We start from the raw sequence: 144,179 nt of genomic DNA, 5'->3' as shown, positions 1-144,179 counted from the left end.
TTATACATTGATCAAGTTCATGAACATCACTGGTGCACAGAAAGCAGTAACATTTCTGGTATCTTGTATGCTCTAAGAAAAAGTCATTTGCCATTTGTAACATTTCAGAGTTAAAGTCATTGAAGTAATATTTAATTTGTTAAAAATTAAAGAAAATTAATAGTGTTATAGGGGCTTCCTAGGTAGCTCAGTGCTAAAGAATCTGCCTCCCAATGCAGGAGACAGAGCTTCGATCCCTGAGTCAGGAAAATCCCCTGGAGTAGGAAATGACAAGCCACTCCAGTTTTCTTGCCTGGAAAATCTCATGGACAGAGGAGTCTGGCAGGCTACAGTCCATGGGGTCACAAAGAATTGGACACGACTTAACGACTAAACAGCAACAGTAGTGTTATAGTATCTACGATTTCACAAAGATACTCAATTTATTTTGAAAGAAATGAATTTAGAGAAAATTTGTAAATAATGGCTATGTGAATCAGAGATCTGGAGGTCTTGCCCTGCTTGACCTAGGAAACTGTTTTTACGTGTTATGTGGAGAATAGATACCAGTGCTCTGCAGGGCTGGAGTCTGAATCTGCTGCCATAAATTCAGTTTTGAGCTTGGATCATTTGTTTAAAGCAGTTATCTAAAATGAGAGAAAAAGATACTAGGACAGTTGGTTAAAGTTTCTGAAAACCACAGAATAAGATAATTCATTGAGCAGAATAAATAATGGGGATTTGGAGTGATCTTTTTGCATCTGTAACAATTGGTAGGGGAAAAGTTTTCCAACTGTTTGGGATGAAACAATGATTTCTGGGATTCACATTTCATATCAGAGTTGTTTAACCAGCAAAGTGCTGAAGTGATTAAATATGGAACCATGAAGTTAAAGCTCAAGAAGACTGGTCAGAAACGTTTCTGGAACTAGCCTTTGGCTGTAGTAGCTATTTCTGCTCTGTTGGTCAGTGATGAAATGTACTATAGTCAGTCTGCTAAATTATCCAGAGGAAGGTTTACTTTGGTGGTTTTAGGGTATCTTCTTTCAAAATTTTGATGTGGCAGCACATCCCTTAACAGCTCATTTCCTGAGGGATACTGAGCAAGAGCCAAATCCAGGAAAAAAAGGAAAGTTTAAACTCTTTAACCTCCCTGTGAACCCTGTCCTTGTTTAAACATATAAGACAGTCTCATAATCTGGTTTATACTGAACAGTGCCACAAAGGTGCTGAGTATTTATTATGTAGAGATCCAGGGCCTATTTTTCAGCAGAAAAATAAGAGAAGATGCCTTGAGCAGCATTGTGCTTTCCTCAATTGTGAAGCTAAAGCCGAAATGAATAAAACAACCTTGTTACCAAGTGTGAATATGGAATCTTAAACACTCTGCCTTCAGTTCAGTTCAGTTCAGTTCAGTCGCTCAGTCGTGTCCGACTCTTTGCGACCCCATGAATCGCAGCACACCAGGCCTCCCTGTCCATCACCAACTCCCGGAGTTCACTCACACTCATGTCCATCGAGTCAGTGATGCCATCCAGCCATCTCATCCTCTGTCGTCCCCTTCTCCTCCTGCCCCCAGTCCCTCCCAGCATCAGAGTCTTTTCCAATGAGTCAGCTCTTCTCATGAGGTGGCCAAAGTACTGGAGTTTCAGCTTTAGCATCATTCCTTCCAAAGAAATCCTAGGGCTGATCTCCTTCAGAATGGATCTCCTTGCAGTCCAAGGGACTCTCAAGAGTCTTCTCCAACACCACAGTTCAAAAGCATCAATTCTTCAGCACTCAGCCTTCTTCACAGTCCAGCTCAACACTCTGCCTTATGACCCTCCAAATACTTGTAAAGAAAGGGAAAACATAATAGGGATAAGAATGGGATAGTTTTACTTGTGCACAGAGAATGTCATCTGCTATGTCAGTAAACACAGGATGTAGGGGCTCTCTGGTCATCAACCACTGCAGCCGCCCTGACTGAAGGGATTCTAGATGGAAAACAAAAACAGATACTGGCCCCAGATAGTGAAGGTGCATATCAAAGGAATTATTTCAGTGAACCCAGACTCTTACATCTTCCCATATACAGGAAAGTGCTAACTTCATTGACTTGAGATGTTTGGTTTTCTCTAATTAAAAGCAACCTTTTGATGTTCTGAGTTTTTGTTGCAAAAACTCCTATATATCCTGGCTCCCTCCTTACCTCTTCAGAGCAGTCTTTTAGAGCTAAGAGGCTGACCCCTGGGCTTAAGTTTAGAAATTCCACTGAATAAAACGTAATTCTCAGCTTTTGGGTTGTGCATTTTTTTCAGTTGATGCACTGTATTTTCTGTATGTAGATTTTTATATCAAGTATGCCAAAAAGTATATTAACTTGAGTGAAGAGTTCCTTAAGACTTTGAAATAAATATTAAATGTGCCTTTAAAATATAAAGATTTTGGTATTACTTATAGCACGTTGTTGAAAGTATAATTTCAATAAATGGCCATGGATAAGCAATTTCCTGCTAGTCACTAAACTTCTTCCTTTATTACTTTTTAATTTCTATCCCTGTGTTGTTTCCTCTTTGGCGTCCTTTTCTCTTGAATAAGTTTCTCTGCATCAATGCCAGTTTACTTCACTGAAACAAATACCCTTATGAAAGCTCATTGTCAGCTAGACATTTTACAGCGTGTAAATAAAATGATTTTTTTTCTCCTGCAACACCACTTTTTAAATGAAAAGAACATTATAGGGATATTGCCAATCCTGTGCCAGAGTTTTGGAAATTTTTTGAAAAATAACCTCTGAATAATCTCACCCCACCTAGATGTGTTAGTCATTTAAGGAAAAGAGATTAAATGTTTAATCTCCAGGAATTGAAAGTTGTAAGTGAAAGTGTCTTAACTTTATTCATTCCTCTCAGCAGCTCAGGTCTGAGAATTTGAAGGTGTACATTGACTAAATTCACTGTCTCCTGGGATTTTTTTTGCAATTGGCACCTGATAAGGAGTACTTTCATGATAAATGTTCTCTAACACGGTTCTTGTTGTTGTTGTTCAGTCGTTCCGTCGTGTCCGACTCTTTGTGACCCCATGGACTGTAGCCTGCCAGGCTCCTCTGTCCATAGGATTCTCCAGGAGAGAATATACTGGAGTGGATTGCCACTTCCTTCTCCAGAGGATCTTCCCATCCAGGGATCGCACCTGCATTGGCAGGTGGATTCTTTAACCACTGAGCCACCAGGAAAGCCCAATGTAAAGCTGCTGCTAAGTCGCTTCAGTTGTGTCCAACTCTGTGCGACCCCATAAACAGCAGCCCACCAGGCTCCCCCGTCCCTGGGATTCTCCAGGCAAGAACACTGGAGTGGGTTGCCATTTCCTTCTCCAATGCCTGAAAGCTGCTACTGTTCAAAAACTAGCCAGAAGTCCACACAAGGCCAACTCTGATCCTACAAGCATCTTTCTGAGCTTGGGAACTTGCTGGAAGCCAGATTTCTAACCAAAGCCACTAATCAAAACTTATAATGCAGGACTTCCCTGGTGGTTCAGTGGTTAAGAATCCACCTGCCGATGCAGGGGACATAGGTTTAACCCCTGGTCCAGGAACTGGGATCCCACATGCTGTAGGGCAGCTACTGAGCCTGTACACCCTAGATCCCATGCTCTACAAGAGAAGCCACTGTGATAAGCGTGTGCAGTGCAACACAGTAATGAAGACCCCATACAGTCCCCCCCCCCCCGCCAGAAAAAACTTAGAATGCAACTGTGTTGGACACAGGCAATTCCATCAAAAGTGAGATATGCTTATTAAATTCTCATCAAACCTCTTGTAAACAACTTTATGAAATCTAGCACTGACCTGATTTCCTATAGGAAAAAAAAAAACCCACAAGGTGTATGATTAATCTATTTTTCTCTACCAGTGTAGCGGTAGGTAGAAAGGAGGACCTTTTCAACACCAAAGAACTCTCAAGTTACTGAAAGTTGGGCAATGTTTGATTAACAGACTGTTGTGGTTGAGCCTAGTTTCCAGCCCAGAGTAATTCCAAATCTTAAAAATTCAGCAACTGAAAAAAAAATTAATATCGTGGTTAAGTGGCTGATAGTGAGATCAGGCTGAGGCTTTCAGAAAGGGCTTTCTGTAGCACCACCAGCGAGAGTGGGAACATTAAAAAAAAAAAAAGCCAAAACGAGATTGTCAGTGCATTGTCAGCTTGACATCAGTCAAGCCAAATCTTCTGATTTGCCCTGAATGCCCAACTGCTTCTGCCCCACTGCTCCAAATGGCAGGTGTTCAAAGGCACTGAAGTCCCAGGCTGATGTTCACTGCCATCTTTCCACACCTGACCAGGGGCCTGCTAGCAATCGGGGGTGGGGCTAGGCAACCACGTGGTACACATGCCCCCCCACCGGTGCGTTCATCCTTGGGGACGGGATGCTCTCACATCCCTGGGCCCAGTGGCTGTTGCAGTTCCCAGCACATCACTACTGGAGCTTCAAGTGCAGAAGTGGAAACCAAACAAAAATCCACAGAAACAGTTCACTCTACACTGTTTTTAGATGTTCTGTGAACTATAAGCACTTGGGTAGAATTGAGATCAGATTTTCAACTAATCAACGTGAACTGAGCTATGAATCAATTTCCAACTCAGAGCTGAGAAAGGATTTCTTCGGTCCTTGAAGAGCCACCAAATGTATGACTTTGAAGAAGTGATAGTTTTTATTTTAAACACACCACAGCAGGTACTAAGGCAAATAAGAGCTCATTTTGCCTCCTCCTTAACCAGGGACTGGAGCAGTAAGAAAGGGTGGAAACAAATGCTTCCTCCTGGCATTTCGGGGCTGTCCATCTTTATTCCCTGAGAAGAGCCTGACTGAACCAAAAGCTGTAAAGAAGCACTTTGTCGGCTCTGAAACCAGGGCTAAACCAATTCCAAAACGTGCTCCAAAACGCTGAGAGGAAGAAGCACTGATTTTGCATGTGGCCATGTAAAATCATTCATTTGGAGAAGTAAAATTCTGGGATGTTTATTCAACCCAACAGTCTCCTGATGTAAGGGGCTATCTTCAGAAATACCTTTATTAACAGAAATTTATCCACAGTTGATGATGAGGAGGAGGAAGTCACCAGCCATCTGGCCACGGATTCCACTGGAAACCCCTCTAAGTGACTGAGCTGTCTCAGATGCTTCTGAGTTCCCAGCCACAGGGGTTGGAGGGCTGCTGCCATGAGAGCTCAGCTGCAGTAATGCTGTCAGAAATCACCTTCCACTCTGATGGGTCTCACAAACCAAATGAGCCAGAGCCCAATTATCTATATACACACACCCCTCTCTGGATCTATTATTTTCCAACTGCATCATTTTATTTTTTGATAATCCTCTATCAGTTCCACTTCATGAAGTTCCTACACCTGTTTTTCCCTGGCACAACATGTAGGTGAACCCCTGAGCAGTTGAATGAATTCAGGATGTTTAGAAACAGTTGCTAGGATCATAAGAAGAAAACTTATGAGTCCCAGCCAGTATTTTCATACTTACCCCTTCCATGTGTGTTTGCTCACTGCTTTTACGTGAACGGTGAGTAAGAAAGTCAAAATAAGCTGCTTCGATCAATTTCCAGTCTGAGTATGTGGAAACTGCCAGAAAACCGAGGCTATGAGGCTGGAAGTTTGGAAACCAGTGTTTACATCTCGCAAAGAGTCGGACAAGACTGAGCGACTTCACTCACTTTGACAGTTACCTGTTTCTTACACTAAAATATGAATCTAAAGGCATTAGGACGGATGCTATGCCTTCTTACTAACCAAACTCCAAAGATGTAGCTCCCTATCTCACCCGAACTGTCCCTGACAATCCACGTTTTCTAGAAGCCCGTGACATGCCAGGAGGAAACCCAGCTTATGAGTTTTTATGTCTGTGTCCAAGGACATACCCAGCTAACTCTGGGTCACAGTAGGAGCCAGCATGTTCAGTCCTTGAGTATTTAAAAAAAAAGGTATGGCCAAGAAATAGATTTACAGAAGGATACATAAACAAACCTTTCTGAGTCTTTTTTTTTTTTTAAAGTTCTTATTATTTTTAACTTTCTAAATCTTTTCTCATCTATTCTTGTTTGCTCTGACACAGGAGAGGCAAAATGGTGATAATCTAGAATAGGGGAAGGTAGTTCTAAAAAAATATTGTATCAGAGAAAACTTAGAAAAATGACACTTTTCTTTAGAAGGTCTTCAAAAGGTAAAAACAAGTTGAACACATTGATTTTTTAAATTTTATTTTGTAAAGCACTGGAAATCTCCCTTCTCCAAGGAGCTTAATACTGGCAGAAAGACTGCCTTTAAACACAGCATGAGTGATAATTTTTCTTTTTACCTATAAGGAAATCATTATCCATGTTTTTCTTTTTCTGCATTGGCTGTTTGTCAGTTGGAAACATTGATAGCTCTCATTAGTGAGTAGGTATTAAAATAAACCATTTATTAAAAAGAAACAAGCAAATACACATTTTGAGGAGGTCAACCAGTCACACAGTGCACTGTTGGGAATTTTCCATTCACTTATATTTTTGTTTCTATGTATATTGAGAGTACTCTGATTCTTCATGGAACTTTTTGTCGTATTACTCTATTTAAATAAAGCAATTTTCAATCTATAGCTACTTTGGTAGGAAAAGAAGAAAAGCGAAACTTATTTCTTGGTGGATGGTTGGAGGAGAGATCATGGTACAACATGAACTTGTTTAAAAGGAAAGAAGGTGGGGTAAGCTGATACACTGAAGTAGTGTACACAAGGACAAGTGTTAAATGCTCAAGAAGCTTTTCTTCTTTCCTTGAACTGAGAGTGTCAGGTTCTTAGAACTGTACCCTCTCCACAGTCTAACACAAACAGTTAACAAACTACTCATCTAGGGAGATTACGAATCAGGTGGTTAGCAGGTTATTGATTACATACATGATTTTGTCCCCCTTTAATTTTCTTCCCAGATTTCCTTTAGTAACATTCCTCATTATTCTATAAAGCCTTTTCAATTTCTCCTTCATTCTTGAGAGACATCAATTAGAGAAATATTAGGTCAGTTGATAAAGGTTTGATCCTTCTTACCCATATTTGCATTATGTAACAGGATTCTTGAAGGTAGAAAATCTTCCTTCCTCCCTCAGTTAAACATCTGAAACCAAAACTACTTGTCTTCCACTTCCCAACTCCCTGCTCAGCATGAATGAGAGGGAAAAGTACAAAAAGAGCGCTCTTGTTTCAAAGTCTCTGATCCAGCCTTTGCACATTTTGAAAGGAAAAAACTACTATAATGGAGAATATTCTGTTACAGAAGAGGAATATCTATTTTCCAGGTTTATCAATAATGGATATTAAATAATAGAGGAGAAAGGTAGTTCTAAGAAGAATAGTAGGATCTTAAAAAACAAGAAAAACAAATAGTTGCCTTTGTTCTCTGCAGCCGCTTATTTTACAGCTCTCCACCTACTTTCATCTCTGCTGCTGTAAGGGCTACACAGTTACTTCAGATTTCTGGAGCCAAACATCTAGGCAGATCGGCAGTTAAACTGTATTGAAAAACCACAGAAAGTAACATAAAAAAACCAAGCCAAACTAAAATTACCTGAACAAAAAACTATTTAATCAAGTGAAATTTTCTTGATTTCTGCTTTTCTGAGTAACTATGTCATTACTTAAACATCATGCCGCTTTGTATCATTAGTGTATGTTTGCGTCACTCCACTGACCTTAATCTTCAAATATAGTGTTTCCTTTCATTTAGAAGGGTTTGAATATTCCCATCCCCTTATTTTCTAACAGACTTGCTGCTGGGAGAGATTAACTGTTGCCCTAGAAACATGCAAAACATCAATTTCCCTGGAGCGATATCTCATTAATTTCAGCACTTAAATCACAATGTTTAGTTAGAGCTAGTTCAATAAGTACTTTAAGGTTGATTAAATGACCATTAAAGATCCAAGAGCAACCAGAGTGAAAAATCTCCGAAGTAGCGGATCACCCATGTCAGCAATTCAGAGAAGACCAAGACCATTCTTTTTAAGACTGCCTAGAAAACATACAGTTGTCATTTACTAATGGCAACTGCAGAATTAGAATTATCTACACTAATCCTATGCTTAACACAGATGTCATGTATATAAATTTTTCTAATACTTTCTAAATGTGCGTGCTCAGTCACTTCATTCATGTCCGACTCTCTGCAACCCCATGGACCCATGGCCCACCAGGGTTCTCTGTCCATGGGATTCTCCAGGCAAGAATACTGGAGTGGGTTGCCATTTCCTCCTCCATTTCTAAATGTGATGTGGTCAAAGCATAGGTAAGCATCCATGAGTGTAGGTATATGTGTGTATGTGTGCTTAGTGTATAGAATCTCTCTTTGATTTTTTTTTTCCCCTCTCACTTTTTGGTGTAACTTCATTCTGTTCCTTGTTTACCGACTCTCAGGGAGAGATTTGGCAGTTTAGTTTATGTCTCTTGAGGAATGCAGAGAGAATAGAGACTGGATTTGAGAGATATCTCTAAACTGTTTGATTTTATTGCATGTGTACCTAGTTGTTTAGTCGTTTCTGACTCTTTCCAACCCCACGTCCTGTAGCCCACCAGGGTCCTCTGTCTGTGGATTTCCCACAGACATGAGTATTGGAATGGGTTGCCATTTCCTGCTGCAGGGGATCTTCCCTACCCAGGGATGGAATGTGTATCTCCTGCACTGGCAGGTGAATTCTTTACCACTGAGCCACCTGGGATTTCACCAGGACAAGAAGAAGATTGGGCATTTGTGCAATAGTTTGAATCAAGGATTAATTTTCTGATACTGATATGAAAGATGAAATTTCAAAATATGCCTACAAATCATCACATTTACTCATAAGAGTTCCTGGGAGAGGGAAAACTGAAACAAAAATAAGACAAATAACAGTACCAACATAGGAACAGAAAACAAAAACTTGATTCAGAAACCAGGAGTCAGTAAGAAATTTTGGAGCATGCCAGTAAAATTCACACAAGTTCCCAAGGGGAATGCTACTTCATCAGTTTTGAAATCACTTTCCATTAGCTGTCAGACCACTGACAAGCACTTTCAATCCCTACTTCTAGTCTCCTTTGGTGGAATGTACTATTCTGTAAAGATTTAGGGAAGTATGGTATTCTGTATGCCCACTTCATATATGAAACTGAGATATAAAGGGTTTCTCCGGGATTCAAAACTTTCTGAAGCAGGGATGTCCTGATGAATTATAGAAGTACAGTTACATTATATGTGCTTCCCTCGTGGCTCAGCTGGTAAAGAATCTGCCTGCAATGCAGGAGACCTGGGTTCAGTCCCTAGGTTGGGAAGATCCCCTGGAGAAGGGAAAGGCAACCCACTCCAGTATTCTAGCTTGGAGAATCCCATTGGCTGTTTAGTCCATGGGGTCAGACAAAGAGTCAGAGTCAGACACGACTGAGCCACTTTCACTTTCACTAGTTTAAAAAATGTATAGTGTAATGCTTAGAAATTCATTTAGCTTATTTGCAATAATTCACATATATTCATATTATAAAAATATATATGTAAATTCATTGGAAGTTTTGGCTGTTATGAATTAAAATATAATGCGAATGCTTCAGAATAATTCGTAAGAAGGCTTTGCTTTCTGTAATTGAGATTTACATGCAGTGCTAGTTTCAGGCATACGGCAAAGTGGTTCAGTTACGCATATACATGCATTCTTTTTCAGACTGTTTGTCATATAGGTTATTACAGAATATCGAGTAGAGTTCTCTGTGCTATACAGTAGGTCCTTGTTGGTTATCTGTTTTATATATAATAGTGTGTGTGTATTAATCCCAAATTCCTAATTTATCCCTCCCACTATGTTTCCCCTTTGAAAACAGTAAGTTTGTTTTCAAAATCTCTGAGTTGATTTCTGTGAAATACATTTTATATATACTATGCTGTGCTTATTTGTTTTTTTAACAGGGTTACTAATCATGTACATTTTGAAATAGTTATAATTTAAAAAATGATAATCCTAAATGTCTCATTTCTATGCTCAGGAAAATATTTAAATACTCTTCCTTTGTGACTTAATTTTGTCTTGACTCCAGATGTTAATTACAGTCTTTTCCTCCAACAAGTGGCTATCAAAATGCCTTCTAAAATGCTTTAAACCAGTGCTTTATTTAAAGTGTATGCTCTCAAAGGTAATCATCTGCTTTAAAAATAAAAGATACCAAAAATAAATAAAAGATACCACCTCATTTATTCCATTTGCTGTTTAAGCCGGAAGGAACTTGTGGGGTCCTTCAGTTGGGTTCCCCATCCTCTCATTTGTAAAGATAAGGATGCTGAGCCCAGTGAGACAGGGACTTGCCAAGGCCACACAGCTAGTTAAGGCAGAGCCAGCATTGGAGCCCACATCTCTTGGCTCACAGTTCAGGCTGTGGCTGCTGTATTTCAGGGAGACCATATTTAGAATAGATTAAAATGATGAAATTTTCTCTCTACATCTGTATTTTTCAGTAAATCATTATCTGAAATGAATTATATTCACCATTTCCAATGTTTATCTGAAAAGTCCTGGAACTCTGAACATTTTGAGGTTGGCCCTTCAATTAGCTACATTGAAAAGAGTGAGTCAATTTGACCTCCTGTCCTGAACATACTGCTCACACTCATGTGTTGGGTATACAGCTGCTCTGAACCTCTCTTTCACTCTCTTTTTTAATGCTCAACATTATTTTTTTTTTAAATAATTTTGCTGTTTTCTTTTTTATTATTACTGGAGCATAATTTCTGAGCCTCTATCTTGAATACCATACTTTTTACCTTATTTGAAGTTATTGGGGATTTGGGAAGTAGCTGAAATTTTTCAGTTTACAACAGTGTTATTTAAAGTTCACCATTAAAGATCACAGATACAAAAATACCATTTATAGTCCCTTCTCCCTCTGGTCATTATAAATAACTTAAAAAGTGTAATTAAGGTAATGTTTCAAAGGACTTTTCAGCATTCAACATACCTGACATTTGTCATCCTAATGCCTGGAAAGAAATGCTTGACTTAAGAGGAATTTTGCTTTTTCACTATAGGAAGTGCACTATCCTAAGTGCACATGCCTTCTTCAGTTCCCTTAAGGATTAGAAGAATAGTTATCATATTTTTTTCTGTTTTTTTTTAAGTTGAGGTATAGTTGATGTACAATATTGTATAAGTTACAGATATACAGCATAGTGATTCACAATTTTTTAAGTGATTCACAGTTTTTAAAGGTTATATTCTATTAAGAGTTAATATTAAATATTGGTTATATCCCCTGTGTTGTATAGTACATCCTTGTAGCTTTTTTATTTTATACATAATAGTCCGTACCTCTTAATCTTCTACCCTTATCTTGTTCCTCGCCACTACTAACCTTTAGTTTGTTTTTTTGTATCTGTGAGTCTGTTTCTTTTCTATTATATTCTCTAGTTTTAGTTTTTAGATTCCACATATAAAATAGATCATATTGTATTTGCCTTTCTCTGTCTTATTTTATGACTGAGCAATTTCACTTTCACTTTTCACTTTCATGCATTGGAGAAGGAAATGGCAACCCACTCCAATGTTCTTGCCTGGAGAATCCCAGGGACGGGGGAGCCTGGTGGGCTGCCGTCTATGGAGTTGGACATGACTGAAGTGACTTAGCAGCAGCATGTATATATATGTCAATGTATATGTATACATGTGTGTGTGTGTATATGTGTGTGTATGTATATACATACACACACATACATATATACCATACTATACATTCTCCATTGATTTAGGTTGCTTCCATGTCTTGGCTATTGTAAATTGTGCTACTGTGAACTTTGGGGTATATGTATCTTTTTGAATTAGTGTTTTTGTTTTTTTCATAGATATATACACAATAGTGGAAGTGCTGGGTCATATGGTAGTTCTATTTTCAGTTTTTTTGTGAATCTCCATACTGTTTTACATGGTGGCTGTACCAATTTACATTCCCACCAACAGTGTATTAGGGTTCCCTTTTCTCCACATCCTTGCCAGCAGTTGTTATTATGATGATGATGATGACAGCCATTGTGGCATGTGTAAGGTGATACCTGGTCGTAACTTTAATTTGCATTTCTCTGATGATTAAAAATTTTTTTGGCACTCAGCTTTCTTCACAGTCCAACTCTCACATCCATACATGACCACTGGAAAAACCATAGCCTTGACTAGATGGACCTTTGTTGGGAAAGTAATGTCTCTGCTTTTGAATATGCTGTCTAGGTTGGTCATAACTTTCCTTCCAAGGAGTAAGCGTCTTTTAATTTCATGGCTGCAGTCACCATCTGCAGTGATTTTGGAGCCCCCCCAAATAAAGTCTGACACTGTTTCCACTGTTTCCCCATCTATTTCCCATGAAGTGATGGGATGGGACCAGATACCATGATCTTAGTTTTCTAAATGTTGAACTTTAAGCCAACTTTTTCACTCTCCTCTTTCACTTTCATCAAGAGACTTTTTAGTTCCTTTTCACTTTCTGCCATAAGGATGGTGTCATCTGCATATCTGAGGTGATTGATATTTCTTCCAGCAATCTTGATTCCAGCTTATGCTTCTTCCAGCCCAGCGTTTCTCATGATGTACTCTGCATATAAGTTAGATAAGCAGGGTGACGATATACAGCCTTGCTTGTGAACTGTTGTGTTGGAGAAGACTCTTGAGAGTCCCTTGGACTTCAAGGAGATCCAACCAGTCCATTCTAAAGGAGATCAGCCCTGGGTGTTCTTTGGAAGGAATGATGCTAAAGTTGAAGCTCCAGTACTTTGGCCACCTTATGCAAAGAGTTGACTCATTGGAAAAGACTCTGATGCTGGGAAGGATCGGGAGCAGGAGGAAAAGGGGACGACCGAGGATGAGATGGCTGGATGGCATCACTGACTCGATGGACCTGAGTTTGAGTGAACTCTGGGAGTTGGTGATGGACAGGGAGGCCTGGCGTGCTGCGATTCATGGGGTCGCAACGTTTGGACATGACCGAACAACTGAACTGAACTGAACTGATGATTAACAATGTTGAGCACCTTTTCATGTACCTGTTGACTGTCTGTCTTCTTTGGAAGAGTATCTTTTCAGGTCTTCTGCCCATTTAAATTGTGTTGGATGGTCATTATTATTTTTTTGATATTTAGCTGTATTAGCTCTTTATGTATTTTGGATATTAACCCCTTATCAATCATATCATTTGTAAATATTTTCTCCCATTCAGTAGACTTTTTATTTTGTCAGTGGTTCCCTTTGCTGTGCAAAAACTTCCAAGTTTAATTAAGTCATATTTGCTTGTTCTTGCTTTTATTTCCTTTGCTGTGGGCTTTCCTGGTTGCTCAGATGGTAAAGACTCTTCCTGCAATGCAGGAAACCTGGGTTTGATCCCTGAGTCGGAAAGATCCCCTGGAGAAGGAAATGGCTGTTCACTCCAGTATTCTTGCCTGGGAAATCTACGAACAGAGGAGCCTGGTGGATTACAGTCCATGGAGCTGCAAAAAGAGTCAGACATGATCAAGTGACTAGGAGACAAGATCCAAAAAATATTGCTACCATTTATGTCAAAGAGTGTTATGCCTAGGTTTAATTCTAGGGGTTTTATCACTTCCAGCCTTGCATTTAAGTTTCTAATTCATTTTGAGCTTATTTTTGTATATGGTGTTAGAGAATTTTCTAATTTCATTTTTTTACATGGAGCTTTCCAGTTTTCTTAGCACCACTTACTGAAGAGACTGTCTTTACTCTGTTGTATATTTTCACCTCCTTTGTTGTTGATTGACCTTAAGTGCATAGGTTTCTTTCTGGGTTCTCTATTGATTTATATGTCTGGTTTGTGCCAGTACCACACTCATTTGCTTACTGTAGCTTTGTAGTATAGTCTGAAATCAGAGCGTGTGAATCCTACAGTTCTGTTCTTTCCCAAGATTATTTGGGCTACCTGGGGTCTTTTGTGTTTCCATACATTTTAAAATTATTTGTTCTATTTCTGTGAAAAATACCCTTGGTAGTTTGATAGGGATTGCATTGAATCTGTAGATTTCCTTGGGTAATATGGTCATTTTAGCAAGCTTAAGTCTTCTAATCCATGAACACACTATATCTTTCCATATGTTTGTGCTGCCTTCAGTTTCCTTCATGGGCATCATAGTTTACAGAGTATGAGTCTTTTACCTCCTCATGTAGTTTTATTCCTAGTTATTTTATTATTTTTGATGCTATGGTAAATGGGATTGTTTCCTTAATTTCTCTTTCTGATTGTTTGTTATAAGTATATTGAAATGCAACATATTTCTGTGTATTAATTTTTTATTCCACAACTTTATCAGATTCATTGATGAGCTTTAGTATTTTCTGGAGGTATCTTTCTATGTATATAGTATCATGCTATCTACAGTGACAGTTTTGCTTCTTCCTTTCAAATTTGGATTCTTTTTATTTCTTTTTCTTGTCTGATTGTCATGGCTAGGACTTCCAAAATTATGTTGAATAAAAGCAGAGATCCTTGTCTTGTTCCTGATCTTAGAGGAAATGCTTTCAGCTTTTCACTACTGGGTATGATGTTAGTTGTGGGCTTATCATACCTGGCCTTTATTATGTTGAGATATGTTCACTCTATGCCTACTTTCCTGAGACTTTTTTTTTTTTAAGTCATAAATGGATATTGAATTTTGTCAAAAGTTTTTTTTCTGTATCTATTGAGATGATCATATGGATTTTATTCTTCAATTTGTTGATATGGTGTATCATATTGATTGATATGTGGATATTGAAAAATCCTTTCATTCTTGGGATAAATCCCAGTTGATCATGGTAAATGATTCTTTTGATGTATTGCTGGCTTCAGTTTGCTAAGATTGTGTTGAGGATGTTTGCATCTGTGTTCTTTAGTTATATTGGCCTGTAATTTTCTCTTTTTATGATATCTGTTTAGTTTTGATATCAAAGTGATACTGTCATCACAGAATAAATTCAAAAGGATTCCTTTGTCTCCAGTTTTTTGGAACACTTTGAGAAGGATGAGTTAACTCTTCTTTAAAGGTTCGATAGAGTTCACCTATGAAGCCAATCAGTCCTGGACTTTTGTTTGTTGGGAATTAAAAATTTTTTTTGTTCACTCTCCCAAGTTGTGTATGACTTTTTGCGACCCCATGGACTACAGTGTGTCAAGCTTTCCTGTCCTTGCTATCTCATGGAGTTTGCTCAAATTCATGTCCACTGAGTCAGTGCTCCCATTGTGCCACCTCATCCTCTGTTGCCCCTTCTCCTCCTGTACTCAGGGTCTTTTCCAATCAGTTGACTCTTTCCATCATATGGCCAAAGTATTGGAGTTTCAGCTTCAGCATCAGTCCTTCCAACAATATCCAGGGTTGATTTCCTTTACAATTGACTGGTTTGCCCTCCTTGGTATCCCAGGGTCTCTCAGGAGTCTTCTCCAGCACCACAATTCAAAAACATCAATTCTTTAGTGCTTAGCCTTTCTTTATGTTCCAACTCTAACATCTGTATTACTAGTGGAAAAACCATAGCCTTGGCTATATGGATCTTGTTGGCAAAGTGATGTCTCTGCTTTTTAATATGCTGTTGAGGTTTGTGATATCTTTTCTTCCAAGAAGCAGGAGTCTTTTAATTTCATGGCTGCAGTCACCATTTTCAGTGAATCTAGAGCCCAAGAAAATCAAATCTGTCACTGTTTCCACTTTTTCCTCTTCTATTTGTCATAAAGTGATGGCACCAGATGCCATGATCTTAGTTTTCTGAATGTTGAGCTTTAAGCCAGCTTTTTCACTCTCCTCTTTCACTTTCATCAAGAGGCTCTTTAGTTTGTCTTCATTTTCTGCCATTAGAGTGGTATCATCTGCATATCAGAAGTTGTTGGTATTCTCCCAGCAATCTTGATTCCAGCTTGTGGTTCATCCAGCCCAGCATTTCTCATGATGTACTCTGCATAGAAGTTAAATAAACAGGGTGACAGTATACAACTTTATTATACTCCTTTCCCAATTTGAACCAATCTGTTCTGTGTCCACTTCTAACTGTTGCTTCTTGACCTGCATACAGGTTTCTCAGGAGACAGGTAAGGTGGTCTGGTACTTCCATCTCTTTTAGAATTTTCCACAATTTGTTGTGATCCACACAGTCAAAGGCTTTAGCATGATCAGTGAGGCAGAAGTAAATGTTTTTCTGGAATTCTCTGGCTTTTTCCATGATCCAATGAACATTGGCAGTTTGGTCTCTGGTTTTTCTGCCTTTTCTAAATCCAGCTTGTACATCTGGAATTTCACAGTTCATGTAATGTTGAAGCCTATCTTAAAGGATTTTTAGCATTACCTTGCTAACATGTAAAATTAGGGCAGTTGTGAGGTAGTCTGAACATTCTTTGGCATTGCCTGCCTTAGGAATTGGAAAGAAAACTCATCTTTTCAAGTCCTGTGGCTGCTGCTGGGTTTTCCAAATTTGCTGGCATATTGAGTGCAGCACTTTAATAGCATCATCTTTTAGGATTTGAAATAGCTCAGCTAGAATTCCATCACCTCCACTAGCTTTGTTTGTTGTAGTGCTTCTAAAGGCCTTCTTGACTTCACAGTCCAGGATGTCTGGCTCTAGGTGAGTGACCACATCATCATGGTTATTTGGGTCACCAGGACCTTTTTTGTACAGTTCTGTGCATTCTTGTCACATCTTCTTAATCTCTTCTGCTTCTATTAGGTCCTTACCATTTCTGTCCTTTATTGTGCCCATCCTTCTGTGAAATGTTCCCTTGATATCTCTAATTTTCTTGAAGAGATTTCTAGTCTTTCCCATTCTATTGTTTTCCTGTTTCTTTGCATTGTTCACTTAGCAAGGCTTTCTTATATTTCCTTGCTCTTCTCTGGAACTCTGCGTTCAGTTGGGTATATCTTTTCCTTTCTCCTTTGCCTTTTGGGTCTCTTCTTTTCTCAGATACTCATAAAGCCTCCTTAGACAACCACTTGGCTTCCCGCATTTCTTTTTCTTTGCAATGGTTTTGGTCACCACCTCCTGTACAGTGTTAATGGACCTCTGTCCATAATTCTTCAGTCACTCTGTCTACAAAATCTAGTCCCTTGAATCTATTTGTCCACTGTATCATCATAAAGGATTTGACTTAGGTCATACCTGAATGGCCTAGTGGTTTTCCCTTTCTTCAGTTTAAGCCTGAGTTTTGCAATAGAAGCTCGTGATCTGAGCCACAGTCAGCTGCAGATCTTGTTTTTGCTGGCTGTAGAGCTTCTCTATCTTGCTGCAAGGAATATAATTTTTAAATTACTTATTTAATTTCGTTAGTGATAGCTGGTCTGTTCTTATTTTCTATTTTTCACTGGCTCAATCTTTGGAGATGATACATTTCTAGGAGTTTGTCCATCTTCTAGGTTATCCATTTAACTCGTGTAGTAGTCTCTTATGATCTTTTGTGTTTGTATGGTATTGATTGTAACTTCTTTTTCATTTCTAACTTTATTTATTTGGGCCCTCTCCTGCTTTTTTTTTTTCCTTGATGAATCTGGCTAAAAGTTTAACAATTTTATCTTTTTCTAATTCCAGCTCTTGGTTTCATTGATCTTATATGTATATATAATTGGTCTCTTTCATTTATTTCTGCTGTGATTTTTATGATTTCATTTCTTCTACTAATTTTGGATTTTGTTTGTTCTTTTTTAAACTCCTTTCAGTATAAGTGTGGATTGTTTACTTGAGATTTTTCTTGTTTCCCAGGGTAAACTTGTATTGCTATAAACTTCTCTCTTTGAACTGCTTTTGCTGTATCCCATAGATTTTGGATCACTGTGTTTTTGTATTCATTTGTCTCCAGAAGTGCACTCTGCTGAGTATATGCTTCAGCTTTACTGTACTTGCTTCAGCTTTCATGGGATCAGAATAACAGTAATCATATTTTTTTCGAGGGATTAAGATTACGAAGTTGATAAATGGCAGAACTGTGATTGAATGCATGCAGTGTTCATTCAGCTCTGTGTCTGAGCATTAAAAAACAACAAACAAACAAAAAAACCACCCTGAGGAGGGGATAGCTTCCCAGGTCCAGCATTATTTGGCTGCATCTGTAGTCATGGAGGGCTTCCTGGGTAATGTCCAGGTTGAGACCTGAAAAAATAACATACTATAGTGCTTGAGAGCCTGGGTTCTAGACACACAATGCTGGGGCTGTTATCTCCTAACTTTTAGTTACAAAATCTCCCTAAATTTTAGTTTCCGTGTCTGTATAATGGGGAGTATATTACTACATCTGTCTATTGGTTTTCTGTGAGCATAGGATGAAGTAATCCACATAAAGTGTTTTACACAATGCTGGACATAATGGGCACTCAAAAAGTGTAACGAGGGCTTCCCTGGAGGCTCAGTGGTAAATAATCTGCTTGCCAGTGCAAGAGACATGGGTTCAGTTCCTGATCTGGGAGGATCCCACGTGCCACAGAGCATCTAAGCCTGTGTGCCAACACCTGTTGAGCTTGTACTCTAGAGCCTGGAAGCCACAACTACTGAGCCTATGTACTGCAACTTCTGAAGACTGCACACCCTAGAGCCCAGGCTCCCCAGCATGAGATGCCACAACAGTGAGGAACCCGAGCATCACAGCTAGAGAGTTGCCCTCACTTGCCACAATTAGAGAAACGCCAATGCAGCAGCAAAGACCTAGTAGTCAATAGTAATAATAATAATAGTAAGAAAGCTTAACTGTGCATACACTTGATTGGTAACAAAGGTAAAAGTGGGGATTCCATTATCCATTTCTCCAAACCCCACAATATCCCATGAGAGAAGAACACCTGAATGGTGGTCTCAGGACTAGGGATGAGAGAGGTTTCTTTCTATTGTACTTTGAATAGCTCAGATGTCATTAAGCCTTGCTTGTCAGAAAAAAAATTAGCTAGTCAGCAGGTGTTATGATATGATAAAAGAAGCTCAAATAAGACAGAACATAAACTGAACATGGTTCCAGCCCTCCAAAAACCAAGGATACCAAGAATTGTGGTTCTCACACTTGTTACACAAATGCACTGTTGCTGGTGAAGTGTGAGATTCTGAGTAGAGACTCCAACAAAGTACTTTTAAGATTAAGGCATCCTGGAGGTGATGAAACAGTTGTTATGTGAAGCAGATGAGAAGACCTCTTGTGAGTCAGAGAAGTTGTTCTCTGCACCTAGGACATTAGGTAAGATTTTAGGATAGGAATTGCAAAGTAAGAAACATGGTGGAAGTTGTTTAAAGTATAGATTGTGATGAGAATGGTCATATGAAATAGAAGTGAAGGGTGAAGAATTTTAAAGTATATGGTTTAAAGTTTATTAGAAAACTGCTAGAGACAAAGGGAAAGATTTTATGGTCTGTGTTTCTCTTTCTCTTATACACGTGTACACACACACTTCCAAGATTCTCTGAAACATCTCTCTTACCTTCTTTTCCCCACTCATCTCCCCTTGCTTGACGAACACTTGCCAAGTCTTCAGGTCTCAGCATTAGGTCTTCCTTCAGAAAGTCTTCCCTGGCCATGGGCTGGGTTAGGTCTTTTCCTATGGGCTCTAATATCCTCTGTTGTGTTAAATCTGTTTTCATTGTCTATTGCTGTTGAACAAATTACCTCCCACAGATGTAGCAGATTATTTTCTCACAGTTTCTGTGGGTCAGGATCTAAAGCCAAGACCAATATGTTTGCTGGCTATGTCCTCATCTAAGGAAAGTTAGTCTTCCAAGCTCCCTCGTAGTGTTGACAGAATTTATTTCCTTGCAGTTGTAGGACTGAGGTATCTGTTTTCTTAATAGCTATTGAGTAAGCCCACCTCAGAGCAATTCCTTGTCATATGGTGCGCTCTAAAACTTGGGAGTTTGCTTTCTCAAGACCAGCAGGAGACTCTTCTCCATCTTCTAAGACTCAGTTCAGGTCAGTCGCTCAGTCGTGTCCAACTCATTGAGACCCCATGAATTGCAACACACCAGGCCTCCCTGTCCATCATTAACTCCTGGAGTTCACTCAGACTCACATCCATCGAGTCAGTGATGCCATCCAGCCATCTCATCCTCTGTCGTCCCCTTCTCCTCTGCCCCCAATCCCTCCCAGCATCAGAGTCTTTTCCCATGAGTCAGCTCTTCGCATGAGGTGGCCAAAGTATTGGAGTTTCAGCTTTAGCATCAGTCCTTCCAATGAACACCCAGGACTGATCTCCTTTAGGATGGACTGGTTGGATCTCCTTGCAGTCCAAGGGACTCTCAAGAGTCTTCTCCAACACCACAGTTCAAAAGCATCAATTCTGCAGCGCTCAGCTTTCTTCACAGTACAACTCTCACAGCCATACATGACCACTGGAAAAACCATAGCCTTGACTAGATGGACATTTGTTGGGAAAGTAATGTCTCTGCTTTTTAATATGCTGTCTAGGTTGGTCACAACTTTCCTCCCAAGGAGTAAGCGCCTTTTAATTTCATGGCTGCAGTCACCATCTGCAGTGATTTTGGAGTCCCCCAAAATAAAGTCTGGCACTGTTTCCACTGTTCCCTCAACTATTTCCCATGAAGTGACAGGACCAGATGCCATGATCTTTGTTTTCTGAATGTTGAGCTTTAGGCCAACTTTTTCACTCTCCTCTTTCACTTTCATCAAGAGGCTCTTTAGTTCCTCTTCACTTTCTGCCATAAGGGTGATGTCATCTGCATATCTGAGGTTACTGATATTTCTCCCGGCAATCTTGATTCCAGCTTGTGCTTCTTCCAGCCCAGCGTTTCTCATGATGTACTCTGCATAGAAGTTAAATAAGCAGGGTGACAATATACAGCCTTGACGTACTCCTTTTCCTATTTGGAACCAGTCATTTGTTCCATGTCCAGTTCTAACTGTTGCTTCCTGACCTCCATATAGGTTTCTCAAGAGGCAGGTCAGATGGTCTGGTATTCCCATCTCCTTCCGAATTTTCCACAGTTTATTGTGATCCACACAGTCAAAGGCTTTGGCATAGTCAATAAAGCAGAAATAGATGTTTTTCTGGAACTCTCTTGCTTTTTTGATGATCCAGCGGATATTGGCAATTTGATCTCTGGTTCCTCTGCCTTTTCTAAAACCAGCTTGAACAGTCTTATGTAAATCACATAATCACAGGAATGAATACCCATTGCCTTTGACATATATAATGTATAATTCCATATGTAATGTAACCTAATCGGGGAAATGACTTCTCCCTCATTTTCACAAATCTTGCCTATACATATACACAATCTTGCCTGTACAAAGCATGCAAACCTGAGCTGGGAAGTCTTGGGGAATCTATGGTGAAACTGTAGCTTCTGCTTTGTATACTATTTGGCAAATACTGGGTTCTAAATGGATACTTACCCACTCCAGTGCTTTTGTCTGGAGAATCCCAGGGACGGGGGAGCCTGGTGGGCTGTCGTCTCTGGGGTCACACAGAGTCGGACACGACTGAAGTGACTTAGCAGCAGCAGCACAGCAAGTATCCATTGCTGCTGCTGCTAAGCCGCTTCTGTCGTGTCTGACTCTGTGTGACCCCAGGGACGGCAGCCCACCAGGCTCGCCCATCCCTGGGATTCTCCAGGCAAGAACACTGGAGTGGGTTGCCATTTCCTTCTCCAATGCTTGAAAGTGAAAAGTGAAAGTGAAGGCGCACAGTCGTATCCGACTCTTAGTGACCCCATGGACTGCAGCTTACCAGGCTCCTCAGTCCATAGGATTTTCCAGGCAAGAGTACTGGAGTGGGGTGCCGTTGCCTTCTCCAGGATACTTGCTCAGTTATCTAATAAATCTGGCAGATCATTTTAGATGGTTGAGAGCATGAAGGCTCAATGGGAAAAGATTTTAATAATCTATACATAGTGGAAAAAGCAAGAGAGTTCCAGAAAAACATCTATTTCTGCTTTATTGACTATGCCAAAGCCTTTGACTGTGTGGATCACAATAAACAGGAAAATTCGGAAAGAGATGGGAATACCAGACCACCTGACCTGCCTCTTGAGAAACCTATACGGAGGTCAGGAAGCAACAGTTAGAACTGGACATGGAACAAATGACTGGTTCCAAATAGGAAAAGGAGTACGTCAAGGCTGTATATTGTCACCCTGCTTATTTAACTTCTATGCAGAGTACATCATGAGAAACACTGGGCTAGAAGAAGCACAAGCTGGAATCAAGATTGCCGGGAGAAATATCAGTAACCTCAGATATGCAGATGATACCACCCTTATGGCAGAAAGTGAAGAAGAACTAGAGAGCCTCATGATGAAAGTGAAAGAGGAGAGTGAAAAAGTTGGCCTAAAGCTCAACATTCAGAAAACAAAGATCATGGCATCTGGTCCTGTCACTTCATGGGAAATAGTTGAGGGAACAGTGGAAACAGTGCCAGACTTTATTTTGGGGGACTCCAAAATCACTGCAGATGGTGACTGCAGCCTTGAAATACGGATGGCTAACAAACACATGAAAAGATGCTCAACATCACTCATTATTAGAGAAATGCAAATCAAAACCACAATGAGGTACCACTTCATACCAGTCAGAATGGCTGCGATCCAAAAATCTGCAAGCAATAAATGCTGGAGAGGGTGTGGAGAAAAGGGAACCCTCCTACACTGTTGGTGGGAATGCAAACTAGTACAGCCACTATGGAGAACAGTGTGGAGATTCCTTAAAAAATTGCAAATAGAGCTGCCTTATGACCCAGCAATCCCACTGCTGGGCATACACAACGAGGAAACCAGAATTGAAAGAGACACATGTACCCCAATGTTTATCGCAGCACTGTTTATAATAGCCAGGACATGGAAACAACCTAGATGTCCATCAGCTGATGAATGGATAAGAAAGCTGTGGTACATATACACAATGGAGTATTACTCAGCCGTTAAAAAGAATTCATTTGAATCAGTTCTGATGAGATGGATGAAACTGGAGCCGATTATACAGAGTGAAGTAAGCCAGAAAGAAAAACACCAATACAGTATACTAACACATGTATATGGAATTTAGAAAGATGGCAATGACGACCCTGTATGCAAGACAGGAAAAAAGACACAGATGTGTATAACGGACTTTTGGACTCAGAGGGCGAGGGAGAGGGTAGGATGATTTGGGAGAATGGCATTCTATCATGTATACTATCATGTAAGAATTGAATCGCCAGTCTATGTCTGATGCAGGATACAGCATGCTTGGGGCTGGTGCATGGGGATGACCCACAGAGATGTTATGGGGAGGGAGGTGGGAAGGGGGTTCATGTTTGGGAATGCATGTAATAATTGAAGATTTTAAAATTAAAAAAATAAAAAATAAAAGAAATGTAAAAAAAAATGAAAAAAAAATAAAATGCTAAAAAAAATAAATAAATAAAAAATAAAAGACGCTTACTCCTTGGAAGGAAGGTTATGACCAACCTAGACAGCATATTGAAAAGCAGAGACATTACTTTCCCAACAAAGGTCCGTCTAATCAATGGTATGGTTTTTCCAGTGGTCGTGTATGGATGTGAGAGTTGTACTGTGAAGAAGGCTGAGCACTGAAGAAGTGATGCTTTTGAACTGTGGTGTTGGACAAGACTCTTGAGAGTCCCTTGGACTGCAGGGAGATCCAACCAGTCCATTCTGAAAGAGATCAGCCCTGGGATTTCTTTGGAAGGAATGATGCTAAAGCTGAAGCTCCAGTTCTTTGGCCACTTCATGAGAAGAGTTGACTCATTGGAAAAGACTCTGATGCTGGGAAGGATTGGGGGTAGGAGGAGAAGGGGACGACAGAGGATGAGATGGCTGGATGGCATCACCGACTCGATAGACGTGAGTCTGAGTGAACTCCGGGAGCTGGTGATGGACAGGGAGGCCTGGTGTGCTGCGATTCATGGGGTGGCAAAGAGTCGGACACGGGTGGCGACTGAAGTGAACCGAGTGGAATCATAAGTGAAAAGATGCTATTGACGGGCAAGGAAGAACAGAGAAATTGTGAGCCAAATCCAGGGTCTGCAGAATCTGTAAATGAAGATATTATCATTTCTGTGGTGATGGAAAAATTGGATCCTGTATTTCTGAAGGTTTTGGTTATGTGACACTCAGCAGTGTTTGATCAGTTATATTGCATTTGGTGTTGAATAGGTGAGAATGAGCTATTCTCAGTAATTGTGCTACAGTGTGGCAGGCCATCATTTTATTTATTGCTTAAAGGAATATTGGAGCTTTTCTTCTGATTAAGGCACATGGTTAAGTATTCCTGGAGAATGTATCAGACTGAATCAAGTAAATATACAGAATTTAAAGCAGAGAACTAGTTTACTTAGTGATGGAAAACTTAGAAGCCGAAAAGGGACAGCAAGGCTAGCCAGAGATCAACAACATCAGGAAGCTTCTACCTTCGAGGTGTGCAAAGGGAGAAGGGGAATCATATAGGAGTTTGGGGGCCAAGGCTACAGAACTGGCATCATGGAGGAGAGTTGGCTGTCTCTAGAGATGCTGGCTGATTCAGAAAATGAGGAGGAATGCCCTGGCTTCTCCCTTCCTCCCACTCTTTAATTTCACCTAGTATCTCCTGTTAATTGAACCCAGCTGGAGGCAGCTGGGAACAGAAAGGGAACAGAGAAATGCAGGTGGCAGGCTTCAGCCCGCTTCCTCCTGAGTCTCCTGGTTTGGAGATAAGAAATGGATCTGAAAGTGAACAAGTTCAGAATTAGCATAGGGACAAAAAGATGAGGAAAGGAGTCACACACAGAGATCCATCACACCAACACTTCCCAGCATAAAAATGGCTGACCTTTGGCAATGGCAGTCCGGGTGGTAAGACTAATTAAAAAACAACTGAAACCAAATGAAAAACAAGATTTTTGGTACTTAAATGCAGTTTGTATAAAGAATTAAATCAAATATTGATTAGACTTTTATTTCATACTTTAAAATGCCTAAGCAATTAAATTTAACAGAAAATTTGAAATATATATATATATGGCTAAGGTGAATTGATTTAAAGAAAGGAAACCCAGAAACTACAAGATGAGTAGGCATAATTTATTATGCAAAATATTTTTAAAAGTATGACGGAATACCATAAATCATAAAGTCAGAATACATATGCTAGATCATGAAAGAATGTCTATAATAAATAATACAAAACAGTCGATACCTATAATGTGCCTTCAAAGTAAGAAAAACAACCACATAGAAAAGTTAGCAAAACCATTGGCAATTCACACAGCAAAATAAGACAATATGACTCAGTTTTTGTAAAAAATATATTATTTAAAAAAAAAGACCTCCTTGTATAATTTAGAAAATGGAGATAAATTTGAAAGGTTGCATATCTGGCTGGTTTCTTGTGTTAGCTATTGGTAGGGAGGAGCAGAGGAGTGTAGGCTGGAAATCAGGTAAGGGGGAGATAAAAGAAAAAGGAATACATAAGAAAAGTTTGGACAAGACATACAGCATTGATATGGTCCCATTTCTGTAAGATGATATAAGTATATGGCTATCTTTGTATGTGTGTGTACGATTTCCACTGCCTGCACTCTGATCCAGTCACCATCAGCTCTCACCAATTCAGCTACAATCTTCTTTCTGTTTTCCATATTCCACACTTGCCTTCTTACAGTTCATTCTCTGAAGCAGCAGCTGGAGTGGGTTTTTGAAAAATCAGACCATGATCCTCCTCTGATCAGTACTCTCTTGCGGCTTTGCACTGCAGTCAGTAAAATTTGGCCCCTGTAGCTTCTTTAACCACCTGATGTGCTACTCTCCCCTCCCCTCGGACAGTCAGCCGCACTGGTCCTCTGTCCTCACTGTTTCTCAGACACCACCTCACCTCACAGCTTTAAGAGCACAGCCATCACTTCCGACCAGCTGTCTCCATCATCCTGCTCTCACCTCCACACTTCTGTTCAAATGTCACCATGTCAGAAAGTACTTTTCATGATGGCCTCATCTAAAACGGCACCTTTACTCTCTAAATTAATACCCTTCTTTGTTTTCCTCATTGCACCTATTACTGTTAGACATATGACTAGAATAAAAGCACCTAGAGGACATAGAGTATGAGTCACGTGGCACACAGTAGGCACTCAAAAATTATTTGTTGAGTGAAGGAATAAATGGATAAATGAATGCAGATATTTGGGGAAGGATAGTCAGCAAAATATTAACAGGAATAGGTTTCAGCAGTAGGTTTGCAAATTAAACAAGCAAATTGACCCTTTATTTTCTAGACATGGGCAGAAAGTTGTATATCCAGAAATCTGGCTTCCACATCATATATATGCACCCTGAATCTGTTTATTGCAGTGGAGATAAATGTGTTTCATCCATGTCAACAGAGAAATCACTAATGTTTGCTGTAGAACTCAGATAAAGTGGACTGATGTTTCGATTTATTAAAACAAGATGGATTAATGGCTGAATAGAAAGATGGGTTGTTGCTGTTGTTGTTCAGTCTCTCAATTGTGTCTGACTCTTTGTGACCCCATGGACTGCAGCACACCAGACTTCCCCTCCTTCAACATCTCCTGGAGCTTGCTCAAACTCATGTCCATTAAGTCGGTGATGCCGTCTTGTTCTTTGTCTTCCCCTTCTCCTCCTGCCTTCAATCTTTCCCATCATCAGGGGCTTTTCTAATGAGTAGGCTCTTTGCATCAGGTGGCCAAAGTACTGGAGTTTCAGCTTCAGCATCAGTCCTTCCAATGAATATTCAGGACTGATTTCCTTTAGGATGGACTGGTTGGATCTCCTTGCAGTCCAAGGGACTCTCAAGAGTCTTCTCCAACACCACAGTTCAAAAGCATCAATTCTTTGGTTCTTAGCCTTCTTTATGTTCCAACTCTCATATCATGTGACCACTGGAAAAACCATAGCTTTGAACTTGATGGACCTTTGTTGGCAAAGTAACGTCTCTACTTTTTAATATGCTGTCTAGGTTTGCCACAGCTTTTCTTTCAAGGAGCAAGAGTCTTTTAATTTTATGGCTGCAGTCACCATCTGCAGTAATGTTGGAGACCAAAAAAATAAAGTCAGCCACTGTTTCCATTGTTTCCCCATCTATTTACCACGAAGTGATGGGACCGGATGCTATGATCTTTGTTTTTTGAATGTTGAATTTTAAGCCAGCTTTTTCACTCTCCTCTTTCACTTTCATCAAGAGGCTCTTTAGTTCCTCTTCACTTTCTGCCATAAGGGTGGTGTCATCTGCATATCTGAGGTTATTGATATTTCTCCCAGCAATCTTGATTCCAGTTTGTGCTTCATCCAGCCCAGCTTTTCACATGAAGTACTCTGCACAGAAGTTAAATAAGCAGGGTAACAGTATACAGCCTTGACGTACTCCTTTCCCAGTTTGAACCAGTCTGTTGTTCCATGTCCAGTTCTAACCGTTGCTTCTTGACCTTCATACAGATTTTTCAGGACGCAGGTCAGGTGGTCTGGTATTCCCATTTCTTTAAGAATTTTCCACAGTTTGTCGTGATCCACATAGTCAAAGGCTTTAGTGTAGTCAATGAAGCAGAAGTAGATGTTTTTCTGGAACTCTCTTGCTGTTTCTGTGATCCAAAGGATGTGGGAAATTTGATCTCTGGTTCCTCTGCCTTTTCTAAATCCAGCTTGAACATCTGGAAGTTTTCGGTTCACATACTGTTGAAGCCTAGCCTGGAGAATTTTGAGTATTATTTTGCTACTGTGTGAGATGAGTACTTCTGTGTGGTAGTTTGAACATTCTTTGGCATTGCCCTTCTTTGGGATTGGAATTAAAACATCTTTTAATGTCCTGTGGCCACTGCTGAGTTTTCCAAATTTCTTGGTGTACTGAGTGCAGTACTTTCATAGCATCATCTTTTAGGATTTGAAATAGCTCAGCTGGAATTCCACCACCCCCACTAGCTTTGTTCATAGTGATGCTTCTTAAAGCCCAGACATCTTTACACTCCAAGATGTCTGGCTCTAGGTGAATGGTCACACCATCATGGTTATTTGCATCGTTAAGATCTTTTTGTATGGTTCTTCTGTGTATTCTTGCCACCTCTTCTTAATATTTGCTGCTTCTGTCAGGTCCATACAATTTTTGTCCTTTATTGTGCCCATCTTTGCATGAAATGTTCTCTTGGTATCTCTGATTTTCTCGAAGAGATCTCTACTCTTTCCCGTTCTATCATTTTCCTCTATTTCTTTGCATTGTTCACTTAGGAAGGCTTTCTTATCTTTCCTTGCTGTTATTTGGATCTCTGCATTCAGATGGGTGTATCTTTCTTTTTCTCCTTTGCCTTTTGCTTCTCTTCTTTTCTCAGCTATTTGTAAGGCCTCCTCAAACAATCATTATGCCGTTTTACATTTCTTTTTCTTGGCAATTTCTTTCTTATGCAATAAAACAAGATAGTAAGATATTAATGGTAGAATGTAGGTGCTTCAGTTCAGTTCAGTCGCTCAGTCGTGTCCGACTCTTTGCGACCCCATGAATTGCAGCATGCCAGGCCTCCCTGTCCATCACCAACTCCCAGACTTCACTCAGACTCATTTCCATCGAGCCCGTGATGCCATCCAGCCATCTCATCCTCGGTCATCCCCTTCTCCTCCTGCCCCCAATCCCTCCCAGCATCACAGTCTTTTCCAATGAGTCAACTCTTCACATGAGGTGGCCAAAGTACTGGAGTTTCAGCTTCAGCATCATTCCTTCCAAAGAAATCCCAGGGTTGATCTCCTTCAGAATGGACTGGTTGGATCTCCTTGCAGTCCGAGGGACTCTCAAGAGTCTTCTCCAACACCACAGTTCAAAAGCATCAATTCTTCTGCGCTCAGCCTTCTTCACAGTCCAACTCTCACATCCATACGTGACCACAGGAAAAACCATAGCCTTGACTAGACGGACCTTAGTCGGCAAAGTAATGTCTCTGCTTTTGAATATACTATCTAGATTGGTCATAACTTTTCTTCCAAGGAGTGTTTTTTAATTTCATGGCTGCAGTCACCATCTGCAGTGATTTTGGAGCCCAAAAAAATGAAGTCTAACACTGTTTCTACTGTTTCCCCATCTATTTCCCATGAAGTGATGGGACCAGATGCCATGATCTTTGTTTTCTGAAAGTTGAGTTTTAAGCCAACTTTTTCACTCTCCACTTTCACTTTCATCAAGAGGCTTTTTAGCTCCTCTTCACTTTCTGCCATAAGGGTGGTGTCATCTGCATATCTGAGGTTACTAATATTTCTCCCGGCAGTCTTAATTCCAGCTTGTGTTTCTTCCAACCCTGCGTTTCTCATGATGTACTCTGCATATAAGTTAAGTCAGCAGGGTCACAATATACAGCCTTGACGTACTCCTTTTCCTATTTGGAACCAGTCTGTTGTTCCATGTTCAGTTCTAACTGTTGCTTCCTGACCTGCATACAGATTTCTCAAGAGGCAGGTTAAGTGATCTGGTATTCCCATCTCTTTGAGAATTTTCCACAGTTTATTGTGATCCACATAGTCAAAGGCTTTGGCATAGTCAATAAAGCAGAAATAGATGTTTTTCTGGAACTCTCTTGCTTTTTCCATGATCCAGCGGATGTTGGCAATTTGAGCTCTGGTTCCTCTACCTTTTCTAAAACCAGCTTTAACATCTGGTAGTTCACGGTTCACGTATTGCTGAAGCCTGGCTTGGAGAATTTTGAGCATTACTTTAGTAAATGTGAGATGAGTGCAATTGTGCAGTAGTTTGAGCATTCTTTTGCATTGCCCCTCTTTGGAATTGGAATGAAAACTGACCTTTTCCAGTCCTGTGGCCACTGCTGAGTTTTCCAAATTTGCTGGCATATTGAGTACAGCAGTTTCACAGCATCATGTTTCAGGATTTGAAACGGCTCAACAGGAATTCCATCACCTCCACTAGCTTTGTTTGTAGTGATGCTTTCTAAGGCCCACTTGACTTCACATTCCAAGATGTCTGGCTCTAGATGAGTGATCACATCATCATGATTATCTGGGTTCTGAAGATCTTTTTTGTATAGTTCTTCTGTGTATTCTTGCCACCTCTTCTTAATATCTTCTGCTTCTGTTAGGTCCAGACCATTTCTGTCCTTTATCGAGCCCATCTTTGCATGAAACGATCCCTTGGTATCTCAAAAACGACAGAATGATCTCTGTTCGTCTCCAAGCAAACCATTCAATTTCACAGTTATCCAAGTCTATGCCCCAACCAGTAATGCTGAAGAAGCTGAAGTTGAATGGTTTTATGAAGACCTACAAGATCTTTTAAAAGTAACACCCAAAAAAGATGTCCTTTTTATTATAGGGGACTGGAATGCAAATGTAGGAAGTCAAGAAACACCTGGAGTAACAGGCAAATTTGGCCTTGGAATGCGGAATGAAGCAGGGCAAAGACTAATAGAGTTTCGCCAAGAGAATGCACTGGTCATAGCAAACACCCTCTTCCAACAACACAAGAGAAGACTCTACACATGGACATCACCAGATGGTCAACACCGAAATCAGATTGATTCTATTCTTTGCAGCCAAAGATGGAGAAGCTCTATACAGTCAACAAAAACAAGACCAGGAGCTGACTGTGGCTCAGATCATGAACTCCTTATTGCCAAATTCAGACTTAAATTGAAGAGAGTAGGGAAAACCACTAGACCATTTAGGTATGACCTAAATCAAATCCCTTATGATTATACTGTGGAAGTGAGAAATAGATTTAAGGGCCTAGATCTGATAGATAGAGTGCCTGATGAACTATGGAATGAGGTTCGTAACGTTGTACAGGAGACAGGGATCAAGACCATCCCCATGGAAAAGAAATGCAAAAAAGCTAGATGGCTGTCTGGGGAGGCCTTACAAATAGCTGTGAAAAGAAGAGAGGTGAAAAGCAAAGGAGAAAATGACAGATATAAGCATCTGAATGCAGAGTTCCAAAGAATATCAAGAAGAGATAAGAAAGCCTTCTTCAGCGATCAATGCAAAGAAATAGAGGAAAAGAACAGAATGGGAAAGACGAGAGATCTCTTCAAGAAAACTAGAGATACCAAGGGATCATTTCATGCAAATATGGGCTTGATAAAGGACAGAAATGGTAGGTGGTTAGTTTATATATTTTCACTCTAAGATTCTCTGAACTTATAAATATTTGAAAAATTTCACATTAAAATTTTGAAAAATTGGATAAACAGTAAATTTAAATAGTATAATATTCAAAACTAATTACTTTTCAATGAGAAAAGAAAAAGGACTTTAGATACTCTGATGAATGCAGTAATAACATTCTTAGGTACAGTAAAATATTTTAGCCTTTTTAATGTCTTAGGATTTGTGGTTGTATAAATGACATTTCTGTGATTGGAAAAAAGATCCATTTTGATCATATGATAGTATGATTTTATCAAGCATCTTTTGTGCTTTAAGCATTTATAGGAGAAGCAATTAGAGGCTGGTCTTTTCCATTATTTAGGGCTTTCAGAACCTTACAGAAAAACGCCCTTCTGAACATGACAAGCCATTGAGAGCTGTTCTGCAGAACTACAATTAGGACTGTTAATAATAGCTTTTCCTGGAAAAGAATTTAATGACTGTGCAGAATCAAAAAATCTAAATACAGTATCACTGTGTATTTCACTTCAATGTTTTCTTTGTTTTTATGAGATAAATAAGCAGAAAAATTTGTCTCAGTGCTAAATATCATTACCTTCTAAAACAGTGCTCTAAAAACATGTTTATTCATTCCAGTGTGCCACACTATTCCTTACAAGGAAATTGAAGAGAGAAAGGGACAGAATTTTAACTTATGGTGTGTGTATGTCTGTTTTTCTTCCTCTTATCCACTCTGATCTTCGCTCCCATCTCCTTGTGGCTCTCCACTTTCTTCTCTTTCATTCTCTTTCCCTTCCTCCCTCTCTCCTCTTTGATCTCTTCCTCCTCCCTCTCCTATGTCTTTCTCTCTCCAACCCCTCCCTTCCTCTTGCCTTAACTGCCAGAGAGAGGGGCCAGGTCATTCCTACACGCTCATTTAATTTCTCCTGCGAGTGAGATAATATTGTGGTTGAATGCAGGAGAATGTTAAATTCTCCACTTGAGACATACAGGCTATAGATTTTTATTGTTGCTTATACTTTTCAATTTCTGTCTTTTTTCTATTAGGTCTCTATGTGATTTGAAAACAGATTTAAGTTTTTCACTATAAATGTATTTTTAATCAAGTTCTCCTTCCATCATATCAGATTTTGCTTTATATAATTAGCACCTTTTTTGATTGATGCATTCATACAGTGCATTTTTTTCACACATTGTATCTTTTATCATGATATAACTTCCCTTCTTATCTAGTTTAGTGTTTTCCCCTGCTTATCAAGTTTAAGACAGTACCTTAAGTTCTGTATTGATATTAATATTGCTATCTCTCTTTTTGCTTACATTTATCTGATACTTTCCCATTTCCTTATTTTACATGTTATTTAAATAATTATATTAAATAATTTCCACTTATTTTTTATTCTTTTTAATCTAATATGACTAAATCTTTTAATGGAAGTGTATGGTCTGTTGACATTGAGCATATCATCTGATACATTTTATTTTTGTCCTTAATTTTTCCTCTTATTTTACGTTATTATTTGCAGTTTATTCTTGTTTCTCTGGTTTGTTCAGGTTACTATTTGTTCCATCCCTTTTCACCCTTTTAAGCACCGCTATTCTGCTGTTCAAAGTCAGACGCGTATTTCTCTGCTACTGTTCAAAAATGAGATACCTAGTTTGTTTTTTTTTTTTTCCTTCACTTAAACACAAAAGGAACTATATTGATTCATAGAGTATAAAAGTCCAAAAGGTAAAGCAGGATGAAGAAATAAATACTTCACTGGACTCTTGTTTTCTTTCTCTCTCTTTCCTTTCTGCTTTCTCTCTCTCATATGTTAGTTTTATTGAGGTGTATTTGATGAAAAAAAGCTGTAATGTATTTAAAGTGTGCAGTGTAATTATTTAATATTTGTATACATTGTGAAAGTGTTAGTTGCTCTTCCTATCTGACTCTTTGCCACCCCATGGACTGTTGCCCGCCAGCCTCCTCTGTTCTTGGAATTCTCCAGGCAAGAATACTGGAGTGGGTAGCCATTCCCTTCTCCAGGGAATCTTTCCAACCCGGGGATTAAACCCAGGTCTCCTGCATTGCAGGCAGATTCTTTACCATCTGAACCACCAGAGAAAGGAGAGGCCAGCCGTTTTCTACCAAGACATTCCACTTCTCAGAATTATCATTTGGCTCACTCCAATAAGATATGCCAATTAGCGTGCTTTCACTTGCTTATCTTCTGTGCAGCATCCCACCAGATGTCTTTATTCCTCAGTATTTTCACCTCAGTCTCATCTTACCACCATCCATAATTTCTAGGTTTTGCAGAGGAAGTTAAACACTTGTAAAGTCACTAGACTTTCATTTTAAGAATTCTTATTTAGTACTTTTAAAACTCATTCCTGGACAGTCTGCCATTATCTGTTTAGATTTAAATACATATTTAGATTGTGTCTGTGTGCTATACTAAAGTGCTCTTCCATTTTTGTTGTTGTTGTTCAGCTTGTCATAAATCTCCCAAGCAGCTCTGTTTCACTGGCTATCTATATTCTTTTATATTTCTCTTTCAGGTTGTTATTGTAACAGATTTTTATTTTTATTGGTGTGGAGCTGGGTACAGATCTTGGAGTGTCAGTGGTTTCATTAGCGATAAGCAAGGTATCGTGTGTCTAAGCCACTGGAGAATTGTACAGCAGGTAGATGGCCAGACTTTATCTAGACAACAGAGACAGTCTTTCTGCTCACTCTATCCTATCCTCAGAAATAGGGAAATTTTAGCCTACTCCTTAGATTTCATGGGCATCGGTCAGACTGAGAAACATAAGAGACTAGGTCAGCCATAGATGCTGGGGGGTGTAACTCTGAAGAACTTCAGAACTCTGAAGTTTTTCCCAGCATTCACCAAGTATGAACTTCATCTTGAGGGCCTCTGAGTTTAGTTTTCAGGCTTATGCTTGCCCTATGTTAGAAAGGATCCCATATTATTTCCTCTGCCAAGACCTTTTCAGAACTCAGTGTCTTACTTATAGTCAGTGGCTCACCATCACCAGCTGCTGCTTAGCTTAACACAGGCAGATGGATTCAAAGTAGGAGTGAATAGAAAGTAAGACATTTCAATTTGATCACTGTTTTCCCAGATCCTCTCAAAACAGAATTCTAGTTTTTTAAAAAGTCATTTAATTAATTTTATAAATCATTAGAATGTCTTTAAAATTGAGAAGTAAGCAGAAATGAAAAGGAGCAGGGTTTGGTCATGGTTAATATATAAATTGTGCTGGGAGTTATTTTTATTGACAGTCCAAAATTCTTCTAGTAACTATTGCCCTTCCCCTGACTCAGCTCGTGTAATTTGAGCCTTGATAAGTTGCACTATTAGGAATATTTGTTTTGCAAGTAACAGAAAAATCTAATATGACATACAAAACATGGAATTTATTTCCTATTATAATGATCCTGAACCAAGCAGATTTGGGGGGAGAATAAGTAGAGGTATATCAAACTTCAGATAACTGGTAATTCAGTTATGTTGTTAGTGAACTAGTTTTCTACCTAACTTCTATTCATCTGTGGCAAAACTATTTCTTCTTAAGATTTTAAGATACTTGCCAACAATCCCCAGTGATCCTCATTTTCTTGGTAACATCCAGTGGCAGAACATTCATCTTTCCATCAGCTCTCTGAGAAGAGCATATAAATGTCTCTTCCAGAAGCCCCCAGCAAACATCAGACACAGTTCATTGTCCCTATTTGAATCATATTTTACAATGAGCAAAAATCTATACTAGTCAGTGGCTTGCACATAGGTGACCAAGGCCATGCACTTGTTAACACAGGAAGTAAAGGTCCACCCATACTCTCCTGTCAAGGTCACTAACAATTTCCACTTTGCTAAATCCAGTGATCAATTCTCCGTTACCATTTATTTGAGTTAGTATCGTTTGACTCAACTGTTCATCCACTCCCTCTTGAAACACTGTCTGCCCTTTGGGTCCATGACTCTACTGTCCAAGTTTTCCTCCTACTTCAGTGACTCTTCCAATTTAGTCTCCTTTGCTGTGTCTTCCTTAAGATCCTAATATCTTATAACCCTGAAACAGTCTTTATACCTATTCTCTTTTCTGTCAACCCTCATTGCCTTCACAGTCTTATCCAGGTTCACAGCTTTAAATAAGATTTTGCAAACTATGTATAATCAGCATCGCAACCATCTAGGAAAGTATACCAGATCAACATCATCATTCTTATCATTTAATACCAGAGAAATTTTATATCATTTACTCCTGCAGAACTTAATTATAATATGTAGATTACATTATTACCTCCATTTTGCAGGTGAGAAAACCGAGACTGAAGACAATGTAATTAACTTGGACAATGTCCCAGAGAGAGAAAGTAGAACCAGGACTTGAACCTGGACAGGTGGATTTCAGCGCTATTCTTAACCACCACATTACCTCCATGGTGTCAGCAGCTTTTTGATTTGCAACACATCTGAAGGCATTCATTTGCTATTCATTCTAGTATGTGACTCAACTGAAGTGACTTGGCAGGCACGCACACTCCAATGAGTGAAGTTATTAGGGTGCCTTGCTTACAGATGCCTGTTTCTCTGCTGCAAAGGATTTCCTAAAATTTTAAAGTTTCTATTTCAAAACATTTCAAAATTTTCAGCAATGATTGTCCTGTTAGAAGGAGAATTTTAAAGATCAACCTGCCAGTGATTCTATTTTCTTAAAAAAGGGCTGAACTGACATTGAACACGTTAAAAAGAAGCGTAAAACACTTTTTGAAACTGTTCTTTCCATAGTTAGTGCCTCTTTTATTTCTGTCCTTCTTTACCATCTTACTGGAATAATACCTTTATAAAATAAAGAGTAAAATTTGATCCAAGAGATGATAAGAAACTACCTTTGTTTCTTTGCTCTTAATTTACCATCTGAATTCCTACTTCCTTATTCTGCTGAATTTACCACTGTATTACTTTTCACCTCATTATTGTCAAGTCCAATGAGCATTTTTCAGTCTCTATTTTATGCTGTTTTCCTCTGGCATTTTAACAGTGTTGATTATTTCCTCTTTAGAAGTATTTCCTCCCATGAGATGATGATGTCGTCCTCCTGTGACATCATGCTTTTCTGGATTTCCTACTATTTCTGTGACAGTTTCTTTAGAGCCATACTTACTTGAAGTATGATTAAGTTTGGTTTACTCTTTAGTCCTCTTCTCATTATTGTCTCTCCCTGGATAATGTTGTCTGTATTCAATTATTACTTAAAAGAGAATAACCTTACTAGAATGTGAAGTGAGCACAATTGTCCAGTAGTTTGAACATTCTCCAGGATTGTCCTCCTTTGGGATTGGAATGAAAACTGATCTTTTTGAGTCCTGTGGCCACTGCTAAGTTTTCCAAATTTGCTGACATACTGAGTGCAGCACTTTAACAGCCTCATCTTTTAGATTTGAAATAGCCCAGTTGGAATTCCATCACCTTCACTAACTTGTTCATAGCAATTTGACTTCACAGTCCAGCATGTCTGGCTCTAAGTGAGTGACCGCACTACCTTTGCTCTCTGGGTTGTTAAGACTTTTCTTGTATAGTTCTTCTGTGTATTCTTGTGATCTCTTCTTAATCTCTTCTGCTTTTGTTAGGTTCTTACCATTTCTGTCTTTTATCATGCCCATCCTTGCATCAAATGTTCCCTTGATAAAATCTCTTCAATTTTCTTGAAGAGATTTCTAGTCTTTCCCATTCTATTTTTTTCCCTGTATTTCTTTGCATTGTTCATTTAAGAAGGCCTTCTTATTTCTCCTTGCCTTTCTCTGGATCTCTACATTCAGTTGGGTATATCTTTCCCTTTCTCCCTTGCCTTTAGCTTCTCTTCTTTCCCTAGCTGTTTGTAAAGCCTCCTCAGGCAACCACTTTGCCTTTTTGCATTTCTTTTCCTTTGGAATGGTTTTAGTTACCACTGCCTGTACAATGGTATGAAACTCCATCCACAGTTCTTCAGGCACTCTGTCTACCATATCTAATCCCTTGAATCAATTCATCACCTCCACTGTATAATCATAAAGAATTTGATTTAGGTCATATGTGAATGGCCTAATGGTTTTCCCTACTTCATTCAATTTATTCTGAATTTTGCAATATGGCGCTGATGATCTAAGCCACAATCAGCTCTAGGTCTTTTCTTTGCTGACTATATAGAGTTTCTCCATCTTTAGCTGCAAAGAATATAATCAGTCTGATTTCAATATTAACAATTTGGTGATTTCCATATATAGAGTTGTCTCCTGTGTCACTGGGAAAAAGTTTGCTATGACCAGGGTGTTCTCTCGACAAAATTCTGTTAGTCTTTGCTGTGCTTCATTTTGTACTCCAAGGCCAAACTTGCCTGTTATTCCAGATATCCTTTGACTTCCTATTTTTTCATTCCAATCTCCTATGATGAAAATGACATCTTTTTTTGGTGTTAGTTCCAGAAGGTATTGTAGGTCTTCATGTGATGTATGTGTGTTAGTCCCTCAGTCATGTATGACAGAACCAGTCAACTTCAGCATCTTCGGCATCAGTGGTTAAGGCATAGACTTGGATTACTGTGATATTGAATGATTTGCCTTGGAAACAAACCAAGATCATTCTGTAGTTTTTGAGACTGCACCAAGTACTACATTTCAGACACTTTTTTCTGACTGTGAGGACTACTCCATTTCTTTTAAGGGATTCTTGCCTACAGTAGTAGATGTAATGGTGATCTGAATTAAATTTGTCCATGTTAGTTCACTGATTCCTGAGATGTCGATGTTCACTCTGGTCATCTCCTGCTTGACCTGCTTGACCATGCCCAGTTTACCTTGATTCATGGCTGTTACATTCCAGGTTCCTATACAATATTATTCTTACAGCATCAGAGTTTACTTTGACCACCAGACACATCCATTACTGAGCATCATTTCCCTTCGGGTCCAGCCATTTCATTCTTTCTGGAGCTATTAGTAATTGCCCTCTGCTCTTCCTCAGTAGCTTATTGGACACATTCTGGTATGGGGGGCTTATCTCTGGTGTCATATCTTTTTGCCTTTTCATACTGTTCATGGTGTTCTTGTGGCAAGAATACTGAAATGGATTGCCATTTCATCCTCTACTGGCCTATGTTTTGTCAGAACTCTTCACTAAGACCTCTTTATCTTGGGTGGCCCTGCATGACACGGCTCATAGCTTCATTGAGTTACTCAAGCCCCTTCACCATGACAAGGCTGTGATCCATGAAGGGGCACCATGTAATAGAAGGTCAGTATTTGTTGAGCTCATCTTAATTGAAGCCATAAGGTTGGTGATTTCCCATGAAATATTAGTAGTATTTCTAGAAATGATATCACACACTTTGATACCACATTACTGTGCACTGTGCATCCCTTTATTAAGCCTAAGCAGTTTGCACCATAAGTTAAGTATGTGAGGAATTGCGTTTACTAGTCCATGTCATTAGATACCATTTAGTATTAATAACCAAGTATGTGTGTTATTTTATGCTAAAAATCCTTAACATTTTCCATATGGAAAAATCATTTCTATTTTCTCATGGAAATGACAGTAAAGGCAGTGCCATATGGGATAACATTAATAGCTGAATCCAAATAAATGTGATTACATCATTCTCAAGGAATTCAAGTTTCATATTCTTGAGTCATCTATTTCTACAGTTTCAAGTTTATAGCACATATAGAAGTAGATTATTAATAATGACAAAAGAATTAATTCTGATTGTTTGCAGAAAGAGCTCAGCTAAATTTAGCTTTTAAAAACAAATAAGAGCTGCAGAAAAATGAACCTTGCAAATTTGTCTAACCTGTTTTACAGTTGGGAGATACAAAAAATTAATTGCTTTTTGATCTTCTCTTCCAGTAATTCTTTTTTTTTTTTTTTTGGATCATCTCCCTTAAACCTTTAAAACTTGAAAGAAATAGGTAGCTATTCTACTAATGAATAAGACATAGCACATGTTAAGTTCCCTCCCTTTAAATATTTGGTTTATGATGGGAAAGACTTATCAAATTAACTCTTATATAACTACTTCTGTCTTAATTCTTCTAAGTGATAAGCAGTTGGCATGTGTTTTTCATTGAGGTGAAAGTGAGGTGAAATTCATGTAACATAAAATTGACCTTGTTTAAATGTGACATTTAGTACATTCACACTTGTGCAACTGTGACTTCTGTCTGGTTCGAAAATGTTTTTTCATGCCAAAAGAAAACCCTCTATACTCTGCATTTACCCCATCCTGCCCCATATTCTAGTGACTGCCAGTCTGCTTTCTGGTTCTGTGTATTTATCTATTTAGACATTCCATTTAAATTTTATATATTTGTTTTTGTGGTTCCTCTGGGTCTTTGTTGTTTCACACAGGCTTTCTCTAGGTGCAGTGAGTGGGGCTGCTCTTCATTGCAGTGCACAGGCTTCTCACTAGGGTGGCCTCACCTGTTGTGGGGTGCAGGCTCTAGGCCATGCAAGCTCAGTAGCTGCAGGCTTAGTTTCTCTGTGGCAGGTGGGATCTTCTCAGACCAGGGATCAAATGCATGTCCCTTCCATTGGCAGGTGAACTCTAATCCACTATAGCATCAAGGAAGTCCCTACATATTTTATTTAAATGGAATCATATAATATATGATATTCTGTGTCTATCTGGTTTCTTCCACTTAGAATAATGTTTATGAGGTCCATCTATGTTGCAGCTTGTGTCAATACTTCATGCATTTTTAAGGCTGAATAATATTCCACTGAATGAATATGTTATCCATAAATACACATTTGGGTTGTGTCCACCTTTTAGTTATTGTAAATAGTGCTGCTAGGAACATTCATGTACAAGTATTTGTCTGATTACCTATTTTCAGTGGGTTTGGTTTATTTTTGACAAGGATCTAACAGCAAGTCTCCTGAATTTTGGAAAGCTATTAGCAAATTTGACTGAGTATAGACAGTTTTCTTATCTTGGAATGTATTTAAAAAACTGAATTTCAAGGCATTGAGCACTTTTTTTTCATGAAACTGCCACTTCTCTTCCTGGAAAAAAGCACATAGTCATGGGAGAATTCAGTTCAGTTGTTCATATTTATTGACATTTGTTGAATTTCTAGAATATAAGATTAATTTCTATTATATGTCAGGTACTGTATTCACTTGGGAGTACAGAAATAAGTTTCACTTTCAAGAAGCTTATAGATAGTGGAACAGATATTCAAATAGCATACTGTAAAAACTTATGGGGATGCTGCTGTGCTCCAGAATTTGTCCAGGATGCTGTAGGCAGAAAGGAGTAGCACCTAACCCAGTCTGGACGGGTCTAGTCAGACCTCCTAGAAGTGGTTCCTCCCAAGTATCACGAAGGTGAAAATAGCAGTCTCTGAGCCAGTCCTGGTTCTGTCCCACCTCTGGAGGTGGGTAAGGTGCCCTTTTGAACGCTTGTGTAATGAAAGTATGCATTTGGATTGGATGCACACAGAGATAAATATATCTTGAGACAGAATCAAAGTGTACATGCTGTTTTGAGAAATGCTTTTTGCATGTAACTGTTGTGGTATCTCTCCTTAGACTCACAGAGGAGCTTAGACGGAAGATGTATAGGTTAGCCTGGTGAATAAAAGTGTGATTTAGAGAAGCATGGGTAAAGGCATAAAGATGGGAGAGGGCATGGCATATATTAAACCTCTATTTAATTCAGGTCTTCTGTGTAGGGAACCTGAAACTAGAATTGAAATCTTATAATGTTGGAATAGAGAGAACTGACATGTCTAAACAATCTATAACTAGATTTGAATTATTTTAGGATCCTTTGTAAGCCTTTGCATTTTCATTTTTATGTTTTCCTTTTTTATGTTCTTAGCAAAGCCTTATTTAAAAGATTTGATTAGGCTGGTGCAAAAGTAATTGCAATTTTTCACTGTTTAACTTTTTCATTTGATATTGGAATGTATTGATAATACATTCTGAAGTGTATTATGCTATGTTATACATCATTTTATTTTTTTTAAATTTTCTTATTTTTTAAAATTATTTTAATTGGAGGCTAATTACTTTACAATATTGTAGTGGTTTTGCCATATATTGGCATGAATCAGCCATGGGTGTACATGTGTTCCCCATCCTGAACCCCTCCCACCTCCCTCCCCATCCCATCCCTCTGGGTCATCCCAGTGCACCAGCCCTGAGCACCCTGTCTCATGCATTGAATCTGGACTGGCGATTCGTTTCACATATGATAATACACATGTTTCAATGCTATTCTCTCAGATCATCCCACCCTTGCCTTCTCCCGCAGAGTCCAAAAGACTGTTCTATACATCTATGTCTCTTTTGCTGTCTCACATATAGGGTTATTGTTACCATCTTTCTAAATTCCATATATATGTGTGTTAGTATATTGTATTGGTTTTTTCTTTCTGGCTTACTTCACTCTGTATAATAGGCTCCAGTTTCATCCACCTCATTAGAACTGATTCAAATGGATTCTTTTTAATGGCTGAGTAATACTTCATTGTGTATATGTACCACAGCTTTCTTATCCATTCATCTGCTGATGGACATCTAGGTTGCTTCCATGTCTTGGCTATTATAAACATTGCTGCAATGAACATTGGGGTACACGTGTCTCTTTCAATTCTGGTTTCTTCGGTGTGTGTGCCCAGTAGTGGGATTGCTGGGTCATATGGCAGTTCTATTTCTAGTTTTTTAAGGAATCTCCACACTGTTCTCCATAGTGGCTGTACTAGTTTGCATTCCTGCCAACAGTGTTAGAGGGTTCCCTTTTCTCCACACCAGCATTTACTGTTTGTAGACTTTTGGATAGCAGCCATTCTGACTGGTGTGAAATGGTACCTCATCGTAGTTTTGATTTGCATTTCTCTGATAGTGAGTGATGTTGAGCACCTTTTCATGTGCTTGTTAGCCATCTGTATGTCTTCTTTGGAGAAATGTCTGTTTAATTCTTTGGCCCATGTTTTGATTGGGTCATTTATTTTCCTGGAATTGAGCTGCAGGAGTTGCTTGTATATTTTTGAGATTAATTCTTTGTCAGTGCTTCATTTGCTATTATTTTCTCCCATTCTGAAGGCTGTCTTTTCACATTGCTTATATTTTCCTTCATTGTGCAAACGCTTATAAGTTTAATTAGTTCCCATTTGTTTATTTTTGCTTTTATTTCCATTACTCTGGGAGGTGGGTCATAGAGGATCCTGCTATGGTTTATGTCAGAGAGTGTTTTGCCTATGTTTTCCTCTAGGAGTTTTATAGTTTCTGGTCTTACATTTAGATCTTTAATCCATTTTGAGTTTATTTTTGTGTATGGTGTTAGAAAGTGTTCTAGTTTCATTCTTTTACAGGTGGTTGACCAGGTTTCCTAGCACCACTTGTTAAAGAGATTGTCTTTTCTCCATTGTATATTCTTGCCTCCTTTGTCAAAGATAAGGTGTCCATCAGTTCAGTTCAGTTCAGTTCAGTCCCTCAGTCGTGTCCGACTCTTTGCGACCCCATGAATTGCAGCATGCCAGGCCTCCCTGTCCATCACCATCTCCTGGAGTTCACTCAGACTCACGTTCCTCGAGTCCGTGATGCCATCCAGCCATCTCATCCTCTGTCGTCCCCTTCTCCTCCTACCCCCAATCCTTCCCAGCATCAGAGTCCTTTCCAATGAGTCAACTCTTCTCACGAGGTGGCCAAAGTACTGGAGTTTCAGCTTTAGCATCATTCCTTCCAAAGAACACCCAGGACTGATCTCCTTTAGGATGGACTGGTTGGATCTCCTAGCAGTCCAAGGGACTCTCAAGAGTCTTCTCCAACACCACAGTTCAAAAGCATCAATTCTTCGGCGCTCAGCCTTCTTCACAGTCCAACTCTCACATCCATACATGACCATAGGAAAAACCATAGCCTTGACTAGACAGACCTTAGTCAGCATAGGTGCATGGATTTATCTCTGGGCTTTCTATTTTGTTCTGTTGATCTGTATTTCTGTTTTTGTGCCAGTACCATACTCTCTTGATGACTGTAGCTTTGTAGTAGAGCCTGAAGTCAGGCAGGTTGATTCTTCCTGTTCCATTCTTCTTTCTCAAGATTGCTTTGGCTAATTTGAAGTTTTTTTGTAAAAAAACTGTGAAAAAATTTCACATAAAAATTGTGAAATTATTTTTTCTAGCTCTGTGAAAAATACCATTGGTAGCATTGAATCTATAGATTGCTTTGGGTAATGTACTCATTTTCACTATATTGATTCTTCTAGTCCATGAACATGGTATATTTTTCCATCTTATGTGTCCTCTTTGATTTCTTTCATCAGTGTTTTATCGTTTTCTATATATAGGTCTTTAGTTTCTTTAGGTAGATATATTCCTAAGTATTTTATTCTTTCATTGCAATGGTGCATGGAATTGTTTCCTTAATTTCTCTTTCTGTTTTCTCATTGTTAGTGTATAGGAATGCAAGGGATTTCTGTGTGTTAATTTTATATCCTGCAACTTTACTATATTCATTGATTAGCTCTAGTAATTTTCTGGTAGAGTCTTTAGGTTTTCTATGTAAAGAATCATGTCAACTGCAAACAGTGAGAGTTTTACTTCTTCTTTTCCAACTTGAATTCCTTGTATTTCTTTTTCTGCTCTGACTGCTGTAGCCAAAACTTCCAAAACTATGTTGAATAGTAGCGGTGAAAGTGGGCACCCTTGCCTTGTTCCTGACTTTAGGGGAAATGCTTTCAATTTTTCACCATTGAGGATATAATGTTTGCTGTGGGTTTGTCATATATAGCTTTTATTATGTTGAGGTATGTTCCTTCTATTCCTGCTTTCTGGAGAGTTTTTATCATAAATGGATGTTGAATTTTGTCAAAGGCTTTCTCTGCATCTATTGAGATAATCATATGGTTTTTATCTTTCAGTTTGTTAATATGGTGTATTACATTGATTGATTTGCAGATATTAAAGAATCCTTTCATCCCTGGGATAAAGCCCACTTGATGATGACGTATGATCTTTTTAATATGTTGTTGGATTCTGTTTGCTAGAATTTTGTTAAGGATTTTTGCATCTATGTTCATCAGTATCAATATTGGCCTGTAGTTTTCTTTTTTTGTGGAATCTTTGTCTGGTTTTGGTATTAGGGTGATGGTGGCCTCATAAAATAAGTTTGGAAGTTTACCTTCTTCTGAAATTTTCTGGAAGAGTTTGCTTAGGATAGATGTTAGCTCTTCTCTAAATTTTTCATAGAATTCAGCTATGAAGCCATCTGGTCCAGTATTTTGCTGGAAGATTTCTGATTATAGTTTCAATTTCTGTGCTTGTGATGGGTCGGTTAAGATCTTCTCTTTCTTCGTGGTTCAGTTTTGGAAAGTTACACTTTTCTAAGAATTTGTCCATTTCTTCCAAGTTGTCCGTTTTATTGGCATATAGTTGCTGATAGTAGTCTCTTACGATCCTTTGTATTTCTATGTCGTCTGTTGTGATTTCTCCATTTTCATTTCTAATTTTGTTGATTTGGTTCTTCTCCCTTTGTTTCTTGATGAGTCTGGCTAATGGTTTGTCAATTTTATTTATCTTCTCAAAGAACCAGCTTTTAGCTTTGTTGATTTTTGTTATGGTCCCTTTTGTTTCTTTTGCATTTATTTCTGCCCTAATTTTACGATTTCTTTCCTTCTACTAACCCTAGGGTTCTTCATTTCTTCCTTTTCTAGTTGCTTTCGGTGTAGAGTTAGGTTATTTATTTGACTTTTTTGTTGTTTTTTGAGGTAAGCTGTATTGCTATGAACCTTCCCCTTAGCACTGCTTTTACAGTGTCCCATAGGTTTTGGGTTGTTGTGTTTTCATTTTCATTCATTTCTATGCATATTTTGATTTCTTCTGTGATTTGTTGGTTATTCAGAAGTGTGTTGTTTAGCCTCCATATGTTGGAATTTTTAATAGTTTTTCCCCTGTAATTGACATCTAATCTTACTGCATTGTGGTCAGAAACGATGATTGGAATGATTTTAATTTTTTTGAATTTACCAAGGCTAGATTTATGGCCCAGGATGTGATCTATCCTGGAGAAGGTTCCGTGAGCACTTGAGAAAAAAGGTGAAATTCATTGTTTTGGGGTGAAATGTCCTATAGATATCAATTAGGTCTAACTGGTCTATTGCATCATTTAAAGTTTATGTTTCCTTGTTAATTTCTGTTTAGTTGATCTATCCATAGGTGTGAGTGGGATAGTAAAGTCTCCCACTATTATTGTTATTGTTAATTTCCCCTTTCATACTTGTTAGCATTTGCGTTACATATTGCAGTGCTCCTATGTTGGGTGCATATATTGATAATTGTTATATCTTCTTCTTGGATTGATCCTTTGATCATTCTGTAGTGTCCTTCTTTGTCTCTTTTTACAGCCTTTATTTTAAAGTCTATTTTATCTGATATGAGTATTGCTACACCTGCTTTCTTTTGGTCTCTATTTGCATGGAATATCTTTTTCCAGCCCTTCACTTTCGGTCTGTATATGTCCCTTGTTTTGAGGTGGGTCTCTTGTAGATAGCATATATAGGGGTCTTGTTTTTTATCCATTCAGTCAGTCTTTGTCTTTTGGTTAGGGCATTCAACCCATTTACATTTAAGGTAATTATTGATAAGTATTGTCCCATTGCCATTTACTTTGTTGTTTTGGGTTTGAGTTTATATACTCTTTCTGTGTTTCCTGTCTAGAGAAGATCTTTTAGCGTTTGTTGAAGAGCTTTTGCTTGTCTATAAAGCTTTTGATTTCTCCTTCATATTTGAGTGAGATCCTTGCTGGGTACAGTAATGTGGGTTGTAGGTTATTTTCTTCCATCACTTTAAGTATGCCCTGCCATTCCCTTCTGGCCTGAAGAGTTTCTATTGAAAGATCAGCTGTTATCCTTATGGGAATGCCCTTGTGTGTTATTTGCTCTTTTTCCCTTGCTGCTTTTAATATTTGTTCTTTGTGTTTGATCTTTGTTAATTTGATTAATATGTGTCTTGGGGTGTTTCACCTTGGGTTTATCCTGTTTGGGACTCTCTGGGTTTCTTGGACTTGTGTGACTATTTCCTTCCCCATTTTAGGGAAGTTATCAACTATTATCTCCTCGAGTATTTTCTCATGGCCTGTCTTTTTGTCTTCTTCTTCTGGGACTCCTATGACTCGAATGTTGGGGCGTTTCACATTGTCCCAGAGGTGCCTGAGGTGGTCCTCATTTCTTTTGATTCTTTTTTCTTTTTTCCTCTCTGCTTCATTTGTTTCTACCCTTCTATCTTCTCCCTCACCTATCCTATCTTCTGCCTCCGTTATCCTACTGTTGGTTCTCTCCAGAGTGTTTCTGATCTCATTTATTACATTATTCATTATTGACTTTTTAAAATTTCTTCTAGGTCCTTGTTAAAAACTTCTTGCATCTTCTCGATCCTTATTTCCAGGCTATTTATCTGTAACTCCATTTTGTTTTCAAGATTTTGGATCATTTTTATTTTCATTATTCTAAATTCTTTTTCAGGTAGACTCCCTATCTCCTCCTCTTTGGTTTGGTTTGGTAGGCATTTATCCTGTTCCTTTACCTGCTGAGTATTTCTCTGCCTTTTCATCTTGTTTAGATTGCTGCATTTGGGGTGGCCTTTCTGTATTCTGGCAATTTGTGGTTCCTGTTTATTTTGGAGGTTCTTTCCTGTGGATGGGGTTGGACGAGTGGCTTGTCAAAGTTTCCTGGTTAGGGAAGCTTGTGTAGGTGTTCTGGTGGGTGGAGCTGGATTTCTTCTCTCTGGAGTGCAGTGAAGTGTCCAGTAGTGAGTTTTGAGATGTCTGTGGGTTTGGTGTGACTTTGGGCAGCCTGTATATTGAAGCTCAGGGCTATGTTCCTGTGTTGCTGGAGAATTTGCATGGTATGTCTTGCTCTGGAACTTGTTGGCCCTTGGGTGGTGCTTGGTTTCAGTATAGGTATGAAGGCGTTTGATGAGCTCTTATCCATTAATGTTCCCTGGAGTCAGGAGTTCTCTGGTGATCTCAGGTTTGTGGCTTAAGCCTCCTGCCTCTGGTTTTCAGTCTTATTCTTACAGTAGCCTCAAGAGTTCTCCATCCATACAGCACTGATAATAAAACTTCTAGGTTAATGGTGCAAAGATTCTCCAAAGTGAGGGACACCCAGAGAGGTTCACAGAGTTACATGGAGAAGAGAAGAGAGAGGAGGGAGACAGAAGTGACCAGGAGGAGAAGAGGTGGAATCAAAAGGGGAGAGAGCAAGCTAGCCAGTAAACAATTCCTTATGTGCTCTCCATAGTCTGGACCCCTCAGAGGGGTTCACAGAGTTACACAGAGAAGAGGAAGGAGACAGAGGTGAGCAGGAGGAGCAAAGGGGGAATCAAAAGGAGAGAGACAGATCTAGGCAAGTGCTCTGTTCTCTAAGTGTTCTCCACAGCCCGGAACAGCCACAGAGATTCACCGAGTTGGGTAGGGAAGTGAAGGGGGAGGGAGGAGATAGAGGCAACCTGGGGGAGAAAAAGGAGAGTCAAAATGGGGAGAGAGCAATCAAGCCAATAATCACACTCTTACATAAAAATGGGTACTGAAGATTGGATTCTTAAATGTACAAAGTTGGTAATAAATACTATAAAAGCAAGGATTAAAAATCTAGAGTAGAGGTTAGATTCAAAAACAGAATATTAAAAAAAATCACAAGAAGTATAAGAAATGTATATGAAGTTTGCTTTAAAATAGGGTCTTTTTTTGGCAAGGTAATAGAAGGTTATAAAAATGAAAATTAAAGGAGTAATAGAGGACTTAAAAAAAGAAAAAAAATTTTAAAAAATGATAACAGTAAAAATATATCTAGGAATTTCTCTGGTGCTGTTGCAGGCAGTGTGGGGTCAGTTCAGTTTCACATAGTTCCTTGTTCCAGCTTATATGTCTCAAGATCTATAGGACTCTTCCAATGTAGTTGGTGTTAACTACAGGGTTTTTAATCTGTTGTACCTGTCACTTCCAAAGAGGTTCCCTTTGTTTATTTGGCTTCTTCTTTTGCAGGTGTCTTCAGTGCCTAATTTCCACCCTGACACAAGGGGGCAAAGATGGTCTCTTGTTTAGGCTCACTTGTTCAGTTGTGCTGTGGGGAGGGAGGCATACTGCAAACAGATATCACTGGCGTGTGTGGGGAGTGCTTGCAGTGTCTCAGCCACACTGGGTTTGCCCCCGCTCACGGCGTGTGTGCTTTCCCAGTCTACACCACTCAGGCTTCAGGTTGCTCTGCGGGAAGCAGATCCTGGGTTGCGTGTACTTCCCAGGTCTAAGCCGCTCAGGTTTTGATTGTCGGGTACTCCCCAAAGGCGCAGACTTGGTTGGGCCTGCGTTTTGTGTCATTCTGGTCCTAGCAGTTCAGGCGACCAGGTGCATGGTGAGCACACTCCTCAGGTGCGGTGCGTCTTATCACCTCTCCGGTTTCTGGGCACGCCTGTCTCTGGTGTGCTGTGTCTCTCTTCTGGGGAGCTGATCTCTGGCTGCAACCCTCCCGGTGGATGTCAACCATCCAGAATCTCAGGAAGTCTTTGGTTAGAAACTGGAAGCCTGTTCGCAGTTCGGTAGGGGATACCCTCTCTGGGGCCGAGATTGCCCCTTTCTGGCTCTGGCTGGTGCCCGCCTGGCCCCTGCCTCCAGCGGGAGATGGACGAGTCCGCAGCCTGCTAGCTCTCCTCTGGTGTTGGCTCAGTCCTTTGTTCTGTGCGCTGGTGGCAGTGTCTTAGGTTAGAGCTTTTCATGGGATAGTTTTCTCTCCCTCTCTCTCTTTTTTTTTCTCTCTCTCCCTGGCTGTCCCACAGTCTGGGATACTATCTCACGTTAGCTCCCTCAGATTGCCCTCAGGGCATTCAGGCCCGGTCCTTACCCTAAGCAATGCTGCAGCTCCCCCTCATTCAGCCCCTGCTTGCTGGTAGCGGACGCGAGCGTCTGGGATACTTCTCTACTGGAAGTTGCTGGTAGGCACGTAAGCATTTATTGCACGTGCCATTATGGCACGTCCTCTATTAAGTCTCCCTTCCCAGGACAGATCTCCGTCCCTAGTTCTTTTGTCTCTCTTTTTATCTTTTATCTTTTGTCCTACCTCCTTTTGAAGATAATGGGCTGCTTTTCTGGGTGCCTGATGTCCTCTGCCGGCATTCAGAAGTTGTTTTGTGGAGTTTGCTCAGCGTTCAAATGTTCTTTCCATGAATTTGTGGGGGAGAAAGTGGTCTCCCTGTCCTATTCCTCTGCCATCTTAGGACCACCCCTTGTTATACATCATTTTAATGTGTATTTCTCACTTTACATTTTGTTGCTGATGACTTATTACTTACTGTTTATTTTAGACTAAGGAAATTATGTTAAAGAAAATGCAAATTCAAGCAATTTTTTACTAGAGTTAAAAATGGAGTGTAAAGCAGCAATGACAACTCACAACATCAGCAATGCGTTTTGGCCCAGGAACTGCTAAGGAACATACAGTGCAGTGGTGGTTCAAGAAGTTTTGCAAAGGAGACGACAGCCTTGAAGATGAGGAGGATAGTGGTTGGCCATTGGAAGTTGACAGTTGATCACTGAAGCTGATCCTTTTACAACTACATGAAAAGTTGCTGAAGAGCTCAGTGTTGACCATTCTACCATCATTCTGCATTTGAAGCAAATTGGAAAGGTGAAAAAACTCGATAAGTGAGGGCCTCATGAGTCGACTGTAAATCAAAAAATTGTCATTTTGAAGTGTCTTCCTCTTTTATTTTGTGTGATGACAGTGGACCATTTTTCAGTTGGATTATGATGTGTGATGAAAAGTGGATTTTGTATGACAACCAGGGATGACCAGCTCAGTGGTTGGACCAAGAAGAAGCTCCAAAGCACTACCCAAAGCCAAACTTGCACCAAAAAGGATCATGGTCAGTGTTTGGTGATCTGCTGCCCTTCTGATCCACTACATCTTTCTGAATCCAGGCAAAACCATTACATCTGAGAGGTATACTCAGAAAATTGATGAGATGCATGGAAAACTGCCGTGCCTGCAGCCGATGTTGGTCAAGAGAAACGGCCAAATTCTTCTTCAAGACAGTGCTTGGCTGTATGTCGCACAACCAAAGCTTCAAAAGTTGAATGAATTGGGCTGTGAAATTTTGCTTCATTTGCCACAGTCATCTGTCTGACCTCTCGCCAACTGACTAACCACGTCTTCAAGCATCTCAACAAATTTTGCAGGGAAAATGCTTCCATAAGCAACAGGAGACAGAACACGCTTTCCAAGCATTCACTGAATCCCAGAGCATGGATTTTTATACTACAGGAATAAGCAAACTTATTTCTCGATGGCAAAAATATGATTTTAATGGTTCTTATAGTGATTAATAAAGATGTAGTTGAGCCTAGTTATAATGACTTAATTATAACTTCCCTGGTGGCTCAGATGGTAAAGCATCTTGTCTACAATGCAGGAGACCTGGGTTCGATCCCTGGGTTGGGAAGATCCCCTGGAGAAGGAAATGGCAAGCCACTCCAGTAATATTGCCTGGAAAATCCCATGGACAGAGGAGCCTTGTAGGCTACAGTCCATGGGGTCGCAAAGAGTCAGACACGACTGAGCGACTTCACTTATAATGATTTAAAATTCACAGTTCAAATTCGCACTTACAGCCTGACTTCAGGCTCTACTACAAAGCCACAGTCATCAAGACAGCATGGTACTGGCACAAAGACAGAAATATAGATCAACAGGACAAAATAGAAAGCCCAGAGATAAACCCACGCACTTATGTACACCTTATCTTTGACAAAGGAGGCAAGAATATACAATGGAGAAAAGACAATCTCTTTAACAAATTGTGCTGGGAAAACTGGTCAACCACCTGTAAAAGAATGAAACTAGAACACTTTCTAACACCATACACAAAAATAAACTCAAAATGGATTAAAGACCTAAACATAAGACCGAAACTATAAAACTCCTAGAGGAAAACATAGGCAAAACACTCTCCGACATAAACCATAGCAGGATCCTCTATGACCCACCTCCCAGAATATTGGAAATAAAAGCAAAAATAAATAAATGGGACCTAATTAAACTTAAAAGCTTCTGCACAACAAAGGAAACTATAAGCAAGGTGAAAAGACAGCAGTCAGAATGGGAGAAAATAATAGCAAATGAAGCAACTGACAAACAACTAATCTCAAAAATATACAAGAAACTCCTGCAGCTCAATTCCAGAAAAATAAATGACCCAATCAAAACATGGGCCAAAGAATTAAACAGACATTTCTCCAAAGAAGACATACAGATGGCTAACAAGCACATGAAAAGATGCTCAACATCACTCACTATCAGAGAAATGCAAATCAAAACCACAATGAGGTACCATTTCATGCCAGTCAGAATGGCTGCTATCCAGAAGTCTACAAACAGTAAATGCTGGTGTGGAGAAAAGGGAACCCTGTTACACTGTTGGCGGGAATGCAAACTAGTACAGCCACTATGGAGAACAGTATGGAGATTCCTTAAAAAACTAGAAATAGAACTGCCATATGACCCAGCAATCCCACTGCTGGGCATACACACCAAGGAAACCAGAATTGAAAGAGATACATGTACCCCAATGTTCATCACAGCACTGTTTATAACAGCCAGGACATGGAAGCAACCTAGATGTCCATCAGCAGATGAATGGATAAGAAAGCTGTGGTACATATACACAGTGGAATATTCAGTTCAGTTCAGTCACACAGTCGTGTCTGACTCTTTGCAACCCCATGAATTGCAGCATGCCAGGCCTCCCTGTCCATCACCAACTCCTGGAGTTCACTCAAACTCACATCCATCGAGTTGGTGATGCCATCCAGCCATCTCATCCTCTGTTGTCCCCTTCTCCTCCTGCCCCCAATCCCTCCCAGCATCAGAGTCTTTTCCAATGAGTCAACTCTTCGCATGAGGAGGACTCTAAGAGTCTTCTCCAACACCACAGTTCAAAAACATCAGTTCTTCGGCATTCAGCCTTCTTCACAGTCCAACTCTCACATCCATACATGACCACTGGAAAAACCATAGCCTTGACTAGACGGACCTTTGTTGGCAAAGTAATGTCTCTGCTTTTGAATATGCTATCTAGGTTGGTCATAACTTTCCTTCCAAGGAGTAAGCGTCTTTTAATTTCATGGCTGCAGTCACCATCTGCAGTGATTTTGGAGCCCAAAAATATAAAGTCTGACACTGTATCCACTGTTTTCCCATCTATTTCCAATGGAATATTACTCAGCCATTAAAAAGAATCCATTTGAATCAGTTCTAATGAGGTGGATGAAACTGGAGCCTATTATACAGAGTGAAGTAAGCCAGAAAGAAAAACACCAATACGGTATACTAACGCATATATATGGAATTTAGAAAGATGGTAATGATAACCCTGTATGCGAGACAGCAAAAGAAGACACAGATGTATAGAACAGCCTTTTGGACTCTGTGGGAGAGGGCAAGGGTGGGATGATTTGGGAGATGGTTGGTGATGGACAGGGAAGCCTGGCATGCTACAGTCCATGGGGTCACAAGGAGTTGAACATGACTGAGTGACTGAATTGTTCTTACTGTGTAAAAGCTTGTAAGTTTGTTTGTGTTTTTGAGCTCAGTTGTGTCCAACTCTTTGCAACCACATGGATTGTAGCCTGCCAGGCTCGTCTGTCCATGGCATTTCTCCAGACAAGAATATTGGAATGGGTTGCCATTTCCTCCTCCAGGGGACCTTCCTGACCCAGGGATCAAACTCACATCTCCTGCATCTCCTGTATTGGCAGGCAGAATCTTTACCATGAACTGGGAAGCTCAAGTTTATTTAGGTCCCATTTGCTTATTTATTATTTCTATTGCCTTGGGAGACTGACCTAAGAAAACATTAGTACAATTAATGTCAGAATATTTTGCCGATGCTCTCGTCTAGAAGTTTCATGGTGTCATGTCTTATGTTAAAGTCTTTAATTTATTTTGAATTTATTTTTGTGCATGCACACCATGTTCTAAATTCATTCATTTACATGTGTCTGTTCAACTTTGCCAGCACTACTTGCTGAGAGACTGTCTTTTTCTCATTTTATATTCTTGTCTCCTTTGTTGAAGATTAATTGACTGTAAGTGTGTGGGTTTATTTCTGGGCTGTCTATTCTGTTTCATTGATCTGTGTGCCTGTTTTTGTACCAGAACCATTCTGTTTTGATTACTGTAGTTTTATTGTATTTTCTGAAGTCTGTGAGGGGTATGCCTTCTGCTCTTTTCCCCTTAGGATTGCTGTAGCAAAATTCAGTCTTTGACGGTTTCATATAAATTTTTTGATTATTTATTCTCGTTCTGTGAAAAATGTCATGGGTAGTTTGTTAGGGATCACAGATTAAATTACAGATTAAATCTGTAAATTGAATTGGGTAGTATTGCCATTTTGACAATGTTAATTCTTCCAATTAAAAGCATGAGATCTCTTTCCACCTATTGAAATCTCTTTTTATTTTCTTTATTAATGTTTTATAGTTCTCAGCATAAAAGCCTTTCACCTTCTTGGTCAGGTTTATTCCTAGGGTATTGTGTGTGTGTGCGTGCACACATGTGTGCAATTTTAAGTCTGTTTTTTTTAACATTCCCTAATATTTCATTGTTAGTGTAATAGAATGCAACTGATTTCTGAATGCTAATTTTATATCCTGCTACTTTGCTGACTTCATTTATTAGATCTAGAAGTTTTTGTGTGGAATGCTTAGAGTTCTCTATCGTTAGTATCATGTTGTCTGCATGTAGTGAGTGGCAATTTTACCTTTCCCTCCCAGTTTGGTTATGTTTATATTTTCTCCTTGTCTGGTTGCTGTGACTAGGACTTGAATACTGTGTTGAAGAGATGTGGTAGCAGTGGGGATCTTAGTATTTTTCTATATTTTAGTGGGAAAGCTTTTAACTTTTCATTATTGAGTATTATATTTGTGATCAGCCTATTGTATTTTAAAAATCTTGTGTCTGTTAAGTTGAATATGAACTTTAAAAAGTCCTTAGGCCATAAGGCTGGAAACAATAATATTTATGTTCTGTATTATGTTGCGTTATAACTATTATTATTACACAGTTGGTTAGTGCAACATAGTTAGATATATATTTTTGGTAAGTCATATGTAAAACTTCAAATTTTACATACAGTAAGTGGGAACCACTGGAGGCATGGGCAGGTAACAAAATTTGTTGTATTTGTATATTGTCACTTACTTGCTGAACAGAGAGCATGACATATCCTGAGACCAGCTACTTCTCAATATCTGCTTGTTTGAATTTCTTAGTTTTTCCCACTTATTGGGAGTTTTCCTTAGTCCTCCTTAGGAGAGTTTTTTTTTTTTTTTTTTAATTTTATTTATTTATTTATTTATTTATTTTAATTTTAAAATCTTTAATTCTTACATGCGTTCCCAAACATGAACCCCCCTTAGCCATAATAATTTCACAATACAATGCACTTTAAACACATAGCAACAAAATAAAACAAAATAAGCACCTATAAAGCCGAAGTATCTATTATGTGGCTACAATAGAAATTTCCTTTTCCCTTTAGGCGTCAAAAATCTTCCATTCTATTTTGAAGCATTTATCTGGGGAAAACTGAATATTCAACATATTTTACTAAACTTCCAGTCATGTGTAATATGGATTTAAATACTCTTTCAATTATAGGTACTGGATCCACAACATCCTAGGCACTGTAGTAACTTTTAATCCTGATATCACAGGAGTACTTATACTTGACACTGCCAGCTAGGTGACTCTTTAAATTTATATTGCATGCTAAGTTGCTTCAGTTGTGTCCAATTCTTTTTGACCATGTGAACTATAGCCTACCAGGCTCCTCTGTCCATGGGATTCTCCAGGCAAGAATACTGGAGTGGGTTGCCATTTCCTCCTTCAGAGGATCTTCCTGACCTAGGGATCGAACCTGTGTCTCCTGCATTGGCAGGCAGGTTCTTTACCACTAGCACCACCTGGAAATATTTAAAATAGCTTTCAGTAAAACTGTTTAGAATAAACATTAAAACTGATGATGCTGTAGTCAAGATTAACTTACTTATGCATATTGTGACGGACTTTTAAAGATGGCCACTGAATATGCTAGAGCAATTAAAGTAGGAAGTTTATGCTACTCTTTGCCTCATGAATTCATTTAAATGAATCCTTATCATTATTATTATTATTTTTCTTAAGTATTTAAGAAAGTTGATTTATTTGGTGCAATGAAAAGAAGGAAAAATAAAAGAGAACCAGTTTTCCTAATTTTGCACTCCTGATCATAGGGAGGGTATTTTCATGAATTAAACTTAATTTACTGAAATAGGTAGGAATGGTGATAGATGTAGTATTCGTTTTCATAGCTGCATCTTAGCCAAAAATCCCTGTTGCAACAAAAGCCAAAAGGGTGAGGTAGGTCTGCTGTGTCCTTGAGTAGGTAGGATGGATGCTGCTGGGGCTTTGACCTCAGTTCTTCATTCGTGGTTCCTTCTTTGCTTCCATAATCAAGAGTGAAGGCCTACTACTCTTGGCTGGTCTCTCTTCTCCATGGTTGCTTCATTAAAAGAAGGAATTTCATTCCTCTCAAAACTTACTCTTCCTGTTAGTCAGGTTTCTAATACTGTGGCTCAATTGGGAAACAAAATGTAAAAACTATTGTAACCAAGACATTCTTGAAGTCAGGTCAGCTGTCTTCAGCACAGAGTTGTTACTTTTTTTCTTAAGGGTTTATGAGCACACTTGATACTTTCGTATACTTAGTTCCCAAAGTGAAATAATTACAAAATAAATTTTAAGAAGTTTTCTATATACTTGTTTTTTTCTTAGTTGCTTTTCTCCTGATATTTATCAGTTGAAACTGCTTGAAATAACATCAATCAGTATGTAGATAAAAATGGAGTTATCTCTACATCAAAAGTCAACTGTGTAGCAGTATTTTCCTTTGAATTGATCCCAAGAAAGAGGGAACTTACAAACTTTTTAAGGCATCTAAAGCTCAACATTCAGAAAACTAAGATCATGGCATTCCGTCCCATCACTTCATGGCAAATAGATAGGGAAACAGTGGCTGACTTTATTTTAGGGGGCTCCAAAATCACTGCAGATGATGACTGCAGCCATGAAATTAAAAGATGCTTACTCCTTAGAAGGAAAGTTATGACCAACATAGACAGCATATTAAAAACCTGACACATTGCTTTGCCAACAAAGGTCCGTCTAGTCAAGACTATGGTTTTTCCAGTAGTCATGTATGGATGTGAACTAGCTGGACTGTAATGAAAGCTGAGCGCCGAAGAATTGATGCTTTTGAACTGTGGTGTTGGAGAAGACTCTTGAGAGTCTCCTGGATTGCAAGGAGAGCCAACCAGTCCATCCTAAAGGAAATCAGTCCTAGGTGTTCATTGGAAGGAGTGTTGTTGAAGCTGAAACTCCAGTATTTTGGCCACCTGATTCGAAGAGCTGACTCATTTGAAAATACCCTGATGCTGGGAAAGATTGAGGGCAGGAGGAGAAGGGGATGACAGAGGATGAAATGGTTGGATGGCATCACTGACTCAGTGGACCTGAGTTTGAGTGAACTCCAGGAGTTGGTGATGGGCAGGGAGGCCTGGTGTGCTGAGGTTCATGGGGTCACAAAGAATCAGACATGACTGGACAACTGAACTGAACTGAAAGAGTGTGATGTATATGAATAAGTTCTAGCTGGTGAGATAAAAATGGCTTTACAAAAGCCATCTTTACAAGAATCTGGGGCCCAAAACAATACAGTAAATGACCTTCTACCATGCAGTACGTTCATCCGCATGAACTCTGGAGTAAAAGCAAAATATAAGAAAAATGAAGAGAGATACTTTAAAGAATGCTAACGAGTAGCCTGAAGAAGTATTTATCCTGGTAATTGAATCCAGTCCTGTCAATGCTGATTTTGTTTGCTACGTTGGTATCTCAGTTCACTTTTGGCATCAGCTGGTGAAATCACCTGTTGTTGGTCTTTCCTCTTAACTCCCTCAATTTCTGATTCTTGGATTCTACTTCCTTCTAATGGCAACAGATGCTTCAAATTAGGGGACAGAACAGTTACTCATCTGCACCCTTCTGAAGGTGTGGCCGTGAGGTTTACTTTGTTGCTCCCATAAGTTGAATTCTGAGAGAAGGCAAGCAGTCTTGTTCTCTGTAGTTGAATGTTTGGTCTCTTCTGTGGTCTCATCTTGTATGTGACTGATTAGTAGATTGTCTCCATAGACCCAGGATCAGTTAGGGACTTCTTTCCTGGATCTTGCTTGTTATTAGAGATATTCAATTCAATTCAATTTTATAAATATTTACTGAGCAAGATTCAAGACACTATATAGGGTGCCTCAGAGATCCTGAGATGAGTAAAACAAAATCATTGGCATCAAAGATGTTTTGCAATTTGGAAAGTGATTTTAATGCACAAAGATAGAAGGTTTAGAAGATGAAAAAAGTTTAAATCACAGAAAGTGATTTTAATGCACAAAGATAGAAGGTTTAGAAGATGAAAAAAAGTTTAATGGAGTGAGAACGCTATTTATGAGATTTGTCTACATGGAGAAGGGAGGTAGGGACAGTAATATGCACTGAGTTCCAGTTCCTTTGCTGAATTATGTCATTTAAAGCTCAAACTGTAGCTGTGAAGTAGGAATTTACACATTTTACAGATTACAAACAGAGGATTTGAAAAATTAAATAATTTTCTACAATTCCATAACTAATGAGTAGAGATTTGAATGCAGTGACTCCAAAGCTCACAGATGTTCTTTCTGCCATTTTGTTCTGTCTGAAAGTGTCAGAAAGGAAAGAAAACCTTTAAAGGAAGAAGGCACAGGTCGTCTTTGGAGAGGCCACCAGGTTTGACTGGAACATGTGGAAGTTGAGGGACAGTAGTAGGAAATCGTACTGGAAGTATATGTTGGGCCTGTATATTTAGAGGGATCTTAAATACCAGGGTACGAGTGCTAATTTGATGGAGCCACTGAGGGTTTTAGAGCCAGAAGGTGAATTGAGAGCTGAGGATAAGAGGGAATGGTCTGGCAGCAGTGCCAGGGTAGACAGGAGAAGATGCTCTTCCTCTCCATCCCCTGTTACAGAGCTCCAGTTAAAAACAAGAACGGTATAAACAACGCAGAGGAAGTGAGGATTGAAGAGAAAGAATGCAAAGGATGTTTTGGAGACAGACTCTACATGACTTGAGGACTGCCAGAATTTAAGGAGTAAAGTAGAAAGAAGAGCTGAAAATGACTCAGTTATTATAAACTTGAGGGTAAAAGGGGGAAAAAAAACAAAACCAGAATTCCTATTACCTGAAAACCAGAGAAGGATCTCCTCTAAGGGAGAGAGTTGTTAAATTGGTTTAGGATGAGTTGAATTTATGATTCAGATAGGTGAGCTCAGGGATTATAGCTAATAAGCAGCTAAGAATGTGAGTCTGAAGCTCCAGAAAGAAGCCCAGGATGGGGAAGTGTGTTTAGTCTCTATGTGGAAATGATGATCTAGTCTGGAAAGTAAGATACTTAGAAAAAAGAGAGAAACCTGAGGACTAATGACAACTAGGAAGAAAATGATTGTTAACACTTCAAACAGTAGAGACCCTTCATCAGAATTTTTTTCTTTCAATTTGGCAACACCATGTGACAAGTAGGATTATAGTTTCCCTGCCTAGGGATCAAATCCATGTGCCCTGAATTTAAAGTGTGAAATCTTAACCACTGGATGGCCAGAAATCCCGGATTTATTGCTCTTCATCTAGATCCTGCAAATGTAAAATTTTTCTTTCACACTTGTATGTCAGCCATTTGATAAAATTATAGATTGATTTCAAAGTACACATTTCAGTTGATACCTCTGCTTCATTATTTAGTCGTATTCTGAACCTAATCTTTTGCTATCTGCTTAAAAAAAAAAACTTTGTGATACTAAGCATAAAAATGAATTCTTTTGAGAGTAAAGCATGGTTAATATATATTTAATACTGAAGTTCATCAGAGATAATTAGACATATGATTTGATTTCTATCTACTGACTTCAAAGAACTTTAAACTTGTTTCAGCTTCTTCTTAGATTAAAGGCTTGAAAAAATATGTATATATATTTTTTACTCACTGACAGTTGTGAACACAGTATGGGAAAGAAAGATTTAAAAAGGGAACACTAGGGAGTCATGGTAAAAATATCATTAGAATAGTAAAAATATAGATAGTTTTTCTGTTTCTCCTCTCCACCCCTTCTTTTAAACATATATTCTTCTAAATATTAGGACTCAATGACATGTGTTTTAAGAAGCACATGTAAACATCAGTTAAACATATAATTTAGAAGTTCTGATTTATATTAAAAGAGGAGTATTTGTTTTATAAATGTGTTTAGCATTGCTGACTCGGTGTGTTTAAGCATTTGTTCACAGATGTTAAATTACTTTATAGAGAGAGACAGGGTGGAAGCTATTCTGGTCTGCTGGTATAGAGCGTCGTGTTTCTGAAACTGTGCTAACTGTGCCACGTTAGCCTGTGCATTGCGCATTTACTGACGTGGGAACACCCAGCAATGAGCAACTTAAAGAGATGGTTAGAACTTGGGCTGAAATAACATTTTAACAAAAGAAGGATACACTTTTAGAGAAGTGGCAAGATTAAGGAAGAGGGCATTGAACTTCTTCGGGCAGTTGATTGTGGGAAGGGAAATATATGGGGGAGCTAATGGTAGATTAAGGCTAGTTTTAGCAAGATTTGTTAGGCATGTTCCTCTGGTGCCATCTCTAGGCGGATAAGGGTCAAGAATTGTCTCCAGTGATTAATTGCTCTCCTTTCTAGTAGAGAAAATTTACATCCTGATTTTAGACAAAGGGAGTTGGGGCAGAGAACTTCTCTATTGCTTTTAGCTCAAATAATTCTATGCCAAAGTGGCATATTTTGGGAGTGGCATATGTTCTGCTGCCCTCCACAAGCTTTCAGCTAGAACTTAAAAGTTACTGCTCTGTGTGCATGCTAAGTTGCTTCAGTTGTGTCTGACTCTTTGAGACCACATGGAGTATAGCCTGCCAGGCTCCCCTGTCCATGAGATTCTCCAGGCAAGAATACTGGCGTGGGTTACTTCTCAGTTCAGTTCAGTCGCTCAATCGTGTCCGACTCTTTGCGACCCCATGAATCGCAGCACGCCAGGCCTCCCTGCCCATCACCAACTCCCGGAGTTCACCCAAACTCATGTCCATTGAGTCAGTGATGCCATTCAACCATCTGATCCTCTGTCGTCCCTTCTCCTCCTGCCCCCAATCCGTCCCAGCATCAGGGTCTTTTCCAGTGAGTCAACTCTTCACATGAGGTGGCCAAGTATTAGAGTTTCAGTTTTAGCATCAGTCCTTCCAAAGAACACCCAGGACTGATCTCCTTTAGAATGGACTGGTTGGATCTCCTTGCAGTCCAAGGGATTCTCAAGAATCTTCTCCAACACCACAGTTCAAAAACATCAATTCTTCGGTGCTCAGCTTTCTTCACAGTCCAACTTTCACATCCATACATGACCACCGGAAAAACCATAGCCTTGACTAGATGGAACTTGCTAGTTGAACATAAATTACAAAAGAAAATGTATCTACAACTGCATATAGGTTAATGGAAAGTTCAGATTCAATCACATTATTTTTATTCACATTCAGATTCAAGATTACAAAGATTCCTTGTCTAGAGAAGAATCTCCTGGGGTGTTTGGTCATGTAACCCAGGTCTGTCCTTGCAGAATCTGACTTAGTGGTCTGGAATGGGATCTTTTACTTTATATTTTTAACTGGAAGCCCACATCCTTGCTACTCAATATGGGCCAAGTACCAACAGTATTGTCAGCATAGGGTTTGTTGGAGATACAGACTTTGGGAACCCATGCTAGGTTTATTAAATCAGAATTTTCATTTAATAAGATTTCCAAGTATTCATACAAGCCTGAGAGACGTCCCTCTGAATCAGTGGTTCTCAAAGAGTAGTTCCAGACCAGTGTCAGCAGCAGCATCAGGGAACTTGTTGAAACTGCAAATTCTCATACCCTAACCTAGACCTACTGAATAAAAACCCACAAGGTGATTCTAATGCATGCTAAAGTTTGTACATTTCTGTACATGATTCTTATCATTAGGAAAATGAGGACACATGATCTAATCCTACCAGGGTTGTTTAAGCCAGGAGTCCCAACTTTAAACATTAGAGTTAAAAAAAAAATGGCAAGCCACATGACCACAATTTAAGTAGAGTATCTGTGATGTGGATTTTTTAAATGTTCTCATTTTAAGAACAGTTTGGGTTGAAAGATGACTAATTTAATTCATCACTAAATCCAGTAGTCAGTGCTAGATAGGCAGGTTGCCAGCATCCTTTCACTTTGTACTGTCTTTGATTTGGAACTTTTGTCTGATGTGGAGTACCTGTTGAAAGATACACTTCATGACTTTCTCATGCTCCTACCAGAAATACAAGGCCACGAGGACTCTTTACCTGGGCCATTTCTTAGGGTTTTATTTTCATGGAATAACCTTGAGGAATGAAGTAATGTTCCTCTGAAACAGAGTAGCATTCCTTAACTCTTGCTGTGAAAGGGTGGTTTCTCCAGGGTCAGTGGCATGTTTAAGGGTCCATGCGAGCCCTCCTCCACCTTGCTCTAGTGAGGCTGGCAAAGCATGGCAGATGGGTGCCCATGCTGCTTCCTGTGCTGTGTGTAGTCAAGCCTTCTATTCCTGAGCCGGAAATCCCGTATCTCTACCAATATTCATGAGATCCTTTGAGGTGAACTTACTAAGTTGTAAATAGGGTAAAAACCCAATCCCAGACCTGAAGTATGCTGTACCAACCTTTTTCTATTACTCTAGCCTGTTTTCAATTAGATCTTGTTCCTTAGACCATAATCGAGTATATCTGTCCCAGTGAGTCATAGATTTCATTCTGGCCTCTATTTGGGTTTCTTCCTCTTGTTATTATTTAGCTTTAGCCCACTCAGGGTAGTGCCTCACTTTTGGCAACCTTACTCCAGATCAACATCTGCCTGGGATACAACTAAGCCTATCTAGGCTCCAGAAGAGGACTAGATTTTATGTTAAAGCACGTATGTCTTTGTAATAATAATAATAACATCATGCATTTGTGTAACATGTCATCACTGTCAATGTGCTTTTATAAAATCATTTTACATAATTTATTTTTATTTTTTATTTAATAACTAGACTAGTACCTTGCATGTAATAGGCATATTATTTATTTTTTTAAACAAATGAGTGGACATACTCATGAACTTAGAAGTAGATGAAGAGAAGAAAAAATTCTGTGTTTGTAGATGTAGTTAATGTACCTTACCTCTTTGATAAAAAGTACCTGAATTATGTTAACCATCCTGATTATCATCCTCCTTGTGATTATCATCATCATCATTTCTATTAAGTGAACTCACCCATTGTTTTGGTTTATGGAATGGTTTATTTTCTTCTTCTTAAAGAGACTCGGTACTAAAAAGACAAATCTATTAGTATATTATCAAGTCAGTTAACAAGTCAGTTAATTGGCTTTCTGGTCTAATTCATGTATGGCTTGTCGTCTCATCCTTGTGGAGTGTCTTCTCATCCCTTTTAATTTGGATAGTTAATCTGTCCTATAACTCACTGCTCTGTGCTGTGTCGCTTAGTCATGTCCTACTCTTTGTGACCCCATGGACCATAGCCCTCCAGGCTCCTCTGTCCGTGGAATTTTCCAGGCAAGAATACTGGAGTGAGTTGCTTTTTCCTACTCCAGGGAATCTTCCAGACCCAGAGATCAAACCCTGTGTCTCTTGCGTCTCTGGCGTTGGCAGGTGGGTTCTTTACCACTTCTACCTGGGAAGCCTGAGTATGTTAGAAAAATGTACGAAAAGTGCATTTTGAGGACACGAATTCCATACTGTGAAAGTGAAGGGGCATGATGAAAAAAGGCTAAGTATTGTCCACATTACAATGAACTTAAAATAATTTCAGTGGTTAGAAGGGATTTTTAATTTATAAGAGAACATCATGGAATCATTATTTATTATATATAGGGTTTGGTGAGACTCTGTTTTATGTTAAACTCTTAGGAAAACAGTATCACTAGAAATATAAGAGTTTCCATAATATTTCTTCATCATGCAGTACAGGAGCAGGTAACAAGATGAGTGGTTTCCAAAAACAAGCAGAAAGACTGCATTAGCCCTTATAGAGAAACACAGAGCACGTATAGGCAGAACAAAAAGAGGAACTGAAAGTTGTGTACCACAAAGATAGAGGCACCCTTTCTGACATGTGAGAAGTTGCAGCAAGAATTTACCACACATATAGCGTGGGATTAGTGGAGAAATAACTCCAGAAAGAATGGAGAGATGGAGCCAAAGCAACACCACCACCCAGCTGTAGATGTGACTGGTGATGGAAGTAAAGTTTGATGCTGTAAAGAGCAGTATTGCATAGGAACCTGGAATGTTAAGTCCATGAATCAAGGCAAATTGGAAGTGGTCAAATAGGAGATGGCAAGAGTGAACATCAACATTTTAGGAATCAGTGAACTAAAATGGACTGGAATGGGTGAATTTAACTCAGATGATCATTATATCAACTGCTGTGGGCAAGAATCCATTAGAAGAAATGGAGTATCTATCCATCACAGTCAACAAAAGAGTCAGAAATGAAGTACTTGGATGCAATCTCAAAAACGACAGAATGATCTCTGCTCATTTCCAAGGCAAACCATTCAATATCACAGTAATCCAAGTCTATGCCCCAACCAGTAACGCTGAAGAAGCTAAAGTTGAATGGTTCTGTGAAGACCTACAAGACCTTCTAGAACTAACACCCAAAAAAGATGTCCTTTTCATTCTAGGGGACTGGAATGCAAAAGTAGGACGTCAAGAAATACCTGGAGTAACAGGCAAATTTAGCCTTGGAGTACAGAATGAAGCAGGGCAATGGCTAATAGAGTTTTGCCAAGAGAACACACTGGTCATAGAAAACACCCTCTTCCAACAACACAAGAGAAGACTCTACACATAGACATCACCAGATAGTCAATACCAAAATCAGATTGATTCTATTCTTTGCAGCCAAAGATGGAGAAGCTCTATATAGTCAGCAAAAACAAGACCAGGACCTGACTGTGGCTCAGATCAGGAATTCCTTATTGCCAAATCAGACTTAAATGAAGAAAGTAGGTAAAACCACTACCGTTCAGGTATAACCTAAATCAAATCCCTTATGATAATACAATTTAAGTGAAAAATAGATTCAAGGGATTAGATCTGATAGAGTGCCTGGAGAACTACGGACAGAGGTTTGTGACATTGTACAGGAAGTGAAGTCACTCAGTCGTGTCCAACTCTTTGTGACCCCATGGACTGTAGCCTACTGGGCTCCTCTGTCCATGGGATTTTCCAGGCAAGAATACTGGAGTAGGTTGCCATTTTCTTCTCCAGGGGAATTTCCTGACCCAGGGCTTGAACCTGGGTCTCCCACACTGTAGGCAGATGCTTTACCATTGTACAGGAGGCAGGGATCAAAACCATCCCCAAGATGAAGAAATGCAAAAAGGCAAAGAGTTGTCTGAGGAGGTCTTACAAATAACTGAAAAGAAGAAAAGCAAAAGGCAAAAGAGAAAAGGAAAGATACACCCATCTAAATGAAGAGTTCCAAAGAACAGCAAGGAGAGATAAGAAAGCTTTCCTCAGTGATCAATGCAAAGAAATAGAGGAAAACAATAGAAAGGGAAGGACTAGAGATATCTTCAAGAAGAGCATGCAAAGATGAGCACAGTAAAGGACAGAAAAGGTGTGGACCTAAAAGAAGCAGAAGAAATTAAGAAGAGGTGGCAAGAATACACAGAAGAACTATACAAAAAAAAGATCTTCATAACCCAGATAATCACAATGGTGTGATCACTCGCCTAGAGCCAGACATCCTGGAATGCAAAGCCAAGTGGGCCTTAGGACGTATCACTATGAACAAAGCTAGTGGAGGAGATGGAATTCCAGTTGATCTACTTCAGATCCTAAAAGATGGTGCTGTGAAAGTGCTTTGCTCAGTATGCCAGGAAATATGGGAAACTCAGCAGTGGCCGCAGGACTGGAAAAGGTCAGTTTACTTTCCAATTCCAAAGAAAGGCAATATCAAAGAATGCTCAAACTATCATACAGTTGCACTCATCTCACACACTAGTGAAGTAATGCTCAAGATTCTCCAAGCCAGGCTTCAACAGTATGTGAATAGTGAACTTCCAGATGTTCAAGCTGGATTTAGAAAAGGCAGAGGAACCAGAGATCAAGTTGCCAACATCCTTTGGATCATCGATAAGCAAGAGAATTCTAGAAAAACATCTACTTACGCTTTATTGACTATGCCAAAGCCTTTGACTGTGTGGATCACAACAAAATCTGGAAAATTCTTCAAGAGATGGAAATACCAGACCACCTGACCTGCCTCTTGAGAAATCTGTATGCAGGTCAGGAAGCAGCAGTTAGAATCGGACATGGAACAATGAATTGGTTCCAGATCAGGAAATGAGTACGTCAAGGCTGTATATTGTCACCCTGCTTACTAAACTTATATACAGAGTACATTATGAGAAATGCTGGACTGGATGAAGCACAAGCTGGAATCAAGATTGCTGGGAGAAATACCAATAACCTCAGATAAGCAAATGACACCACCCTTATGGCAAAAAGCAAGGAAGAACTAAAGAGCCTCTTGATGAAAGTGAAAGAGGAGAGTGAGAAAGTTGGCTTAAAACTTAACGTTTAGAAAACTTAGGTTATGGCATCTGGTCCTATCACTTCATGGCAAATAGATGGGCAAATATTGGAAACTCTGACAGACCTTATTTTTTGGGGCTCCAAAATCACCGATGGTGACTGGAGCTATGAAATTAAAAGGCGCTTGCTCCTTGGAAGAAAGGCTATGACCAACATAGACAGCATACTAAAAAGCAGAGACATTACTTTGCCAACGAAGGTCCATCTAGTCAAAGCTATGATTTTTCCAATAGTCATGTATGGATGTGAGGGACTATAAAGAAAGCTGAACACCGAAGTATTGATGCTTTTGAACTGTGGTGTTGGAGAAGACTCTGGAGAGTCCCTTGGACTGCAAGGAGATCCATCCAGTCCATCCTAAAGGAAATCAGTCCTAAATATTCATTGGAAGGACTGATGCTGAAGCTGAAACTCCAATACTTTGGCCACCTGATGTGAAGAACTGACTCATTTGAAAAGAACCTGATTCTGGGAAAGATTGAAGGTGGGAGGAAAAGGGGACGACAGAGGATGAGATGATTGGATGGCATCACTGACTCAGCGGACATGAATTTGAGTAAACTCCGGGAGTTGGTGATAGACATGGAGGCCTGGGGTGCTCCAGTCTATGGGGTCGCAAAGAGTCGGACATGACTGAGCAACTGAACTGAACTTATAGGATAGGAGGGAAGCTGTTTAACTTCTATACAACTAAGAACAAACTTCAAAAGCTACAGAATTGTTTATGGTGAACCTTAACCTAAGAATTCTTGGTTCTTATTTCAACTCGTGATTAAAAAAAAAAAGCAGTTTTAGGAAGTCTTTTATTAGATTTAAATGGTGTGTAATGCAGAGGAAGTTGTTTACAGTAAAACCCCTGGGCTGTTAAATAAAAATTGACTTTTAAAGCAATTTCTTAGCCCGCTACCGAGATCCGATGTGAAACCTGTTCCTTAGCTTGAATTCAGGGAAAAATGGAAGAGTCACAAACACAGTATTCATTGTAAGATTTTGGCCTACTCATAATCATTCTATAGTTTGGATTCAGTCAGTATGGATGTTTCAGCTTGGGATTTTACAAAGGATAGGCAGAATTCCTTTAACTATTTCAGATATAGAAATTGAGTAAAACCAGTTCAATCAAGTTTTGTACGCAGCGTTGTCAGAAGTAGTAAGTGTTCCCCTCAGTCCTCTCCTGAAAGTTGGGAGGGGCTTGACTGTCCATTTCTGTAAGACTGTGCTGCTTCTTTGCCTAACTTTTCTCAAAGCAAGTTGTATTTGCCTGTGTTTAAAAGGCTCTTCTCAGTCTTCAAATTCTTCATATCTCATATAATTACTGTTTTAAGCAGTTTCCAATTTCTTGTGATGCTGTTATATCTTTCACATACTTTAAATACTTCTTGTGTCTTTCATGAACAATTAAACATGATTTCCTGTTCAGTTTTGATGGTTGCTGATATATTTTCATTAGAACTAAGTGATTGTAATAGTTTTACTTAAAATTTTTGTGTAAAAATCTATAACTTTTGTAGATTAAAAAACTATTCAGAATATGATGCTCCATGGTGCAATATGCCAACTTAAAAAAATGAGTTGGCCTCAAAGATACAAATTTTCAGGACAAGTGTCAACATCATATTCACCATATAAAGGTGCTGTTGTATTTTACTTTCAAAAAAGTGACAGACTAGCATTTTAGAGTAATAATTGCTGAGAAACTGAATGTGAAGAAGAAGATATATGGTATCAGTGGACTTTATTGTAACTGGATGTTAGGAAGAAACTTAGAGATAATGTGGGACCAAAACTTCACATTTTTAGGTTACATATAGGAAAGTAAATTCTAATGAATATGAAAAATGTCTTTTAAAATCTTTGTTTTTGAAGCAAAGACATAAAGTCTTTAATACAGTCTCTGCTAATAATAGAAAGGAAGCAAATGATACTTGTTGTAAGATTTTACCTGAACATTTATATTTGAATTAAATGTTTTATTATTTAATTTTAATAAGTAAACTTTGAAACTGTCCCCTCCATTAATACCTGTTTCATTTTAATCTCATCTCCTAGTTAATAATATTTTGTTTTTTAGCATACCTTTATTGAGTATCTATGATATATGGTTAATGCTAGTTTTTCAGGGGTCCAAAAACAAGCATGATTCCTGTCCTCAGAAGAGATAGAAAGGGACTTCCCGACTGTCCAGTGGTTAAGACTCCGTCTCTCAGTGCAGGAAGTGAAGATTCAGTACTTGGCTGGGAAGCTAAGATCCCACATGTCTCAGAGCCAAGAAACCAAAACATAAAACAGAAGCAATATTGTAACAAATTCAATAAAGACATAAAAAATGTTTGTTTTTTTTTAAAATAAAAGACAGGAAAATGCATGAACATTCAATTGAGCTAATTAAGTAATTAGAGTAGTAAATTTCTCAATTTTTAAAAATTACCAGGACTCCTTTTGACTCTTAAAAAATTGTTGAGGATCCCAGAGAACTTTTGTTATTATAGCTAATATTAGTATTTACCACATTGGAAATTAAAAATTCAAACTGAGTAAACTTAAAATATAAACATACAATAATAATAGCTTTCTTTAGCTATCAGAATGATAATTGTATTTCATGTTATGTAGCCTGTGGAAAACTCTATTGTCTGTATACTTGAAAGAAGATGAGAATGAAAAGGGCAAATAATGTCTTAGCAATATTGAGAAAATGTTCTGACTTTATGAAGCCTCTAAAATCAGGGTCTTGAGGACCCCCCAAATGCCAAACAGATAAAGAGAGGAAGAGCAATTTATATCAACTAGGGCTGAAAGCCATTAACTAACAGATTAACCTTAGTCTTCATTATTTAATATTGAGTGTAGATTTTAATAAAAAAAAAAAAACAAATAAAAATAGCAGTACTATTTTTTTCAGTAAGCTTGGTTCAAGAAATGAAGGCATTCCTCTGCCACCTGGTGGCAATATATACTAGTTAGGGATTTGAGAGGTTCTTGAATGGTGTACAATTACAATATATCTTAATTGGGATTTTGAGGTTTTGAATGTAGACTCTACCTTTCAAACACTAAGATGCTATACTTGGAACCTCTGAAACATGCTAACTTATACACTAAACATTTCCACAATGAAATAAAAGTAACTAAGTTAAAATCCATCTATATTTAAAAAAAACAGTAACTGTACATTGAATGCTCAATATTTCAGTTGGGCAGAAAAATGAGCTTTCTTTGTTTTTCTCTAATGCATATTCTTATTACCTAGGGGAAAGAAAGAGACAGTAAGAGAGGTGTACAACCCCTACCACATCCAGTTATGCCCCCCCTTTTAGTTTAGAACATTACTTTTCAGCAGGAAGATAAGAATAGATTTTATCCTTTTACTGAGGTACTTTTGAGCTTTTGTGAATCAATAACCTAATAACTCAAGATTTTTCATAAGCTTTTAGCCTCCCTCTCAATGTTTAGAAGTATATTATATCCTGGTGTAGAGGTCATCTACCTCGGAGAATGGGAAGACTTTCCCAGGTACCTAAGCATGAATGGTCTTATAGCAATACATTTTCTGATACTTTATTTTCATATGAAGTTTTCCCTCAAAATTGATCTGTCAGAAAACACTCCTACTTCATAACAGCCTAAGTCTTACTTTATAGACAATATGAAATTTCCTCATTCAACTTATTTCTTACCTGAGTGTATTGCCTGAAGAGTAAACCTCTCTGGGTATCTAACAAAGGGGAAGCCTCTGGCAATGATTAATCACAGAACTATGAACCTACAGGGCTTTGAGTCTTTCCTAAATTTGCACATATTTCTCTTAAGGATAAAGCCTAATGATAGAAACTTCTGTTTCTGCCACTTAAAAATGAGGTGAATCCACATATGTGGTATAGAGGGTAAGAAACTAACATCAATTTTTATTTACTCAACTTTGCTTTTTTCATTTCCAAAGAATTCATGGCTTCCATGAAAGAGTCCATTAAGGAAAGAACTTTACTAACAAATATTAAATGCTTAAAAATTATCTTTTCTATATACTTAAATAATGGAAATCTTTTTCTGATTGTCTCAATATCATTCTTTGGTATCTGAAAGCAAGTAAGAACAGCCAAAATATGGAGAAGGAAGCTTTTTAAGCAATGCAATTGGATGTTTTCTGGAAATATCAAAATTTTCAAAACACATTGGAAAAATTTCAAATAAAACTTTAATGTGGTTTCTTTTAGACTTAATATATGTATCATCAGCTAAAGTAATTAACATTTTTTTTTCTAAGCCATGTCATATAAAGTGAAAGCCATTCAGTCCTGTCTGACTCTTTGTGACCGCATGGAATACACAGTCCATGGAATTCTCCAGGCCAGAATACTGGAGTGGATCCCTTCTCCAGGGATCTTCCCAACCCAGGGATCAAACCCAGGTCTCCCATATTGCAGGTGGATTCTTTACCAGCTGAGCTACCAGGGAAGCCCACGTCATGTAAATTTATTCTGATTGCCATTACTCCTCACCTTGTTTGAATAAAAAATTAAACACTTTCTATGTCCTATGACAGAAGATAACATTATAGACTAGCTGTTAGATCAGTTACCACCTGAAAGAAGCCAACACTATGACACAGCAGAGAGGGGACAGGGAAGAAATTACTCTGACCTAAATCCCCTCCCTCAGACCTGAAGATCTGCCTCTTGTTGGCTGAACACACCTGGATGTAAAAGGATCTTATGGATCAGGCTCCCAGAAGTGAAATATGGTTAAGTGAGGATGCAGAAGAAGATTTGGGAAATACCTAGAAATGAAGAAAACAACTGACACTAATGAATAACTAAACAACAACAAAAAATGATTGTATATCTTAGCTCAGTTGAGTTCAGTTTAGTCGCTCAGTCGTGTCCGACTCCTTGCGACCCCATGAATCGCAGCACGCCAGGCCTCCCTGTCCATCACCAACTCCGGGAGTTCACTCAGACTCACGTCCATCGAGTCAGTGATGCCATCCAGCCATCTCATCCTCTGTTGTCCCCTTCTTCTCCTGCCCCCAATCCCTCCCATCATCAGAGTCTTTTCCAATGAGTCAGCTCTTCGCATGAGGTGGCCAAAGTACTGGAGTTTCAGCTTTAGCATCATTCCTTCCAAAGAAATCCCAGGGCTGATCTCCTTTAGAATGGACTGGTTGGATCTCCTTGCAGTCCAAGGGACTCTCAAGAGTCTTCTCCAACACCACAGTTCAAATGCATCAACTCTTCGGCGCTCAGCCTTCTTCACAGTCCAACTCTCACATCCATACATGACCACAGGAAAAACCATAGCCTTGACTAGACAGACCTTTGTTGGTAAAGTAATATCTCTGCTTTTGAATATGCTATCTAGGTTGGTCAAAACTTTCCTTCCAAGGAGTAAGCGTCTTTTAATTTCATGGCTGCAGTCACCATCTGCAGTGATTTTGGAGCCCCCCAAAATAAAATCTGACACTGTTTCCATCCCCATCTAGTTCCCATGAAGTGATGGTACCAAATGCCATGATCTTCGTTTTCTGAATGTTGAGTTTTAAGCCAACTTTTTCACTCTGCTCTTTCACTTTCATCAAGAGGCTTTTTAGTTCCTCTTCCCTTTCTGCCATAAGGGTGGTGTCATCTGCATATCTGAGGTGATTGATATTTCTCCCAGCAATCTTGATTCCAGCTTGTGCTTCTTCCAGCCCAGCATTTCTCATGATGTACTCTGCATAGAAGTTAAATAAGCAGCGTGACAATATACAGCCTTGACGTACCCCTTTTCCTATTTGGAACCAGTCATTTGTCCCATGACCAGTTCTAACTGTTGCTTCTTGACCTGCATACAGATTTCTCAAGTAGTTCAAAGAAATACGAGCCAGTATTAACAGAACTACTTCCATTTTTACCTACTTGTGCTGTTTTTTAAAAAAATAATTGTATTTATTTATTTTCAGTTGTGCTGACTCTTCTTTGCTATGCATAGGCTTTCTCTAGTTGCTGTGAGTAGGTGCTACTTTTTGTTTCCATACACAGGCTTCTCACTGTGGTGGCTTCTTTTGTTGCAGAGCACAGACTATAGGCGTATGGGCTTCAGTAGCTGCAATATGTGGATTCAGTAGTTGTGGCCCACAGGCTTTGTAGTTCCCAACCTAGGGATTGAACCAGCATCCTCTGTGGCCCCTGCATTAGCAGGCAGATTTTTTTTTTTTTAACCACTGAGCCACCTGGGAAGCTGAAGCTAAGGTACTTCTTATATGTCCACCTCTTATTGACTAAAAGGCATTTGTAAGAGAATGGAGAAGAGAAGGGACAAATGGCTTAAAATCACAAGCTTGGGAATAATGTGATTCTTTTTTAAAAAGCTTATTTAGGTAAGGACACTTAACATGAGATCGTAACAAAATTCTAAGGGCACAGTACAGCACTGTTAACTACAGGCACTATGTTGTACAGCAGTTCTCCAGAGCTTACTCACACTGCACAACTGAAACTTTACATCCCTTGAACAACTCCGTTTCTGCCTCCTCCCAGTCCCTAACAGCTGCCATTCTACTCTCTGCTTCAATTACTTTAATTATTTTGGATCTGCTTTGTAAATGGAACCATGAATTGTCCTTCTCTGTCTAGCTTATAATAATAATAATATATAACTAATGTTAGTATAATATTCTCCAGGTTTATCCATGTTGTTGCATATGGCAGAATTTCCTCCTTTTCTAAGGATGAATAATATTTCTTTATTCATTTATCTGTTGATAGACATTTAAATTGGGCTTTCCTTGTGGCTCAACAGTAGGGAATCCACCTGCAATGCAGAAGACGCGAGTTCGATCCCTGGGCCAGGAAGATCCCCTGGAGGAGAGCCCAGCAACCCACTCTGGTATTCTTGCCTGGAGAATCCCATGGACAGAGGAGCCTGACAGGCTATAGTCCATGAGGTTGCAAAGAGTCGGACATGACTGAAGCAACTGAGCAAATGCACCCCCCCACATAGATACTTAGGTTACTTCCACATCCTGGCTATTATGAATAATGCTGCCAAGAACATGGGAATGTAAGTATCTCTTTAGGATACTGATTTCAGTTCTTTTGAGTATATACCTAGAAGTGAGATTGCTGGATCGTATGGTAGTTCTATTTCTAATTTTTTTAGCAGCCTCTATACCATTTTACCTTCCCTGATAGCTCAGTTGGTAAAGAATCTGTGTGAAATGCAGGAGACCTGGGTTCAATCCCCTGGAGATCTTTACCTGCTGGGAAGATCCCCTGGAGAAGGGAAAGGTTACCCACTCCAGTATTCTGGCCTGGAGAATTCTATGGACTCTATAGTCCATAGGGTCACAAAGAGTCAGACAGGACTGAGTGACTTTCACTTTCATACCAATTTAACTTATATGCAGAGTACATCATGAGAAACGCTGGACTGGAATAAACACAAGCTGGAATTAAGATTGCTGGGAGAAATATCAATCACCTCAGATATGCAGATGACACCACCCTTATGGCAGAAAGTGAAGAGGAACTAAAAAGCCTCTGAATGAAAGTCAAAGAGGAAAGCGAAAAAGTTGGCTTAAAGCTCAACATTCAGAAAACAAAGATCATGGCATCTGGTCCCATCACTTCATGGGAAATAGATGGGGAAACAGTGGAAACAGTGTCAGACTTTATTTGGGGGGGCTCCAAAATCACTGCAGATGGTGACTGCAGCCATGAAATTAAAAGACACTTACTCCTTGGAAGAAAAGTTATGACCAACTTAGATGACATATTCAAAAGCAGAGACATTACTTTGCCGACTAAGGTCCGTCTAGTCAAGGCTATCGTTTTTCCTGTGGTCATGTATGGATGTGAGAGTTGGACTGTGAAGAAGGCTGAGCGCCGAAGAATTGATGCTTTTGAACTGTGGTATAGGTAAGACTTTCGAGAGTCCCTTGGACTGCAAGGAGATCCAACCAGTCCATTCTGAAGGAGATCAGCCCTGGGATTTCTTTGGAAGGAATGATGCTAAAGCTGAAACTCCAGTACTTTGGCCACCTCATGTGAAGAGTTGACTCATTGGAAAAGACTCTGATGCTGGGACGGATTGGGGGCAGGAGGAGAAGGGGACGACAGAGGATGAGATGGCTGGATGGTATCACTGACTCGATGGACGTGAGTCTGAGTGAACTCCCGGAGTTGGTGATGGACAGGGAGGCCTGGCGTGCTGCGATTCATGGGGTCACAAAGAGTCGGACATGACCGAGCGACTGAACTGAACTGAACTGAACTGTACCACTTTACATTTCCACCAACAGTGTACAAGGGTGCCTATGTTTCTACATGCTCTCTGGCATTTGGTATTTTTTTTGTATTTTTGATAATAGTCATCCTAACAGGTATGAAGTGGTAACTCATTGTGGTTTTGGTTGAGTTTCCCTAATGATTAGTGATGCTGAGCATGTTTTCACACATCTGTTCATAATTTGTCTGTTTTGTTTTGAAAGTTGTTCAAGTCCTTTGCTCATTCTTTATTCAGGTTACACTCACATGTAAGAGCTAGGGAGAGGAGAGAATCCAGTGAAGTACAGAGAGGCATTTCCTCCAATGGGGAAAGTATTTTAATTTGAAATCCAGCAAGGAGACAGTATCGGAATCAAGGAATTGACTTAAAATTATTTTTTCCAGTATTTCACATGTTTTTACCCCTTACAGGTAGTAGATAAAATATTCTTCATTTTCCTGATTCTAAATTAGAAGGTAATATTCATTTAAAATACAGTTAACTGGTTGTTTTGTGGAAGGTATTTAATGTTTTGGGTTTTTGTTTAAGTCTTTATATCTCTGTTGAGAATCTACCAAGGAAGATTGTTATTTCCTCCCTTGCTTCTGAATCTGTATTTCATAACTGGATGTCTATAAATAGTACTGGGCAGTACAGTAATTGTGCGATTACTAAAGGTCATTGTTAGTATGAACATATTTCATTTAGATGCAAACTTTTACTTTTGTATCACAGACATTTGAGAAATACACTGATCTACAGTAGAAATGGCATTACCAACTCAAAAGAGTTTGAGCAAACTCCAGGAGTTGGTGATGGACAGGGAAGCCTGGCATGCTGCAGTGCATGGGGTCGAAAAGAATCAGACATGACTGAGCAACTGAGGTGAACTGAACACTAGAAGTTAGCATGGATTTACCACATATTGATACCAGAGGTTTACAATTTGTCTAAAAATATTTCTTTGTCATTGGCTGCCAGGAGGACAATAATTGCAATCTCTGTTTCAAGAAAGACTGTGTAGTATAATCCTTACTGCCCAGATGTGTTTATTTTTAGATGTAACAGAGCACTGGACACAGCAAGTTAAATTCCTGCTTCTTCTATTTCTTAAATATTATACTTGGGCAAGTTGATTCAGTTTATTTCAGCAAATTCTTTACTGAATTCCTACTGTTACCAAACACCAGAGAAACAAACCTCAATGAAATATGGCCCCAGAGAAATATAGATGTACATAGAATATTTTGAAATAATGTGAGAGAAGTATTAATATATAGAGGGTACTGTGAGTTTGAAAGAGATTCTCCTTATTCAGCTTGAGGAATAAAGGGTGGGCATGTTTTCTGAAGGAGGAGATGTCTAGGATGTTTCTTAAGGGAGGAACATGTGTGGCCAGGTTTGGGTGGAGAGAAGGTAATGACTGGTCAGAAGATGGGTCCTGCCCTAGAGAGCATAAAGGTAGTGATGAATGAACAACAGGGTGAGTGGGGGGAATCCTATATTTTCCTGTATTAATAGTAAAATATGAGGTGTTAGGTTTCTGGGAGCTTGAGCAGGGCTAGCTCTGGGGAGCTTCATAGGCTGAAGTATTTGAAGAGACTTGAAGTATGCAAAGAACAGCATTCATAGTCAAATTGACACTTATGTGACTCTGGTGGCAGTGTGGAGGGTGTATTTAAAGGAAGTAAATCCAGAGGCATTTTTAATGCTTCAGTCAGGCATGACTGGAACTTGGGCCATGATAGAGTTAGGGAGAGGGAAGGCACAATTAGGAAAGAGTAAGGAGGCATCAATTTACGACAGTGCTTTTGTTGAACTGAAAAAGTACAGCTTGAAGGATGACAAAGACCTGAATTTGAACCCCAGCTTCATCACTTCAGGGTCTGAGCTGTTTACAGGTTATAATATTTGTATTTCTGAAAGTGAGGGACACTTCCCCATGTTATCATGGGGATTAGACTTGACCTGAAATACCTGAACCAGTGCCTGAATAGCATGTCAGTAAATGGTTATTAGTGTTACTATTAAACTCTCCAAGACTTAGTCTCCTCTCCTGCATAATAGACTTGTTGTGATATTATAGCAGTATTCTTGCCTGGAGAATCCCATGGACGGAGGAGCTTGGTGGGCTAGAGTCCATGGGTCGCAAAGAGTCAGACACGACTGAGCAACTTCACTATAGCAGGATAATACATGTTAAAGGTGCCTAATCTTTTGGATAAAGAATTTTTTCAGAAAAAATTTTATGTGCTACTTTCCCACAGTTGAAAGAAAAATAGCTTTGAATCTCATTTTAAAATACTATTTTTGTAGCCAGTGCAATTTACTGTTTATTGAAGAAAAGCAAACCAGTGAGGCCTGTGACCACGGAAATGCTGCTAAGGAGCAACCCTGAGAATTGGCTGTATCACTGCATCATCATGATTAAGAACACAAGAGCAGCGATCAGACTGATGGCTGGTTGTGTGTCTTTAAGCAAATTAGCTTACCTCTCTGTGCCTCAGTTTCTTGATTTCTAAATGTCTATACACCCTAAAATATGTATGAGGGTTAAGTGAGATAATCAGTCATGTAAACTGCTCAGCTGTGTGCTGGGTACATGCTAAAAACCTCCCAAATAATGACTATTATTTTTTGGAGGGTAGTGTTCAAAAGAATGACTTTACATGCACTAACTCTTCTAGTTATAAAGAAAAAAAAAAAAAAAAAACATCCACAGGGTGGATATTACTATCGGGCCCCACTGGCAGACAGGGGAGTGCAGACTGAGAGGTGAGTTACGCTGCTGCAGGTCACCCAGCAGGGAAGCAGTAGAGCTGAGGCTAGAATTAGTTCTTCCTCTTCAGTGTTGCATTTCCTGACTCTGTTGTGTCTCCTACTAGGGCTTAGTTGGTGACCCTCTCTTGCCACTCCAACCCAAACTAGGTCTTCCTCTCTCCAAGGCTGAAGGATAACCTCTGCTTTATCAAAATGCAACAAGAGCTCTATAAGGGTTGTGGTTTTCTGGAAGGGCTGACCATTGCTTCACTCTGCACTGACTCTGGAGGGCCCAGTCTACAGAGGGTCTCAGCTGCTGTTTGGCTCCTTCTCCTATGAGTGAGTGATACTCTTAGCCAGTCCCCTGCTTCCCACTTGCACCAGGACCTGCTAAGTTTGAGTGCACATTCCCAGAGTCAAAGAATTTTAGTGATGCTCCTCTCAGGATCCCTAGGTCTCTCCTTCTTTCTACCCAAATAGCCTCATTCTCTCTGTTTTGTATGAACTGATAGGCTAGACTTAATTGCCACTTGAATAACAGCACAGGTTTCTTATTGGTGGTCACTGTGAAAACATTTTCAAGCCAAGATATTGATATACTTGTTATAAACTATAATAGTTGGGAATTCCCTGTTGTCCAGTGGTTAGGATCCTATGAGTTCCCTTTTGAGGGCATGGTTTTGATCCCTGACTGGGGGACTGAGATCCCACAAGCTACTCAATGTGGCCAAAACAAACAAACAAAACATGTGTAATAACAATAAGAAGCAGCCTGGTGGCCCCAGGTGGCACTCGTGGTAAAGAACTTGCCTGCCAATGCAGGAGACATCGGAAACACAGATTCGATCCACGGGTCAGGAAGATCTCCTGGAGGAGGAAATGGCAACCCACCCCAGTATTCTTGCTTGGAGAATCTCATGGACAGATGAGCCTGGAGGGCTATAGTCCATAGGGTTGCAAACAGTCGGACACGACGAAAGCTACTTAGCACACACCACACACAAGCAAGCAGTCTAGGAGATAACACCTGGAAGAATCTCGTCTATGAGTGGATATGCTCACTTAAGGTCAGACTCTGCTTTTAAAGATGTCAGCTTTTCCCTTTTACAGTTAAGGACAGGTAGAAAAAAACGTGAAATTTGACTTGCTTTTCAGGTCATATATACATACCACCTCATATTCAAAAATACGACTTTGGAGAGTTGTTGACGGCTTCATTAGAAGAAGTAATAGTTTCCCAATCTTGTCTTCTCCAGTGCCTTTGAGCTCCTCCCTTGTGTTCCATGACTTTTTTAACAGGCCTGTAGTCCAAAGTTCCTTGGCCTTGGTGGACTCTTCTCTTTAGGTGTGCTGACATCAAGATTTGCATGGTTGTCATTATAGTTTTATCTCCTTTCCCCTGCTCATTTTTATGAAGATATTTTGATGAGACAAGTGTTTCTAGCTGAAACAAACAAATGAAAAGTTAAATTGGCCCTGTAAGAGAATTGTTCCGTATATCCTTATCTACCTTCACTTGGGGGGCTTCCGGGTGGTGTAGTGGTAAAGAACCCACCTGCCAATGCAGGAAACATAGAGACACGGGTTCAGTCCCTGTGTTGGGAAGATCCTCTGGAGGAAGAAATAGCAACCCACTCCAGTATTCTTGCCTGGAGAATCCCGTGGACAGAGGAGTCTATTGGGCTACAGTCCGTGGGGTCACAAAGAGTCGGGCATGACAGAAGCAACTTAGCACCTTCACTTTTGGTGCAAGACAGGTTGCTTATAGAGTTCAGATGCCTCAGTGATGTTCATTATAGAAGTCACTCATCAGTTGGAATAGAAAGGGAAGTAGCTTTGAACTCCTTTAAATCCAATTCAGAACTGCACCAACTCATGAATAAAAATGTTTCTTCCAGAAACCATCATTTCCATATGTGTTTTTCTAAAGGCTTTTGTATGGTGATTTTGGTTGTTATTGCAAAGTCAGTTGCTATATTTTATCAAGTAACTGCCACAGACTCCTGTCTAAGTATAGCATTTTGGGTTACTCTGTTACCAGTAAGCAAGAATTAAAAACAAAACACAACAGCAAACTAGCCATCAGTCAAAAGTTTGTCATTAGTTTCCTCTTTGAAGGGGCAGCAAATGAGTTGCAGATTGATAACTATTTACAGTTCCCCAGTGTATCCTGAGGGCTTGGCGGATGTTTTCTGCAGTGTCACCACCATGCAGTATTTAAAACTTACACTTAAAAGGAGCCCTTGCTTAAGAGAGAATAGGCAAAAAGTGAATTATTCCTTAGTGGGCGGTCCGCAGAGTTGTAGGATTGTAGGTGGTCTGTTACACTTTTCTCTGGGCCAAGGTCATCACTCATTGTTGTGAAGGGAGGGCGGAGAAGAAGAAAAAGCTCTGTGCATGTATGTCTAGGAGTGTTGGTGGGCGGCCAGACTGGCTTGCTTTGTTTTTCTCCTTTTCCTCTCCAGACTCCTGTCCTGCTGGTGATACTCGGAAAATGAGTCTTCAGATGGGGTCCACCATCTTCCCATTTAGTAGGGCTTGGTCCCCATGTCACTTCCTTAGAGACAGTTTTCCTGACCATTCTCTCCAAGCAAGCCCCCCTAACTGCTCTCCCCCCCCCCTAAATATTTGCTTATTTGGCTGCACGGGTATTAGTTGCATCACATGGAATCTTTGATCTTTGCTGGCATGTGCGGGGTCTTTCAGTTGTGGCATGTGAACTCTTACTTGCAGCATATGGAATCTACTATAGTTTCCTGACTAGGGATCGAACTTGGGCCATCTGCACTGGGAGAGTGGAATTTTAGCCACTGGACCACCAGAGAAGCCCCTCCCTAATTGCTCTTTACTGTCACACTCAGTCATTTTCTTCATGTCGTCTACCACAAGTTTTGTGTATGTGTTCTGACAAAAGAAAAAATCTGTTACCTATTTTGGGCTATAACCTCCAGAGTGTACATATTTGTGTAATCACTGTTCTTCCACAATAGAATATTGAAAAGAGAAGGCACTCGATAGAAGTAAGGGTTTTATAGAACTAACATCCCTTAGGTTAGAACTAATATTTGCCTTATTAATGTTGTTCATGATAACTTCTCAAAACTGATTAAATTTAACAATATTAGTATGTTACTTTAGTGGGAAAAAATCTTTTCTCAGCTTCTTTTTTTTTTTTTTAACAGCTATCATAGAGTTCCTTTAGGAAAGAAAAATTTTCCTCTAGAAAAATAGCTATGTAGTCCACTTTGGTTGGGTGGAAACATCAGGGCATGGTTTACACTATTAAAGTGAAACAAATTGCTGGATAAAATACTTTGCATAAGATGTTAATAGTAATCTGAAGTTGGGGAAAGGAGTCATGCAACATAGTGCAAATCAGGTCTCTTAAAAAAAAGTCTTTAACAAGTTAAGGAGGTGTAAATAGTTTCTTGTGGCAGGATTGCTAAAGTCTTTAGAGAACACAGTTGTCTAATATCTGGTTTTAAGACACTTGTTCTGACATAAATCACTTTTATAGCTTCAAACTTTGGAAAAGTCAGCTACACTCACACATTTTGGGGAGAAGTCTGGGAAGCCCAGTGAAAGGGGACTGTATCCATGTGTGATTACTGTGGAACTGGGAGCTGCCACAGCTGCAGAAGTGACAGGTGGGCATAACTGGAGTGTCAGTGGCCTCATGCTGTCTCTTTAAGTTGTACCTTAAGTTCACATCTTGAAAGCATTCTTGACTGGTTACTTTGGGGCTTCCAGAAATATCTAACTTGGTGTTGAATGCTGCAGAAAGTTTCAGAAGCATAATATATACATAGAATATAATCCCTGGTTAAAAATAAAGTGTTTGGTATTTTTAGTGACATGTTCAAAAAAAAGCAAATGTGTGAGTATTTATGATTTCTGTTTTTAATGGTGGGAATTCTTATGTTTTCTATTTCAACTATCTGTTTCTAGTTACCACAGTCAGTTTCCCAAGGGAAGGCTCGGGAAACTGTGCATCCTGTGAGAGAAACTGGCTTTGGCCCTGGTGGGAGGAGAAGGTGAAGCCGTGAGAAGCTGAGCTGGGTCCCTCCTGTAGCCCGTCTCCTACTCAGGATTCCTCCTAGAGGAAGAGGGCTCCTAGGTGATTCCAGGGGCTCTCTTTTGGGACTTTAATCTCTGGAGTATTGTTTCTTTATTTTTGTTATCATTGAGAGTGTGACTCAGATCTGTTCCTTTTTCAAAGCCAGTCAAGTTCAGGAAGACACCTGCTAAGTATAGTATCCACACACCTGAAGGCATCTACCTTCTCTCAGTATGCCACACATGCAGTTAAGGAGTGAATGTTGTGTGAGTTATTAATCTTCCTTTCTTGAGATGTGAAAATGAGCAGTGACAACTCAAACTTTTTAACCTTTTTGCTTTAAAAATTATAGGCTGTTAATACATTGTTAAAATATATAAATCCATAAATTACCAGTTACTGCCAAACCACAAGTGAAATTATGCTCTTGCTTATACAAAATGAATCTGATTGTACTCTTACAGTTTTATGGGCTTGATGACTTGCTCTCTTAAACCTCAGAGGGAAGACAATTCCGCTCTACAGTTTTGCAGAAAGTCTTGTTCTTTGAGATGCCTTTGGTACATGGCTGGGGTATAGATTCAGGGAGACCTTCCCAAATGGATTTAGAGCAGGTTCACATTTGGTTCTCCAGCTGAGCTTATATCTTCTTGTACATTTTCTTGAATTACTCAGTATTGCTTTGGTTGCCCCATGTCCTTAAATGTGTTTATACACCAGGGTCATTTGTGCTCAGCTCACCTTCAAAGGAAAAAAAACTGTACAGGAAGGTAGCAATGTTAGAGGTAAAGAACACAGGCTTCATGCTTTGGAATCAGACACAGTTGCCTTATTATGTTGCTGAATAGCTATGAAGATCACTTTGCACAACAATAAAAACCTGTATTTAGGATGACTTATACATCAGCCCCTATGGCTTAAATGGCAATTATGGATACATTTTGGAAGTTGAATAGTTACAGTAGGCAATTTAGCTTTTAGGGTATTAGTTTACTACTGTTTGTTTATCTGCAGCTCTGTCTACAGAGCAAACATCTTTCTTGTTTATTTGCCTAGATAATCTCTCATCCTTCAAGCTGTATTTTAACATGCTGGAGCTTCTCCTGACTTTCTGGTCTCTATGATATGCCTGTTTTATCATGCCCAGTTTCATGCCCTAGCATATGGTGCTGCAGTTGTTCCTTGTACATTTCCTCCAGTTATCTCTGAACATGTGAGCACAGAGATGATTATTATTTTTATTTTATCATTGCATCCTCCATGTCAATCACAGGCATCATTCTGGTCTCCTGGTACACAGTCAGCTCTTGATAAGTATTGGTTTAATAAAATTACTTATTGGTTCTTCAGGTAGCATTTACATTTCCAAGGGAAACCTGTTATTTAAAAAACTTACCAGTGCAAATCACATACTTTACTTCTAGCTTAATGATATGCTTTTAATAGAGGAATTATGAATGTTAGATAAGAAAGAGGGCTTGGAATTCATGTAATTCAGTAAAGGAATTTTACACAGAAAGAGACCAAGGTCTAGAGAAATCAATCAGTTTATCTGACATCATAGAGCTTGTTAATGGCAGAACCAGTATTTTAGAGAGGGAGGCAGTGTTCAAAGGTGAATGCTTATGGCTTTGAGGTCACACCTGTGTTGAACTCTGTTTTAGCTCCTTGGCACTGTTGGCATTGGCTAAGATACTGACTGCTGCAAACCTTGGTTTCTTCACCTCTGATCTGAAGAGGGTGTTTAGGAAAGAGAGTGAGGACAGAAAACTTCTTATGAGGATTATATGGGTTAACATATGAGAATGTGTCACACAGATTATGTAGAACCATATAGTAATAGCCATGACTGCTTAGTCTTATGATTCTTATGCGATCATTGATGCTGCCTCTGACTGAGGGAAACACTTCAAGTCTTTGAATTAGTTTATTTCACGATAAATAGGTGTGAAGAGCCTTTCTTGTTTTAATAAAGACCTTTGCTATTAAGTTATGAAGTGCTCCTTACAAACACCTAATAAGGAAACAACTACCAGTTTAACTTGTATCGAGTCTATCTCTCCTTTCCATCAATTTAATTTTCGACCTCCAGATTTTTAAGTAGTATGTGCTGTTTCAATTTTGACCTGCGAATAACAAGCTGTCATTTATGAATTCCTTCCTAAATTAAGGATAATTATAAGTACTCATTTTCTTGTGTTTACTGCTTACAAGTAACTGGGACATAGATTATTTTTGGACTATTATTTTGCCATACTAAAATAATGCTGACATTTGATTATCATGCTAAACTATTCTGAACACCACTTAGCCATCAGACCTCTAATGCGTGGGAGCTGTGCTAATACATAAATATTTAGGACTGACATTCCAAGTTAAGGCTCATATTTGCTCCGTGGTAGATGTGATAATAAGGGGAGGAAAACAAGGAAGTTATAACTGGAGTGGAGAGTCTGCCCTGAGGCAAAGCTGTAAAGCAGGTCAGGTTAATCTTTACATGTTTCTCAGCTCTCTTTACCCTTCTATCCATTGAACACCCTCTCTGAAGAATTTTTTCTCCTAGATGCCTGTAGCCACGCTGCCCTGGTTACCCAAAGCTTATTACAGTTGTGCTTGTTACAGCTCTTAATAAAAGCAGCTGTTTCTTTTCTACCTGGCAAATGGAAGACTGCTGCCCCTCTGTGCTGGGCTCGCCTTCACTTTTCAGGCAAGGTATTGATTGTAACCGTTTTCTTTCTGCATACATGCTGCTACTTTTGCTATCAAGTCCAAAAAAAGCAGAAGTATTAACAGTTCAGAACTCTTCTGGCCCTTTACTCCCCAGAATGTTCAGGATTGTTTTTTAATTAATGTATCTAATGTTAAGGAAACTCTAGAGAATATACAGCTGCTTCCTTTTAGTTGATACTTTAGTTTTAATTCATTACTACAGAGGCAAAAAATTAAGCCTAATCTCTCTGCCAATTGACGAACGTTCATTTATTTGCAGGAGGAGGTGGCTACAGTCTTTCATAAGGCTTCTTAGTTCATGTATAAATATCAACTTGTCGTTTTTCCTTAGCCAATAAGGAATGACTGGCTAGCAGTTCCTTAGCTAGCCTGTTTGTTTCCTTTTGGAGGGTTTTTCAATGTGTTTCTAGTAATATGATGGCTAGAGACACATTTATTTTTGAAGCCCTTGCCCTTGAATTATTTGTACAAGAAGTCGATATTTCTCTTTCCCATTTGCTGACTCTCTGTGCATCGTTATCTCTTTCTTGCCTTCTCCACTGCTCTCTTTTCCTACTGAATCTTCTTTTTATTTTATTTATTTTTAGTCATTCTCAGAGAGCCAAGCGAAATTTGCCTCAAATAATTTTCTTCACATGTACTTTTTTGTTCTTTCTGTTCATTGTTAATTATACTTTCATAAAAGTAATGCAACTCTATTGAATAAATAGATTGATTTTAAAATATATGAACATTATAAAAGTTTCTAAGAGAAAAGTAAAAGATCTTAATGTCTCCTATTGACTTCCTATAATTCCCTAAGATCAACTCTGTTGACTGTTTCTTGTGTGTCCTTCCAGACCTTTCTTATATCAATCAAGTAATACATACCGAATCCAAAATAAAAACCTCTGGTTGTGAAAACATCTCACTTTAACTTTTGTACCTGAGTTTGATTTCTTCACAGAGCTCCCGTTGTCCTGCTTATCCCTGAGTTCTGGGAGGCTGAATAGTGTTAAGGGACTGGGGCATTCTATCTGGATCACAGTCATCTTTCTATACTGGTCCCTACCTTTTCATTCTGTTTATTTCTTTGGTTCTCAGCATGGCTCTATCTGGTCATTTCTTCTCATAAATTTTTTGCCTTATACTTGAGTGTTTACATTGAATACCAAAAGCCAAAAAATTGACATTTTTTAAAATCTTGTAGATTCTTCTGCATTATCCTCTTCTGGAGACATAGAACACTCCAGCTGCTGCCTAAGTGGGGATAAATGTCAGAGAATAAAAGCAAGTATAAGAAAAAAGTATTACCTAATAACTAAATATGTTCAGTGACCCTTCAACAGGAATTTTCCTGTGGCTTTCTCAGTATATTGAGAATGATTAGGATAATGTAATAGCATATTCCACTAGTCTGTGGACCTCCCTCTCAGCATCCAGTCCACATAAGCTAAATGTAGAAATTCACAGGAGAATTTATTGAAGAGAGGAAATCTATAAGAATAACTAGTACTTTGGCTTTTGTAGAGAAAATATATTTGTTCTCTGGCTTCTTTCAAGATTTCTTCTTTTTTTCTCTGTCTTTGACTTTCTATACTTTGAATATGTTATGCCTGGCAGGAGATTTTTTTTTTTTTTTTTTTTTGAGTATTTATTCTGCTTGGTGTTCTCTGAGCTTCATGTGTGTGTTCTTTAGTGTATGCCATTAGTTTGGGAACATTCTCAGTCATAATTACTTCAAATATTTCTTGTTTCATTTTCTAGCCTTCATATCATGTACAGTTTACATCTTTTGTTAATTATCACATAGTTCCTGGATATGCTATTCTATTTCTTTTTCCATTCATTTTTATGTTTGTATTTCTGCTTGGGAAGCTTCCCAAGCTTTCATGCTTGGGAAGCATGTCTTTTAGGTGACTGGTTCTATCACAATTCTACTAATGAGCAAAGACATTCTTTTGTTATTCTTCTTTAGTCACTCAGTTGTGTCCAACTCTTTGTGACCCCAATGGACTGCAGCACTCCAAGCTTCCGTGTCTTTCACCATCCCCCGGAGTTTGCTTAAACTCCTGTGTAGAATCAGTGATGCCATCTAACCATCTCATTCTCTGACGTCCCCTTCTCCAACCTTCAGTCTTGCCCACCATCAGGGTCTTTTCCAGTGAGTTGGCTCTTCATATCGGGTGGCCAAAATATTGGAGCATTAGCTTCAGCATGAGTACTTCCAGTAAATATTCAGGGTTGATTTCCTTTAGGATTGACTAGTTTGAATCTCCTTGTTGTCCAAGGGACTCTCCAGAGTCTTCTCCAACACCACAGTTCAAAAGCATCAATTCTTCAGTGCTCAGCCTTCTTTATTGTCCAACTCTCACATCCGTACATGACTACTGGAAAAACCATAACTTTGACTAGACGGACCTTTGTCAGCAAAGTAATGTCTTTGCTTTTTAATATGCTATCTGGGTTTGTCATAGCTTTTATTTCAAGGAGCAAGTGTCTTTTAATTTCATGGCTACAGTCACCATCTGCAGTGATTTTGGAGCCTAAGAAAATGAAGTCTGTCACTGTTTCCATTATTTCCCCATTTACTTCCCATGAAGTGATGGGACCAGATGCCATGATCTTAGTTGTTTGAATGTTGAGTTATTTCTTCTATAATGTTTTTGATTTCCAGCATTTTCTTAGAGGTTTTATCTCTCTGATTTTATTAACTATCCTTACATGTTGTCTACTTTCATCTTTAGAGTCCTTAGCATATAAATCATAGTTACTTTAAACCCTCCATCTAATAATTCCAAAAGAGCTGATCCATATTCTGATGCCTGCTGTGTCTCTTCAGACAGTTTTCTCTTGCCTTAGCATTCCTTGTAGTTTTTTGTTGAACACTGAACATGGTCTAGCAAGTATTGGATCTAAACAGGTAATTGGGCATTTAGTGTTAGATTTTATGTTAATCTGGCTAGGTGCTGACTGTATTCAATGTTTTCTGTACCTCTAAGTACCAGAGGTTTCAGTTTCCTCTAGTTTCTTTGTCCCTTACCCTCTACCTAGTTCTCTTTGGATTTCCCTAAGAACTCCTTTTTAAATGTAGTCTGTGTCCTACAACTCTTGGAGTTGTAATTCCATCTTATTGTACTGAAGTCCTGTTGATGCAATGACAAGTTTTGGGAGAGGGGCAATGGTTACCCTTGTAGCTTAGCTGGTAAAGAATCTGCCTGCAATGTGGGAGACCTGGGTTTGATCCCTGGGTTGGGAAGATCCTCTGGAGAAGGCAAAGGCTACCCACTCCAGTATTCTGGCCTGGAGAATTCCATGACTGTATGTATAGTCCAGTTCAGTTCAGTTTCTAAGTCATGTCCGACTCTTTGCGACCCCAAGGACTGCAGCACGCTAGGCCTCCCTGTCCATCACCAACTCCCAGAGTTTACTCAGACTCGTGTCCATTGAGTCAGTGATGCCATCCAACCATCTCATCCTCTGTCATCCCCTTCTCCTTCTGCCCTCAATCTTTCCCAGCATCAGGGTATTTTCAAATGAGTCAGCTCTTCCCACCAGGTAGCCAAAGTATTGGAGTTTCAGTTTCAGCATCAGTCCTTCCAATGAATATTCAGGACTGATTTCCTTGAGGATGGACTGGTTGGATCTCCTTGCAGTCCAAGAGACTCTCAAGAGTCTTCTCCAACACCATAGTTCAAAAGCATCAATTCTTTGGCACTCAGCTTTCTTTACAGTCCAAATCTCACATCCGTACATGACTACTGGAAAACCATAGCCTTGACTAGACGGAGCTTTGTTGACAAAGTAATGTCTCTGCTTTTAAATATGCTGTCTAGGTTGGTCATAACTTTCCTTCCAAGGAGTAAGCTTTTAATTTCATGGCTGCAGTCACCATCTGCAGTGATTTTGGAGCCCCCCAAATTAAAGTCTGCCACTGTTTCCACTGTTTCTGCATCTATTTGCCGTGAAGTGATGGGACCAGATGCCATGATCTAAGTTTTCTGCATGTTGAGTTTTAAGCCAGCCTTTTCACTCTCCTCTTTCACTTTCATCAAGAGGCTCTTTAGTTCCTCTTCACTTTCTGCCATAAGGGTGGTGTCATATGCATATCTGAGGTTATTGATATTTCTCCCAGTGGTCTGGATTCCAGTTTGTGCTTCATCCAGCCAGCTTGTGCTTCATCCAGCCAGCTTGTGCTTCATCCAGCCCAGCGTTCTCATGATGTACTCTGTATATAAATTAAATAAGCACTGTGACAATATACAGCCTTGATGTACTCCTTTCCCTATTTGGAACCAGTCTGTTGTTCCATGTCCAGTTCTGACTGTTGCTTCCTGACCCACATACAGATTTCTCAGGAAGCAGGTCAGGTGGTCTGGTATTCCCATCTCTTTCAGAATTTCCCACAGTTTATTGTGATCCGCACATCAAAGGCTTTGGTGTAGTCAATAAAGCAGAAATAGATGTTTTTCTGGAACTCCCTTGCTTTTGTGATGATCCAGCGGATGTTCGCAATGTGATCTCTGGTTACTCTGCCTTTTCTAAATCCAGCTTGAACCTCTGAAAGTTCACGGTTCACATACTGTTGAAGCCTGGCTTGGAGAATTTTGAGCATTCCTCTACTGGACGGGGTGTCTGGTGGGCTGAAGTCCATGGGGTCATGGAGGGTTGGTCACGACTGGGCGACTTCGCTTTACTAGTGTGTGAGATGGGTGCAATTGTGTGGTAGTTTGAGCATTCTTTGGCACTGCCTTTCTTAGGGATTGGAATGAAAACTGACCTTTTCCAAAGAGTTGGAGATGACTGTGCAACTTTCATTTTCACCTGTTGATGCAATGACAAGTTTTTGGAGAGGGGCAGTGCTCTGTATTAATTTGATTACATCTACATGGACTTGAGTCCCTTGGCTGTTTCCTTGGAAGCATTTCTTAGCTTTTTTTTCCCCGCTCCTTTTCTGTGAGACAGGGAGGCCAAGAGGAATGGAGTTGAGTATTTGCTTTTTCCCCATATCACCCAGGGCTCTGAAGTTTCCCCTGGATGGCAGAACTTTGTCATGGATAAAGAACGCTCTGTGTGTATTTCATAATGGCTACATTTTCCTCTCCTTGCCCAAAACATTTGGGGATTTTTCTTTGATTTTCAATATAAGAACCTTTTCAAGTGACTGGAGGTAAAACTTATGAAAATGTGGTGGCTCTTCTAAGATTGGGCCTTGGGAGTGTTTAAAACTAAGTTAGTCCACACTTGACCTCCAGCAATTCATCAATATTGACATTTAAGTGTTCTTAACAAGTTACAGAATATCACAGTAATCCAAGTCTATGCCCCAACCACTAATGCCAAAGAGGCTGAAGTTGAATGGTTCTATGATGACCTACGAGAGCTTCTAGAAATAACACCCCAAAAAAGATGTCCTTTTCATGGTAGGGGACTGGAATGCAAACGTAGGAAGTCAAAAAATACCTGGAGTAATGGGCAAGTGTGGTCTTGGAGAACAAAATGAAGCAGGGCAAAAGCTAATAGAAATTTGCTAAGAGAATGCACTGGTCTTAGCAAACACCGTCTTCCAACAACACAAGAGACAACTCTACACATGGACATCACCAGATGGTCAGACCAAAATCAGAATGATTATATTCTTTGCAGCAAAAGATGGAAAAGCTCTATACAGTAAGCAAAAACAAGACTGGAAGCTGACTGTGGCTCAGATCATGAACCCCTTATTGCAAAATTCAGACTTAAATTGAAGAAAGTAGGGAAAACCACTAGATCATTCAGGTATGACCTAAATCAAATCCCTGTTGATTATACAGTGGAAGTGACAAATAGATTCAAGGGATTATATCTGAGAGAGAGAGACCCTCGAGAACTATGGATGGAAGTTCATGACATTGTACCGGCAGCAGGGATCAAGACCATACCCAAGAAAAAGAAATGCAGAAAGGCAAAACGATTGTCTGAGGAGGCTTTACAAATAGCCAAGAAAAGAAAAGAAGCGAAAGGCAAAGGAGAAGAGGAAAAATATACCCATCTGAATGCCGAGTTCCAGAGAATAGCAAGGAGAGATTAGAAAGACTTTGTCAGTGATCAATGCAAATAAGTAGAGGAAAACAATAGAATGGGAAAGACTAGAGATTTCTTCCAGAAAATGAGATACCAAGGGAACATTTCATGCAAAGATGGGCATAATAAAGGACAGAAACGGTATGGACCTAATGGAAGCAGAAGATATTAAGGAAAGGTGGCAAGAATACACAGAAGAACTATACAAAAAAGATCTTCATGACCCAGATGACCACGATGGTGTGATCACTCACCTAGAGCCAGACATCCTAGACTGTGAAGTCAAGTGGGCCTTAGGAAGCATCACTATGCACAAAGCTAGTGGAGGTGATGGAATTCCAGTTGATCTATTTCAAACCCTAAAAGATGATGCTGTGAAAGTGCCACACTCAATATGCCATCAAATTTGAAAACTCAGCAGTGGCCACAGGACTGGAAAAGGTCAGTTTTCATTCCAGTCCCTAAGAAAGGCAATGTCAAAGAATGTTCAAACTACTGCAATATTGTACTCATCTCACACATGAGCAAAGGAATACTCAAAATTCTCCAAGCCAGGCTTCAACAGTACATGAACCATGAACTTTCAGAGGTTCAAGCTGGATTTAGAAATGGCAGAGGAACCAGAGATCAAATTGCCAACATCTGTTGGGTCATAGAAAAAGCAAGAGAATTCTAGAAAAATATCTACTTCTGATTCATTGACTATGTTAAAGCTTTTGACTGAATGGATCACAACAAACTTTGGAAAATCCTTAAAACAGAAGGGAATACCAAACCACCTGACCTGCCTCCTGAGAAATTTGTATGCAGGTCAAGAAGGAACAGTTTGAACCAGACATGGAAGAATGGACTGATTCCAAATTTGAAAAGGAGTTCGTCAAGGCTGTATATTGTCACCCTGCTTATTTAACTTATATGCAGAGTGCATCATGCGAAATGCCTGGCTGGATGAAGCACAAGCTGGAATCCAGATTGCCAGGAGAAATACCAATAACCTCAGGTATGCGAATGACACCACTCTTATGGCAGAAAGCGAAGAAGAACGAAAGAGCCTCTTGATGAAAGTGAAAGAGGAGAGTGAAAAAGCTGGCTTAAAACTCAACAGTGAGAAAAAAAAGATCATGGCATCTGTTCCCATCACTTTATGGCAAATAAGTGGGAAAACAATGGATACAGTGACAGAATTTATTTTTTGGTGCTCCAGAATCACTGCAGGTGATGACTACAGCCATGGAATTAAAAGTTGCTTCCTCTTTGGGAGAAAAGCTATGATCAAACTAGACAGCATATTAAAAAGTAGACATTACTTTCCCTACAAAGTCCATGTAGTCAAAGCTATGGTTTTTACAGTAGTCACGTATGAATGTGAGAGTTGGACTATTAAGAGAGTTGAGCACCAAAGAATTGATGCTTTTGAACTGTGGGTTGGAGAAGACTCTTGAAAGTCCCTTGGACTGCAAGGAGATCCAACCAGTCCACCCTAAAGGAGATCAGTCCTGGGTGTTCTTTGGAAGGACTGATATTGAAGCTGAAACTCTGATACTTTGGCCACCTGATGTGAAGAGCTGACTCATTTGAGAAGACCCTGATGCTGGGAGGGATTTGGGGCAGGAGGAGAAGGGGATGACAGAGGATGAGATGGTTGGATGGCATTGCCAACTTAATGAACATGAGTTTGAGTGAACTCTGGGTGTTGGTGATGGACAGAGAGCCCTGGCGTGCTGCGGTTCATGGAGTCGCAAAGAGTTGGAAACGACTGAGCGACTGAACTAAACTGAACTAATGCTGAAGCAGAATCTCCAATACTTTAACCACCTGATGGGAAGAAGTGACTCATTGGAAAAGACCCTGATGCTGGGCAAGATTGAAGTCAGGAGGAGAAGGGGTCGAAAGAGGATGAGAAGGTTGGATGACATCGATTTGATGGACATGAGTTGAGCAAGCTTCGGGTGTTGGTGATGGACAGGGGCGGTCTGGTATGCTGCAGTCCATGGGGTCGCAAAGAGTCGGACACGACTGAGCAACTGAAGTGAACTGAACAATTACTAGAGGCTCCAGAGGCTTCCACTCCAGGTAAGCTGATCTTCAGCTGTGATTCTAGATTCTTCACCTGTTTCTCTAGAATTCCAGGTGGTAGTTTTATAGTTATCTCAATTCTCTGATGGATCTAAGGAAAGTCATTGACTTGCGGTTGATACAGCTTTTATCTTGTGAGGGCAAAAGAGAAAACTTCTAAGTTCTTCACATATCAGAAACTGAAAGTGATCTCTCTTCACTTTCTTCTAAAACTCTTCAAGATGTCATGAAATCCCCCTCTCTCCCAAATCCTCCCCCAGGGGGCTCCATATCCCTGCTCCTCTCTAGAATTATTGCTCTCTAATCTTGCCACACAGCTGTCATCTCAGCGCTTCTGTGTTTTTCTGGATTCATGGGCTTCTGTTCATTTTTTCTGGATTCATGCCAACATATTTTTGGTTTATTCTCATTTTGCCATAGTTTATTGTCACAGCTCCCTAAAGAAGGAATATGGTACATAAATTTTCTGAGCCTGTATCTGAAAATGTCTTCTAGCATTCAGTGTTGGTGATAAGAAATTTAATGCCAATCTGACTTTGTTCTAAAAGTTTACATTGCTGTGTGCAGTCTTTTTTTATTTATTTAATCCGCTGGAATAGACACTAAGTATTTTCTTTCATCTATAGATTTATGTACTTTACCATTGAGACAGTCAGTCCCTTTAATTATTATGGGCTTTCTCATGGCTCAGGCAGTAAAAGAATCTGCCTGCCATGCAGGAGACCTGGGTTCGATCCCTGGATTGGTAAGATCCTTTGGTGAAGAGAATAGCTACACACTCCAGTATTCTTCCCTGGAGAATTCCATGGACAGAGGAGCCTGGAGAGCTATAGTCCATGGGGTGCAAAGAGTCAGACATGGCTGAGCAGTGAACACATTCACTTTCAACTTGAATTATTGCTTCAATAATTTATTTTTGTTTCTTGGATTCATCCTTCTGTGATTTGTATTATTCTAGGTTTGAACTTCTTGAATTCTATTTCTAAGTTCTCAATTTCTGTATCTTGCTCATCTTTATCCACCTCAGCCCCATCTTTTCCATCTTACTGTATTTTTATAGGCAAATCTCCTCAAATGTTTTGTTCAAATATCCTACTAAGTTTTTTAATTTTAGTAATCATAACTGAAAATTTCTAAGAACTTGTTTTCTTTTGGTTCCCTGATCAGTCATTTTACATAATAGCATGATTGGTTTGTTGATGTAATATCTTCTCTAACCTCCTTTATGCTTTTATTCAACTGTTTTTGTTTAAATTCTGTTCTGTTCTCTAAATATTGTGTCTCCTTTGGGGAAATATTTTCTGCATATTTCTGGGAGGGTTTCTTCTTTACTCATTATTTTTTTTTAAATTGAGATATAATTGACATACAACATTATGTTAGTTTCATGTGTAAGCACAATGATTCAGTATTTGTATATATTGTAGAATGGTCACCACAATAAGTCTATTAATAACATCCATCACCACACATAGTAACAGAATGTTTTTTCTTGTGATGAGAACTTTTAAGATGTAGTCTCTTCAGTTTAGTTGCTCAGTCATGTCCAGCTCTTTGTGACGCCATGGACTGCAACACACCAGGCTTCCCTGTCCATCACCAACTCCCCAAGCTTTCTCAAACCTCATGTCCATCGAGTCGGTGATGCCATCCAACCATCTCATCCTCTGTCATCCCCTTCTCCTCCCGCCTTCAATCTTGCCCAGCATCAGGGTCTTCTCAAATGAGTCAGTTCTTCACATCAGGTGGCCAAAGTATTGGAGTTTCAGCTTCAGCATCAGTCCTTCCAATGAATATTCAGGACTGATCTCCTTTAGGATGGACTGGTTGGATCTCCTTGTAGTCCAAGGGTCTCTCAAGAGTCTTCTCCAGCACGACAGTTCAACAACATCATTTCTTTGGTGCTCAGCTTTCTTTGTGGTCCAACTCTCACATCCATACATGACTACTAAAAAAAGCATATCTTTGACTACATGGACCTTTGTCAGCAAAGTAGTGTCTCTGCTTTTTAATATGCTATCTAGGTTGGTCATAGCTTTTCTCCCAAGGAGGAAGTGTCTTTTAATTTCATAGCTGCAGTCACCATCTGCAGTGATTTTGGAGCCCAAGAAAATAAACTCTGTCACTGTTTCCATTATTTCCCCACCTATTTGCCATGAAGTGATGGGAACGGATGCCATGATCTTTGTTTTCTGACTGTTGAGTTTTAAGCCAGCTTTTTCACTCTCCTCTTTCACTTTCATCAAGAGGCTCTTTTGTTCTTCTTCGCTTTCTGCCAAAGGGTTGTGTCATCTGAGTTATTGGTATTTCTCCCCGCAATCTTGGTTCCAGCTTGTGCTTTATCCAGCCTGACATATCTCATGATGTGTGTAACTCTGCATATAAGTTAAATAAGCAAGGTGACAATATGCAGCCTTGATGTACTCCTTTCCTGATTTTGAACCAGTCTGTCATTCCATGTCCAGTTCTAACTGTTGCTTTTTGATCTGCATACAGATTTCTCAGGAGGCAGGTCAGGTGGTCTGGTGTTCCCATCTCTTTCAGAATGTTCCACAGTTTGTTGTGATCCACACAGTCAAAGGTTTTGGCATAGTCAATAAAGCAGAAGTATATGTTTTTCTGGAGCTCTCTTGCCTTTTTGATGATCCAAAGGATGTTGGCAATTTGATCTCTGGTTCTTCTGTCATTTCTAAATCCAGCTTGAAACTTTGGAAGTTCACGATTCATGTACTGTTGAAGCCTGGCTTGAAGAATTTTGAGTATTCCTTTGCTCATGTGTGAGATGAGTGCAGTTTTGCAGTAGTTTGAACATTCTTTGACATCCCCTTTCTTAGGGATTGGAATGAAAACTGACCTTTTCCAGTCCTGTGGCCACTGCTGAGTTTTCAAATTTGATGGCATATTGAGTGCAGCACTTTCACAGCATCACTTTTAGGTTTTGAAATAGCTCAACTGGAATTCTGTCACCTCTACTAGCTTTGTTCATAGTGATGCTTCCTAAGGCCCACTTGGTTTTGCATTCCAGGATGTCTGACTCTAGGTGAGTGATCACACCATCGTGGTTATCTGGGTCATGAAGATCTTTTTTGTACAGTTCTTCTGTGTATTCTTTTCCCCTCTTCTTAATACCTTCTGCTTCTGTTAGGTCCATACCATTTCTGCCCTTTATTGTGCCCATCTTTGCATGAAATGTTCCCTTTGTATCTGTAATTTTCTTGAAGAAATCTCTAGACTTTCCCATTCTATTGATTCCTAATTGTCTGCATTGATCACTGATGAAATCTTTCTTATCTCTCCTTGCTATTCTTTGGAACTCTGCATTCATATGGATATATCTTTCCTTTTCTCCTTTGCCTTTTGCTTCTCTTCTTTTCTCAGCTATTTGTAGGGCCTCCTTGGACATCCTTTGCCTTTCTGCATTTCTTTTTCTTGGGGATAGTCTTAATCACTGTCTGCTATACAATGTCCCAAACTTTAGTCCATAGTTCTTCAGGCACTGTGTCTATTAGATATAATCCCTTAAATCTATGTTCACTTCCACTGTATAATTGTAAGGGGTTTGATTTAGGTCATACCTGAATGATCTAGTGATTTTCCCTACTTTCTTCAATTTAAATATGAATTTAAGACTGGGAGCTGACTGTGGCTCAGATCATGAACTCCTTATTGCCTAGTCTCTTAGTAACTTTCAAATACAAATACAATATTGTTAACTATAGTCAACATGCTGTACATTGCATCCCCATGACTTATTTATTTTATAACTGGAATTTGTGCCTTTTGACTCCCTTCACCCAATTTTTCCCACCTCCCAAACCCAGTCTCTGGCACCCACCAATCTATTTTTGTTTATTTATTTATTTATTTTGGTCATATCAAGTGACATATGGAATTTCCCCAACCAGGGATGACCCTGTGCCTCCTGCCGTGAAAGTGAGGACTCTTAACCACTGGGTTGCCAGGGAAGTTCCAATCTATTTTTTAATCTAGGTCTCTTACTTCATCCTGAAGCTTTCCTCTGATATCTGGTGAACCCTGGTTATCTACTCATTTATTATAATTAAGCAATAAAACGTGCTGATGGAACTTCTGTTCATATTGTAAGAAGTTTGTCCACAGATGGGCTTGGCATAGGGTATAGATGGTCAGGCAGGAATGGTGGTGTTAAATGAGAAACCTCTAAATTACAATTGACAGATTTAGCAAATAAAAATATGGGACATACAGTTGTTTAAATTTTAGTTCATATAGCTAATTAAAGAAAAAACCACAGGCCTAATATGGTATCACTTGTTCTACCTTCACCATAAGTGTAATCCTTTTTAAAAAACAATATTTATTTCTTTGACTGTGCTGAGTCTCTGTTGTAGCACTTAGAGTCTTTAGCTGTGGTATGTGTGACCTTTAGCTGCAGCATGCAGACTCTTAGTTGTGGCATGTAGGGTCTCGTTCCCTGATCAGGGGTTGAATCTGGGCCCACTGCATTGGGAGCATGGAGTCTTAGTCAGTGGACCACCAGGGAAATCTCTAGAAATATAACCTTAACAAGTTTGGAATTTTCTGGTCGACACTAATGTGATGATCTGTCACATGGGCCCTTTTCCATCTCCGAGGAAGAAGAGGCCATCTGCATGATAAACCCCTGCTGGTTCTTTCCCCCTAATAATATGTCCTGGCCTAAAAATAACCCTTTATTTCCCTAATAGCTCCCTTACCCTACCCTTCTTCCCATAAAAACTTTCCATTTTGTACAACCCCTTGGAGTGTCCTTCTAGTTGCTAGATGGGATGCTGCTTGATCCATGAATTGTTGAATAAAGCCAATTAGATCTTCAGATTTACTGGGTTGAGTTTTATTTTTTTTAACACAATAAATATATTTTTAGTGTAAGTATTTTTCTTACAACCCTACTCTGTCATTATGTGAGGGTATTTGCTTAGGATCAGTTCTTTGAGAGGAACCCTCTACTTCTTTGCTTGGAAACAGAAGTATAACTCTTGTATTTATGTGTCTACAAGGGGAGGAGGGGTAGAGTTGGGAGCTGATTTTTTTGTATATACAAATTTTCAAATAGTTAGCTGGTTTTTCAGTGCCATGTCTCACTTTTGCCTTCTGCAATACCTCACATTTCCAAGTACCTTATGTCACTGTGATTGTATGACCTTGATAGGCTTCCATTGCAACTGAGTCCCTCTTGGTGCGTCTTGTAGGCCAAAGCTTCTGAACCAGGGTGTCGTGTGGATTGTAAAGATTTAGCAACGTATTGATAATTTTACACTTCTTATCATGACAAAAACCTTAAAGCCTTTATTTTTTTTTTTTTGCTATCCTTTAAAAAATATATATATAGGAGCTTCCCTGGTGGCTCAGTGGTAAAGAATCTGCCTGCCAGTGCAGGAGACATGTGTTTGATCCCTGATCTGGGAAGATCCCACATACCTCAGAGCAACAGAGCGTGTGTGCCACAACTACTGAGTCTGCGCTCTAGAGCTGAGGCTGCACCTACTGAAGCCTGTGTGCCCTAGAGCTCATGCTCTGAGACGAGGGAAGCCCCTGCAATTAGCAGCCTGTGCACTGCAACAAAGAGTAGCCCTGGCCCCCCACAACGAGAGAAAAGCCTGCACATCGATGAAGACCCAGCACAGCGAAAAAGAAATAAATGTTTTTAAAACTTACAGCAATTAAATTTTTGGTTTACATTTTTGACTTCCCAATTTCAGTAATTATTCTTTTAATGCATCGGACTCTGTGCAGAGTACATAGTCTCAGAGAGTAGCAGTATGTCCCAGTTTTTCTATTTTTTTGGAACTTTTTTTTTTGTCTTCAGTGATATTCAGTGTTTTGAGTGTGAGCATAAAATATTTAATGCTTCAGGAGATCACTCTGGTTAGTGTAGTGTATCATGTAAAACCTCCTATAGACCAGGCTCAACTTTTTCCTTCCTGAGTCAGCTGGCCCTGGAGAAATCCCTAGGAGTCTATAAGTGGTATCACTGAAAGGAGAAGTAACAGTCCAGCAGAAACAGGCAGGCTCCGTATGTTCCTACAGTTTACTTGTGCCTTTAGTTTCTTGCTAGTCCAATCTTGTACATGTCATTTTCACATGCCAGCTTTATGACTTCCTGGATTAGATAACAGCCAGTTCTTGATGAACAGTCACATCTCTTGTTACTTGGTATCCCAGAGTTAAGTCTCAGTCTCCACCAAGGAGCCAAGTAGCAAGAGAACATCTGTTTTGTAAAAGGAGAGTATTTGTTCTCTTAAAGTGTGCTGGCATGTCTCCTAAATCCTAGAAGTCTGTCTGTAAATCTTCAGTCAGGGCTTGCTGTTGGGTCCTTGCAACAGTTTGTTTGCTATATATGTTTTGATCAACAGTCATTCTTCCAGATTCCCACTTCAATTGGTAGATTATGAAATTGCTCATGCTGCAGACTGGGTTAGGTGCAATATCTTATTGTGTTCTGGCTTTTGCTTAAGATTGTCAACCTGGCAAATTATTTATTAAGTTGGTGGAGGAAGCATATAGAAAATCTCCCTGAAATGTTACATCTCTACCTTAGTGATAAGCAAGCAAAATCCAGCACCTTGTCTTTTATTTGGAGAAGAGATTCATATCCTGATGTATCCTGGACTCTGGACTCCCTAAAACTTCAGAGTTGGAAGGATGCTGACTTTCCTAGGAATCATCTCTCTATATGTCTAAAGTCCCTACCACTACCTGTTCACACTCCTGCTAACCAGATTCTGTCAGAATTATGTCATCAATATGCGGGATCAGCAAGATGGCCTTTGGAATGGTGTGATGATATGAGTGTTTGCAGACTAAACTATGGCACAGAGCCAAGCATTGAGAAGAGACAGCTATGACCCTGACCTCCTGCCCTTGCTGGCTGAAGGAGAATACTTCTGTATCTCTCTCTCTCTCGAGTATACGAGGTACCAGGGGTCATGTTGCTTTGTTCTAGTGAAGAATCTTCATGAAGATCAGCAACCATGACTGAGTCAACCCATGGTTAGATTAACAACAATATTTTTTATTTTTTCTAAGGAGTCAGCCTGTTTTATACATGGGACAAATGGGCCAGTTAAATAGGAATGGAATAAGATTTACAATCTCAGTATTTTTCAAGTATTCAATGGAGGTAGTACTACCTGAAATTTCCTCAGGAGTACAGAACTGATATTAACTTACTACTTTGGGAGAAAGGCTTTGTCCCTGAGACTCTCACTTTGCTGTTTCTGTCATTATATCCTTTACTTCATAGATCAGGATTCCAATGTTATGATCCTGTCAGTTGCTGAGTATGCCTGTTCCAACTGAGCATTCACAACTGAGGAAATAACCACAGGCATGTTCTCAGATGTACTAGGCCTATGCTGAGATGGAGTTGAGCCAAAGATCCAGTTATAAATCACCCCCTAAGTAAGTCCTTTCTAACTCCTAGAAAACAGTGGCATCCTGGATCTGTGGGGGTTTATGTCATCTCAGAAGCAGTATTCAGATGTTATTGGGAGGTATGTGTAGCTTCTTTCTTAGCGCATTGTAATCCTGTGTATTAGGGTTCTCCAGAGAAACACAGGAAATCAACCCTGAATATTCATGATGATGAAGCTGAAGCTCTAATACTTTGGCCACCTTATGCAGAGAGCTGACTCATTTGAAAAGATGCTGGGAAGTTCAGTTCAGTCGCTCAGTTATGTCTGACTCTCTGTGACCCCATGGACTGCAGCATGCCAGGCTTCCCTGTCTATCCGCAACTCCTGGAGTTTCCTCAAACTCATGTCCATCCCATCGGTGATGCCATGCAACTGTCTCACCCTCTGTCATCCCCTACTCCTCCCACCTTCAATCTTTCCCAGAATCAGGGTCTTTTCAAATGAGTCAGTTCTTTGCACCAGGTGGCCAAACTATTGGAGTTTCAGCTTCAACATCAGTCCTTCCAGTGAATATCGAGGACTAATTTCCTTTAGGATGGGCTGGTTGGACCTCCTTGCAGTCCAAGGGACTCTCAAGAGTCTTCTCCAACACCACAGTTCAAAAGCATCAATTCTTCGGCGCTCAGCTTTCTTTATAGTCCAACCTTCACATCCATACATGACTACTGGAAAAACCATAACTTTGACTAGATGGACCTTTGTTAGCAAAGTAATGTCTCTACTTTTTAATATGCTGTCTAGGTTGGTCATAGCTTTTCTTCCAAGGAACAAGTGTCTTTTAATTTCATGGCTGCAGTCACCATCTGCAGTGATTTTGGAGCCCCCAAAATAAAGTCTGTCACTGTTTCCATTGTTTCCCCATCTATTTGGCATAAAGTGATGGGACTAGATATCATGATCTTAGTTTTCTGAATGTTGAGTTTTAAGCCAACTTTTTCACTCTCCTCTTTCACTTTCATCAAGAGGCTCTTTAGTTCTTTGCTTTCTGCCATAAGGGTGATGTCATCTGTGTATCTGAGATTATTGATGTTTCTTCTGGCAATCTTAATTCCAGCTGTGCTTCATCCAGCCTGGCATTTCTCATGATATACTCTGCATATAAGTTAAATAAGCAGGGTGACAATATACAACCTTGATGTACTCCTTTCCTGATTTGGAACCAGTCTGTTGTTCCATATCCCATTCTAACTGTTGCTTCTTCATATGTATACAGATTTCTCAGGAGGCAGGTCAGGTGGTCTGGTATTCCCATCTCTCTCAGAATTTTCCACAGTTTGTTGTGATCCACACAGTCAAAGGCTTTGGCATTGTCAATAAAGCAGAAATAAATGTTTTTCTGGAGCTCTCTTACTTTTTCAATGATCCAAAGGATGGTGCCAACTTGATCTCTGGTTCCTCTGTCATTTCTAAATCCAGCTTGAATCTCTGGAAGTTCATGGTTCATGTACTGTTGAAGTCTGGCTTGGAGAATTTTGAGCATTCCTTTGCTAGCATGTGAGATGAATGCAATTTTGCAATAGTTTGAATAGTCTTTGACATTGCCTTTCTTTGGGACTGAAATGAAAACTGACCTTTCCAGTCCTGTGGCCACTGCTGTGTTTCTCAAATTTGCTGGCATATTGAGTGTAGCACTTTCGTGGCATCATCTTTTAGGATTGGAAATAGCTCAACTAAAATTCCATCACCTCCGCTAGCTTTGTTTGTAGTTTGTAGTGATGCTGGGAAAGATTGAAGTTAAAGGAGAAGGTGGTGGCAGATGATAAGATGGTTAGATAGCATCACTGACTCAATGGACATGAATTCGAGAAAACTGGGAGATGAAGGACAGGGGAGCCTGGCATGCTGTAGTCCATGGGGTCACAAAGAGTCGGACACGACTAAGCGACTGAACAACAGCAACAGCAAGAGAAACAGAACCAATAGGAGATACAGAAATTGATATATACAGTGAGCTTTATTTTGGGAATTGGCTCACATGATTATGGGGACTGAGATATGCCACAGCCTGCCACCTGCAAGCTGGAGTGCCAGGGAATTCAGTAGTATATCTCTGTGTCCAGAGATCCTGGCTAAAGGCTTGAGAACCAATAATACACTGGCATTAAGTCCGGGAGTTTGAGAGCCTGAGGAACAAGTACTCTAGCGTCCAAGGGCAGGAGAAGATAGACGTTACAGCTCAAGAAGAAAGAATTCACCCTCTCTTGACTTTTTTGATTCTATTTGGTCTTTCAACAGACTGGGTGAATGCAGCCCTCATTGGTTACAGCAGATCTTTTTTACTCAGTCTGTATGATTCAAATGCTAAACTCTTCTGGAAGGAAGCCCCATTATTCCAGGTCCCTCCTGAAATACACCTGGTCTCACCTTCATTCAGGGGCTGTGGTTGTGTTTACTGACTCAGGCCTAAAACTGGATGAAAGCCCTTAAGTCTTTTATGTTAACTCAAGTCAGGTCTCTGTTTGCCAGATGTAGGTTTTGTGTTCAGTTCAGTTCAGTCACTCAGTCGTGTCCGACTCTTTGCAACCCCATGAATCGCAGCACACCAGGCCTCCCTGTCCATCACCAACTCCCGGAGTTCACTCAGACTCAGGTCCATCGAGTCCGTGATGCCATCCAGCCATCTCATCCTCTGTCGTCCCCTTCTCCTCCTGCCCCCAATCCTTCCCAGCATCAGGGTCTTTTCCAATGAGTCAGCTCTTCGCATGAGGTGGCCAAAGTACTGGAGTTTCAGCTTTAGCATCATTCCTTCCAAAGAAATCCCAGGGCTGATCTCCTTCAGAATGGACTGGTTGGATCTCCTTGCAGTCCAAGGGACTCTCAAGAGTCTTCTCCAACACCACAGAAAGAAAAACACCAATACAGTATACTAACACATATATATGGAATTTAGAAAGATGGTAATGATGACCCTGTATGCGAGACAGCAAAAGAGACACAGATGTGTAGAGCAGACTTTTGGACTCTGAGTGAGAGGGAGAGGGTGGGATGATTTGGGAGAATGGCATTGAAACATGTATACTATCATGTAAGAAACGAATCGCCAGTCTATGTTTGATGGAGGATACAGGATGCTTGGGGCTGGTGCACAGGGATGATCCAGAGAGATGATATGGGGTGGGAGGTGGGAGGGGGGTTCATGTTTGGGAACTCATGTACACCCGTGGTGGATTCATGTCAATGTATGGCAAAACCAAAACAGTATTGTAAAGTAAAATAAAGTAAAAATAAAAATTAAAAAATAAAACACCACAGTTCAAAAGCATCTATTCTTTGGCACTCAGCCTTCTTCACAGTCCAACTCTCACATCCATACATGACCACAGGAAAAACCATAGCCTTGAAGAGACGGACCTTAGTCGGCAAAGTAATGTCTCTGCTTTTGAATATGCTAAGTTGGTCATAACTTTTCTTCCAAGGAGTAAGTGTCTTTTAATTTCATGGCTGCAGTCACCATCTCAGTGATTTTGGAGCCCCCAAAATACAGTCTGACACTGTTTCTACTGTTTCCCCATCTATTTCCCATGAAGTGATGGGACCAGATGCTTTGTTTTCTGAATGTCGAGCTTTAAGCCAACTTTTTCGCTCTCCTCTTTCACTTTCATCAGAAAGCATTTTAGTTCCTCTTCACTTTCTGCCATAAGGGTGGTGTCATCTGCATATCTGAGGTGACTGATATTTCTCCCGGCAATCTTGATTCCAACTTGTGTTTCTTCCAGTCCAGCGTTTCTCATGATGTACTCTGCATAGAAGTTAAATAAGCAGGGTGACAATATGCAGCCTTGATGCACACCTTTTCCTATTTGGAACCAGTCTGTTGTCCCATGTCCAGTTCTAACTGTTGCTTCCTGACCTGCATACAGATTTCTCAAGAGGCAGGTCAGGTGGTCTGGTATTCCCATCTCTCTCAGAATTTCCCACAGTTTATTGTGATCCACACAGTCAAAGGCTTTGGCATAGTCAATAAAGCAGAAATAGATGTTTTTCTGGGACTATCTTGCTTTTTCGATGATCCAGCAGATGTTGGCAATTTGATCTCTGGTTCCTCTGCCTTTTCTAAAACCTGCTTGAACATCAGGAAGTTCACGGTTTTGTGTTAATGTTACATAAATCAAGCAGAACCTGAGTAAAACTACCCATTTATCTCAGTCCTTCATTGATTAGCCTATACCAAAGATCCTTGGAGGTCAGACCGTTTTGATAATCACCCTGGCTCCACTGTCCGTCATGTCATCTTGCCTATTTTGCTTTTCCTGGTTAATTGACATGCTTTTTCAGCTCATTGAAATCAGAAAGACTAAATAGCAGCATCTTTCTATCTAGAAGGACAACTACTACAGAACTATGGAGATTATCAGGGAAGATGGTGCTTCAGTCTTCTTGACTGAATATTGGCTAAAGCACTGTATTTTGCAGTAGTTTGGTATGGGCAGTATACTCTGAGCCCTCTCAGGGGATTTAGTTAGGAGATGGTTGTACCTAATTAATCTATCTCTTCCAACATTTCTGTCTTCTTAATCTTGGGATTTCTTGCTGAACAGTGTCTCAAGGATATTTTTTGCACACCAAGTTCATTTAATGAAAGTGTGACCTTATCTATAAATTCATCCTGGTGTATAATTTTGTTCCTCTCTCCATGGTCTAACACTTGTAAAATCTATTTCCCCAGGCTAACCACGATGTAGAATTAATAACAACATATTTTCATTATTTTGGTGTATAACTTGTTCATTTCTTGAATTAGATTTTGTACCATCCTCACCATGACATGTTTGAATTTGATTCTAGCTAACAATCTTCAGGCAATGAAAGATGCAAGGAGTGGAACATGAGGAGACCTGTCATCCTTTTGAAAGGTTTTCTGCTCAGATGAAGCCATAGAGGATCATAGGTCTGGCAGTTCTCTACTTATCAGACAGGGAGGAAGGAATTGCTTCCGCTGACCAGAGTAGCCCCCAGGGAGTTAGGGACCCAGCATATGCAGAGTTATCTGAGTCTGCCCAAGTGTCTGCATTCAAATTACCAAGCTACCACTCTGTCCCAGACAATGTGCTGAATTTTCCAGGAACACTCAATGTGGTTAAAATTGGACATATATTCATCATAACCTGAACTGGGAATCCTATTAAAGTTAAAATCCTGCACTGGTTATTTTCTTTTTTATTAGCCTCAGCAATGTAGTTAGAAGACATTCTTGATGGTCCCCATGAACTTCACATTCTTAATTTTTGCCATAATAATTTATTGTAGCAGCCACTTGGTTTGTCCAAGCATTGACTCCAAAATGTGCTTCATTCTTAGTGATCACAGGTGTTAATCTAAATAACTCTTTTACCACTGCGTATCACGGATTTTCCTGTGAAAGTTGCTTAGTTGTGTCCAACTCTTTGTGACCCCGTGGACTATACAGTCCATAGAATTCTCCAGGCCAGAATACTGGAGTGGGTAGCTGTTCCCTTCTCCAGGGGATTTTCCCAACCCAGGGATTGAACCTAAGTCTCCCACATCGTGGGTGGATTCTTTACCAGCTGAGTCACAAGGGAAGCCAGAGTTCCCTAGGTTCCACCATTTATTTCTTGTAGGACATTTTCTCTGTTTAGATCTATTTAGATCAGATAGCCCTGGATTTTCATTTCTTTGATACTCTATTGTGGCAATACATAGTAGTAGAGGGCAGAATGTAGCCTGATTAATAAAGGGATGTATATATAACATATGTATATATGACAGGACTCAAGTGACTTAGCGTGCACACACACACATGGGTTACAGAAATATTGGAATGGTTGAAGAAGCAAGTTTCAGGATTAACTTCTGGAAACAATTCCCAAAGCCACAGAATGCAAATGGTTGCCAGTATAGTTAGCTGTTGTTGTTTAGTCACTGAGTTGTGTTCAACTCTTTTGTGACTCCATGGACTTAGCCTGCCCGGCTCCTCAGTCCGTGTGATTTCTCAGGCAAGAATACTGGAGTGGGTTGTCATTTCCTTCTCCAGGGGATCTTCCTGACCCAGGGATTGAAGCCTTGTCTCCTGTGTTGGCATATTCTTGTTGAAATGAGGATGGTGGGAAACTGTTGCTATGGTTGCTAGCTCCAGAGGCATGCTGCAGCTGGTATGACCCACACCAGCAGAAGGTGCAATTCATTCTGTGATTCTCTTCTTACTTCCTCAGTTCTGAATTCATTACACACACACACGCACGCATGCACGCATGCACGCACACACACACACCCGCCTCAACTGGTGGAACCTAAATCATACTGGAACTTCCTCTGTAAGTTGATCTGGGAAGTATAGTTTTTATTTTTCCAGACTCTGTTGTACACTAGAGAAAGATCCAAATAGAGGTTGAGTGGATCAATCTGCTATTAATATATTCTTAAATGGATTTTTAATTGCCACACCCTTTTCTTTCTCCTGCTTTTTCTCTTTTTTGTTGTTGTTTGTGTCTATAATTAGATATTCTTATGGTTTCTATTTGGCTATTACTCTGTTTTGAATGTATAAGCTGTTTACTAAAAAAATTTGTGGAGATAATCAGGGAGCATGGTCTAGGGCAGCTGCCAGTATCAATTTATGAACATTGTCTCGAAATATTTCTCACATAGTCACTGTGTCTTCTCTTGGGGCACATTCTCCTTCACTTGGACAAACAAGACAGAGAAATGCTATATATATATATATATATATATATATATATATATATATATAAATCATTATAATATATATATATTAAAATTCACAATTTGGGAAACCACTGATAGTGTGAATTTGTCTTTAGTTCTCTTATTGACTGACTCTGTTATCTACTGTAAGTATGAATATACTTTTTGCCTCATCCCCACTCTAACTTCTGAGTTAGGAGGCTATATCTCAGGAAATAAATGTGGCAAGTATTAATGGTTTCTCCTTTGGTCCCTTCTATTCTATGGTTCTATGTGCGTAGAACTGGGTGCCTATTAAAGCAGGTAAACAATTGCTGATGAGGCTTCCTGGGCTCTGTCACTTACTTTTTAAGAACTCCTTTTCCTGCAGGAACTCTGGAGAGGTTAGCTGTGACATCCTCTCTGGATTTGGCAAATAGCCTTCACAATTTATGGCTTGGGATTATGACCATTTCTGGCTTTATCAGAGTTTTCTGTTCTGCCTTTTATTCTTTGTTGTTTTGTAGGCTTAGCAGGCATAGTGTAATAAAACCAGCTTTATCATGACATGTTTTGCCAGAAATTTGGAAATAGGAAGGAGAATGGAAGGAATATTGTGGGTTTTTCTCCCTTTTAGAGTAGTGATGATAAAAGTCAAGTTCCTTTTTAAAAGTTGGATGGACTGTGCTGTGCAGCAGCAGGCTCTTAGTGCCCTGACCAGGGACTGAACCCAGGCCATGGCAGTGAAAGGGCTGATCCTAACCATTAGGCCACCAGGGAACTCCCCTCAAGTTGTTTTTTACTAACGTGCTTTTAACTCCTTTTGCATATAAGTGCAAATAACATTTGCATAATAACAACAACATAAAGAGAATAAATTTGGTAACTAAATGGATGATGATCTAGTTTGGGTTCTAACCAATGAAATATGGCAATAAGTTGCAAATGACAACTTAAACCTCTACACTGTTTTTTAAACGTGTGATAAACACAGCTTTCCCTTTGTATAATTCTCCCGAAGAAACTTATCTGAGAATCTGTGGAAAATGGTGAAATTTTTCTTCTTTGTTGACCAATCTTCCCTTCAAAGCACCTTTGGATACTTAGAGACTCAACACTATATTAAGAATAATTGGGTTCCCCCAGGCTGTGGAAGGGAAGCAAAAGTATTATGGGTATTAAGCCAGAGTGAAACTAGTAATATTTAAGTCAGAAATGGAAATGTTACAGAGTTCTGGCATGGTTTGCTTTGCATATTTATGATTTTAGTTATTTATTCCCTACTTTGTTTTGAAAAGTATTTCAGGCAACTTACAAAAATACACAAAATAAAAACAAGTAAGTGGGGAAATTGAGGTAAAGAGAAAATATTTGGAAAGACAAGGTGAAGCGCAGGGGGAAAGAATTTAACAAATGCTTGCTGCAGAATTCTACTTGCTTAAAGAGGGCTGGCTGTTTGGCTCAGAGCTTTTCTAGCAGCCAATGGAAAGAAGCAAATGTAATTAGTTGCAAGATTCACAAACTTATTAAGATATAAACAAAGCCACTGCTCAAGAGACCTGTATAATATTCCTGGTACTAAAAAAACCTGATTAAAATGTAATGACTTGTTTTCTTAACAGGATTTGTAAGGTAAGTAAAATAAATTTCACAGAGAAAATTTTGTGTAGCTTCTTTTAATAAAATTCTGTGGCATAACACCAAAAAGTAATTATATGAAATTTATTCCAGCAGGGGCTAGAATGAAGCAGTTCAGGTGCAGGCTCTTATTGATTTGTAAAATTTGAGTATTCAGATAAATAGTATTTGTTGCAAAATTATATTTCTTTCAATTTTAATAATTTTTTAAAATCTATATATGCTATACGTATATAAAAAATTCAAGTAGTAAATTAAAACAAAACCTACTCTCTCTTTCCAGGAGGACTCATTGTTAAAAATTTGGATTTTTAAAATATATAGCCAAATGTATCAATGTACTTATAGTACATTCATACACACACAAACACATGAGCAGAGTTACATTCTGATATCCACCACTCATAAATCCAGGTTTGTTACTTTTAAGTCATATGCTTTGGTGTAGGGTCCAGCTGTTGATCTATGAGGACTAATGGAATAATTTCATTTGGGAGGAGTGCTCTTCATGGTGCCAGGAACAGAAGCCAGGAGCATATGTGTTCTGAAGGATATCTGCCAGGACCGTTACCCAGGGGTGTGCTGTGGAGCAGTCATGCAGGCAAGCTTTGCGTCTCTGCCTCCCAACACCCATTCCCACTAGCCAGTTGCCACTATGAACATCACATACCTTCTTCCAGGTCAGAGAAGTGTAAGTGAAAACTCAAGTAGAAAAGAAAACCTCTTGTCCTCAGTTCCTGCAGATCCCCTGGTGACAAAGAGCCAGTCAGGTCCCGAAGACCACTGGTTACATGAAAGGGAGGTTGCAAACTCAAAAGGAAGGAGATTTAATAGAAATACTAGTTCAGGGAACTAAAATAATATCACGTATGTCCTAAGAGTGATAACCAAAGCTATCACAGCTGAAGAATATGATTAGGGATTTGCTAGAATAAGAGTAGATAGTAACAATAATGTTATATATCAATTACATATCAATAAAAAAGAATAAATAGTGATGGAAAAATTAGAAAATATGACTTAAGGAGTATGGTATAATTATTAACATTAAAATCTCTTTACTTCCAGAAGAGCACAAAATCAAGTGAAGAAGAAATGAATGAGCTGAAAATGTGAGAAATGACATAAAATGGCACACAGCTAAAAGGGTTAAAGAAGCAAAAACGTAAGAGAAAAGTTGAGACATAGATGATATTAAATATTCCAGCTTCTATCAAAATGAGTGCCATTTGGAGAAAATAGAATAGACCTGATACTTAGGGGAAGGAAAAGAGAATTTCCGGACAGAAAGATATGGTTACTGAAATAAAGAAAACCCCCAAATCCTGAGCAGGATGTATTCAAAACACACACACACACACACACACACACATGGCTACATGGTAGAGAGAGTTTAGTACATGAGGAATGAAAGCCCTAAAACTTTCTGTAAGGAAAACAGACGATTTACAAGGAAATGAGAATCTGATTGATATGAACCTTCTTAACAGCCACATAAGGCTGTAGAGGTTGATAAAATCAGAGGTGAAGAATGGAGACTGGAAAAAAAAGTTGGGGGGTAAAAAGAAACAGATACAAAATTCTAAGTATAAAATGTTTTAAAAGTAAACTAGCAAGAAAATAACGGAGAAGGCAATGGCAACCCACTCCAGTACTCTTGCCTGGAAAATCCCATGGGTAGAGGAGCCTGGTAGGCTGCAGTCCTTGGGGTCACGAAGAGTCACGACTGAGCGACTTCACTTTCAATCTTCACTTTCATGCATTGGAGAAGGAAATGGCAACCCACTCTAGTGCTCTTGCCTGGAGAATCCCAGGGACAAGGGAGCCTGGTGGGCCGCTGTCTATGGGGTCACACAGAGTCGGACATGATTGAAGCGACTTAGCAGCAGCAGTAGCAGCAGCAAGAAAATAAAGATTAAATATGTAAACTAATAGCTTTTTAGCTAAATAATCTTGAATTATGGAAAGCAAAACAGAAACAAAGCTGAATTTTTTTATTGGATGGAAAATATCTTCAGTCAGGAAAGAAAAGAGAAAGAGTGAAGGAGAGGACAGACAGACAGATGATTATATGTAAGGAACTCATGTCTTTTTTAAAATATAGATGTGTTTATTTTAATTGGAGGCTAATTACTTTACAATATTGTATTGGTTTTGCCAAACATCAACATGAATCCGCCACGGGTATACACATGTTCCCCATCCTGAAGCCCCCTCCCACTTCCCTCCCTGAACCATCCCTCTGCATCATCCCAGTGCACCAGCCCCAAGCATCCTGTATCCTGCATCGAACCTGGACTGGCAATTCGTTTCACATATGATATTATACATGTTTCAATGCCATTCTCCCAAATCATTCCACCCTCTCCCTCTCCCACGGAGTCCAAAAGACTGTTCTATACATCTGTGTCTCCTTTGCTGTCTTACATACAGGGTTATCGTTACCATCTTTCTAAATTCCATATATATGTGTTAGTATACTGTATTGGTGTTTTTCTTTCTGGCTTACTTCACTCTGTATAATAGGTTCCAGTTTCATCCACCTCATTAGAACTGATTCAAATGTATTCTTTTTAATGGCTGAGTAATACTCCATAATGTATATGTACCACAGCTTTCTTATCCATTCATCTGCTGATAGACATCTAGGTTGCTTCCATGTCCTGGCTATTATCAACAGTGCTGCGATGAACATTGGGGTACATGTGTCTCTTTCAATTCTGGTTTCCTCGGTGTGTATGCCCAGCAGTGGGATTGCTGGGTCATAAGGCAGTTCTATTTCCAGTTTTTTAAGGAATCTCCACACTGTTCTCCATAGTGGCTCTACTAGTTTGCATTCCCACCAACAGTGTAAGAGGCTTCCCTTTTCTCCACACCCTCTCCAGCATTTATTGCTTGTAGACTTTTGGATCGCAGCCATTCTGACTGGCATGGAATGGTACCTCATTGTGGTTTTGATTTGCATTTCTCTGATAATGAGTGATGTTGAGCATCTTTTCATGTGTTTGATAGCCATCTGTATGTCTTCTTTGGAGAAATGTCTATTTAGTTCTTTGGCCCATTTTTTGATTGGGTCGTTTATTTTTCTGGAATTGAGCTGTAGGAGTTGCTTGTATATTTTTGAGATTAGTTGTTTGTCAGTTGCTTCATTTGCTATTATTTTCTCCCATTCTGAAGGCTGTCTTTTCACCTTGCTTATAGATTCCTTTGTTGTGCAGAAGCTTTTAAGTTTAATTAGGTCCCATTTGTTTATTTTTGCTTTTATTTCCAATATTCTGGGAGGTGGGTCATAGAGGATCCTGCTGTGATATATGTCAGAGAGTGTTTTGCCTATGTTCTCCTCTAGCAGTTTTATAGTTTCTGGTCTTATGTTTAGGTCTTTAATCCATTTTGAGTTTATTTTTGTGTGTGGTGTTAGAAAGTGTTCTAGTTTCATTCTTCTACAAGTGGTTGACCAGTTTTGCCAGCACCACTTGTTAAAGAGATTGTCTTTTCTCCATTGTATATTCTTGCCTCGTTTGTCAAAGATAAGGTGTCCATAGGTGCGTGGGTTTATCTCTGGGCTTTCTATTTTGTTCCACTTATGTATATTTCTGTCTTTGTGCCAGTACCATACTGTCTTGATGACTGTGGCTTTGTAGAACTCATGTCTTAACAAAATTTTGAAGTGGCTCTCCTGTTAGCTCTTCCTGTGGCAGGAGCCAAGACTGCCGACTCTAGTATGATGGCCTTAAACTCTAGTCCTTTACTTTAAATCTGCAGCAAACATGTCTTTATTTATAATCTCAGTGGTAGTGTGTGTGTGTGTGTGTGTGTTTTAAATTTCAGACAGGTGCTAGTTGAGTGTGGTGTCTTGCGTGACCTACACAGCTGTTAATATCACCTCTGAAACTTCCACACAACTTGATTATCAGCGTATTATAGGAAGTTAAAGAAAATCACACGTACCCTTAGAACTTTGTAATTCAGGACAGAGGATTTCAATTCACCAGTGAGTGTAACAAAGTATTAGTTGGAGTTGTCTCTAAAGTGAACACTAGAGCAATCTGATTTGAATTTCTCACTTTAAAAATGGTTATCACTTTTTCCATATGTTAAAAAAATTAAAAATAAAGAAAATTAAAAATTTTTACTATATTATATTTTAATATATAGAAGAAAGATAAGAATGAAGGAAAAGAAAGGAAATGAAGAGAGGAAAGGAAGTCCTGGGCAATATCTCTTTAAGGCTTTGGTTCAAATCTCTACATCTCTGTAGATAGTAAATTCCAATTTTTCTTCATGATATTCAAATTTCGAGACAACATTCTTGGGTTATAATTATAATAGTATGCCAATGTTACTGCAAAATTCAGTAACAACTGAAACCCCTGTCTATGCTTGCTTCTATGAGTATCTGCTTCTTTTACTTAAGAATTGAATAGAATAACACATGAGAGAGTATTACACAAAAACCACTTCTGGACTTGAATGCTGTAAAATTGGATAAGCTGCTTCAGTGAAATTTGTCATAAGTTGGGCAAACCTAATTAAATTACATCTGCAATTAAAAATGACACTTGACCATGCATGTTTGTGGAATTCCCACCTGGGTATGATCATGTTTTATGATCATTTGTACTTTTAGCAACAAATGTTATATTTACTTTCCCATAGCTTTCCCTTCCTGTTAATGGAGTAAGAAATGAAATATGCTTTGTTAACTTCCCTTGGGCTTTAAGCAAAGTTAGACCATGACTAGGCAACCAGCAATGGGAAACAGTGAGAAATAAATGACAAATTCGCACAAATCAAATCCTTTCTTAAGGTCAGCTATGCACATGTGTTGCACAGAAGCTAATAATAATACAGAAAAAATAAAGACTTGTAGCCTTATTACTGTTTTCTCCTTCCTCTGCTTTCTACACCCCAAACTCTGAATCTCTGGCATGTAGGTACCTTATTTCGTAGGTAGAAACATGAAAACTAACATCAACATAAACTAATTTACTTAATTGTGAGTTCTTTAAGGACTGGAATTGTATCCTAATGGTACTTTGAATGCACAGATAGAGAACAATGCCTAGCTTATGTCTGTTGCCCAAGAACAGCATAATGTCACTTCACATATGTTTATGGCACACACAAAGGCAGTTCTGCCAGCTTCTGTCATGGAAAAGATAAAAATATGTGCCATGAATACAGAACTCTGAATCCTTCGTAAAACACATAGCTCTGCTGAGATTGTCTTGGTTATTCCAGGTTTATCTTTTTCACTTTATTGCTGGGGTGTGGAAACGTCTTGATCTTCAAGTAGTATAAGTAACCAGAAATGTTTGTATGGAAACCGTGACATAGGACCATAAGATATCCAGTCAGGACATTTTGTTCTTATTATTTTATGTTTAACAGTATTTTGAGAATTAATGAGAACAGTTTTTTCCACGGTAATTAATGATCCATGAAAGGTAACGTAGAGAGTGAAAAAAGTTGGGAGTCATCTAATCAACTGATATTTGCTGAATTGTCTAGGGAGGCCTGGCGTGCTGCGATTCATGGGGTCACAAAGAGTCGGACATGACTGAGCGACTGAACTGAACTAAACTGTCAAATCTTTGCTAAACTTTCACTGTCTCAAAGGAGTTAGACAGATACGGTTCCCTGTTTTCATTGAGCTGACATTTTAGAGAAGGTGTTAAACAAAAAACTAACCAACTAAACAGACAACCAAGTAAACAAGTATGCTTTTTAGGAAGGACAAGGTGCTAATGTAGAACTAGGCATTGGAGTATGGGATGCAGGGGGAACTGGCTTTGGAGAGGGCACCAACTAGGTAACACTGGCTGAGGTCAGGAGGAGAGCCCAGACCCTGAAGAGGAGTATTTCAGACCAATAAAACACGAAAGCAAAAGCTCTGATTTGGGAAAGAATTTGCATGTGAGATATAGGTTTGAAACAAACACACTGATCACTGAGCATAAGTGGGTAAATCGTTTTACCTAGTTTCACGTTTATAAAATCAAAATAACAATGCATGTGTTGAAAATCAGGGCTTCCCAGGTGGCTCCAGTGTTAAAGAACCCGCCCAACAATGCAAGAAATATGGGTTTGATCCTGGATTGGGAAGATCCCCTGGAGGAGGGCATGGCAACCCTCCAGTATTCTTGCCTGGAGAATCCCATGGAGAGAGGAGCCTGGTGGGCTACAGGCCACAGGGTTGCCTACCTATGAGTTGGACATGACCAAAGCAGCTTAGCACTCACTCACACGTGCTGAAAACCAGTGTGAAAGTTAAAACTCTTCACGGCAAAGCACTCGACATTGTAGACCTTCAGAAAATGCTGCTTCCCTTTTCTACCAACATTTTATAGCTTTAGCTGAATTAATTACAAAAGTCACAGCAACAACAAAAGGTTAACATTTCCCAAGGATAAATGTCATTTTGTTCCAAGCAGCACTTACTGGAAAAAAAAAAAATTAAAAAACTCTTTTGGAAGCTTTAACTAGGATCCAGCAGTACCCTAACAACTGTGACGGTCACAGATTACCATACCTCCTTTTTGATCCAAATGTGTTTGGACTGCAAAAAAAATCACTATTGAAATGTAACAGACTGAAGTTCTTACTTGTTGAGTTTTCAGTGATAGATTAGTGTGTATTTAATCACCTTTTCAGCATGAGTTAATTTAATCTCTTTTACATTAAACAGACTCATAAACAAGACTTTTGAAATGCTGCTATATCACACTAGGATTATTGTACTATCTATAGACATTTTGCAGTTCAAAATGTACCTGTTTAGATGACCTTTCGTAACCAATTCCAGTTGGGTTTTATCAGCCAATTGTAATGCTTGCATTCTTAATAGACAAGTAACCTTCCTTTTCTTGGAGCAAGAATACTTGATACACTAAATGACTAGAGAAATTTAAGTCCTTAGTAAACTCTACGCACTAAAATATGTCCCTTTGAGACCAAACCACACCCATAAAATGAGTCACAATAAAATAATCCCTGGGATTAATATCTGATCTGTATAACCTGTGTGTTCTGATGAACAAGTTGCTGTAGTTGTTCAGTTGCTATGTCCAACTCTTTGTGACCTTGTGGACTGCAGCATGCCAGGTTTCCCTGTCCTTCACTCTCTCCCCGAGTTTGCTCCAACTCACGCCCCTTGGGTCAGTGATGCCATCCAACCATCTCATCCTCTGTTGCCCCCTTTTCCTCCTGCCCTCAATCTTCCCCAGCATCAGGGTCTTTTCCAGTGGGTTGGCTGTTCACATCAGGTGGACAAAGCATTGGAGCTTCAGTATCAGTCCTTTCAGTGAATGTTCAAGGTTGATTTCCTTCAGGATTGACTGATTTTATCTCCATGCTGTCTAAGGGATTCTCAAGAGTCTTCTTCACCACCAGTTTGAAAGCATCAATTCTTTGGCGCTCAGCCTTCTTTATGGTCCAACTCTCACATCTGTACATGACTACTGGAAAAACCATAGCTTTGACTATATGGACCTTTGTTAGCAAAGTGATGTCTCTGCTTTTTATTTTTTTAAAAATTTATTTATTTTAATTGGAGGCTACTTAATTTACAATATTGTAGTGGTTTTGCCATACATTGACATGAATCAGCCACGGGTGTACATGTGTTCCCCAACCTGAACCCCCTCCTACCTCCCTCCCCATCCCATCCTTCAGGGTCATCCCAGTGGAGCAGCCCTGAGCACCCGGTCTCATGCAATGAACCTGGACTGTCCATCTAGTTTACATATGATAATATACATGTTTCAATGCTGTTCTCTCAAATCATCCCATTCTCGCCCTCTCCCACAGAGTCCAAAAGACTGTTCTATACATCTGTGTCTCTCTTGCTGTCTCGCATATAGGGTTATCATTATCTGCTTTTTAATATGCTGTCTAAGTTTGTCATAGGTTTTCTTCCAAGGATCAAGCATCTTTTCTTTTCATGGCTGCAGTCACCTTTCACAGTGATTTTGGAGCTCAAGAAAATAAAATCTGTCAGTACTTCCACTTTTTCTCCATTTGCAATGAAGTGATGGGATGCCATGATCTTCGTTTTTTGAATGTTGAGTTTTAAGACAACTTCCTCACTCTTCTCTTTCACCCTCATCAGGAAGCTCCTTAGTTCTACTTCATTTTCTGCCATTTGAGTGATGTCATCTGCATAGCTGAGGTTGTTGATATTTCTCCCAGCAATCTTGATTCTAGCTTGTGCTTCATCCAGCATGGTATTTCACATGATTCACTCTGTATAGATGATAGATAAGCACTGTGACAATATACAGCCTTGATGTATTCCTTTCCCAATTTTGAACCAGTCTGTTGTTCCATGTCGGGTTCTAATTGTTGCTTTTTGACCTTCATGTAGGTTTCTCAGGAGGCAGGAAAAGTGGTCTGGTATTCTCATCTCTTTAAGAATATTCCAGTTTGTTGTGATCCACACAGTCAAAGGTAGTCAATAAGTAGTCAATGAAGCCAAAGTAGAGTTTTTTCTGGAATTCCCTTGCTTTCTCTATGAGCCAATGGATGTTGGCAATTTGATCTCTGGTTCATCTGCCTTTTCTAAATCTAGCTTATATATCTGAAATTTCTCAGTTCACATACTGTTGAAGCCTAGCTTGAAGGATTTAGAACACTACCTTGCTAGCATGTGAAATCTGGAACATCTCCTTCATCTCTCTTCAGGTGGCATAGACCTCAACCTGTTTAGTGGCTGTCATGATTGCATCAAGGCCTGAGGATGGAAGCCAGGTCTGAATTTGCAGTGGCCTAGGTCTAGCTTGTATAAGTAACCTGATATTTGGGGAAAGACATGTTTCTTCCCAGATATGGTCCACCTGCCTTGAATGTGAATAGCAGGTGACTTATTTGTCCTGCTGCCACTGAGACCTCTAGTAGCAAGACAGGTTGCTAGGAAGAGCTAATGGGGGGAAGTTTTCTACTCCATACAGGTTTTCGGAGAGGTGGAAAGAGCCATGTGGAGCTTATGATGGGGTTCATAAGGAAAAACGAGAAAAGTTTTCCTGAGGGAGGGCATAGAAACTCAACAGAAAATGAAATTGTGGCATAGATGAAGTGAAGCAAAGTGAAGTTATTATTGTAGAGAAAACTGGCGTGAGTCATCTGGGTTAAAAATTAAGCCAATAAAAAAAAAAGAATTCTAATTGTAAGAGAATAAGAAAGGAATATTTTTTATTTTTTTAATCTAAATTATTCCCAGGAAATGATGCTAAAGCTGAAACTCCAGTACTTTGGCCAGCTCATGCGAAGAGTTGACTCATTGGAAAAGACTTTGATGCTGGGAGGGATTGGGGCAGGAGAAGAAGGGGACGACCGAGGATGAGATGGGTGGATGGCATCACTGACTCGATGGACGTGAGTTGGTGATGGACAGGGAGGCCTGGCATGCTGTGATTCATGGGGTCACAAAGAGTCGGACGTGACTGAGCAACTGAACTGAACTGAACTGATAGGCATTCTTTCTGAGAATAAAGGGCAGTGAAAGGAGATTTCTGTGGGTTAATTTCTTCTACTGGATACCCCTGAAAAATCATAATGACTGACTGAAATGAATCTTACCTTTGCCTTTGTTCAGCCAAATTCATGTCTCTATTTTCTCTTTATTAGTGGCCTAGAATACCTCCCATCTCTCCATTTACTAAATCCCACAATATCCTGTTAGAATCATCTTTTCTGTTAAGTTTCTCTCTCTGACCTTTTTCTCAGTAAGCTCTCCTTCTCTGACTTTCTTAAACTACTCTTTTTAGCTTACTTAACCCGAATAGGGCTTCCTCAGTGGCTCAGTGGTAAAGAATCTGCCTGCGGTGTGGGATCCCTGGGTTGGTAAGATCTCTTGGAGGAGGACATGGCAACCCACTCCATTATTCTTGCCTGGGAAATCCATTGGACAAAGGAGCCTGGCGGGCTACAGTCCAGGGGGTCACAAAGCCAAACACAACAGAGCGACAGAAACACACAGAGAAGGGGAAATAGAGTGAGGCTGTTTGTGAAACTGGTAGACTGATGATCACTTCAGGGTCTATATGCAGGAATTAAATTGTCATATCTTTTTGCGAGGTGGGGAGGGGTAAGGAGAAGGCAAGTGGAACTTGGATAGTAAAGATATGATGCCAGTGTAGGGGATGAGATTAAATTATTTCTTTCCTAGCCTTTAGGGTAGATATTGAGTGCCAGGAAGAGAGAGGTGAAGGCTGGAGGAATCGTAGTTATAAAAGACTCAGTGAAACATTGAATAGAAGCAATGCTGCTTCAGGCCCCTTGAGAGCACTAGCATAGATTTACTGAGAGGAACATCCCCAGCCCTACATCGTCCCCTTCCCTTTTCACCTTAAGATTTGGGAGGCCATTGGTGTGAAATTTTTGAGCATGCGAGGCTGTGTTCCCACACATGGTTCCAGAAACAGAATCAATGAAGACATACCTAGATGAAGAAGCCAGAGAGGAGGGACACAAACAGAGAGATCACAGGAAAATGCAAGATAACACCCAAGACTCAGAGATATATAGGGGAGATTCTGAGATGGAGACGAAGGGGGTTAGGGAGGGCTTAATTTCTGCATGAGCAGATGTAGGTCAACAATCTTAACAATCTGGCATAAATGTCAATATGGCTTTATTCCTGCTCATAGCATAGCATAGTCCCTTCCAGCTCTTTCATTTATAATGGTACTAAATAATGCATTTCTTTAAAAGCTACTGGTTATAATCAAAAGTAGGCAATGTGCATTTCTTTAAAAATATTGTATTTATGCCCAGGTTTTCGCCAGAGGTTTATTGAAACTGATAGTGTATTTATTTGCTAGGGCTGCCATTATAAAATACCACAAAATTGGGTGGCTTAACAACAGAAATTTATTGTCTCATAGTTCTGGAAGCTAAAAGACCAAGATGAAGGTGTTGGTAAGGGTAATTCCTCCTAAGGACTGTAAGGGAGAGTCTGCTCCATGTCTCTCTCTAGCTTCTAGTGGGTGATTGTCCGTCTTTGGCATTGTTTGGTTTGTAGATTCTGCCCTCATCTTCACATGGTGTTCTTCCTTTGTGTGTGTATGTATGTGTGTCTATCCAGATTTCCCTTTTTATAAGTATATCAGTCATATTGGAGTAGAGACTCACTCTAGTAAATTGGGGTATATGGTCCCACTGCTGGGCTTCCTAGGTGGTGCTAGTGGTAAAGAACCTGCCTGCCAGTGCAGGAGCTGGAAGAGACATGGATTTGATCCCTGGGTTGGTAATAGTCCCTGGAGAAGGGCATGGCAACCCATTCCAGTATTCTTGTCTGGAAAATTCCATGGACAGAGGAGCCTGGTGGGCTACACACAGTCCATAGGATTGAAAAGAGTCAGACAGGACTGAAGAGACTTAGCACAGTCCCTAAACCAATTATGACCTTATCTTAACTAATCACACTTACAGTGACCCTGTTTGCAAGTAAGGCCATGTACTGGGGACTGGGAATTAGGACTTCAACATAAGAACTTTGTAGGACACAATTCAATCTGTAATAGTTGGACATGTTTAAGACCTAGAGATGAATTAGAATTCTTGGTATGAGAATCTGGGCCTATGCTGGGGATAGTAGAGTGCTGTCTTTGAAGATGAAGTGCTCTAGGATAATTAAGTTTTTGTCTCGTAATAAGCTCTGCTCTAGATCTTCCTTTAACTAGTGGTGAGGGGAAAGAGTGATCACGAAGTGAACAGATGCTCCCCAATTACAGCCATCATATTTTTTTAAATCCAAGTGAAAACACATGGTTTCTAACAGACTAAGTGATGATTGATAAAATCATGATGATGATATACAAAATCAGGACTAGTCTTGGCCTCACTCGTGGTGATATACAAAATTGGGACTAGTCTTGGCCTCTTTTGTGGTGGGCTATTCATGTGAAAGGATTGCTTTTGATACATGGTATGGTAGGTGATCAGTACCTCAAACGTCCACAACCTAAGTTTGTGAATGTATTTCAAGGCAAAATGAATTTTTCAGATGTAATTAGGATTCAGTTCAGTTCAGTTCAGTCGCTCAGTCGTGTCCAACTCTAGGCGACTCCATGAACCCCAGCACGCCAGGCCTCCCTGTCCATCACCAACTCCCGGAGTTCACTCAGACTCACGTCCATCGAGTCCGTGATGCCATCCAGCCATCTCATCCTCTGTTGTCCACTTCTCCTCCTGCCCTCAATCTCTCCCAACATCAGAGTCTTTTCCAATGAGTCAACTCTTCGCATGAGGTGTCCAGAGTACTGGAGCTTCAGCTTTAGCATCATTCCTTCCAAAGAAATCCCAGGGTTGATCTCCTTCACAATGGACTGGTTGGATCTCCTTGCAGTCCAAGGGACCCTCAAGAGTCTTCTCCAACACCACAGTTCAGATGCATCAATTCTTCTGTGCTCAGCCTTCTTCACAGTCCAACTCTCACATCCATACATGACCACTGGAAAAACCACAGCCTTGACTAGACGGACCTTAGTCGGCAAAGTAATGTCTCTGCTTTTGAATATACTATCTAGGTTGGTCATAGCTTTTCTTCCAAGGAGTAAGAGTCTTTTAATTTCATGGCTGCAGTCACCATCTGCAGTGATTTTGGAGCCCAAAAAAATAAAGTCTGACACTGTTTCCACTGTTTCCCCATCTATTTCCCACGAGTGATGGGACCAGGTGCCATGATCTTCATTTTCTGAATGTTGAGCTTTAAACCAACTTTTTCACTCTCCTCTTTCACTTTCAAGAGGCTTTTTAGCTCCTCTTCAATTTCTGCCATAAGGGTGGTGTCATCTGCATATCTGAGGTGATTGATATTTCTCCCTGCAATCTTGATTCCAGCTTGTGTTTCTTCCAGTCCAGCGTTTCTCATGATGTACTCTGCATATAAGTTAAACAAGCAGGGTGACAATATACAGCCTTGACATACTCCTTTTCCTGTTTGGAACCAGTCATTTGTTCCATGTCCACTTCTAACTGTTGCTTCCTGACCTGCATACAGATTTCTCAAGAGGCAGGTTAGGTGGTCTGGTATTCCCATCTCTCTCAGAATGTTCCACAGTTTATTGTGATCCACACAGTCAAAGGCTTTGGCATAGTCAATAAAGCAGAAATAGATGTTTTTCTGGAACTCTCTTGCTTTTTCCATGATCCTGCGCATGTTGGCAATTTGATGTCTGGTTCCTCTGCCTTTTCTAAAACCAGCTTGAACATCAGGGAGTTCACAGTTCACGTATTGCTGAGGTCTGGCTTGGAGAATTTTGAGTATTACTTTACTAGCATGTGAGATGAGTGCAATTGTGCGGTAGTTTGAGCATTCTTTGGATTGCCTTTCTTTGGAATTGGAATGAAAACTGACCTTTTCCAGTCCTGTGGCCACTGCTGAGTTTTCCAAACTTGCTGGCATATTGAGTGCAGCCCTTTCACAGCATCATCTTTCAGGATTTGAAACAGCTCAACAGGAATTCCATCACCTCTACTAGCTTTGTTCGTAGTGATGCTTTCTAAGGCCCACTTGACTTCACATTCCAAGATGTCTGGCTCTAGATTAGTGATCACATCATCATGCCAAGAAAATGCACTGGTCATAGCAAATACCCTCTTCCAACAACACAAGAGAAGACTCTACACAGGGACATCACCAGATGGTCAACACCGAAATCAGATTTATTATATTCTTTGCAGCCAAAGATGGAGAAGCTCTATACAGTCAACAAAAACAAGACCGGGAGCTGACTGTGGCTCAGATCATGAACTCCTTATTGCCAAATTCAGACTTAAATTGAAGAAAGTAATTAGGATTAGGGGCCTTAAAATAAGGAGATTATGCTAGATTATCCTTGTGACTCGGATGAGAACTTTATCTCAGTTCAGTTCAGTTCAGCCACTCAGTCTTGTCTGACTCTTTGTAACCCCATGGACTGCAGGACGCCAGGCTTCCCTGTCTGTCACCAACTCCTAGAGCTTACTCAAACTCATGTTCATCGTGTCAGTGATGCCATCAACCATCTCATATTCTGCCATCCCCTTCTCCTCCCACCTTCAACCTTTTCCAGAATCAGGGTCCTTTCAAATGAGCTGATTCTTTTCATCAGGTGGCCTAAGTATTGGAGTTTCAGCTTCAGCATCAGTCCTTCCAGTGAATATTCAGGACCGATTTCCTTTAGGATTGTCAGGTTGGATCTCCTTGCAGTCCAAGGGGCTCTCAAGAGTCTTCTCCAACACCACAGTTCAAAGGCATCAATTCTTTAGGGCTCAGGTTTCTTTATAGTCCAAGTCTCACATCCATACATGACTACTGGAAAAACCATAGCTTTGACTAGACAGACCTTTGTTGGTAAAGTAATGTCTCTGCTTTTTAATAAGCTGTCTAGGTTGGTCATAGCTTTTATTCCAAGAAGCAAGAATGTTAATGTCGCAGTCACCGTCTGCAGTGGTTCTGGAGCCCAAGAAAATAAAATCTCTCATTGTTTTCATTGTTTCCCCATCTATTTGCCATGAAGTGATGGGACTGGATGCCATGATATTAGTTTTCTGAATGCTGAGTTTTAAGCCAAATTTTTCACTCTCCTCTTTCACTTTGATCAAGAGGGTCTTTAGTTCTTCTTCACTTTATGCCATAAGGGTGGTATCATATGCGTATCTAAAGTCATTGATATTTCTCCCGGCAATCTTGATTCCAGCTTGTGATTGATCCAGCCTGGCATTTTGCATGATGTACTCTGCATATAAGTTAAATAAACAGGGTGACAATATACAGCCTTGACATTCTAATGTGGAACCGTCTGTTGTTCCATGTCCAGTTCTAACTGTTGCTTCCTGACCTGCATACAGGTTTCTCAAGAGACAAGTCAGGTGGTCTGGTATTCCCATCTCTTTCAGAATTTTCCACAGTTTATTGTGATCCACACATCAAAGGCTTTGGCATAGTCAATAAAGCAAAAATAGTTCTTTTTCTGGAGCTCTTTTGCTTTTTCAATGATCCAACACCTGTTGGCAATTTGATCTCTGGTCCCTCTGTCATTTCTAAATCCAGCATGAACATCTGGAAGTTCACGAGAACTTCATCTAGCTGGAGGTACTAGAGGTAAATCAAAGGATAAGGTCAGAGAAGCTCAGATAATGGGAAAACTCAATCCACTGTAGCTCACTTTGAAGATGAAGGAAGTTGGCCTCTGGATACTGAAAGTAACCCCTAGCTGACAGAGCAAGGACCTTATTCCTAAAGCCATGAGGATCTAAATTCTGCTAACAACCTGAATGACCTTGGAAAGGAACACTTCCTAGAGCCACCTAGAAACTAGCTAGTCAGCACTTTGATTTTGACCTTGTGAAACCAGAACAGAGAAACCAGTAGGACCAGCTAGACTTCTGACCTACAGAACTGTGAGACAATATAATTGTGTTGTTAAAATGGAGTACTTTGATGCAATCTCAAAAACGACAGAATGATCTCTGTTCATCTCCAAGGCAAACCATTCAATATCACAGTTATCCAAGTCTATGCCCCAACCAGTAACGCTGAAGAAACTGAAGCTGAACAGTTTTATGAAGACCTACAAGATCTTTTAGAACTAACACCCAAAAAAGATGTCCTTTTCATTATAGGGAACTGGAATGCAAAAGTAGGAAGTCAAGAAACACCTGGAGTAACAGGCAAATTTGGCCTTGGAATGCAGAATGAAGCAGGGCAAAGACTAATAGAGTTTTGCCAAGAAAATACACTGGTCATAGCAAACACCCTCTTCCAACAACACAGGAGAAGACTCTACGCATGGACATCACCAGATGGTCAACACCGAAACCAGATTGATTCTATTCTTTGCAGCCAAAGATGGAGAAGCTCTATACAGTCAACAAAAACAAGACCAGGAGCTGACTGTGGCTCAGATCATGAACTCCTTATTACCAAATTCAGACTTAAATTGAAGAAACTAGGGAAAACCACTAGACCATTCAGGTATGACCTAAATCAAATCCCTTATGATTATACAGTTGAAGTTAGGAATAGATTTAAGGGTCTAGATCTGATAGATAGAGTGCTTGATGAACTATGGAATGAGGTTCATGACATTGTACAGGAAACAGGGATGAAGACCATCCCCGTGGAAAAGAAATGCAAAAAAGCAAACTGGCTGTCTGGGGAGGCCTTACAAATAGCTGTGAAAAGAAGAGAAGTGAAAAGCAAAGGAGAAAAGGAAAGCTATGAGCATCTGAATGCAGAGTTCCAAAGAATATCAAGAAGAGATAAGAAACCCTTCTTCAGGGATCACTGCTAAGAAATATAGGAAAAGAACAGAATGGGAAAAATGAGAGATCTCTTCAAGAAAATTAGAGATACCAAGGAAACATTTCATGCAAAGATGGGCTCGATAAAGGACAGAAATGGTATGGACCTAACAGAAGCAGAAGATATTAAGAATAGGTGGCAAGAATACATGGAAGAACTGTACAAAAAAGATCTTCACGACCCAGATAATCAGGATGATGTGGTCACTAATCTAGAGCCAGACATCTTGGAAAGTGAAGTCAAGTAGGCCTTAGAAAGCATCACTACGAACAAAGCTAGTGGAGGTGATGGAATTCCTGTTGAGCTGTTTCAAATCCTGAAAGATGATGCTGTGAAAGGGCTGCATTCAATATGCCAGCAAGTTTGGAAAACTCAGCAATGGCCACAGGACTGGAAAAGGTCAGTTTTCATTCCAATTCCAAAGAAAGGCAATGCAAAAGAATGCTCAAACTACCGCACGGTTGCACTCATCTCACATGCTAGTAAAGTATTGCTCAAAATTCTCCAAGCCACACTTCAGCAATACGTGAACTGTGAACTGCCTGATGTTCAAGCTGGTTTTAGAAAAGGCAGAGGAACCAGACATCAAATTGCCAACATGCACTGGGTCATGGAAAAAGCAAGAGAATTCCAGAAAAACATCTATTTCTGCTTTATTGACTATGCCAAAGCCTTTGACTATGTGGATCACAGTAAACTGTGGAAAATTCTGAAAGAGATGGGAATACCAGACCACCTAACCTGCCTCTTGAGAAATCTGTATGCAGGTCAGGAAGCAACAGTTAGAAGTGGACATGGAACAAATGACTGGTTCCAAACAGGAAAAGGAGTATGTCAAGGCTGTATATTGTCACCCTGCTTATTTGACTTATATGCAGAGTACATCATGACTGGACTGGAAGAAACACAAGCTGGAATCAAGATTGTGGGGAGAAATATCAATCACCTCAGATATGCAGATGACACCACCCTTATGGCAGAAAGTGAAGAAGAACTAAAAAGCCTCTTGATGAAAGTGAAAGAGGAGAGCGAAAAAGTTGGTTTAAAGCTCAACATTCAGAAAACGAAGATCATGGCATCTGGTCCCATCACTTCATGGGAAATAGATGGGGAAACAGTGGAAACAGTGTCAGACTTTATTTTTTTGGGCTCCAAAATCACTGCAGATAGTGACTGCAGCCATGAAATTGAAAGACTCTTACTCCTTGGAGGAAAAGTTATGACCAACCTAGATAGTATATTCAAAAGCAGAGACATTACTTTGCCGACTAAGGTCCATCTAGTCAAGGCTGTGGTTTTTCCAGTGGTCATGTATGGATGTGAGAGTTGGACTGTGAAGAAGGCTGAGCGCCGAAGAATTGATGCGTTTGAACTGTAGTGTTGGAGAAGACTCCTGAGGGTCCCTTGGACTGCAAGGAGATCCAACCAGTCCATTGTGAAGGAGATCAACCCTGGGATTTCTTTGGAAGGAATGATGCTAAAGCTGAAGCTCCAGTACTCTGGACACCTCATGCGAAGAGTTGACTGACTGGAAAAGACTCTGATGCTGGGAGGGACTGGGGGCAGGAGGAGAAGGGGACGACAGAGGATGAGATGGCTGGATGGCATCACGGACTCGATGGATGTTAGTCTGAGTAAACTCCAGGAGTTGGTGATGGACAGGGAGGCCTGGCATGCTGCAATTCATGGGATCACAAAGAGTCGGACACGACTGAGCGACTGAACTGAACTGAACTGAAGCTCCTAAACTCATGGCAGTTTGTTATAGCAGTAACAAAAATGAATACAGTAGATGTTAGCTGGAATATCTCTGTCTTTAAGGTCAAGATAAGACTGGAGTCCTCTTGTCTTATGGTGACAAGGACAGATCATCACAAATTGTCAGATTTATGAGGACACATCTCTGGTCCTCACAAAGATTTCTGCAGGGCCTCAGGTCAGGGAGGATAATGTATACTGTCATGATTTTCTCTTGTTCAGACTTGCTGTTTCTAATGAAGGGTCTGGTAAAATCTTGTGCTGTTGAGCTTGGTCACCTGCCTTCTCCTGTTGTGAAAAAGAGTGTGCTAGTCTGGTCTGCTGGAAAATGTGACGTTAGTGGAATCCAAGTTACTTCAGCTGAGGCAACAAAGGTCATTGTATATTTCCGGGGTCCTGCCCCAGTGGATCCAGGGGATTCAAACGGGAGATGGTGTAGGTGAGGAAAACTTATTTATTTAGAAATATAAAAGAAATTAAGAAGAAATAGTATAGTAGAAAAATTTAGTGGAGAAAAGATGCTGAATAACTTGGTTTACAGAGAAAGCTAATAAAATCTCAGGACAAGAGATTTGCACCATTTATGTTAGGCCACTGGTGCCCGTTTGAATATCGGAGGGTGCCCCGCCTTGGGCTCCCTCTCTCATGGATCTTAGAAGCCAGGGCAAGTAAGTAGACCTGGCGAGCCTCCCCGCTCCAGATGGGAATTCAGCCAGAAAAGGAGAGGGAGGGAGAGGGAGAAAGAGAGAGAGACAGACACGGGGGGAGCCAGATTTCCAAGAAACTTGTTCGAGAGACTAGTCCAAGAAACTGGTCCCTCCTTTATTGTTCAGAAGGCTTTTTATACTTTTGATTATACATAGAGATCAATGGATAATACAAAATTATGCAGTGTCAACCACCCTGACTCTTATCAAGACCAGGCTTTCTCTCTGCATCAGTTCAGTTCAGGTCAGTCATTCATTCGTGTCTGACTCTTTGCAACCCCATGTATTGCAGCACACCAGGCCTCCCTGTCCATCACCATCTCCTGGAGTTCACTCAGACTCGCGTCCATCGAGTCCGTGATGCCATCCAGCCATCTCATCCTGGGTCGCCCCCTTCTTCTCCTGCCCCCTAATCCCTCCCAGCATCAGAGTCTTTTTCAATGAGTCAACTCTTTGTATGAGGTGGCCAAAGTACTGGAGCTTCAGCTTTAGCATCATTCCTTCCAAAGAAATCCCAGGGTTGATCTCCTTCAGAATGGACTGGTTGGATCTCCTTGCAGTCCAAGGGACTCTCAAGAGTCTTCTCCAACACCACAGTTTGAAAGCATCAATTCTTCAGCGCTCAGCCTTCTTCACAGTACAACTCTCACATCCATACATGACTACTAGACAAACCATAGCCTTGACTAGACGGACCTTAGTCGGCAAAGTAATGTCTCTGCTTTTGAATATACTATCTAGGTTGGTCATAACTTTTCTTCCAAGGAGTAAGTGTCTTTTAATTTCATGGCTGCAGTCACCATCTGCAGTGAACTGAACTGAACTGAACTGAGTTCGAGAGATGAGTCCGAGAAACTGGTCCATCCTTTATTGTTCAGAAGGCTTTTTATACTTTTGATTATACATAGAGATCAATGGATAATACAAAATTATGCAGTGTCAACTGCCCTGACTCTTATTGAGACCAGTTGCATAGCTAGTTGTATACATAAGTCTTAGGTGATTTACATCATCTTCTGGCCAAAAGGCCAATTAACAGTTTACAGCCCTTTACTGATAAGGGTAATCGTGTTGTTCTTCCCAAAGTCTGGTGCCACTCTCAGAAAACAATAAATAAAATTACATTCTTACGTAGCAAGGATACAACAATTTATAACAAGAAAGTGAAGTACAGTGGTTTATAACAAAGAGAGAATTCATTAACTCAAAAGTCTAGTATTGCTAACATCAAAACTACTATATTCCTATTTCTGCATCCTGATTACATTGATTAATATCTTCCCAGTTGCCTAAAAGATAAAGGATATGGAGACCTGGTGGCAAACATTAACTCAACAAACTCTTCACCAAGCTAATTCTTAGCTCCAAAAGGCTCTATATCTTTAAGATGTTTTAAGCTTTGTGCCTCTCATGTTTGGGGGCTGTAAACAATCCACAAGTTGTAAAGCAGACCGGTCAGATAATTTAGAAAGCCATCAGAGGGGTTTCAAGCCCAGACATTCTTTTTATATGCAGGAGACTGTTAATTGGAGCTCTGAATTAACTCTTTCCAGCGAAAAGGTGGTAATGTCAGAAGAGTATAGTATAGCAGACAATAAACAGACCGATTTAGGTTTCGGGGTAGACGCTCAGACAGAGGACCGCTTGAGACCTGACTCGCCTTGCCCATCAGGCCTCTCCGCATGACCTTGTCATGGGTGGGATCTCCCGTGCTGGCTCCCGGCAGTACATCAGGTGATAGCCAGCCTATCCTCAGACAACTTGTGAGCAAGACTAGGAAAGATCAGTAGAACTGCCTGATTCCCACTGTAATTATTTGTTACACATTATTATTTTGGTTTTATTAGATACCCCACGCTTACCTGAGGGAATTTTGTTCCCTTAGTAGTACATCGTTTTTTACTCTGTCTCCTCCTTCTGTGCCTGAACCTCACCATTTCCAGCCTCATTTTAGTATGTTTTATCTCTCTGTGTATCTATCTCCCATTTTTTCCTGTTTATATCAATTTCTTAGTTTTAAAATAACAGCTGCTTTCAACAGTCTGTTTATCAGAGGCAAACTTCTTGGTGGCTTGCCACACGAGTGTTTGAGGGAGTTAGATAAGAGGATTCTTTCAGAGTGAAAGAGTGAATCATAGCAGGAGGTTAATTCTGTGGATGTCCTGAATGATGTCCTTGGGGGTCTGAGTGACCAGAGAATTGTCAGGGAACCAGAACAGTCTCCAAAGAGGGAAGAGTAATATTTCTGATCATGGTTTCTTAGATTAGAGAACATGATTCAAGTTCAGGGGTATTCAAGGGGTCTTACACCTGTCTTTCTGAAATCCAGCCCCAAATTGCCTTGTATTGTTATCTTAAATCTGTATGTCACAGTTCCTCAACAAAATCGTAAACCTTTTGAATGTAGGCTTTGTTTTCTGTGTTTTTGAAATCATGACATGTTGTCCACTGTGCCCTGCATATAGTGGGCCTTAAGTAACTGTACATTACTAATGATAAAGAAAAATAAGAGGCTAAAAGAAGAAGAGAGATTATGTGAGGAGTATCTCTGATTAGTTTCACCATCTCTTGATTTTTAAAAATCTTAGTCTGGGAAGGTACATTCTAGATTTCAAAAAATAAAGTCAAAAAGTTTAAAAAATTCTTAGAAGAGAGAAATAAGTGTTAAATTGAATCATAGATTACAAAGAGGAGGTTTTGAAATTACCAAAATCAAGAAGTGCATATCCAACAGCTATCTATTGATTATTAAGTTGCTAAAGATTATAATTCATTGAAATAAGCACTGGCTCCATATGTGTAAGACAGGAAGTGTTTGGAAGGCAGCTGCTGATGTGCAAATAATTGCTTAATGTTTAATTTTCTTATAATAACTCCTTGGCAGAGTCCTACTAGCAATTATAATACAAAGCAAAATATGTTGCAACAATATATGTGAAAATATCAAATCCAAAATTCATTTTATATACAACACTCATCCTTTGCCTTGAAATTTCCACTGATTCTTATATTTATTTAAAATTTGCATCATTACCCCACACTGTTAATAAAGATTAGCTATAGATTGAGAAAGTAGTGTTAGTTGCTCGGTCATGTCGACCCTGTGGACTGTAGCCCACCAGGCTTCTCTATCCATGGAATTCTCCAGGCAAGAATACTGGAGTGGTAGCCATTCCCTTCTCCAGGGGATCTTCCTGACCCAGGGATTGAACTCTGATCTCCCGCATTCTAGGCAGATTCATTCCCATCTTAGTCATAGGGGAAGTCCTATAAATTCAGCCCTACTTTAAAAAATGATGCTTTACTTTAATACAAAAGTAACATATACTTAAAGTAGTAGTCCAAATTGTCTGCTTAAAATTTTTAATACATACATACGCAAGTTTGATGTTTGCCATTTTTAGATGATAAGCCTAACACCCTGACCTTGGATAGCATCACTGACTCAATGGACATGAGTTTGAGCAAACTCGGGGAGATAGTGAAGGACAGGGAAGCCTGAATGCTGCACTTCATGGGATTGCAAAGAGTTGGACATGACAACAACACTTGACCTTAATAAAATGGCAATATAATGGGCTTTGAACAGATAAACAAAACATTTGATTGAGAGTCCAGATAGCTATTGAGGTGTGGGTCTAAACCGAAAAATAAAGAAGAGGGATGCACACTTGCCTTTAAACTTTCAGTCTTATCAGCTTAACTCTTTGTGCTCATGTATGGTTGTTGTGACACCAACTGTGAAAGATTCAACATGGTTGCAAATTGGTTGCAACTCTTCCCATTGAGGAAAGTTCCTCTCCGGGAATTTTAGATAGCTTTATTGACTTGCTTCACTGATTGAACATTATAAAGAACACTTTCTGGGACTTTTGTGGCTAGATCCTAAGAAGCTCTGTAACTTTTATGCAGGCCTACAGAGCACTCTCTGGAAACTCTGAGCTGCCACCTAAGAAGTTTGCCTAACCTGAGTCTGCCATGCTGCAGGAGTGCGCCAGCTGACAGTCCCAGCCAGCCCTGCTTCCAGCCATAGCTTCCAGGATGTCAGACATGTAAGTGAAGCTGTCTTGAACTCTCCAAAGCAGAGTATTAGCTAGCTGACTATCACTGAGTAACCTCAGTCAACGCTATGAGGAGCAGAACCCTCACCTGACTAATGTCGTCTTAAACTCTTGGTCCATAAAATTGACAGTTATATGTACGTGACTCTGTTTTTAAGTCACCTAGTTTGGGAAAGTGTGTCACTTCTCTATTCCTGAATAGCAAATCATCCCTGTACTTAGTGACTTAAAATGATGGCAACCATTATCTTTCTGTGTCTGTTTGGGTCAGGAAGTTGAAAGGCCACAGCTGGACTGACTTTTCACTGCTCTACAATGTCTGAACTGGGAATATTTGGAAGCCAGGAGTGACTCAGTGGCTGAGGGCTTGAGTCACATGGAAACTTACACTTCTGGTGGTTGATTTGAACTGTTAGCCAGGACCTCAGCTGATCTGTTGACTGGCACCCTGTGTAACTTTGTGATCTCTCCATGAGGTCTCTTCACGTGGGCTAGTTTGGGCTTCCTCAGAGCTTGGTACCAGGTTCCAAAGGAGTGAATGCTCTGTTGTCTCTATGTTTTAGTTTTGTAAATCATATCTGTTCTTTTTGATATAGTCATAGGCCATCTAGATTAAGGGGAGGAAAGACAAATCTTAGGTGACCAAGGCCTCAGGTTTGTTTTTGTTTGTCTGTTTGTTTTTCTTGGGCTAAAGGGTTTCTTGGACACAAGGCTTTCAGTGGTAAAACCAGAAAAGTTCCAGGCAAACAAGGATGAACTGGTCACCCTACTAAACCTCCTGTTCTGGAGGAGTATCAGAGTCACGTTTTATTAAAAGTGGGAGACAGCATTGGGGCCATCTTTGAAAAATAAATCCTTTCACAGGTGTTTTATTTATTCCAGAATGTATAGCTGGAACACCAGTTGATATTGCTAGGGCAATGAACCATTCATCGGAGTACAAATTCTGTGAGAACAGAGATTTTTCTTCTGTTGTTTATCAGTGAGTTTCAGGATCTAGTATAGTGATTGGCACAGAGCCATTGCCAATAAATATTTATGGAATGACTGAATGGATAAATGTTAAGTCCTATACCACTCCATTACATAAAATCCAGGTAATATATGACTTTACCACACTTTTCTTGCTTGCTAGTAACCAGAGAAGAAATTATTTAAAAAAATTTTTTTTTAAATTAAATAACAGCCTTTCAGGGCAGTAGAAAGTAGAAAGCTAATCAAAACCAATGGACTTCAGAGACTATCACTTCATCCTATGAGACCAACCCCTGAGTTCTCTCCCTTAGGTGTACTTCACAGACAGAATCTTGGATGACTGTAGCAGGGACAAGATGAAAAGGTGCTAAGGTTCCTTATATTTGTCTGACATGCAGGGTATTCCTGTTGTGATAGGGTCCTTTTGGTCAAAAGTCATACCCTTTCTCTCATTTAAGCAACTTTTGCTTTGGAAAACCCATAAGTTGGAGAAGGGTGAATAGGGAAAATTCTATAGTAAGAACCTAAGGCTTTGGGAGAGGAATAGATGTTAAGAAAAATTAAGGGAGGAGGTCCATGCTTTAAATCAGATTCCTTTAAAGGATGTAACATGAACCAATGTAGACAATAAAAGAGAATAAATCATTGGAAGACCATTTTGGCAGCTGGCTATACTCTGTGTTCATTTTCTCATCTTTCACATTAGGGGATTTGTTAATACTTTCCAGAGTTTAAACATGGGGTTACATTATTTAACAACTCCAAAATTTTAATAAATTTTAAATAGCGTGATTCTGACAGGAGGATATTAATTTCAAAGATCGAAGACTTCTTTGGGGAAAAAATGGGAAATGTGATGGGATGATAGGATCCAGGTAGAGAATGGATGAGTTCAGATGTCAGACAAAGGGAATTTTTTTCATACTGCAAAAGAGTGACTTTTCCTTTTCCTCTTTTTGCTTGACATGTCAGTACCCTAAACTATTTCCACACATTCTCCATAATTCTAAGTTTCTTGATCTTGAAGTTTGTAGAATAGATTTTAAAAGGTGAAAAACCTACTTCTACTTATCATTCTTCACATAGATGCTAAAATAAAAGACTAGATATTATATTTCTAAAACAAGATTAATTTCCATAGAGAAATTCTGTAATATAGCACATCATTCCATAAAAGCTGTAAAACTTACTGAGAGAACTTGTTACAGTATCAAATTATTTTGGTATAAATTATTGATAAATGACACAAATGATTCTGATTTAGTTACCAAACTAAATTACATACACTTGAAAACAAGCCTCTTGCTATTTATTTGATTTCTTGTTATTTAAAAACTATTTTAAATTTGGAGTTGTTATAATGTAACCTCCTGCTTCAACTTTGGACACTATTAATAAATTCTCTGTTATGAAAGATAAGGAAATGAATATATAATATAGCCAGCTGTCAACATGGCCTCCAATGATTCTCATTCCCCTGCATTTCCACACTTAGTCCCCTCTCTCACTGGATAAGACGGATGTGACTCATAGAAATTGTGTGAGGTAATGGATGTTAGCTTTTTTCAGCAATTAAGTTTTGAAGTTAATACATAGCAGTAGCTAACTGGTTCATGTATATAATTCCCACTCTCTCACTCATCTGTTTCCACTTTCTTCAGTGTCCATGATTTGCATGACTTCAGTTTTCTTGTTCGCTTGGCCAGAGAAAGCTAAATTCTGTCTGCTGGCACCTGTCCTCTTATGAGATGCTAACATAGCTTCTTGATAACAGACCAAAATAGTGGAAATTTTCTTGGTGTAGCTCCTCTCTTCTCCTTCAGGTATTTCTATAGCACAACAGTCTCTTTACTGTTCATTCTCCAGTGCCTTCAGATAATTACTTTTTGTAGGATTTTACAGTTGTTTTCTGAGGAAACTGCCTGGTAGGGTCTAACTCTATTAATAAGAGAATCAGAAATTCCTCCCTTATTTTTAAAAAATTTGTTCTTTGTTTCAACTGGGCTTTGAATCAAATAATAGTTGATAGCTGCTTTTTAATCCAACCCTCTAACTAGAAGTTCTTCCAATTTGGTTTCTTTTAGTAAAAGACAAAAACATACCTGGTTTACAATTCTCTCTTACTCTTTGTAACTCTTATAGCAAACCCAAGCACTAAAATACAGGATAGACTTTGTTGAACCTATATTTAAAAGCACAGACTTTCTATTATCATGTATTTCAAACTCTATCTCCAGAAACCAATGGAAGTTGAATAATCAGGGAGAACTAGGTAACTTGATAACTGGGTGACATTGGGTCACTGTGTGCCTCAGTTTGTGAATTTGAGACAAAAATATCTATCAAAAGTAAGATGTCAAGGAATAAGTGAGTGAGTGAGTGAGTGAAATCTCTCAGTCGTGTCTAACTCTTTGCGACCCCATGGACTGTAGCCTACAAGGCTCCTCTGTCCATGGAATTTTCCAGGCAAGAATACTGGAGTGGGTTGCCATTTCCTTCTCCAGGGGATCTTCCCGAGGGGATTAAATGAGGTGATAAATTCATTGGGACTTTAAAGTCCCAATAAAGAGTAGGTAATAAGAAAATATTGATTATCTGTTTAATTCCTCATTTCACATTTTCTCACTCCTAAATTAGGATGCTCTTAATTATTTTTAATCTTTCCCAATTTTTTTGCTAATTATACCATTTTATTTATAATTTTCTATGACTATTTGAGACTCTAGCTTATATTTCTCATTATGTTTTAAGTGTTTCAAGAGACAGATTTTGCTTATCTGTAGTGCCTTGTATAGATTAAAAGTATTCAGTGAGAATCTGCAGAATTTATTTTCTTGAGTTGCCATTTCATCATCATTATAGCAGTTTCCTTGTGAGATATTATAAAACCCAATATCTGTTCTTAAAATGCATGAAACACTCTTAGTAACATTGATTTTGCCATTTTTTTTCAGTGTTTAAAAATAAACCTAAAGATTTGACTTAAAATTTTCAAATTCAAAAACACACACTAATCATTTTGATCCTGGATCCATAATGGCAAATGTCTCTCCATCTTAACTTCAGATGTTTTGGGATGTTTATAATCAAGGACTAAAGATGTCAACAAAACACTTCTCTGTCTTTAATCAAGTATTTTTAACAGTTGACTAGATGGTGTGACTGTACATCCATGTTTTGTTTTGTTTCGTTTTTTCAGATACACTTGAATTTATTTGTGTACAAGCATGTTGTCTTTCTCTCCCTTCGATATGTGGGAGCTATTGTTTTTGTTTGCCTAGCATAAAACATGCCCCACCTTCACATCCTAGGAATGGATAAATGATCTCATCAATGCCAACAAAATGATTCTTCACTTTAAAAATATGAATCTCTAGTGGATATGCACAAGGAAGAAGGTAGATAAAACAGTAATTTATGACAGTGTGACTCTGATTAAGGCTTCATAAACACCTTCTACTAAGGCTCCCTCTTCTTTTTTTTTTCAAGATTTCTTTTTTGATGTGGACCATTTTTTAAAGTCTTTATTGTTAAAATATTATTTGTTTTATGTTTTCATTTTTTGACCTTGCAGCGTGTGGGATCTTAACTCCCCAACCAGAGACTGAACCCACACCCCCTGCATTGAAAGACAAAGTCTTAACCACTGTACCACCAGGAAAATCCCCCCTCTTCTTGAAGTTTGTTGAGCTCTACCTCTAGTATAGCGAGATAAGATTCTTTCCTTTTCTTTTGGTGGATGGGGGGGAAGGGAGCATAAGTTAATCAGAATTTTTTTTCTTTTGAACGATAAAAAGTACAGAACATCTCTTTTTGGAATTGCTTTATATACTCTTGGACACAAAAAATTTAATAATAATAATTCCTTTTGATTCTGTTCTTGAAGCAAAGTCCCGTTCTTCTTTTCCCCTTTTCCATTTCATGTTCTTGTGAGAGAACTTAAACCAATTGCTCAAAGACCATTGTAGAAAAGGCTTTAACTATCACTGCTCTAAAACAGAAACCCAAAGAAAGAAGAGGACTAGAGAGAAATCACAGTCTGGATACTAGGTGATACTGGGGCTTGAAGGAAAACGTTTGGTACTGTGTTGGGAAGCAGAATGCTCAGTGTAGGCCTTCTAGGACTAAATGCTCTGTAAACAGCTGTGACTAAGCACATAGTGTGGATTTCTGAAAGCTAAATGACTTCAAGAAAATTCTGCTTGCTTTTGAGGGCATCAATGTACAGTTTCTTTTTGTGATTTGTCAAGCTATTTATAAGTTACTAATTGCCTATTGTGTAAGGGAAAGTGTTTCTATATAGGTATTCTATCCTTAACTTAAAACCTGTTTGTAGATTTCAAACAGCCTATAATGCATAGATCTGTTGCTCTCCTTTACTCCTTTCACTGTCCCCTCCTATATTATGTGTGATGTCTTCATTCATAATTTATGTCCAAAATCAAGACTATGGAGGCCCCTAAACTCCCACTTAATGTGTTGTCTTTACTGCTGAAAGCCTTTACACCTTCACAAGTAGTGCTTTGTTGCTAGAGCCTCTCTATGTGTTAATTTGTGGCTTCTCATAGAAGCTTAAGAAATGAATCTTATGAAAGCTTCCACTGCTGGAACTGTATTGATGCAAACAGAATTGAGAGAGTTCAGTTATTAAGGCTCCTTTAGAACACATTGATAACTGTCAGAAAGCTTTTGGTGAGGTGACGTTCAGCTTTTTCCCCATGACCTCATTACTGAATTTGGAGAAGACAATAGCAAACCATTCCAGTACTCTTGCCTGAAAAATCCCATGGACAGAGGAGCCTGGTAGGCAGCAGTCCATGGGGTCGCGAAGAGTTGGATACAACTGAGTGACATCACTTTCACTTTTCCCTTTCATGCATTGGAGAAGGAAATGGCAACCCACTCCAGTGTTCTTGCCTGGAGAATCCCAGGGATGGTGGAGCCTGATGGGCTGCCGTCTGTGGGGTCGCACAGAGTCGGACATAACTGAAGTGACTTAGCAGAAGCAGCATTACTGAATTGTAGTGAATGCAAATCTTAAACTAAATTATTGAACAAATATAGATTACCACATGTGAACAAAAGAGTATATACAGCAGTTTCTGTCAGTTTGATTATGTTCCAGCTCTCTTTTTTAGGTGCCCTAATGGCAACCCACTCCATTATTCTTGCCTGGAGAATTCCATGGACAGAGGAGCCTGGTAGGCTGCAGCCCATGGGGTCACAAAGAGTCAGACATGACTGAGTGACCAACACTTTCACTTTCAAGACCATCTTCAATAAAACATTTCAGTTGAGTTCAGCTCAGTTGCTCAGTCATGTCCGACTCTTTGTGACTCCGTGGACTGCAGCACACCTGGCTTCCCTGCCCATTACCAACTCCCAGAGCTTGCTCAAACTCATGTCCATTGAGTTGGTGATGCAATCCAACCATCTCATCCTCTGTCATCCCCTTCTCCTCCTGCCTTCAATCTTTCCCATCATCAGGGTCTTTTCAAATGAGTCACTTACTTAAAGAATGTGCTGAAGGCAGGATTTGGCTGATTTATATCTGACAAAAGGAAAACAGAATTCTCCACTCTAGGGTCTGGATCCCAGAGCAATTAAGACCTAAGCCTCAAGCTCTGGTGTCCAAAGATTCAGGTACTAGGGCTTCCTAGATTACTATACTTTTATGCAAGGGCAGGAGTGTCTTAAAACTTAAGGTAACCCACATGTCTGGAATACCACTATTGTTACCATTGAAAACACATTTTTAATATTTATCATACTGACAACACAAGCATTCATTTCACAAATGAGACCCCACTTTGTTACTTATTATTTTAATTGTTAAAAATCTAGTATAGGTCACAAATAAAGAAAGCTGAAATTTTTAGAATAGCTGTCTCTAAAGTGTGATCTTTCTCATATAATGCTAGGTGACCATCCCTGGGATGTGAATTTTCAATTAAGATAACTGAGTAAATTTAAGATGTAGTTGGGCTTCCCTCATAGCTCAGTTGGTAAATCATCTACCTGCAATGCTGGAGACCTGGCTTCGATTCCTGGGTTGGGAAGATGCCCTGGAGAAGGAAATGGCAACCCACTCCAGTATTCTTGCCTGGAGACTTCCATGGACAGAGGAGCCTGGCGGGCTACAGTCCACGGAATCACAAGAGTTGGACACGACTTAGCGACTAAACCACCACCAAGGTGTAATTTAAACTAAATAACACATATTACATAATATACTATTTATGTTTAAATATTTTAATGCAAATTTAAGGTGTTTTGTTATTCTGAAATTTTCATGGTTTTAGAAGTTCAGGCTCAGGAATTCTGTGATTCAAATATTAGTTAAGTTTTAGCCATATCAATAATTAAATCTAGTTTTGTATCAGAGTTGTAAAGCAAAATGACTGTGAAATAGTAGCTCCAGAATTTCTGAGTCTATTTGGTCTGAGTCTATTTGGAAGAAGAGTCTAGTAATGAATTTACTAGACTTTGTATTTACATAACAAGGCTACTGTTTTTACTTGGATTTTGTGTTTATTTGGATGGCTTTGAATGTGAGATTATGGAGGACCCTGCTTGGATATTTTCACTGGGCAGACTTATGCAATATAACTTTAAAAAGTTGAGATGGCATATATTTTTAATAATTCATTTGTAATGTATGTGAGGCATTTATGCTCAAATTTAAAATTTTTGAATGTTTGATTATTCTGATCTATAAGAGAGAAAATTATCTAGTAGATGGGAAGCTTTATTGCAGAATTTGATTTGAGTTCCACAAATGACAATAAAATAGTAGAAGTTCCTTTACTATAACTTTAAGCATTATTATATACTTCCAGGGTCTAAACCTAATGGCAGGTCTAACAGGAAACAGGTTTATGGTCTAAAAAAATACAATTTTATCTTCATTATATTTGTTTTCCTAAAATATAGTTATTCTATTGTACTCCAATTTACTAAATCTGTGTTACATCATACATATAGTTTCGTGGACCAATTGCAATTTTTAATATGATTCTTGAAAATTATTCACAAAGGTGCTTTAACCACTATAAGACCTCACTTTTTCATTTGTAAAACTGTGATTCTTTCCTTAAAAGGAAATTATATTTGTAAATCATCTGATGATGAAAGAATCTGTATAAAATTTGTGAGTTATTCCTTATAGTGAAAAACACCAATACAGTATACTAAAGCATATATATGGAATTTAGAAAGATGGTAACGATAACCCTGTATGCGAGACAGCAAAAGAGACCCAGATGTATAGAACAGTCTTTTGGACTCTGTGGGAGAGGGCGAGGGTGGGATGATTTGGGGAGAATGGCATTGAAACATGTATAATATCATATGTGAAACTAATCGCCAGTCCAGGTTCGATGCATGATACAGGATGCTCAGGGCTGGTGCACTGGGATGACCCAGAGGGATGGTATGAGGAGGGAGATGGGAGGGGGGCTTTAGGATGGGGAACATGTGTATACCCGTGGCAGATTCATGTTGATGTATGGCAAAACCAATACAATACTGTAAAATAATTAGCCTCCAATTAAAATAAATAAATTTATATATAAAAAAAGACTAACCTGATATGCTTAAAAAAAAAAAAGGAAGCAAATGGACTAGAAAAGAACTATTTCAGGATTCCAAATAAATGCATTTGGATACTCTGAGGGGAAAAGAAAAAAAAGAAAGATGGATGATTGACTAAGTACACAGAAGCTAGAGAAATGGAATAAAATCTTTTAAATGCTAAAAGGATGTCAGTTCACAATTCTTTACCTAATGAAAATATCTACCACAATTAAAATGAAATAAAAATGGCTTCAGACAAATTATGAGGTTATTCTTCACTAGCAGACATGCCTGAACTTAAAGAAGTCTTTTTTAGAATGAAGGGAATTTGCCCAATTGGAAAGTTGGATATTTAATAAGAAAACAAAGAACACAGAAAAGGATAAACACGTGGATAAATATAAAAATGAAAGTCATAAGTCAGTTATATCAATAATTATATAAATATTGATGGAATAAACTGCAAAATGCAAAAAATGTCAACTTGGACTTAAAAGTAAGACCCAATAATACAATTTATAACTGGGTCTTGTTTTATAAGCCACCTGACATTAAGCCATTAAAAATAGGGATGCAGAGGACTTCCCTGGTAGTGCAGTTGGTAAGAATCCACCGGCCAATGCAGGGGACAGCAGTTTGATCCCAGATCTAAGAAGATTCCACATGCTATGGAGAAACTAATCCTGTGCGCCACAACTACTGAAGTCTGCACACTGTAAGGCCTGTGAACTGCAATTGATGAGGCCCTGTGTTGCAACTGCTAAAACCCATGCACCTGCAGCCTGTGCTCTGGAGCAAGAGAGAAACCACCGCAATGAGAAGTGTGGGCTAGAGCTAGAGAGTAGCTCCCACTTCCTCAGCTAAAAAGAGCCCACGTGCAGCAATGAAGACCCAGCACAGCCAAAAAATAAAAATAAATACATAAATAATAAGGATGCAGAGAGGTTGGAAGTAAAACAACTGAAAGTCCTATCATAAAACAGATAAATTTAGCTAAAATTAGTACTAGATAAAGTAGGCTTCAAGTCAATGGATACTGCCAGAAATAAAGAAAAAAGTTTGGAGAGTTTCCATGACTAGATTTTAAAATTTATTCTGAAGTCACAGTAATTAAGACAGTGTGGTATTGGTGTAAGGATAAACAGGTAGATCAACAGAACAGATTACAATGCAAACCTACAAGTATAGAATCACTTAATTTTTTACAAAGGTGCCGATATAATTTAAAAGGGAAAAAAAATCCTTAAAATATTGGTGTTGGGGAGCACCATACAATGAATATTTATAAAACCAAAAACTTTTATGACCACTTCATGCTGTACATGAAAATTAATTTGTGACATAGATCTAAACTTGAATGCTAAATAACTAGAAGAAAACATAAAGGCAAAAATTTATGACTGTAAAGAAGGCAGAGATTATTTATACAGGATACAGAAAGCACTAACCAAAAATATTTTTACATAGATAGTACAGAGATTTTAGCAAAATTAAAGTTTCTTTTTATCAATAGACATAAGTAAGTCACAGACTTAGAGATAATATTTACAATATATACATCTAACAAAGTACTGATATGGACTAACTAAAAACTGACTTGTAATGAATAATAATTTATGACTAATAAATGATAAACAATCCAGTTAAAATACATAATGTAGATGAATCTGCATTTCACAACAGAAAACATTTGAATGGTCAATATATATAAGGTGATTAGATCATTCATCATCAGGGAAATGAAAATTAAACTCTAATTAGATCTCTTCATATTTATAAGAATAAAACAATTTTACTAAAAATAAAAGATATACAAAATCAAGTATGGTCAGTATACCTCATACATTGCAGGCATTGCCCAAAGAAAGGCAGTGCCAAACAAGTGCTCAAATTAACACACAATTGCACTCATCCCACATGCTAGCAAAGTAATGCTCAAAATTCTCCAAGCCAGGCTTCAGCAGTATGTGAACCGTGAACTTTCAGATGTTCAAGCTGGATTTAGAAATGACAGAGGAACCAGAGATCAAATTGCCAACATCCATTGGATCATTGAAAAAAAGCAAAAGAGCTCCAGAAAAACATCTATTTTTGCTTTATTGACTATGCCAAAGCCTTTGACTGTGTGGGTCACAGCAAACTGTGGAAAATTCTGAAAGAGGTGGGAATACCAGACCATCTGATCTGCCTCTTGAGAAATCTATATGTAGGTCAGGAGGCAACAGTTAGAACTGGACATGGAACAACAGACTGGTTCCAAATAGGAAAAGGAGTATGTCAATGCTGTATATTGTCATCCTGCTTATTTAATTTATATGCAGAGTACATCATGAGAAACACCGGGCTGGAAGAAGCTGGAATCAAGATTGCAGGGAGAAATATCAATAACCTCAGATATGCAGATGACACCACCCTTATGGCAGAAAGCAAAGAAGAACTAAAGAGCCTCTTGATAAAAGTGAAAGAGGAGAGTGAAAAAGTTGGCTAAAACTCAACATTCAGAAAGCAAAGAACATGGTATCTGGTCCCATCACTTCATGGCAACTAGATGGGGAAACAGTGGAAACAGTGGCTGATTTTATTTTGGGGGACTCCAAGATCACTGCAGATGGTGATTGTAGCCATGAAATTAAAAGACGCTTGCTCCTTGGAAGAAAATCTATGACCAACCTAGACAGCATATTAAAAAGCAGAGACTTTATTTTACTAACAAAGGTCCATCTAGTCAAAGCTATGGTTTTTCCAGTAGTCATGTATGGATGTGAGAGTTGGACTGTGAAGAAAGCTGAGCGCAGAAGAATTGAAAATCCCATGGATGGTGGAACCTGGTAGGCTACAGTCCATGGGGTCACGAAGAGTGGAACAAGACTGAGCGACTTCACTTTCACCTTTGACATTGCAAGTGTACATCTAGGTATATCCCACCCAATCCCCCAAACTAGTTCACAAGTTCACAAAAAGTTTTGTATAAGAAGAATTCTTATATTAGTTTTGTTCCAGTAGAGCATCTGGCAAAGCATGGAAGTTGAGAATATAATGATTTCAGTAGAAGGGGTGATTAAATTGGCGCTAGCAGTAAAGAACCCTCCTGACAATGCAGGAGATGGAGGAGATGCAGGTTTGATCTTTGGTTCAGGAAGATCCCCTGGAGGAGGGCATGGCAACCCACTCCAGTATTGTTGCCCAGAGAATCCCATGGACAGAGGAGCCTTTTGGGCTAAAGTCCATGGGTCACATAGAGTTGGACATGACTGAAGTAACTTAGCATGCCATGTGAAGCACCCTTGGAACTGAAGTTTTGTCCACCTTTGGTCCAACAGTGGAGCCATTGCCTTTAACGATGTGAACTTCAAGTACAGCTCAGATGGCCCTCTAGTATTGAGTGATCTGAGAGCAAGCACTGACTCAAGAGAAAAGGTTGGCATTGTGGGAAGAACAGGAACTGGAAAAAGTTCCCTCATCCCTGCCTTTTAGATAGTCAGAACACGGTGGTACAGTTTTGATTGATAACAATTCAGCAACTCAAATTGGACTTCACAATTTAAGGAAGAAAATGTCAGACTACAAACAACCCAGAAAATACTAGAAACAACCCAAAAGTTCATCAACAGGAAATGTGAAAACAAATTGTTAATTTCATATAATGAAACACTATTGGAGTAGTGAAAGTAGTAATAAACCACAAACACACTCAATCACATTAGCAAATCTTTAAAATATTATTTGTGTGAAAGAAGCTAAACACAAAGAATATATACCATATGAATTCATTAAAAAAATTATTGGAGTATCAGTTCAGTTTGGTCGCTCAGTTGTGTCCGATTCTTTGCAACCCCATGGACTGCAGCACGCCAGGTTTTCCTGTCCATCACCAACTCTCAGAGCTTACTCAAACTCATGTCCATTGAGTCGGTTTGTTTTCTCTACCTGTGACTCTCTTCTGTTTTGTAAATAAGTTCATTTGCATCTATTTTTTTTTAGATTCCACATTTAAACAATATCCTATGTTTGTCTCTCTCCATCTGACTTCACTCAATATGATAATCTCTAGGACCATCATGTTGCTGAAAGGGCATTGTTTCATTCTTTGTCATGGCTGAGTAATATTCTGTTGTATGTGTATACCGCACCTTTGCTACCCACTCCTTTGTTCTTTTCAGTCTTTGTTATCCAGGTGTTAGCTATTTTGGCCTTGTTCTCTAATTTTGTCTATTTTTCCTTGTTTTCTATTTCTTTGTCATTTTGTTTCCTTTTTTCAGTTTAGTTCAGTTCAGTTCAGTTCAGTTGCTCAGTCCTGTCCGACTCTTTGCGACCCCATGAATCACAGCACACCAGGCCTCCCTGTCCATCACCAACTCCCAGAGTTCATTCAGACTCAGGTCCATCAAGTTGGTGATGCCATCCAGCCATCTCATCCTCTGTCATCCCCTTCTCCTCCCGCCCCCAATCCCTCCCAGCATCAGAGTCTTCTCCAATGAGTCAACTCTTCGCATGAGGTGGCCAAAGTACTGGAGTTTCAGCTTCAGCATCATTTCTTCCAAAGAAATCCCAGGGCTGATCTCCTTTAGAATGAACTGGTTGGATCTCCTTGCTGTCCAAGGGACTCTCAAGAGTCTTCTTCAACACCACAGTTCAAAAGCATCAACTCTTCTGCGCTCTACCTTCTTCACAGTCCAACTCTCACATCCATACATGACTGCATTTTTAGCTTTTCTGTTGAATTTTCCATTTCAGGATATTTATGTTTATTTTAAAAACTTCTTTTATGTCTCTGAATGTTTTTTTTAATCCATCCCTTTCTTGTTTCATGGTTGTAACATGTTTTCTTGTTTATTAATGATAGACTTAGATAGCATATTCAACAGCAGAGACATTACTTCGCCGACTAAGGTCCGTCTAGTCAAGGCTATGGTTTTTCCTGTGGTCATGTATGGATGTGAGAGTTGGACTGTGGAGAAGGCTGAGCACAGAAGAATTGATGCTTTTGAAGTGTGGTGTTGGAGAAGACTCTTGAGAGTCCCTTGGACTGCAAGGAGATCCAACCAGTCCATTCTGAAGGAGATAGCCCTGGGATTTCTTTGGAAGGAATGATGCTAAAGCTGAAACTCCAGTACTTTGGCCACCTCATGTGAAGAGTTGACTCATTGGAAAAGATTCTGATGCTGGGAGGGATTGGGGGCAGGAGGAGAAGGGGACGACAGAGGATGAGATGGCTGGATGGCATCAATGACTCAATGGACGTGAGTTTGAGTGATCTCTGGGAGTTGGTGATGGACAGGGAGGCCTGGCGTGCTGCGATTCATGGCGTCTCAAAGAGTCGGACATGACTGAGCAACTGTACTGAA

This window comes from Budorcas taxicolor, chromosome 6, assembly GCF_023091745.1.
Source record: "Budorcas taxicolor isolate Tak-1 chromosome 6, Takin1.1, whole genome shotgun sequence".
Classification (NCBI taxonomy): Eukaryota; Metazoa; Chordata; class Mammalia; order Artiodactyla; family Bovidae; genus Budorcas; species Budorcas taxicolor.
This window is presented reverse-complemented; position numbering follows the sequence as displayed.